General features: G+C 44.7%; 4 protein-coding genes across 4 annotated transcripts; 3 read left to right on the top strand and 1 right to left on the bottom strand.

The window, feature by feature from the left end:
* Positions 1-8,114: 8,114 nt before the first annotated feature.
* LOC120065802 (DENN domain-containing protein 2A-like) lies at positions 8,115-34,565 on the top strand. The gene is made up of 20 exons (XM_039016857.1): positions 8,115-8,341; positions 13,316-13,402; positions 15,824-16,858; positions 19,732-19,856; positions 21,420-21,538; positions 21,760-21,957; positions 22,446-22,539; positions 23,009-23,059; positions 23,199-23,386; positions 25,293-25,402; positions 26,324-26,393; positions 26,555-26,632; positions 27,360-27,500; positions 27,759-27,907; positions 32,175-32,352; positions 32,521-32,562; positions 32,716-32,812; positions 32,960-33,229; positions 33,404-33,490; positions 33,674-34,565. Exons 1-20 carry the CDS (start codon positions 8,115-8,117, stop codon positions 33,703-33,705), a joined length of 3,378 nt encoding a protein of 1,125 aa, XP_038872785.1. The 3' UTR covers positions 33,706-34,565.
* Positions 34,566-39,178: 4,613 nt separating this feature from the next.
* On the top strand, positions 39,179-69,246 carry LOC120065801 (transcriptional enhancer factor TEF-3-like). The gene is made up of 12 exons (XM_039016855.1): positions 39,179-39,218; positions 39,783-40,076; positions 48,765-48,829; positions 50,899-50,961; positions 52,585-52,719; positions 52,833-52,876; positions 53,148-53,209; positions 53,395-53,525; positions 53,877-54,050; positions 59,247-59,387; positions 65,773-65,925; positions 67,883-69,246. Exons 1-12 carry the CDS (start codon positions 39,179-39,181, stop codon positions 67,994-67,996), a joined length of 1,416 nt encoding a protein of 471 aa, XP_038872783.1. The 3' UTR covers positions 67,997-69,246.
* Positions 69,247-85,274: 16,028 nt separating this feature from the next.
* Positions 85,275-89,160, top strand: LOC120066641 (zinc finger and SCAN domain-containing protein 2-like). Its single transcript, XM_039018072.1, has 2 exons — positions 85,275-85,499; positions 87,837-89,160. The coding sequence occupies exons 1-2, from the start codon at positions 85,328-85,330 to the stop codon at positions 88,826-88,828; spliced, it is 1,164 nt and encodes a 387-aa protein (XP_038874000.1). The 5' UTR covers positions 85,275-85,327; the 3' UTR covers positions 88,829-89,160.
* A 13,308-nt stretch (positions 89,161-102,468) lies between these two features.
* On the bottom strand, positions 102,469-118,773 carry mrps35 (mitochondrial ribosomal protein S35). The gene is made up of 8 exons (XM_039017315.1): positions 118,602-118,773; positions 118,332-118,384; positions 110,316-110,483; positions 110,040-110,100; positions 109,813-109,952; positions 107,127-107,236; positions 106,847-106,916; positions 102,469-103,060 (listed from the first exon to the last, which is right to left on the bottom strand). Exons 1-8 carry the CDS (start codon positions 118,741-118,743, stop codon positions 102,797-102,799), a joined length of 1,008 nt encoding a protein of 335 aa, XP_038873243.1. The 5' UTR covers positions 118,744-118,773; the 3' UTR covers positions 102,469-102,796.
* Positions 118,774-123,884: the final 5,111 nt, after the last annotated feature.

Here is a 123,884-nt window from a genome sequence, read left to right as displayed (position 1 = left end):
GAGACAGAGGAAGCTCTGTGTGATGCCATGCCATACAGTTTACCAGGAACCTCTCCCGAGTTCTTACAGGACTATCAGTCATCCGCTTTAATTCAATGAGGTTCTGACCTCCTGATCCTGACGTTCTTCTGTTAGGTAGAAAGCTAATAGAACATTACACAACTTAAAAATACTAAACCGAGGAACGTTCAAAACTGACGTTCCGTCAGACACGACTCTTGCTGTTCCTTAGTGAAGATATCGAAGTCTTGATTGGCGCTTTAGTTCATTCGACTAGAAGTGCTATCACATGCAACATTCTTCCATTCTTTACCGTGGCGCTCTGTTGTGCTGTATTGAGTGTCTTGTAGTTCTGTGGTGAGAAGGACTGTGGATTAGTAGTGAGAGAAGGTCTGTTTTGGTTTGTGACGTGGTACTAAAGCCTATAATCCTGCAGTAAGTCCGCATGACTGGTGGAGAGCCAGAACCCCTTGTTTTCTGTTATCAGACGCCAATAACGGCCTGTTTGATTGGTGAGCTGTTTACATTCTCTGGAGTGGCGAGAGAGACTAACAGAATGATGACTGCTGTGTGACGCTCTGCTTTGTAGGTTTGCTTTCCCAGCCACACACTTACTCAGCCATTCCTACACACTTATACATAGATACTCATGCATACAGACACAACCAAAAGGCAAATGAAAGTGCTCAGTCTTAAAATCTTAGATGTTTGGAGTATGTTTTCCCAATATGCAGTGACATTGTTAGTCTCTTTTTCAGTGAACTCAGAAGCCAGGGACTTAGTTAATGACAGATCAAGCTGTCTATTCGCACGCTGAGATGCATTTGTAGTGTGAGTGCGTGACATCTGTCCCCTCTCACCAGAGGACCATTATCCTGAACATAGAACAGTGACAGCAGGTCTTTGAGGAGGACAGCCATTTCTTTCTCTGCCCTCTTACAGGAACCAGCTTTCTACAGGCACTCTACCAGGCACCCCCTGTGGCCAAGGACCCAACTGGGGCCTTCAGACTGCTGCTGTGGTTACCACGGGGACGCAGCCAGAATGTGTCCTGCATTGCTAGTAGGGGTTTCAAAGGGTCGGAACCTTTCCGAAAAACTTCCAGAAATTTTGGGAAGTTAAGCTCTGGATTTGGGGAATTTTGCTTAAATTCATAAAAAATTATAACAGTGAATTTTTTTTTTTTTGTGGGATACACAAGGCAATTCTAGGTCTTGTGGCATGTTTTGGTTAAACTATCCCTAATTCAATGGAATTGCAACCCTCTGTATGCACAGTGTATTCCTCCATCACATGTGCAGTGCACTCTTCCATCACACGTACAGCTGATTCTCAAGATCTTGCACACTAATGAGATGCTATTGAGCCCACACTACTACACTGTCTGAGCCAAGGACTACATGCTTTCTGGTAAATTTTGATTACAATACTGGGTGGGGTGAATATATTTTATGACATGCATGATTTTGTTATTAAATAGTAGCTTACAGCAGTGTGTTTAAATCATTTCTAACTTAACAATTTCTGCTAGTTTTTGCTACCATGTGGGTTTTAGCTTACTTGAGCCTGCTAACTGAGGAGTGTTAATTCACCTGTTTCTATACATGCTTCAATTTATAACACGTATCTTACAAAGGAGTTGTTTTAATCTAACTGCTTACCTATTTCTGTACATGGAATTGTATATATATATATATATATATTTTTTTTTTTACTCATTTTTTCTCATCTTTACAGGAAAATGCCACGGGCACTTTCTGATGTGTGGAGACATTGCACTGCAGCTAATGTAGAAGGAGAAGCTGTGTACATTTGCAAACACTATGCCAAATCATATGTGAAGAATGCAACAAAGATGCAGAATCATCTGGCCAAGTGCATAACGTTCCCTCAGTGTTCACAACAAGCAACCTCTGACAAAAGTCCCTCTACTTCTATTCGAGGTGAAAATGATGAATCGGACACCTTATCGATAGCAACAGCTCATGGTCCTCCTGGAATAAGAAGTTTTTTTGACTCAATGGAGGAACGTAGTCAGAGAAATGCTGATGAATGTCTTGCTCAAGCTGTGTGTGCAACTGGTTCACCTCGGATGCTCACAGGCAATGTGTATTGGAAGAGATTTCTGAATGATCTTCGCCAAGTGAAGGTCAAGCAAATCATAGAGAAAGCCGACTATATTGCAATCATCTCTGATGGGTGGTCAAATGTTCGTGGGCAAGGAATAATTAACTACATCTCCACCCCTCAACCAGTGTTCTACAAGCACAGACACAAGGGACAACAGTCACACCGGTCTCTACATTGCAGATGAGCTGAAGGCAGTCATCAATGACCTTAGACCACAGAAGGTATTTGCACTGGTGACAGACAATGCTGCGAACATGAAGGCTGCTTGGTCTAAAGTGGAGTCCTACCCTCACATCACACCTATTGGCTGTGCTGCTTATGCATTGAATCTGCTCCTCAAGGACATCATGGCACTGAAAACAATGGATACACTCTACAAGAGAGCCAAGGAAATGGTTAGGTATGTGAAGGGTCATCAAGTTACAGCAGCAATCTACCTCACCAAGCAAAGTGAGAAGAATAAGAGCACCACATTGAAACTGCCTAGCAACACCTGTTGGGTGTTGTCATCATGTTTGACAGTCTCCTGGAGGGGAAGGAGTCTCTCCAAGAAATGGCCATATCACAGTCTGCCGATATGGACAGCCCCATCAAGAGGATCCTCCTGGATGATGCATTTTGGGAGAGAGTGGTAAGCAGCCTGACACTCCTGATAGCAGTAGCCATTGCATAGATTGAGGGAGACAATGCCATCCTGTCTGATGTTCAGACTCTACTTGCAGACAAAAGAGAAGAAACCCGTACTGCCCTGCCCACTTCCCTATTGCTCCAAGCAGAGGAAACTGCAGTTCTGAAATGCATCAAAAAGCGTGAATACGTCTGCCTGAAGCCCATACACACTGCAGCGTACATGTTGAACCACAAGTATGCTGGCAAGAGCATCCTGTCTGGTGCAGAGCTCAACAAGGCCTATGGTGTCATCACTACCGTGTCTCGCCACCTTGGCCTGGATGAGGGGAAGGTTCTTGGCAGTCTGGCGAAGTACACTTCCAAGCAAGGGCTTTGGGATGGAGATGCAATATGGCAGTCGTGCCAACATATCTCATCAGCCACCTGGTGGAAGGGACTTTGTGGATCTGAGGCTCTTTCACCTCCTGCCTCCATCATCCTCCAAATCCCACCAACATCAGCCGCCTCAGAGCGCAACTTGTCCTTGTTTGGGAACACGCACACAACAGGCTGACCAATACATGAGTTGAAAAATTGGTGGCCATCCGGGCAAATTTGAGACTTTGAGCCTGACAACGAGCCATCCTCAACAAGGTTAGACAGTGAAGATGAGGCCTCAGTCTGATGTTCAAGAGGTGGACATTGAGGAGGTCCAGGGAGAAGACATGGAAGCCTGAGAGGATGACAACCAAAGCTTTAGTTTCTAGACTATCATTTTACAGATGTATGTTGAATACGTTTTTGGGAGATGTGATGGATCATTGAGGATCATTCAATAGTCCCTTTTGTTGTTCAGTGAAATCATCCCATGTGAAGAGTCAACTCATTAAAGTTAAATTCGTAACTAAATAGTTTTTATTTCTATTGAAAGGATCATTTGCAATTGTCTACTTATGGTAAGGTAAAATGTTTGTTTCTGTCTCCATATGATAATGTAAATATATCCAATACAAAAAACATCTGCATGTAAATTGTATTAATTTGCATACATTTCAGTTAATTACCATATATTCCCACGGAAAGTTTCCACCTCTGAATATTCCCCGAAATGTGCAAATCTAGTTGCTAGTGAAGGAATTGCTGATGTCTGGGATTTCTTGGGGCTCTGTTGTATTGTCTGAGAGGTAGGGAGAGGGCTAACACCTTAGTCATTATCAAAGCCTCCCACCCCCCACTGTTTCTGCTGTAGCCCGCACCCCACACACACATACACCATCCAAAATCTGTGCTTGCAAGCTGTTGCTCATATTAAACTGTCAGGCCAGTGTAGCCGGTTAAGTTCCTCAGTGCCTCATTTGCTCTATTAAAACATGCATCTAGTGGAACACTGACTGTGCTGTGGGGAAACTGTTGGTGCTGTGATCTCCATTAGATCCTTTAACAAGACAGGACAGCAATATCCCTTCCCTTCTGTTTTGTTTACATAGAGCAACTTCAGTATAGGGAGGTGTGGTGTACCAGGGGAAATGACGCCTGTACGGCGCCCTGTTAGCTCTTCTACCCCACGCCTAACCAGTCATGATGTGACCCATCCATGTTGTCGGCTCTCCCTGGGCAACTCCACAGCCTGCGTCTCCACTGGCAGTCTCTCACACTCACTCACAGGGCTTCAGTCCCTTCCACCATCATCGTAGAGGGAGAGTTAGAGTATTGGGCATGTTCTCGTTTGGAAGCGGCGCTGGCTACTTTATCCAGAGGGTCGCTCTCGTGTGGCTACACCGTCGACACTGCTCATTGACTTTGGCTGCTGTGGCTCTGCTCTGAGCTTACAGTGAAGGTGGAAAATATTCCAGCACATATTTGCCTTGTTGCATGTATAATATGGCCACGGGGTCTGACAACAGGAACCCACAAAGACTACCCAATGACCCCCAAAACGTGTAGCCTACCCTAGGCTCTCCTCAGATGTTGCAATTAGTGGAATATACCATCTTGTTTGGTGATTTTGGGGGGGGGCATTTTAATAGCACCATTCTCAAACATTCATGTCTTAGAGTTAAAAAGATTGAATCCTCCTAGTCCAATTAAAGTGAAGTTGCTATTTTGAAACTAAACCTTAGAAAAGAGAAACAGAGAAAAATAATGATTAGATTCACTTCTGAGAATTCAAGGAATGCCTGGAGATTCACCCAGGTGTAACAACTAAATGAGCATGACTCTAGAGAGGCCCTGGCATCTTTGATCATGCAGAAACACTTATCACTTGCAGCGTCTGTCTCCAACAAGATCACACTGACTGCTGCATAACTCTGTTAGGTTTTCTCTTGAGTTCTCGCTTGTCTTACAAAACCTAAAATGAAACTGTATCTTGAGTTCTCTCTTGGCTTAGGCTCAGTTGCTGGTCTTTGGGTGTGTGGGGGTCAAAAGTGTCTGTTCCGCTGTGCTGTGGAGTTTTGTCTCTGGGAGACCATTTTCCCAAGCTCTCGCCTCGCACCATTCCTTTGGGAGCAGCAAGGGAATTATACAAATCTGTTCTTGCACAGGCGTGCGGGGATGGGATCGGGAGCTCTCTGCAGGGAATTCTCAGGCGGAACCCCAGAAATGTGGGTGAAAACAGGAAGAGAAGGAGAATTTGGCAGCGAGCTCATTTGGGAGAGACTGGCTAGGAGGACAAATCTGATCCGGGACCAGAGAATAAGTGAACATGTGCATTGCAAAGGGTCCATATACACTGAGGCCTATTCAAGACTAGCCATGTCAGTTGCAGTGAGAGGAACCGACGAGAAGGGGTTTGTCAGTAGTGTTCAAGTCGTAAATTAACGCTAAACTTATTTCATGAGACAGTTCCTTGTGAATAAAACTAGTTTTTCCATCAGCTGTTTGATCTTGGGTTATTGAATAGCACATTTCCTTTGTGGAGCCGACAGGTTTTGGTGTTCCAATAACAGATACAAGCATTAACTGAAGTACAAGACATGTTCTCACCCCTTATCATTGTGGTTGAGGACAAGGTTAAACCTCATCTAGCTTCATCGGCTGTGGTGTGTGTGTGTGTTGCATATTCTCTGTTGCTACATAGCGTATTCCTTACCCTTTGAAACCCTTAGCCAACGCTTCAGCTACACACAGGAGACTCATATCAGGGGAACTTTCATCATTTCCAGAGCTGCTTTTATTTAGCAAGTCTAATAGTTAATGGCCTGACTTAATCTGTCACTGGTTGATTTATTGCAGCTGTAAGCACGTTGCATTTTTGCTTACTGTATGGCTCGATGGATGTTGTGCAAGACTTTCTGATTGTTGTGCTAGAGAAGACCACTCTGAAGAGGTCTGATGACGTGAACACGAGCAGGCTTGGATCAGCTATGAAGATTGGAGTTTATGGTATTCAGCAGGCTTGGATGAACTAATGCAGATTCAGACAAGTTGAAGCTTTATTCAGAAAGCTCTGCAGGTTTGGATCAGCTAATATATGCCAAAGTTGTAACTATTTACATTTGAGTCATTTCACATATGCAATTATCCAGAGCGATTAGGGTTAAGTGCCTTGCTCAAGGGCACATTTTTCACCTAGTCTGCTCAGGGATTTGAACCAGCAACCTTTCAGTTACTAGCTCCACACTCTTAATCGCTAGGCTACCTGCCGCCTTAAAGAAGACTTGGATCCTAGCTGTTCTCAGTAGAACAGGCTTGGATCACTTAATATAGTGGCAGCTAGCTAGCTGTTCTCAGTAGAGCAGGCTTGGCTCATTTAATATAGTGGTAGGTAGCTAGCTGTTCTCAGTGGAGCAGGCTTGGCTCATTTAATATAGTGGTAGGTAGCTAGCTAGCTGTTCTCAGTAGAGCAGACTTGGATCATTTAATATAGTGGTAGGTAGCTAGCTGTTCTCAGTGGAGCAGGCTTGGCTCATTTAATATAGTGGTAGGTAGCTAGCTGTTCTCAGTGGAGCAGGGTTGGCTCATTTAATATAGTGGTAGGTAGCTAGCTAGCTGTTCTCAGTAGAGCAGACTTGGCTCATTTAATATAGTGGTAGGTAGCTAGCTGTTCTCAGTAAAGCAGGCTTCGAGATTAGCTGGCATAGGCCATGGTCAGTGGAGCCAGCAGGGTAATTGGTAGCAGATTGGGTTGAGGGGCAGCACACGTAGGAGTCTCTTCCTGGGAGGAGGAGGGGAAGAGAGGTCTGTAGAGGGGATGAAGGGAGTATGGAGGAGTAGTGAACTGTTGAAATCTGATCCTTCTTTCCAGATGGGTTGAATGGTGATCGTTTACTCCTCTGCCTCCCTCACTGCTCATTGATTCATCTTCTCCTTCTCTTCACTTATATTATTTTGCTCTTCTCTGTTCTGCTGTCTTCTCCCTTGTTCTATTCTCACCTCTTCTCGTCTGCTCTCAAGGTTACACTTTCCATAGTTGAGTTGAGCCCAGTCCAACAACTGTCAACCTCTTTAAAAGTAACCACACCAGTTTCTTAGTGAGAATTTTTGTTCTGCTTTCCAGACTGCGGTGTCAGTAGCTTTACCCTAAACCCCTGGTTCTGGAGCCTGGTCGTATCACTGCTAGTCCTTAAGCACATCGTTAACATGCTAGCCACACCATTTGCAACATCAGTGGAATGGGTTTCACTGGGAAGAGAAGGAAAGCCCTTTACTATTAAAGGCTTGCTGAGGTTACCGATCGGCGTGCTGTGGGGTTTTCACCCCATTTACAACCTCCGCTCTGACAGGTGGATCGGAGTAAGGTTGTTTTCATAAAGACCGGTGTTTCTTGTTTCCGCCCTAGAGTAGAACAGTGGACTTACTGTGGTGAAAGGCAGAGCAGAGGAACTGTCAAAAGAGTTCTTTAGGTTTTTACAGTTTATCTGCCTACACCACAGTGAGGTGGGATGGAGGGCACAGGAAGTAGTACCCTTAACCCACATCCTGCCATTCACACTTTCTCTGTCTGTATGACTGTCATAAAAAAAACACAAGGGCAAACAAGACAAACGTTTGTCGTAGTGTTTGCCCAGAACAGTAAGCGGTTTCTGAGTAGCCGTGGTAACCCTGTGGTCATGCACCATAATTACTGTATATCCTGGGAGGTTTGCAATTGGGACCCATTGTGGTCATATTTAATTCATTCCTACAGTCCTTTGTGGGGTAGACGGTACAAACCCTTGTCTTGGAAGCAACTACTTACAGTTGTATACAAACCATACAATAACAAGAAATGCTATACTTGGGTGTGAAAAATGCATGACAATACATGTCAAGGTTATTTTTAGATTGGATTGATACAATTAATTGTTTGTGGTATCCCCTTGAGTTCCTGTCTCATTCTGTGGCTAACCCCGTTTTGTTTCTGTCTGCTGTCCATCCTTTCCCAACGGCTAACAATGGAGGAAGAGGGGCAGGGCGACGCGGCTGAGCAGAGGCACGCCATGCTAGGGGGAGTCCCGCTGGGCCTGGACGGGACGTGGGCAGCAGGGCGGCCCCTGTGTGTCTACTCGCTCTGGGTTCCCATGGGTCGCCTGATAGGGATGTTTACTACATCCAGTGAAGAAATGCAGAGACGTTTGGAGCTAGGGGATGATTGCAAGGGAGAGAGTGAGCAACAGAGAAAGTGAGCACGGGAGAGAGATGGTGAGCGAGAGGGAAACGGGTGATAAAATAAGAGAGAGGGGGAAGGACCGGGAGCGAAGTCCATAGGCCTGTTGCACACACAGTCGACCTGCTTGGCTGCTAGCCAGATCCCTGCTATGGAATCAGCATGGGAAAGAGGCTGGGACCCAGGACAGGCAGTGGAGGAGGGAAGAGACAGAGGAAAGAGAGGGAGAGAAAGAGAGAGACTTACTGCTGAGCTTAGATAATATTCCATTGTTCATTTGCCAAACCCTCCTTCCCTCCATACAGCCTTCACGTCTCCCCCACCCCACCCCCCTCTTCTTTCTCATGAATCTTTGTCAGACTGAAGCAGGTCAAGTCAGCATGTGAGCAGGTGAAATCCCTAGCACATAATTTGAACCGACACATTGTTTCATATCTGGCCTGGGTCCCTACAACATCCTGCAGCAGGGCTGACAACTAGCATTACCTCTGGCATACTCTGGAAGTTCCTTCAGAGTAAAAATAAATTCCTCCATCTCTCTCTCTCTCTCTCTCTCTCTCCCTCCAGCTCTCATCATATTGCTCTCCAACAGCGAGGGAAAAGGGAGGGAGAGAGTCTGCAAAGTCCGTTGTTCCGCAGAGAGCTTGCTAAATGTGAAGTGGTGCATTCAATTGAGTGCAGACGAGGTTTTAGCAATTGTTAAAGCAAACCACACCGTGTGGGGATAGACACGGCTCTATATTAGCCATACAGGGAGAGCGAGAAATTTAATCGGAGCGTCCTGAACTTAAGTTCTCTGCCGCAGTTTTGAGCAGCTCTCTCCATCTGCTGCTTTGCTACCTTTCTGAAGGACTGTAGTCCTTTCTCCTTGGGCATGAAGTAGTAATTTGAGTTTAACCACTTTGGTTAATTATCATCCTGGACAATCACTCTTTGGTGTAGCGTCCCTTCTTGCTAGCTGTGATATCTGGGGCCGCCGTGGGCGACTTGTCCTTTTTAGGTATGTGGAAATGACTGAGCGCTCCCCCATTCCGGAGGCTCCCTGAGAAGACGGGTGATGTCATGTCTTCCTGAGAAGCAGCTGTGAGGAGCGGCTTGTAGGCCTCCACAGCTCAGAGAGACCTGCAACACTATTCACAACAGCAAGACTCATCACTGACAGTACTACTGACAACACTACTGACATTCAAGACTTCACATTGACAACAGAACTGACACTGATAATACCAGGTCTAAAGCATAGGAGGCTGGTGGGAGGAGCTATAGGATGGGCTCATTGTAATGGCTGGAATGGAATTCATTGAACGGAGGCCAACATGGGGGTTCCATATGTTTGAGTTTGATACAGTTCCATGAATTACATTCCAGTCTTTACAATGAGCCTGTCCTCCTATAGCTCCTCCCACCAGCCTCCTCTGGTCTAAACTCTGACCACACCATGGACCTCAGCACTGACAACACCGACGACTACAGAGGACCTCAGCACTGACAACACCGACGACTACACCGACGACAACACAGGACCTCAGCACTGACAACACCAACGACCACGCAGGACCTCAGCACTGACAACACCAACGACCACACAGGACCTCAGCACTGACAACACCAACGACCACGCAGGACCTCAGCACTGACAACACCAACGACCACGCAGGACCTCAGCACTGACAACACCAACGACCACACAGGACCTCAGCACTGACAACACCAATGACCACACAGGACCTCAGCACTGACAACACCAACGACCACGCAGGACCTCAGCACAGGACCTCAGCACCATCACATCAAGTCATAAATGCTGATTCCGCACCAATAAACACACCACTTATACTGGTACTGACAAAATGAATTACAAATCCATGTCTAATTCGCCATGAGGTGCTGTGAGGCTAGGAATGCAGACTCTTATTTAGTCCCAGATGCCATGAAAAGCTGGAATCTGAAGTCGACAGTGGATTGTTTGTAGCTGCCCTATTGTTGTGGAATGTCATGGTGCCTCCTCTGGGCTTGCTAGTCTGTTTCCTTGACCCGGCTGTAGCTATGTCGTGAATCCTGCTTTGTTAGTGTCCTATGTAAAGCAAACCAGGGTCCTTGGGGCTCTGTCAAAGGCTTCCAGGGCCGTCAGTGTGGGGCTGCTATTGTCCACAGAGCCCAGCCCCAGCCCGGTATCAGGCTCAGTGGCGTGTTTGTGTGGGTTACAGCAGTTTGTCTACAGATCTTTGTGGAACAGGGATTTATAGCATCAACGCAGATGGTCATAGTCCCCCAGCTCCTCCATTAACACATCTTGTGCTCCTCTGCTGTTCCCTGTCTTTTTGACATGCATGCACCAGGGAATATATCACACACTCTTACAATGCTCAAACACATTTATTCCTTCCACGCACACTTGAATACATCTTGCACAAACATGCTAAAAACATGATAACTGGGACCCTACTTCCCTATATTTAAATTTGCATACCATCTTCCCTGTCTTACCATGACACTGTCCCCTTTGCAGTTTCCTACTTGGCTCACCCCTGTGTTTATGTAACTATCTGTGTCCAGACACCCAGTGACCAGCCATCTGCTGATAGGAATCTCCTGCTGTCCTGTTAGGTTTGTTATGCAACTGATGGGCCCTGATGCCCTGCTGCTGACCCTCTGGCTAAAGCTCTCGCTCTCTCACTCTCTCTCTCTCTCTCTCACACACACACACACACACACACACACACACACACACACACACACACACACACACTATGCTTTGGTCTTCTTGCTTCTTGATGACAAGGTCTGGGCATTATCAGTCAGTCCTATCTATCCTCTCTCACACATCAACAGTCCCAGACCCTTCTGAACAATGCTCATTCCCATAGTTCCTCTGCCGCAGCGTGCATCAGCTGTCACACCAATCAGATGTCAGAGAGCAAAGGTCAGTGGGGTCACATTTCCCTGTGATGTTTTTATTGGCCGGAGCAGATGGCGTCCCCTGGCCACATCATTGTGGAGGTTGTCATCTCTCCCTTCCTGGGTCAGGGTTAACGGCTGCCAGAGACAAAGAGGTGGCTAAGGCCCTATGTCTCTCTCTCGCGCTCTCTCCAATGGAGTTAGTTACCCCAGTAACGGGCTTGGTCCCAATAAAACTCCCTGGCAGCGCTGTCAGGTTTACAACTTTACTAGATACGAATTCATTGGCTGTCACATTGAGTGAAGGGGGGGATATCATATGGAGCTGCCTGCTACTGTAGTGCCAGGCTTTGTGACTCATTCGGAAACCTGGAGCATGTAATGGTCAGTCAGTTACACTCAACAATTAAGTGTTCCTCAGTTTGAGTTGTGGGACTGAGTCCACGGACACGTTCAACTGTGGAGAACGCAGTGTCGCAGTGAGGCAGTCAGCTTTCCATCACAGAACTCCTAGAACAGCACCTTGCTTTCACCCTGGGGCTCCCAAAAATGAATGACAGCTGAAAGCCTCAACCTCTTTCACTGTGTAACTTTATTCTTGTATTACAATTCATAATATCCACTTTCCTTCCCTCTTTTCTCTCTCACTCATTTGCTCTCTCCTTTCCTTCCACCCCCTCACTTTTAGTGCTCAGCTGAAAGTCATTTGGGCCTGCAGGCGAGGGCCTGACGCAAACCCCTCCTCTCCCTCTCTGGGGGGATAGCCCAGTACTTCTCCAACAGACGCCAGAAGGGGAGAGAGGGATGGAGGAGTAGAGCGAGACAGAAATAGAGACGGACAGATAAAATGCACTTGGTTACGGTAAGGGGTTTGTCAGCCAAAAGCATAATTTCTCTAGTGTCAAGTTATACTTAAACACTGAAGTGGAAAAAAATAAGCCCTGAGCTGTGCAGTTTCAAAACGCTGGGCCAACTACACAGTTGACTCCGCCAAGGAAGAGTTCAGCTAGTCAACAACTTTTATGTAATTCAGCCAAATTGGGACATTTTCTTCAATGACTTGTTCAGCTACTCTGGGGACAGCAATGTATGGCATATTGCCCGACTGGGCAGGCATTCCCTGCGTCCTGAGGGCTGGGGTGAGGGGTTGCAGCAGGGTTAGCTAATGTGTGGGGGTGGAGGGGGAGTTTGGGGACTGGGGGTGGAGGGGGAGTTTGTTGGAGTGGGCAGTGCTCAGGAAATGTTTAACGGCTCATGGATTCCCTGGAGCCCTCTAGCACATCTGGGTGAGGTCACACGCACATTCCCCCATCTGTTGGTTCTGGGAACTGCTTTGTCTAGCTATGTGTATGTGTGTGCGGGACGTGTGCGTCTGTCCAGCAGTCTGTCCGTCTGTCTGAGTAACTGCTAACAGGCGTTTGCCCAGATGCGTCCCCTGATGTTAACACCTGAGCCAAATCATGCCAGGACGCTTGACCAGCGTTTATGGGCCTGGTCGTTGAGTGCTTGTCTAGTGTGTGTCCCAATTGGCACCATATTCCCTATATAGTGCACTACTTTTGACTATGTTTTAAGCATAATAAAGTACAGAGGATAATGTCAGCTGGGGAATGGGAAGGGAGCCACGATTGATGGAGGGTAACACGGTAAACAAAATGCTTCAGCACTGCTCTTGAACACATTCCAGGTCTTCTTGGAGAGGTAGTTAGTCAGTGAAGAGGATCGATTGTGTGATCTGTTGTCAAGTGAAAAACGTTCCTCTCAAGTTGAACTGAATACTGCTTCTTTTGTGTTGGAATTTGGGGAGATTCCGCACAACCCGTGAGGTCTCTTCCTCTTTCTGCAGTTTTAATTTACATGCGTTTCAAGGCTCACAGAACTCAGATGGAGGCTTAAAACCACTAGTATATAGCATACCCGTTAGCCTGCCTGACTCTTAGTATTTACGTATATCTCTGTGTGACAGTCCAACCCTTTTGCTCCATGAGGAGAATAAGTCATCCACAAATGATCTCCTCTAACAGACCCATAGCAATCTAATTCTACTACCTGGATACTTTTGTGTCTGACTGTCTTTCTCTGTCATTCCAGGATGCCAGCTGCTAGCACAATGACTGGTGGGACGGCCCTGCTACTCTGTACCAACACTGACAACTGTGTCTACCAATCAGTCAACGGGTTTGTATTGCACTACTTCCTGTCTACATTTTACAGTCCACTCCATGGAACCCCTTAGAAATAGGCAGAGGGCAACGGTGGCAGCCAAACTGTCCCATGTGGTGCTCCCACAATGGAGGGCCAGCTGGGCAGAGGTTGCCATCTGCCAGCTGGATACTGTTACTGGTCACCCTGTTGTCACTAGTGGTGAGTAAAGCCCTATAGCCCTGTAAGCTCCCCACTGTATCTGTGGTAACATTTTAACCAACAGACCTTCCTGACATGGCAGTGTATTCAAATGCATGCCTGTGCCTTTGTAGACCCAACTACTGTTCATGATCTCTTGTTAGTGTCATGTCCTTTCTTTCCTTGTTTTGAATCCCCACCCCTCTTTGGCATGTAAAGCTATAGATTTCACAACTTGAAGAAATACCAACATACCTGGAAAAATCCCAGCAACAGATCTATTTCCCCCCCCTCATTAGACTCCTCTTCACCCACTTCAACTCGTTCCCCTTATCTCTTCCCATCTCCTCATGCTCTGTTAGCTCAGCTGGCCAGAGATGGTTGTTGTAACCCTCTTCCGGCCCCATACCGCCCCCTCCAGCCCCCACCGTTCTACTCCCTTCATCTGTGGGTGAGATAAAGCCTTCCCATAGTTCCCTGCTTTTAGCCAGGCTCTCCTTATGAAACAGGCCTTTCCCTGCTTTTAGCCAGGCTCTCTTTATGAAACAGGCCTTTCCCTGCTTTTAGCCAGGCTCTCTTTATGAAACAGGCCTTTCCCTGCTTTTAGCCAGGCTCTCCTTATGAAACAGGCCTTTCCCTGCTTTTAGCCAGGCTCTCTTTATGAAACAGGCCTTTCCCTGCTTTTAGCCAGGCTCTCCTTATGAAACAGGCCTTTCCCTGCTTTTAGCCAGGCTCTCTTTATGAAACAGGCCTTTCCCTGCTTTTAGCCAGGCTCTCCTTATGAAACAGGCCTTTCCCTGCTTTTAGCCAGGCTCTCCTTATGAAACAGGCCTTTCCCTGCTTTTAGCCAGGCTCTCTTTATGAAACAGGCCTTTCCCTGCTTTTAGCCAGGCTCTCCTTATGAAACAGGCCTTTCCCTGCTTTTAGCCAGGCTCTCTTTATGAAACAGGCCTTTCCCTGCTTTTAGCCAGGCTCTCTTTATGAAACAGGCCTTTCCCTGCTTTTAGCCAGGCTCTCCTTATGAAACAGGCCTTTCCCTGCTTTTAGCCAGGCTCTCCTTATGAAACAGGCCTTTCCCTGCTTTTAGCCAGGCTCTCTTTATGAAACAGGCCTTTCCCTGCTTTTAGCCAGGCTCTCTTTATGAAACAGGCCTTTCCCTGCTTTTAGCCAGGCTCTCCTTATGAAACAGGCCTTTCCCTGCTTTTAGCCAGGCTCTCTTTATGAAACAGGCCTTTCCCTGCTTTTAGCCAGGCTCTCTTTATGAAACAGGCCTTTCCCTGCCAAGAAGAAGAACCCTATTGATCCCCTTCTGCCTCCCCTCACTCCCTCTGTCTGTCTGTTCCTCCCACTCCCACTTTTTCTTGGCTTTGCAGTTTGACCTAGCTAGTTTTTCTCCTCCTGCTGCTTCATAAAAACTACAGCCTCAACTGAAGGGAGAGGCATACATTTTTTTAAACTTCTATTCAAAAGGCACTCACACATCTGAGGGATCTTTGTTGCAGGTGCATGGTAACAATTGATTGAGATGAGATAAAAGAAGAAACCCGCACACTGCTCTTGATAGTAATCCCTGCTCTTTATTAAGCTTTTTAAAGGTTTTTAAAACCAAGATAATTTGCATGTTTTTACCAAATACAAAATTGTTTAAGGGAGCGAAGGGAAGTTGTACTGGCCGTTTCTGTTAGGTTTCCCTCAAGATTGCTTATTTCTCCTTTTCCTATATACAATAAAGCAATGTTATCAAAAGTTGCAGCCAGAGGTTGTGTTTCCTCTGTTTTAAAACCTCAAAATTTGATGAACTGGCCTTGATCCAACATGGAGTCAGTTAGTGGGTCAGCTTTAGTTTAGAAAAGATGCACGTCTGCTCTCTGCTGCCTCTCCCCTGGCTGTGTACACTTTCATCCCCCCCAGAAATGGTTGTTGCTTGTGAACTTTGACCTCGCGTTCAAACAGTCACGACCCAGTCATCGTGCAGAAATGCATACTGAAGTTCGACAAGGGGTTGTTTTACGAGAACTCCTAATTATTTACTCCATAAAATCAAGTGCCAGTTATTTTATATCTGAAGAGCCTAGACACTTTTGGAATTTTTAAACATACTTACACAGAGATATTATGTGGATATCCAGAATTGAGCTCGATGATTAGTGCTTTGTCTACACCTGTTTTTGATTGGGTTTGGCACTGCTATCTCTAATCTGTGTGTGTGTGTGTGTGTGTGTGTGTGCGCGTGTTTGTTCCTATGCATGTGTGCAGGCTCCAGTGCTGCGGCTTGAAGGTTGGGGAGGCTCCGTCTGCAGTCCCCCAGCGGCCAGACGTGGTGTGTGGGGACAGGGACACCTCCAAGCGGCCCTTCTCCCCCCTGGTCTCCCCTGTGGACGGGCCAGACACCACTGACACCATCCTGGCTCACAGGAGAGCCACCTCGGACCCCCAGACCACCATGGAACACAGACTGGTCGGCTGCAGTAAACTCAACAAGACCCCGGCGGGTCTGAAGACCAGCGCCAGCATCCGGGACAAGATCTCCCAATGGGAGGGAAAGAAGGAGACCCTCCCTACCGCCCCAGTGGTTGGAAGTGGCCCATGCCTGCTGACCACAGTGCACAAGGAACCAGAGGCTGTGAGAAAGAAGGAGAACTCGGAGGTCCACAGGCCGGACAGTAAGAGGTTGGTCAGCTGGGAGAGGCAGGACTTTGGGAAGGAGCATGCAGGAAAGTTGGGGGATTTATGGCCAAAGTCACCTGAGGGCCCCACTACCAAGGGGGACCGAGAGGTGATACTGGATAGAGGACCTCTCAGAGGCAGTAGTAAACCCACAGAGACAGCCAAGGAAAATAAGTCAGTTTTGACTCACATTAAGAAACTGGAGCAGGCCATGAAAGAGGGTCCCACCAAACCCTCCTTGGTGTTGCCTGGGAACTATTTCTGCCCTCCATCCGAGGAGCCAGAGGAGGCAGAGAGGAGGGGGAACGAGCCCATATTTGGAACACTGGACGTTATGGGGTCAAGGCCTGTGGGGTCATCGCGGCAGCGGAGGTCAGGTGACCCTGAGAATGTGTACACTGAGCCTGGCGCTGCCAGTCCCTCCATCAACCCCTTACCTAAACCCCAGCGCACCTTCCAGCACCACACCCCTCCCAGCACCCCAGCCTCAGGACTGAGCATGGGCAAGGGGAGACGTGACCTGCCCCCTCTGCCCTCCATCCCCCCACCTCCCCTACCCACCTGCCCCCCGCCAGCAGTCTGCCGGAGACAATGGGTAGACCGAACCCGAGACAGCAGTAACAGGTAAGAGACAGAGATCAGACGGAAATGAAATGAGACAATATGGGAGGAAATACAGCACCCTCCGATTCAGATACAGATTCATTCATTGCCACACCTTAGATTGGCGGTGTTGTCTTTCGGTACAGCAGTCTTTCCCTGTACATGTTTTACCCTAACCGCATACTTAATCCAGTGCAGCGTCTCATTCTGCACATCTGCACTGAATCAGAGGGGGCGATGTCATTCTGCTCATCATAGCATTCTAGAGGGTGAGGTCATTGGTTGGAGCTGTGGAATGTATACATGGAACATGAACCTTGCCAAGAGACTCCTGGCAGGAAACAATAACATGTTGCACTGTGTTTTTGTGGTTGATTGGTCCTTGGAATATCAAGGGCTTATGGTGGAGTCATTTTATAGCCCTTACGTGGCATTGATTTACTTTTCATATTCACTGATGAAGTGTGAGGCTATAAAGAGACGACGTTCATCCAAGGCTTCTAAAAGCACAGTACGTGTTTTCAAGTATAGAACTAAAGAAACCCCCTGTCTGGACTCAAGCGTTTGCATGTTTCTATTGTTGACTTCTTTAGTAGACTGCATTCTCGTAAGACCTAGTCTGACTGTGTAACGTTCCATACCAAATATGGAGGTTTCACACAGCTGAGGTCTGTTTCCAAACTCTTTGTGAAGTCGGCCCAAGTTTCAGCCCAGCTAGCACTTAACCCTTTGACACATGCCAACAAACGGGTGCGATCATTCTACAGTGGTCCCTGCAGCGTACGCTCAAACCGGTGTGATTAGAACGTCCAGTTTCGATTGAAACAACCGTCAGCGTTTGAGCTGTCCACACACCTTTTTTTCCCCACAAACATTTGGCACAAACACAGTCCTAACAAAGTTATCCCCTGATTTTGACCAGTTTATTTTTTGGATGCAATGTCCAGACATGCTGTCGATACTTCTGTGAATAACACAATCATCCAAACCTGAAAATGTAGGCTACATTAGTCCTAGCGCTAAATGAGGAAAGATTGACATTGACAAGCGGTCATATTTATCCAACTCTCTGCTGACAGAAACCACAATATTAATTAGCTAATAGCAATCACTATTTACAATTCATTGCATCACAGGTGAGCTCACCATTGGTCATAATAATTGAGTAAAACACTTTCTAGAAATCAAAAGTAATCCGACGATGGATAGTTTGTGCGCGCCACCATGTTTCTTTTTTCGCGTCAACCAAAGAAGAGGAGTTTGGTCTGTTTGTAGACACACCCCATTTCAACATGCATACTGCATTCATTCACTTCCCTTCGTTCACTTCTGGAAGTTTATTCAAAAGATGAGTGAACCATTCCTTCACTTCATTTTGTAACGTCTTTGATCTGACAGACATTTATGTGAAGCACAGAATGTATTGTATAATGTCAACAAACATGGCACCACACATAGCTGGCAAATAGCTTAGCATTAGATCATTATAATCAGTACAACTTTGCAAACTTTCACGCCCCCCCCCCCCCCCCCCCCCAACCACATTGTGAAATTGCACTTTTGTCCCCCTCAGTTTTATAATTGGAATATGATACAAAACGAGGCAACGGTGTGCTTTAGGACCATGCGGACGCCTCCGAGTGGTCGGGTAGGCTGTTTGGAGTGTTTAACTTTAAAACAATAATAATAATATCCAGTCAGATATGTATATGACCCCACTTCTAAAACCAACGTTGAGCCCCTGGAAATGACAACACGATATACAGAAAATAATGCAGTTAGTTTGATTGGACACGTGTGCATTCCTAAGTATTTGTAAGGAAAGCAACAATGAAGCCAATATGAGCGCCAGCCAGAAAATGTGCCAGGGGGAAAAAGTTTGCTCCTCACTGACGCCGTGCCACAAAAAACAATGCAATTGCATGATTAATGCCTAAGCAAATTACTTTCCATGTGTCCTATCTGTGCTTGGAGTTCAAAAGTTAAACTAAGCTAGCAGTGTTATTTAGTCTTATTGAAACATTCAGTGAAAGTTTAAGGAAGTTATTCAAAAACTTAATGTATTTCCTTTAAATATCTTTCTAAACAATTACAGCATTTAGCGGCTAAGAACGTTTATTTTATTACCTTCAAATATCCTATAATTTCTGTTCTCAGAACCTTAACCTCCCAGGAAAACTTTCAGGGAACCATAGTAAAATCTTCTCCGAACCTCCCTGCAACCTAAAAATGTACATTTCCAGAACAAGTGTTCTCAGAACGTTTTTTTTTTTTAAACTTCCGATTTACTGGTCAGGAAACTTATGGCTTCGTTTCCAGAACCAATCGGGAACCAAATACATGTTTCCACAACTTCCAAAGAAACAAATGTGCAAGCTGGGAGAGTGTGCCCCACTGGGGCACTGGTGAAAAATAGTGCGCTATATATGGAATAGGGTGAGGCTGTCCAAAATGGCAGTCTTTTGTGGGTTTTACAGAACAATAGTCCTATTGGAAGAGATACTGTCTGTTTCCCACTGCGCCAGACTGTTTGGCAGCAGTGGTGCACACACAGAGATGGGCATTCAGAGCTGGCCAAGAGGAGTATCTGTCAATCTGCCTACACACACACACGCGTGCGCGCACGAACACACCACACACACACACACACACACACACACCTTTACCATCTGGAGGGCTATAGAGATAGGTAGTTCTAGACTGAAATGTCTTTCTCTGCTTCCTTTACCTAGGTCCCAGAGGTAGAGAGAGAGCATATGCAAACAGTTCATCTTGAATCTTCACCACCAGCCAATACTGTCAAGTCAGATTATTTGTGTTCCTTACCTTAAATCCACTACTTCCACTACCAATATGTTTCTCCCACCTGGCTGATCCGTGTGTCTGTCCTACAGGAAGTCCTATGAGTTTGAGGATCTGCTGCAGTCATCAGAGAGCAGCAGGGTGGACTGGTACGCTCAGTCCCGACTGGGCCTCACACGTACTTTATCAGAGGAAAATGTCTACGAGGATATCCTAGGTAACGCACCTTCTTCCTGGTCCTAAGTATATGTTCCAAACATGGGCTTGATGGCTCAGTTGGTTGGAGCTGTGTTGGTTGGTTTGCAACATCAGAATTTCTGCATGGACCACATATACAGAGTATGTTCTTATACTGTACGTTCCTAACACTGGATAGTGGAAGTGTTTAAGGGTTGACTCGTGTCATGGGCCCTTCTGCTCAGGGACAACTCAATGCCACAGAGTTCAGGGGCATGTTCAGTAGGGTACACTGTAGCATAACTCAGTGGAAAACAAAGCTGTTTTCTTATTGGACAAGTTCTGTTTCAATGAATTTAAAAAGCATTTGTTACTTACTGAACACAACCCATGTGTTACTAAGGTTTTCTTTTGTGCTTTTTAATTAAGAGTCATGCTGCTTCGGTATTGTTATTAGTAACAATGTGGTTCTCTTACCTACGTTTCTACGTTCTGTCTACTGTGTTGAACTAACCCCACCTCCAGCCTGTTTAATATCATGTTGGTGTAATGGAGTTTTGTGCGGTCTTAAAATGTGTGTGTGTGGGGGGGGGGGTGCATATTTGTGGCTTAGTCCCCTGGTGCATTTTTGGCAACATTCTCCATGGTTTCTATGGTTTTCATGAGTATTGGTCGTTACATCTAGGGTATATTCAGGTCCGTGCTTTAGAGCTTAACCATGACAATCAAATGGTGTATTTTATTGCATTTGGGTGCTGCCTATACTTAGTCTGTATTTTCTTAGTGTCTAAGTGGAGTACTTAGAGTGATTTCTAAGACATGGTCTACCGAACCCCCAGCCCCCCATGGGTCAAGTAACTCATGGCTCACACTGTAGGAGCAGCTTTAAGTGCCTATGGGAGGAAGAGCTGGAGTTGGAGCTACAGAGAGGGAGACAAAGGCGGGACAGCAGACTGTTATAACTGGGTATGAGTGTCTCCACCATTAACCCCCCCCCCCCAACGCTAAACACAACCAACTTGAGCTTGCTCTTTCAAATTGACAAAGCAGCAACCATCACTAGAAAAATCTCTATCACAGACCGTAGTAGGCCTATAATCATATAGAGATGTTTGCCAGTGAAATGTGAAAACCAGTACTCTAGCTGATCCCTTGTTTTTCTGAGGAGAGGAGGGGGAAGAACTGTCTGTCCCGGTCTGACGTCCCCCTCTAACAGGTCCATCTGGTAGATGGATCGACGAGGGAGAAGAGACCGGCCCCGGCTCTGGAAAATGGGCCTCACTGTCCCTGCCTCTCTCTCTCTTATCTGCGCTCACAGCAATGGTTGGAGTTACTGGTGCTGTAGTGTAAACTGCATCTGTGCTAGAGCGGACAGTTTATCTTGGTGAAATATGAGCTTGGTTGCAAGCAAGCACTGCTGCTGGCAGGTCTGTACACACACACATCTGGAGCAAAAATATTGGAAACGCAACCAAAACATACCGGCAATGAATTAGAGCACTCGTTTGGGTAGATTGCCGTCCAATTAGAAACGTAGGACATTAGAACCGTGGTTCGATAGCATGTTGCTGAGTTTTTATGTGGAGGTCTGTATCCTTTGCAGACCCTCCGTCAAAGGAGAACCCTTACGAAGATATAGAGTTGAAGAGAAGTTGCCCTGGAAACAAGCGCTCTTTACCCATCTCCTCTCCCTCATCCCTTGTCCCCGACACACCGGCCAAGGTACATAATGTAGAATGAATTGTCCCTGATAGTAATGTGCATTGTGCTTCTAGTGAATGTGACCATAGTGATCAACTGCTTGTAGTGATCAGATTGTGAACTAATCAAAAGCAATAGAGGCCCACTATACAATTTCAGGAAAACAAAAACAAAAAAAACATTGATACACGTCTCGGCCTCCCCCCCTCTTCCTCCCCTTCCTCTATTCTGTCTCCCTCCAGCTCTTCTCAAAGCCAGGTTTCTTCAGGCAGAACTCAGAACGCCGCAGCTTCAAGCTCCTGGACCTGCGTAAGACCAACCGGGACACCGGCATCTCCTCGCCCTCCCGCATCAGCCCCCCCTCCACCCCCAGCAGCCCTGACGACACTCCCAGTCTCTCAGGAGACCCCTACAACCGCAGGCGCAGAAAGATTCCCAAGGTAAATGGGGGGCCTACCAGACTCCTAACCTCCCCCTATCCTCAGTAAATTACAGGCACAGTCTACTGCTTTGGGGTGCCTGGTGCACTCATGCGCCCCAGTCTAGTGCCAAGGCATGGCCTGCCTCATGCAGTTGTCTGGGAATAACTTAGACAGGACAGAGACCGTTAAGAGGATGTACCTAGACAGAACAGTTAAAGATTTATTTTGACAATATATTTCCATGGAGAGAGAATGTCTCCCAACAAGTGTTGTGTCCAACAAGTCTCAGAATAGTACTGTGTGGTTGCTGCCGGTCTGGCTGCCAGTCTGTTAATGCCTCTGCCAATAATACTGTCGTAATTGCCTTTTTTGGCAAGGTAATGACCAAGGAGCTGGCTAATAAAGCAGAAATAGACAGGCACTCAGGTTAACCTATGTAGTGAGAGGGTGGTTCTGGGAAGTTACGATGGAGGATTCTTGTGTTGTGCTACTTCTCCTCCCTACAGATGGTGCTGAAGATCAACGGCATCTTCGAGTTGAGGAGAGGGAAGAAACGCATGAAGAGGGTGTCTCAGTCTACGGAGTCCGGCTCAGGGAGAGGTGAGGCTGGGGTAGACCTGCCAGGAACACACCGAGGGGGAGGGGCTCAAGCTGCTTAAAGGCTTACCCCTACACTACACCTCTACCCCCTTACAACTCTACCCCACTATTCCCCTAGCCCCCTACCCCCTTCTCAATTACCCCCTAGCCGTTTGTTTCACAGCTGCTTTTGCTACACAGTTTGGACAACACTGCCTCATATCTCCATAAAAGCAACAACACTCCTCCATATTTGTCCACTTAGCTTTATGGGTATGTTTACATTTTTGGGTCAGTTGCATTTGACCCATTTTTCAGACGAGTGTTTTGTTGTTGCTTAATCAAACACAAATGTGGAAAGAGTTTGTTATTGTGAATGAGTACTATGCCATATGTGGAAATGTTCTGCCTCAAATGTTATTTCACATTATTTACAATGTGGTGGTCACATTCACTCATTATTCTGTTACTTTGTTTCTCTTTGATGCAGTGACTGATGACAACAGTGAGTCTGAGAGTGACACAGAGGAAAAATTGAAAGGTGAGGACATCCTCAAGACTATCTGTGTGAGCGTGTGTGCGTGTACTGAAATGTATAGTGCTCTCTCCTTTCTAGAGGGGGAATGATTGGATGAAATCTGCCATTCCTTTGGATTAAGTGTATTTTAATGATGTGTCAGCTCACAGCCAGCGTCTGTCGTCGGTGCAGTCCATGTTGAGGCAGACGGGGCGGTTCCGGACCCTGGAAAGGGGCCTGATGGACCTACAGGAGAGGAAGCTGTTTGAGTACTTTATAGTGGTGGCACTACAGAATACCAAGGCTGGAGCTCCTTATCTACCAGAGGTCACTCAGCAGTTCCCCCTCAAGGTAGTCCGAGCTGACAGCTAGTCCCCAACCAACTGGAGAGTTCATGTGTTTATCTTATAAGTGACTTTAAAAAAAAAATGACTACACCTACAGTATGTGTGTGTGTGTGTGTGTGTGTGTGTGTGTGTGTGTGTGTTATCAGACATACAGTACCAGATGAGTTTGGAGACACCTACTCATTCAAGGTTTTTCTTTATTTTTACTATTTCTACATTGTAGAATAATAGTGAAGACATCAAAACTATGAAATACCACATATGGAATCATGTAGTAACCAAAGTGTTAAACAAATCAAAATATATTTTATATTCTTCAAAGTAGCCACCCTTTACCTTGATGACAGCTTTGCACACTCTTGGCATTCTCTCAACCAGCTTCACCTGGAATGCTTTTCCAACAGTCTTGAAGGAGTTTCCACATATGCCACTTTTCCTTCACTCTGTGGTCCAACTCATCCCAAACCATCTCAATTGGGCTGAGGTCAGGTGATTGTGGAGGCCAGGTCATCTGATGCAGCACTCATCACTCTCCTTCTTGGTCAAATAGCCCTTACACAGCCTGGAGGTGTGTTGGGTCATTGTCCTGTTGAAAAACAATTATAGTCCCACTAAGCGCAAACCAGATGGGATGGCGTATCACTGCAGAATGCTGTGATAGCCATGCTGGTTAAGTGTGCCTTGAATTCTAAATAAATCACTGACCGTATCACCAGCAAAGCCCCATCACACTTCCTCCTCCGTGCTTCACGGAGGAGAACCACACATGCAGAGATCATCCGTTCACCTACTCTGCGTCTCACAAAGACACGGCTGTTGGAACCATAAATCTCAATTTCCACCGGTCTAATGTCCATTGCTTCTTATTGGTGTTCTTTAGTGTTTTCTTTGCAGCAATTCGACCATGAAGGCCTGATTTCATGCAGTCTCCTCTGATGAGATGTGTCTGTTACTTGAACTCTGTAAAGTGTTTATTTGGGCTGCAATTTCTGAGGCTGGTAACTCTAATGAACTTATCCTCTGCAGCAGAGGTAACTCTGGGTCTTCCTTTCCTGTGGCAGTCCTCATGAGACAGTTTCCTCATAGAGCTTGGTTTTTGCGACTGCAATTAAACTTTCAAAGTCCTTTATTTTCCGCATTGACTGACCTTCATGTCTTAAAGTAATGATGGACTGTTGTTTCTCTTTGCTTATTTCAGCTGTTCTTGCCATAATATGGAGTTGGTCTTTTACCAAATAGGGCTCTCTTCTGTATACCACCTCTACCTTGTCAACACAAATGGTTGGCTCAAACGCATTAATAAGGAAAGACATTCTACAAATTAACAATTTAACGAAGCACACCTGTTAATTGTGACGCATTCCAAGTGACTACCTCATGAAGCTGGTTGAGAGAATGCCAAGAGGGTGCAAAGCTGTCAAGACAAAGAGTGGCTACTGAAGAATCTCAAATATAAAATATATTTTGATTTAACATTTAAGTCATTACATTTAAGTCATTTTAGCAGACGCTCTTATCCAGAGCGACTTACAAATTGGACAAGTCAGTTAAGAACAAATTCTTATTTACAATGACGGCCTAAGGAACAGTGGGTTAACTGCCTTGTTCAGGGGCAGAACGACAGATTTGTACCTTGTCAGCTCGGGGATTTGAACTTGCAACCTTTCAGTTACTAGACCAACGCTCTAACCACTAGGCTACGGCAGGGTACATTTAACACTTTCTTGGGGTTACTACGTGTTATTTTATAGTTATTAGTTAGTTATATAGTTATAGTTTTATAGTTATTTTATAGTTTTGATGTCTACAATGTAGAAAACAGTTAAAAAATAAAGAAACCCTTGAATGAGTAGGCGTCAACTTTTGACTGGTACCATAGCATTGAAGCTAACCTGTTTATTCTCTGTCAGCTGGAGAGGAGCTTCAAGTTCATGCGGGAAACAGAAGACCAACTGAAGGTCATTCCTCAGTTCTGTTTTCCTGATGCTAAGGACTGGGCCCCCGTTGACAACTTCCCCAGGTCAGGCTGCTCACACACACATGCACCCCCCCACCCCACCCCATATAGGAGGTGTTGACAAATGATGAATGGGAGGCTAGTGAGCTGTTAATAAAGTGCTTTAGGTATTATGAAACAACCTGTCACTTCTTCCTGACACACATTGCCCAATAGTACCTAGACCAGGTAAATCTCACAAGCACTACTTTGTTTCCAAAGGTGACAGTGTTTCTGGTGGGAGACAGGTAATAATTACCCTTTACTAAATGTTTTATGGGTACCGGCTATTGGAATGTTAGCTCAAGCAAACCGAGGTTGCATCCCAAATGGGATCCTTATCCCTATTTGGTGCACTACTTTTGACCAGGTTCGAAAGGGCTCTGGTTAAAAATAGTGCACTTTATAGCGAACAGGGTGCCATTTGGGATGCAATCAGAGCCCCATTACACACACCTGCAGGGCAGAGACGTTGAGCTGGCTGACACGGTTCCTGTCAGAGAGCCAGGGTTGGTCAATGCACACCTGTCAGACAGACTGGAGCTGTCTTTGTGTGGGTTATGCAGAGTAAGTCTGCCCTGAGGGGAGGACTGGAGAACAAAGTAGGGGGTTATTGGTTTTACTGATATCAAGAAATGACCAGGGTGGTTTGATTTTTCCTTAAAACAGCAGCGAACTATCCTAGACGTTCTTAAAGTTGATAAGATAACTTTAAAATGGGTGGTGCACAGACAGTGAACCATTTTTTTTCAACTTTCTTTCCAAATCACGTAAATAAGAGGTACGTTTTTCGAAGTTGGCTGGCTAATCTGAGGTTGTTTTGTGAAATACAGACAGGAGTTTGAGTGCTCTATTTTCAACACACAACTCACTCAATTTCTTAACAGTTTTATTGCTCCTACATATGAATAGTTTCCAACCTGTGTGAATTATCTTATTTTCCAGTGAAACGTTCTCCTTCGTCCTGACTGGTGAGGACGGGAGCAGACGGTTCGGATACTGTCGTCGTTTACTGGTAAGCTACTCAAATGGCTACTTTTGTTATTTTCACCTCATCCACTTCCATGTGTGTGTCACTGACCTGAGTGTTGATAGTGATTGGAAATCCCTGTGTTGATTTGAATTCAAAATGGAGGGCCCTATCATTCACTGCACTGTCCTGCTCTGGGTCCACAGCCCAGTGGTAAAAGCCGGAGGCTGCCAGAAGTCTACTGCATCGTCAGCAGGCTGGGCTGTTTCGACCTCTTCTCTAAGGTACAGTATACTATACACATAGTGCCTGGAGTTTTTCCTGGTCAGGTCACATGTTCAGGCCAAAATCCCGGGCCTTCAATTCAGTATGGCCACCCACAGTGAGAGGAACTGGAGCCCACATGTACCCACAGAGCCCCTCCCTCTCCCTGTTTGTAACTTTCCCACCGCAGCTTTTCAAGCTGCAGCCCTGGCTCCAGTACACAAAGACACATGTGAACCCCAGCTGATGTGGTTACCACAGTGGAATATTGGCATAGGCTCCCCTGTAATGAGCCACTGATTTATGTGTCAGCCTAGATGCATGTATGTTATGTGAGTGTGCAGTTGCCCGTGCTGCTTACGTATATTTCAGTGTATACAATATATTATAAACTGGGTGGTTCGAGCCCTGAATGCTGATTGGCTGAAAGTTGTGGTATATCAGACCGTATACCGTGGGTATGACACAACATGTATTTTTACTGCTCTAATTACGTTGGTAACCAGTTCATAATAGCAATAAGGCACCTCTGGGGTTTGTGGTATATGGTCAATATACCACGGCTAAGGTATGTGTCCTAGCATTACTTAAATGTGTTGTAGTGCATTTATATCTATAAGCTTCAGTTTAGTGTACTGTTAAGTGTACTTTCTATACCATATTTAATTGCGTAAGTTAATGTGCTTTAGGGTAAAGAATAGTGTACTTCCTACTCCATTGTGAATGTGTGTGCTGTCTTCCCCCTAGATCCTGGATGAGGTAGAAAAGAGGAGGGCCATCTCTCCAGCCCTGGTGCAGCCCTTCATGAGGGGCATCATGGAGGCTCCCTTCCCCGCCCTGGGGAGAACCATCACTGTGAAGAACTTCCTGCCTGGCTCAGGCACTGAGGTGAGGGGGAATAAACGTTACAGAGTAGGGGTGGCTAGAGTCGATTCCACCACTGGCCATAGGAGGCGGCCTTCGCTTTACTGAAAACGTCATTGACTTGAGGTGTTTATCTTGTACGTTATAAACGTTGGATGTGTGTACACTGTGCTGTATGCAAGTGTGTTTTGTGACGTTAGTAGCCTGTGTGTTGTGTGTCTATGTAAATACATCTCTTTCTCGCTCTCTCCCCCTCTCTCTCTCGTTCTCCATCTTTCTCAGGTGATAGAGCTGTGTCGTCCGTCTGACTCTCGTCTGGAGCATGTGGACTTTGAATGTCTGTTCTCCTCTCTGTCGCTGCGTCTGCTCCTCAGAGTCTTCGCCTCTCTGCTGCTGGAGCGCAGGATCATCTTCACTGCTGACAAACTCAGGTGGGACACTACTGTGTGCTCTATAGCCACTAGTGATGGGGGGATCTATACAGTTACTTTGACTCCAAGTATCGATTTGTCATAGTTTTCTTTTGTTGCTAGGTAGCGTTAGCTAGCGCTAGTCGGCTGTACCTGTGGCAAAACGCAGCTATTTTTCATCCTATAGCTTGTTCTCCAAGGTTTTTTCAGCATTTTCCCCCCCATGACTGATCAAAACGAATTTCCTCATGTTCTCTTTTGTCTCTCTACTGCAGACTTATACAGAGCAATATGTTTGGAACATCGAAATAAAATTGCAGTACTGAATCGCAATACATATAGAATCGTGAGAACCTCCATACATATTGTATCGGCACCTAAGTATCATGATAATATCGTATTGTGTGAGGTCCCTAGAAATTCCTAGCCCAAGTGGCCGCGTCCCAAAACAAGCCCTAGCCTCTATTCGGCCTAGTCTAGTAACTAGGAGCTAAGGTTAGAGGTTGTTTATGGACTGGCTAATGGGTACCTGTGTTGCTCAGTGTCAGATTCAGAAAACGTTAATGTCCTCAGAGGCAATTCATCTTGCAGCAGTCATAAAACATATCACATCTAAAAATGTAAAATAAATAGCAAAGATATTTACAAGCAAATAGGCAGGGTAAGTGCAGTTTCATAGTGCATGTGCTAAGTATAATTAGTCCAACATTTTAAGTTGCAGAATTGCATTTGGAATAAAAGAGTACTTGGCCCCATTTTTATTTTGTTAAAAAAAAAAAAAAATTAGCCTTAGGTAGTCTGTACCTGTGGCCAGAAGGAAGGAGCTGGAATTCAGGGTGGAGTGGATGGGAATTGTCCACCGCTATTATATTTGCCTTATGGAGGGCTCTGCCCAGGTAGAGAGATGACTGGTCTTGCTGTTGCTGCCCCATGATTTTTCCACAAGTCCTGACTATCTTGCCCAACCTATTTTTCTGTGGCACCTTGATATTCCCAAACCAGCAGGTCAAGCAGTAGGACAGAATGCTTTCAATGAATGATTTATAAAAGAGAACCATGAAGGTTAGATCAACATTAAAGTGCAGTTTCCATAGGATATAGTCTGTTGGCCTTCAAAATAGCGTCAGTACACTGATCCCAGGACAGCTTATTGTCAATGACCAACCAAAGGTATTTGTACTCCTCCGCTATTTCAATGGGCTCACCTTTTATCAGTGATGGTGTGTGCATGGTAGTGTTCCTTCGAAAGTCAATCACCATGTCCTTTTGTTTTTGATGTATTTAATATTACATGGATGACTCCGACCAGACAGTAAAATCATTCAGACGGTCTGTGCTCGGTTTCATCCCCTTCAAGAAGACTGACCAAAGCAGTATCGTCAGCATATTTGATCAGGTGGCACCCTGGGAACCGGCTCCGGCAGCTGTCTGTATACAGTATGTATAGTACTCCAAATTGGAGGGGGTCAAGAAGGTGTCTGGTGGTGGTTTATGTATGCCTTGACGATCTTTTCAAGAGATTTAATCAAGAGAGGTAAGAGCGACAGGTCTGTAATCATTTGATGCAGATGGATGGGAGGTTTATGGAACAGGTACAACAATAGATTTTTTCCATAGTGATGGAATTTCCAATGTATCCAGGAACTGCTGAAAGAGAGCAGAAGATACCACTCAGCTGAGTGGAACAGTGTTTCAAGACACGACCACTTACATTATCAGGCCCCGGGCTCTTTCGTGCTCCAGTGCTTTTGAATACTCATTGTATGACTTCCTCATCGATGACAATCACGCTCTCTGTTGCCATGACATCCTCCTCCAGACAGGCCAGGGGAGCGGGGACGCCCCCTGTTTCAAAGCGAGTGAAGAACTTCAGTTCATTGGCTGTAGAGGGCACACCCTCTCATCCAGGCAGGGATCGATACGTTGCCTCGCTTTGAAAGGGACGTTTGCCCAACCGGGCAGACGGAGAGTCTCCCTGTAACATTATCTGTTGCACCTTATCCTTGTACTGGCATCTTGCCTTTTTTATCTCTTCGTTCACCTCTCTCTACCTCTTCGAGTGGATTCCCGGAGGCAAACACTTGTTTCTTCTTGTTAAGCACCACTTTCAATTCTTTGGTCACCCGTGGTACGCTAAGAAATATCTTACATATTTTTTGGGGGGATCGCCAAATAAACACAATTCAATATAGTCAGATATTACGTTAGTCAACTCGTTCAGGTCAGCTGGTGATTCTTCAAATCCACTAAATGAGGTCCAGTCAAAGCATCCCTGCAATTGATCACTACTGTCATTGTCCCACACCTGTGTTTGTTTTTCCACCGCCTTCCCCCTTTTGACTAACTGTCTATAAGTTGCTCGTAGAAAAAAGTGTTATGATCTGATCCACCCAGTGGAGGTCTGGCAAAGGATGAATACACTTTCCGACCGAGCCGTAAAACAAATCAATGATCTTATTTTTCCTTGTTAGACAAGTCACATACTGGGTGAAAGTACTCAGTGTGTTGAGAGCGCAGCTATTGAAATCCCCCATGATGAATTTGGGCGCATCAGGGGAAATCGCATCAAGCTTTTGAGTGAGGTTTGAAATGTTGTCCGCTGCATTGACACGGTTTGCTCTTGGATAGATAGCTTCTCTGCCCATACAAGTGATGGTGAATCCGTCAGGGGTGACTTCAGTCGGGCACCGCCTCCGACAGCCAAGTTTCAGAGGCCATCACACAGGCCTCCCTGTATTCATATAGATACCGAGCAGGGTAGTTGGAAGCGGAATCTTTGTTTTGTTCCTCCTCAACCTCTGCCGCACACCTCCTTTTCCTCCTTCACCGGGTTGTTTTGTCTCACCATCTCTGCAGGTATGTCCCCTTTGATCCATTCTCCCGAACGTGCGTTATTACATTGTAAAAGAGCTATAGCGGATGTGTGGTGCCCGCCGACTTTCTCAGAAGTTCGCATGCTGTTTCAGGTACCAGCTAAATTAATCAAAGTAGGAGAATAATCCACTGTATGCACGTCATGTCGCTCTACCGTAGCCTAATCAGTAATCCGATGCAACATAAAACACTAATACACTACTATAGACAAAGCAACAAAAACGGACGAGTTTAAACGACGGACAAACGCTGCAGGGCACCACTGCGCAGCGTCCTCCTGCCCATCCTCAAATAAGCCTCACGCTTTCAGTCACCATAGTCTTTTGAGTACATACTGCAGCTACGGATCAGTACAATTTAGTACTTATCTAGCTACCTTTTTTGTTATACTGTATGAGTAAACCGACTTGAGACCAGTGAGATTAGGTGAAAGGCAGAGGAGAGGGAACAGGATGTGACAGACACACCAGACAGACAGACAGACAGACAGATGGCTCCTGGAATAGAGACAGAGAAAGAGTGTTAAGGAAGGAATGCTGTTGTGTTATACAGTTGTCTAGGGAACAATCATTTCTCTCTGGAAATATGTCATGGAAGCCAGATACAGGGTTGGTGTAGAAGTGAAAGCGTTAAGACTGCTGTGTGCAACCGATTTGACGCACTAGCATCCACTATTCACCTGCTATTGACGGGTGCCTTGAGATGGACTATAAAGCATTTCCAGGGTCTTTCTTGGATGTGCATTTCCCTGTCACTTAGGTGCTGTTGACATAGGCAGCTCAATTCTGACCTTTTGCCCAATTATTGGCAATAGTTGATCTGCTTGATCAAAAGCCTAATTAGTGGGAAAAGATCTGAATTGGGCTACCTGTGTAAACTCCGCATCATTAAATGCTTCTGAAAACCCAGCAGGAAAAGCTTGTGAATCCACAATAGATTGTTGTTCCACTGTGACATTTTTCTACTGTTGCATTGAAATGAGTGGAAACTTGGCCTCACAATCACTGATTTTTGTTTTTGACTTAATTAAATGAAAACAGACATGCACATTGGAGGCATTAAGTTAACAGCGCTGGGTTAGTTCATTCACTCCCGCAATATATATTGTAGTGTTAAATCACGCCCCCTAAAGATTCATGAACAAGTCCTCAAAAAGCCATGCTTTACAAAGTGCAATGTTCAGTTTTATGTTCTAAAGCAGGTCTTGATAATAGCTGAAGAATCTGCTACTACCACCTTGTGGTGAAAAATAGAACTGCATTGAATACAGTACAAAGCACACTGACTTATATTACGTGGCTATGTGTAGGCTGCCACTACAGTCATATTTTTGCCGGTAGGTTTTTAATTAATGTTAACAACTTGTTCAGTTCTGGCAGTTGACATCCTATTCTCTCCCTCCCTCTCGCTGCAGTACTCTGTCTCAGTGCTGCCATGCGATGGTGGCTCTACTCTACCCGTTCACCTGGCAGCACACCTACATCCCTGTGCTGCCCCCTTCCATGCTGGACATAGTATGTACCCCCACCCCCTTCATCGTGGGTCTGCTATCCAGCTCCCTGCCCAGCCTCAAAGAGCTGCCCATCGAGGAGGTGAGACCAGGACCCTGAGCCCAGCCCACTGTGTGTGTGTGTGTGTGTGTGTGTGTGAACCCCTAACCTCATCCCTTTCCTCAATAAACAATGATCTCTGTGAGTCTACTCTGAGAAAGAGCTGAGGCTGCCACACTGTGCGGAAATGACATCCGGCTCTCTCCTCAGGTCCTGGTGGTTGATCTCGGCAACAGCTGCTTCCTGAGACAGGTATACATCCCTAACAACGGTACCCATAGTAACAGACAAACAACATACTGTATGTCTCTTACATAATTGGCTACACCCATAGATGTAGCTGCAGCTCTCTGCTCATGGGACACAGTCGTCATTTCCTCTCACACCTCGGTCTTTCCTCTCCAGCTGGATGACGAGGACTCCATTCTGCCTCACAAGTTGCAGGCTGCTCTGGAACACGTTCTGGACAAGAGGAAGGAACTGGCCAGTGAGATGCCCACCGGTGAGTCAGTGCTACTATATTAACACCTCTCGCAGAAAAGTCATGTTGTGACTGATACTGGCTTGACGAAGGTCTATGCGACTGTTGACATATGTTAATTACCATATGCCTACTCATGACCGCCATGTTGAATCTGTCTCTCTCCAGACTCGAGCTCCCTCAGCACGGTGGTGTCGGAGACCTTTGTGCGTTTCTTCGTGGAGATGGTGGGCCACTACCCTCTCTTCATGGGCGGGGGGGATCGAGAGGACGAGTCTGGAGCCCCCTCCTCGCCCACCCCGTTCTGCTTCCAGCGCGAGGCCTTCCGCAAGGCCGTCACTTCCAAGAGTCTGAAGAGGTTCCTGGAGGTCTTCATGGAGACCCAGATGTTCGCTGGGTTTGTGGCAGAGAGGGAGCAGCGCAGGCAGGGTCTAAGAGGTGTGGAGAAGGGTAGTAGAGCGTTTGAATTTTGTTAGTGCCTGGTTGTGGGCACTCCCATAAGATACGTCTGCTTTTCGAGTCTGTATGCCTGTCTGAAATGCATAATTATGAGAATGTTGCATACTTGTCTAATAGTTTTGTGTGTTCTCGTCTTTCTGTCTGTCTGTCCAGGTTTGTTTGAGGTGAGGTCACAAGATTACCTGGACTCTCTACCAGGGAGCGAACATCGTGGGGTCAACAAGTTCCTCAAAGGTCTAGGTGAGGCCCAAATCCTCTCCCATACACCCTATCCACTCTAGTACCTACATACATCATATATCAAGTCACTCTGAATAATAGGCGTTACATTCGTGAAACTACACTCCTCCTCCATGTTTGAAAAGGTTGTCACTCACGCCAAAGTTATTTTGATCCGGTTCTGTTGTCTGTTTTTATTTTCAGGAAATAAGATGAAATTCCTGTCCAAGAAATGATGCCTCGGGAGGGGACTCCATGAGAGGGAGCATGTTCAAAAGAGGCAGAGAACAAAACACTTTGTCTAAGGACCCAAACTCCCTGTGGATAGCATGAAGAAGGGGACTGTGTGTCCACAAGCTTATGGAGACATTCTGGGCAAAGACCGAACACTCCTGGCAATATTTGGACTGAACATGAAGGACTTTGGAGGGTGTTGGGGTTTAGCAATCGGACCAGAAACATTCATATTGTCGCGGCCCCAAAGACACAGACCCATCAAGGAACGTCGTTCTCCTTTGAGGTCTTATCATTCCCGAGTGTGTCTCTGTTGCAGCTGAGAGCTTACTTTTGTAAAGCTGTCGGCCTTTATAGTGTACATTGATGTACTGTATAGCACAGTCCATTTCCATTCCTAGAGTTGGGATAGAATGACTCCACCCACAAACCTGAAAGACTCCACTGTTGCTGGGTGGGCCAAAAGACCATTCCATTTTGTACAGTACCGTTTAAACATTCCACATATTTCTATTGACTACAACTTCTATGTTAACAGGAGGCTTAAGTTAATTTATACTGTGTACTTTTTAGAATAACTTTTGCTTCTATTTTCCCTCCTTCAAATGAAAGCAAAAGAATATCCTGCAGTTTTGTGATGGGCTTTATGTAGTCTGTATGGAGGAGGGGTTGTAGACCACTGGGTTACTATTGAGGGAATATACCACTGTGACAGAGTGAACTATGGATTGGAATGGGTGTAAGCCAAAAAAGAGAAATGATCAGAAAATCATACCTTGGAGAAGGCAAAGTAGGCCTACAACAAATCAATATGTAATTGTAAAACACCACTAGTTTTGCCTTAAACCTGATTTGAAAATGTTATGAAACAATTAAAGTTATTTTTAATTAAGAAATACAAGGATGTGGGCCTCATTCATGCCTGATTGCTATTGCTGAGGAACTAACAGCTATTACAACGTTATAAACTGATTAGTAAATCACACATATTATCACTCATAAAGGGTTATTGACTTGATGTCACGAAACAAAAGGACAGTATTGTACAATTGAGCCCTTAATTTAAGTCATTTTCTACATTATCCACTGGAGGGCTCTCGCTATTACACATTTCATTCAGTACATACGCTCCAGTTGTTCAGAGTCCACTCTACCAGTGCTCAATTTATTATGGTTTCCTTAAAGATGAATAGCACAATCGATTTTCTTCGTTTGCTATAAATAAATGACCATTGATACCGAACGAAAAATCATCATTATGAACGAAATATATCAACATATGTTGCCAAAGGACATTACAAGTTTTTTTAAATTGTATAGTTAGCCTAATATAGTAATTTATATTATCAAATGTATTACTTAAAGTGCCCTATAAACAATATTTGTTTAATCTTCATTGTAGGGTTATTTCACAACAAATGATTAGAATAGGGCTGATAAGGTTTCGCAATAGCTTTGTCCCTTTGTGTGTTTGTCCCTCTGTAAAGAGGCAATGACTATCCCCGACCTCTGTTTTTCTTTGTGATTTCCTTTTTCCCCTTACCAAGGCTGGCTTTTCCTTTTCGGTGCGCCGTCCCCTCGAATCCCCCTCCCTCATTACGTGTTGACCGGTCGGTCCTGCCTCCCTATTTCCCCTCGTCTTTTTCGCTCCCTTCCAGGCTTCATGTCATACCACAGCTAATTCCTGACATTCCAGCCCTCTTCGCGCTTCAGACTCAGGAAAGGGGCGACAAATTTAAATATATTTCTTCACAGAAATCTGACCCCAAAAATTCCACTTGCCGGTTTGACCCAGCGGTGTTGTCTGTTGCTTGACTTTCAACAGGTACGTTTACAAAATGTTAATCTGTCTCTTTGCTTTGTTAGTTGAACATCTGTTTTCTTTCATAAACCAATGCCTCTCAAGTTGTTATCAAACTTTCTGTTTCAGAGTTAGACTGGTCAGCTGTAGCCGTAGTACAGGTGTCTGCCGGTTACATTGTTTATAAAACGCTGTATGAGGTACAAATTCTTTACATTTCTGACATTTTTTTTGTCGAATTTCTAAATGTGTATCCCTGCACTGTACTTCCTGCGTTTCGGACGGAACTTTTTAAAGGAAACTAATAACGTCATAGGCGCGCAGTTAAACGTTAGCGCTCCTCTGGGTGATGGGCTACTGAAATTATAAAATGAATAGATATGTTTACAAAATAGATATTTCAGTTGCCTCATTTGAGAATGTCAGTTGTCAGAAAATCTGAGAATGTTTCCGAAATAGACATGAGTGAATTGTTTTTTTGTGCCAAATAATAAAATAAAAATACCAGTCTACTATTAATAATAACTATTACTCTGAATTACTTCCACTAACAATAACTACAGCTATTAATACTAATTTAGCACTTGAGCTATATCTTCACATATCTAGATCTAGAGAAATGAAAACAATCACATGTGTATTATGTGACTATGATTATTAATATTTGTTATATGCCCATGAAAGTAGTTCCCATGATCTTACATGTTAATATAATGTGTGAGAAGTCCACATACCATACATTTACAGAATGCCTGTTAAGTCAACAAAATGTGGTTTACTGTGTTGTCTGTGCCCAAGCAAAATTCAATTATCAGGCATACATTTTATATAGTTTTAACGTCCACATTTCAAACAATTTTATTTTCGCCTTGTTTATGACGTAATGTACTTGGTATGCTGTTTTTGAGTCCCCAAATCCAACCACTGCTACCTTGGCATATTGTGTGCGCTGTGCATAGCCAGCGACGACCAATCAGCACACACACAGGGTTTGGTTTTGTAGTGGAGTGGATAAATTGTGTAGAGTCTAGTCATGGTGGTGCTGACAGGCTGTGTGAGGGAGTATTTTTGGTCTGGGTCCCAGAGCAGGGTTAGTGTGTGTGTGAGAGAGTCCATCCGTCCCTCCCACGGGGCAACAGGTGGAATGGGCCAGGGCCCTGGAGAGGTAGGGGGCAAGCACACCCCTGTTAGGGCACTCTCTTAAAACTACTGTATGACAGCCAAGGGTTATTCATGTAATCAATACTTTCTCACTTTTACTTTTTCTGTCTTGTGGTCTCTGAGTTCACTACCCTAGTCTGTTTTTTAATTAACATACTGCAGCCTAATAATGATGAATTGCTAACTTGTCGTTCTGTCTCTGTCAGTGTGTTCGTATCATCAGGTCTCTGCAATTTATCAAAACTCATAAGCTGTCTGTGTTGGTGTTTGCACTTCTTTTGCCTTTGTATGCCTGTGTGTGTGAGCGAGCATTTGTCTGTGTTTGTGTATATTGAGCTGCCCTGAGACTGTCCTTGTGCTGGGGAGACTATATTCAGTGTGCTCATCCCACATAGCGAGCATTCCTCCTCCACTCTCACGAGAAAGCAGAATAAGGCCTTGGATATGAGCACTACAGAACAAAGAAACCCCCTGGCATCCAAGCCCCAACAACCCACGTCTACCAACAATCCTCCTCTCTTGTCTCTACGTACATATGTCCAACAAGTCATTGGGCTGTATTGATGCACATGTTTGATGGATCTCTCTGTAGGGATAACCTTGGATTGAACTCCGTCTTGACCCTGTAATCTGTGATTATTGTGAGTTATGACTTGAATATACTGTGGGATTTTCATGATAGTTTTGATGTGGGGTTAGTTGAGGTGTATGGAAGCGTTAGTGGCATTGGCACAGGGTGTTACAGTAATTAGGCAGTGTGTTTGTGTGCGCTCAGAGAGCTGAGTTGATCTGCTCCTTACAGGGCGACACAGTGGGACACCCCACAAAACATGCCTTGTTACAAAACATGCCAATCAAATGTGTTCCTTTCTCTCCCGATGGTTTTCCACTCCCCACCCAGGCTAATGCCAATCCTTGAAGACCATAGCTGTGTCCCAAATGGCAATCAATTCCCTATCTAGTGGTAGTAGTGCACTAGATAGGGAATATATTGCCATTTAGGACACAGACATGGTCTTCTAGGATCAGGCATTTTATGAGAGTATGTTTCCGAGCATTACATTCCGGTCCCGATTAGAGGAGACTGTCCAGTGGAGCACCCCCGTCTCTCCTGTCCCCCTTCACCCCTAACCCTCTCTGGCGTTGACGCCCCTTGCAGTCCTACCCACCCCACAGCACACTGAGTAGGCAGTGAGCACTGTGCCAGGTGCAAGTCGAAACTGATGCAGCTGTTCCCTCTTATGACTGGGGGTCAAATGGTGGCGAGGAAGTGGGCAACGCTGCATAGTTTGTATAGGTGTGTGTGTGGTGTAGTCCTATGTGCATTTCTGGTGTCTGAAGTGAAAGTGTCAGGGTGTGTTTGCGAGTGTGCGTCTTTACGAGTGTATATCGGATTTGTTCCATACTTTTGTGTGTGCATTTCTGTGAAGTACACACCTGCTTCCTGTGTGTGTGTGTGTGTGTGTGTGTGTGTGTGTGTGTGTGTGTGTGTGTGTGTGTGTGTGTGTGTGTGTGTGTGTGTGTGTATGGGGGGGAGAGGAGATCTGTTCCCCCTGAGCGCAGCATCAGCTGGGAGATTATCCCATTGAGTGGGCCCAGGGGAGAGGGGCCGAGATGGAGGACTGGAAGGGGACACCTGATTTTTAAGGGGCTTACGTCAATTAACCCTGTTGGACACTTTGGCTGAGGAACCTAACCAGCGTTAATGGTTTATGCCCCACAGCTCTCTACACTAAACGTTCTCTTTCTTCATCAGTGTTGCACTATAACATTTTAATTACAGTTGCCCTGCACTCCAGGTTACTCTGTGAGCAAAGTAAATAAATGTACTCTCTTTGAGCACAGCAATGACCATTTCACCATAGATCCCTCATTTAAAAAGTTACTAAGATTCACCACCAGAGCAAAGAAAGGGACTCTACAGTGTACGTTTGCCCTCCTGCGTTGTTTCACAGTGTTGTTAGGTGCATGTGTGTGAGCAGGGTTAACTGGCCAGCTCATTTACAGGAAGCCCATTGGAACGTCGGGAGGCTCAGAGGAAGAGATTGTTTGTGACACCCTGTGACTCATCAGGACCACCCCTTCCCTCCTGTCCCACTCGTTACCCCCCCCCCCCCACACACACACACACACACAGTTCAGCACACTGCCAGGCAGCCCAGATACAACCAGGCAAATCACACATTATAATGACTAACCATGTCAATAGCCTTAAATGTCAATTGGCAGCCCAGATTTGCCTATAGAGGAAAACAAACAACGATCGAGACAGGCCTCACCCAGTGACCCGAGCAGGAAAAACTCCAGGCCCTAATTATGCATTACTGAGAAACCTAATGATATATTCAGGTCACATGGTCAGCAAAAACTCCCGGCCCACCCTAGTCATGTGATCGGTACTGTACATCCAGCTTGAGTGTTAAAGTGTAATTGACTAGATGGAGAGAGATGATAGACGTAAAACAACCCTGACATGATCTCCTTGATGTGTCTGTCCAAGTCTTTCTCTACCAATGGCGGTGTGGTGGGGATCTCAGTTGAATGTGTTTCCCGGTCTGTTGGCTTAGTGACTCCTCCACCCTCTGTCTCTAGGTGCCATGCTGTTTGTTTTCATGGCTCCATAATTACATTTCCATAACTTCATTTCTTTTTCCAAGTAGGATTAGCGACTCCCCAGTGATGTGGTCCAAGATCTTATAGCCTACGCACGCACACCGCTCTTCATTATGACTGCACTCTGACGTAACTATCACTTTTCTGGATGGAGCGCCTCCTTGGGCGGACGTCAAAGGACCTGACTATTGTTTGGAGTTTTAGTTTCATCTTCATTTCTTGATGTTTGAACTTCTTGAGGGAGATCTGGCAAGATGTTGAATAGCTGACCATATGTAGTCACAGACCAGTACTATGGACCCCAAGACATTTCAAAGTACCGAATGCTTAGCAGCATAATCAATATTTGAAACCAATCCTTGTTATCCTGACAAGCGCATAATATGGTACATCATTTTTTTTACAATGGGTATTGCTTTCCTATGTTCGTGTTCTAACATTCTCCAAGCCAGCACTCCTTGACTCAACCTCCCCTTACCTAAATATTGTCTTTTGCTTCCTCAGGATCACCCTGTCCTATCTTGTCCTTGGCCCCTGGAACGCACCATCTACACCCTGCTCCTCCCAGCCCGGTCCTGTGGTCCTCCCGGCCCCCCACCACGTCTGCGGAGTGGGTGCCGGCCCCCTCCCCTGGGGGCACCAGTGAGGAGCTGAACGAGCCTCTGGACAAGCCTCTGGAGAACGATGCGGAGGGCGTGTGGAGCCCCGACATCGAGCAGAGCTTCCAGGAGGCCCTGGCCATCTACCCGCCCTGCGGACGCAGGAAGATCATCCTCTCCGATGAAGGAAAGATGTACGGTACGCCCCACCCTTTTCCGTCTATTCCCCGGTGTTATGTGATGGCTCTGCAGTCCCCTCGCTCTTATATGGACACACGCTCTCAGGCGCTGTCCCTTGATGTGCAAGATATTGCCTTTTTTTCTGGTGATATTTGTACGTAGCACTGTCCCTCACATATTTGTGAAACCTTTATGTACAAATACACACACCATCTTCATGTTTCAGAGCGCTCTTCACATCACACAGCTGTCCCTGTTTTTAATGTAGTTCTGTCCTCGCTGTTCTTGTCTATTAATGTCCTGTATTATTTCATATTTTGTGTGGACCCCAGGAAGAGTAGCTGCTGATTTCAATGGCAGCTTTCCCTCCGTCCACGTGGCTGAGTAGCGTGTGATGGCACGATTTGATGTGTGCCACTCTCCTCTCCATGTTGCTGCTCACATTCTGATTGATCGATACTTCACAGGATCTGCTTAACTTCCTGCCCTCTGACATTCCTGTACTTTTCTAGTATTTAATTCCGTAACTATGTAGGGAGGAATTGGTTTGGCCATATCTCATTATCAGTCATAGGTACAGTATACTGTATAGCGTTACTTCATTGGCCTTCCTACCTATGTTATGTCATTGGCTGTTAAGTGTTGTAGTCCAATGAAAAGTGAAGAACAAAGATTGAGAAGTTGTACACGGAGTGTGGAACACCTGCTCTTTCCATGACCGACTGACCAGGCGAATCCAGGTGAAAGCCATGATCCCTTATTGATGTCCCTGAGGGACGCTTTTGACAAATTGAGGCTGTTCTGAGGGCAAAAGGGGGTGCAACTCAATATTAGGAAGGTGTTGCTAATGTTTTGTGCACTCAGTGTATGTCGTGATGAGGTCAAATATTTAGGTAAGTGTTTTGTACACAAAGGATTGTATTGTCTACCATAGAATGCTAATAGTATAGAGTGCTCATAGACCTTCAGAATGGCATACAGTGACTATAGGTCACACTGTCTTGCTGATAGACGTCTGATAACATATGGCTAGCTGACAGCTCATCTGCTTGACTGTTTGATAGCTAATCCGGACCCCCGGTGGTGGAAAATCCAGGGGCCCAAACAGAATGGGTGGTTCTGTGCTTATCATATGCGGTCTGCCATGGCCCCTGTCACTGCGCCAGCTCCTCTAGCAATTAGCCATTAGCCACACGCTAGGCTAGCTAGGCCCAGTGAGATCACAGCCGTCCCCTGATCAACTCTAAACCCTTATAAAGCCTGCAATAATGGGGGCGGAGGAGAGGGGGCAGGTGTCACATTCTGTGTATGGGGGGGGAAAAGAGGGGAAGGGTGTTGAGGGCTGGGAGGGGGGGTGCTGAGGTACCCCTTCCTCCCCATGGGGGTCAGGGGCGGGTGATGTGCACCAGGGAGTACGATGGCCCGTTAAGAATGGTATGCGTTTGGAGCCGGAGTTCAAGGCAGCCCCGCTGTAACCCTATACCAGAATAGACGTTTACCCTTTGAGCGCCTGGAGGGGGGAACAAATAAACACCAAGGTAGTGGCGGTGTCTTGTGGGGTGCTCTGCACCTGTCCCTGGTGTCTTTATGCCTCCCTCTGTTCCCTGCTATTTCTGTGATTTACCAGTCACTCATGCACTCTATCCCCCTTCCACATCGTGCACACACAAACACACACACACACACACACACCGTAGGCCCTGCCAGAGTCCCCCCCCCCTCCGGGTCTGTCCGTCAGCCTGTCAGTGAGTCTGGCTGCCTTTCAGCTAACCTCCAGCTGCTCCCCAAGTTCACCCCAGCCTCGCGGCCAGCCCAGATTTACAACATGAGAAAAGAGACGAAACTAAGCTCGTACCCCCCCCCCCCCCCCCCTCCAGCGCATCAGCCCCTAAACAGCTAAAGCTTCCCCCCCTCTAGGTCTGTCAGGGTCACCGACAGCCCTTTTGACTCTTTGCTACAACTCCACTAATTTCAACCTAATGCTATGTGACTCTCATTCTCATGTTGAGGTTTTGACATAAGCAAAGTGTTAGGTTTTCCTCTCACTTAATGTAGCCTATGAAAATGTCTATTTTAAGATGTTACATTTACAAGGTTCCTATAGGGAGAAAACAGGCATTTAGAGTGTGTGTTGGATTTCCTCTCTACAACACAGACAGGTTCATTTCAGAGGCAACAATGCCATACTAAGATGGCGAACCGTTAATTATATGGTATGTGTGTGAATCCTCTTCAATCCTTTGTAAATTCTTATATCGGAGAAGAATGTTTTTGTCCCATATTTCCTCATGCATTCATGGCATTGTTCTAGTAATAGCCTGCATAGCGCTGGCCGTCGTGCCGATTACACATTCAAGTTAGTACCTCTTTTGTGTTTTTTTTTGTGCGGCGGTCAGTCATTCGACATGCATTGCCAATGAAAACATGTCCTATCTTCCATGGGTCCCTGTTGTGCTAGACCCCATTGGACTTACGGCCGGTGTGTAAAGTAACGGGGGATCCACCGGGTAGAATGGTTTTTCAGAGCCAGGATGACAAATGATGTGTGTTAAGGGAGGAGGGAGGGATGGTTGGATAAGTGCTTTGTCCCGAGGTATAGGATACCCATATAGGCCGTATATGGAGAGAAAAATGACATTGGAAATGTGATTATGTTGGCTGTTTATTCACAGTGATTGGATTATCAGCCATAACTCTAATTGTAATCCCTTTTTATTATTTACATAATCAAAAAAATGTGTCTAGTCTTATGCCTAACTGACATTATCATATTTTGTTCAGTCTTTCACACCTGCTCTCCCTCTGACACCTATAGTGAAAATCTGTTTTCCCTGTCCTTCATTACAAGGGTTTTATTGCCGATAAACATGTTGACATGTTTGTCTGTCTTGTGTACAAAGCCAAAGTGCCCTGCAAGCAGAGGGCAGCAGTTTTTCCTGTCAGCTCAACCCTCATTAATAAAGTACATGATGTAGAGGAAAGGCCCAATGGAAAGAAATGGCTCTCCTCCTCACCTAGGTCCCAACTTTCCCAGCCAAGTGAGAGATTCACTGACCGAAGGCTGTGTGTGGCCAGTGGCCTTTTGAGAAAGTGCTTGTGTGTTCTGTTTTTTAGTCTTTGCAGCTGAGAGGACCGAGTTCTCTGTACGGTCATCATATCATTGCTGAGTCTCCACAGTGTGTACTAAGACAGTGGGGCCACTGTCTCCAGAGAGAGTATGGCCAGGTCAGAGGTTTGCTGGGTAGTGGGAGGGGACAGCTGGAGGGGACAGCCCTCACATGGGAGGGTCCGGAGTCTGAACTGGACCCTGGCTGTAACCTTAGCCCCTGTCTTGACCTTCACTCTCACCTGTGTTAGGATCCCCTCAGCGACATTGAGGAACCATCACTGCCTTTCTGCGAAGGTGCCTCTGGAATTCAGACATGGCTGTCTGCTTGGCTCCGACATGCGAACACTCGCACCCATAAACGTAATCCAAGATCTAGCATGACTGTATAGAAAGATAAAAGCTACGTAATGAAATCCCTTGCCCTTGCTTGCAACTATCCAATGGTGGTAAATCAGTGATTACTTTTAGGACCTATTCACACGAGAGGAGATGGGGAGAATATTATGTAGCCAGTGTAGAGATACATACTGTATGGCCAGGATTCACTTCATTCAAATGAAACTGATGATAAAAAGTCAACTACTGCTGTTACCGTGGTAACGCCTCTGAATGAATCGCAATGCTATGTGGACGTACCTTTTTTAAATCTCTTAAGTCTTTATAGGGACGGCACAGTATCAGACAGTGTCCCTGAGAGAGGGGTGAAATAGCCGAGTGGCTTTAGAGACGGCCTGTTTGCCAGGAGTCTCCACGCTGCTCGGCTCACTATCCTACCGGAGGGGAAATTGTACCCTGCCAACACATTCCTGCGGCCTAAATGTGATTATTAATATTTTTTATTATCGCCTACAGAGGCACATGTGCTGGCGGAAGCCGTACAGCTGGAAGATGTGTGTTCAGAGAGGGGCTCGCTGTGTGTGTGCGCTCTCCCTGGCTGGCATATTTGGCCTCCTCCTATCGTGCCCATCGATTGCCACTTCAGAATAGAGAGTAGATGTAAGAAGCTGAGTCCTCTGTTGTTGTCTGGGGGGGGGGGCTAGCCAGTCTGGGGTGGGGGCTATGTGCTAAGGTGTGAGTCGCTGTCCTTCTAGGCAGGGTCATGAGGGTGTGAATGTTTTTGCTAAAGGGTGTGTGTGTGTGTGCGCACAACCCAGTAAGCCTCCTTGAGGCAGGCAGCAGCAAAGAGAACAGATGCAGGGCCGGTGCTGCAGCAGGCAGTGTGTTGGTATGTGAGGAATGCTCGGGAGGATAGAGGTCAGAGGGTAGGGTAGGCCGTTTAGGGCCAGAGAGGAACCCATCCTTCTGAGAGGAGGTATGACAGGGAGGGGAGGGCTACACCTTCGCGTGGCACAGTCTGCAACCACCGCTAACCCCCTCTGACTTTTCCCTGACCCCAACAAACAGAACTGGAGGGGGGCGGTAGGGCGAGGGGGAGACCAACTCTCCCAGATGGTCCCAGAGTCGGACGAGTAGAGTATTGTTGTTGTGGTCGGTCACTGACTGCTCTTGAGAACTAACACAGGGTACTTTGACCTGATCCCAGTCCCTGACTCTTTATCCTTAAACGATGAGAGCGAGCTACACATTTCAAACTGGCCTTGGACCAGTGGTTAAGGACATGCTGTGCCTGCACTGCACTGAGTTGACCGGGGTCAGGTTCTGTCTCTGTCCGTCACCCTCTCTGGACCGCTCCCAGTGGACACAGTCATGCGATGACATCATTGTGTGACTGACCGACTCCGACTCTGATCTGTGATCTCGCACTTGTCTGAATATTTTTTTTAATCATACCACCCGTCCATTTCTAGGAGTGGCAGGGACATCAGATATAAACACCTAAAGACCAGCCTCTTAACAGCTCATTAATGACTTGGTGTAATGGTCACAAATACAGTATGCTAATTTTGAATGGACTGGGAGGATGCCGTGTGTGTGCAGACTGTGTGTGACAGTATGTAAGCATAATGCTGAGTCATGGCTAAAATTATTTTATAAGCATGATGCGGAAAATCAAGATTCCACTGTCAATGAATGGAAGAGATCAGTATCAATAGTTAAGATTACAAATAAACTTTAAAAAAATACATTTTCAGGAAGTTTTTTGTAACACAGCACTTACAAAGTTAGATGAAGATGGAACATAATGTAGTGGTTTCCTCAAGTACATGTGAAGTATACTGTACTCACCTTTTTTTTTTACTACTTTTTAAGTAGCCTACTGTCACGGTTGTCGTAAGAATGGGACCAAGGCGCAGCGGATGTTGAGTTCCACATATTTATTGCTAAGTGAAACTTAAAGAAAAAACAATAAATCAATAAACGAACAACTAAACGTGACTAAGTGGTGCACATGCACAAACACAAAACAATATCCCACAAATGCAGGTGGGGAAAAAGCCTACCTAAATATGATCCCCAATTAGAGGCAACGATTACCAGCTGCCTCTAATTGGGAACCACACAAACCACCAACCTAGAAATCTATAAACTAGATAACCCCCCAGTCACGCTCTGACCTAAACACGGTCAGGGCGTGACAGTACCCCCCCCCCCCCGCCCCAAAAGGTGCGGACTCCGGGCGCAAAACCTGAAACCAAATGGGGAGGGTAGGGGGGTGACTAGTGTCGGTGGTGGCACCGGTGCGGGACTTTGCCCCCGCCCAGACCATGCGTCCATGGAGCCGGGTAAAACGCCGTGCCCGGACTGGGCATCAGCGCAGAGGAGGACCCCGACCATGGAGCTGGGTTGGACGCCGCACCCGGACTGAGCACCGGCGCCGAGGAAGGCTCCGGCCTTGGAGCGGGACTGGACGCTGTGCCTGGAGGGCACCGGCACAGAGGAAAGCTCCTGCCATGGAGCGGGACTGGACGCCGTTCCTGGAAGCTCCGGACCGTTGACCGTCGCCGGGGGTTCCGGACCGTCGCCGGAGGTTTCCGGACCGTCGCCGGAAGCTCCGGACCGTGAATGCGCACTGGAGGCCTAGTGCGTGGAGCCGGTACAGGTGGCACCGGACTGGTTACACGCACTTCAGGGAAAGTGCGAGGAGCAGGCACAGGACGTACCGGACTGGGGAGGGGCACTAGAGGCCTGATGCGTGGAGCCAGCGTAGGTGGCACCGGACTGGTGACACGCACTTCATGGCAAGTGCGAGGAGCAGGCACTGGACGTACCGGACTGGGGAGGCGCACTAGAGGCCTGATGCGTGGAGCTGGCACAGGTGGCACCGGACTGGTGACACGCACTTCAGGGCGAGTGCGAGGAGCAGGCACAGGACGTACCGGACTGGGAAGGCGCACTGGAGGCCAGATGCGTGAAACAGGTGCAGATGGCACCGACTGGTGTCACGCTCTTCAGCACGCCTGTACGGCAGCATTCTCATCGCTACCACCTCTCTCCGGAATCTTTCATCAAATTCCTCCTCCGACTCCCAAACAGGCTCTGGCACTCTCCGCTGCTCGACCGCCAGCTCCATGTGCCCCCCCCCAATATAAATGTTAGCGTTTCTGTGGCCGTGGTCCCCGGTGTCGTCTCTGTCCTTCCATGCTCCTTGACGACTCCCGCCAAGGAAGGGTCTCGTGTCCTCCCAAGTCCAAAACTTCCTTACCTAATTTTCACACTGCTTGGTCCTTTGTTGAATCCAGAAGTTACGTCAGTGACCTCACAAAGTATTCGCCTTCAGTCAGCGTCTGCAAAGGGCACAAGAAATGTGGAACACGTTTTTCATCCAAAGGGATTAAAGAAATATGTATTCAGGTGCTTAAACGATTGGAGCGCGAGTGCACCTTCCGATATAAACACTGAACGCTTGAGCAATTCCAGCCTAGAAATTAAAATAAGATTGAGGGTGAATGAGTGCCGTGATTGGGCCTTGTGTGGAGGCAGACAGAGACTGAGTGAAGGGTTTAAATCCACAAAAACCTGACACAAAGGGAGCCCTACTGCTGTGTCTGTGTTTGCATGTAAGCGCTCGTGTGTGTGTGTGTGTGTGTGTGTAAAGAGGTTAGCATCGCCCTCCTTAATATTCCTCCTTTGTGAACATGTCACCACTTCACAGAAAACCATCACCTCCAAAATTGACCGCAATACCCTCTGATTCTTTTTATTTCACCTTTATTTAACCAGGTAGGCTAGTTGAGAACAAGTTCTCATTTGCATCTATATACAGCATGTGCAAATGAGGTAGAATAAGAGAGGTAAGGCAATAAATAGGCCATGGTGGCAAAGTAATTACAATATAGCAATTAAACACTGGAATGGTAGGATGTGCATACATACAGCTGCTACTTTCAGAAGGCGGTGGACTAGTCCCCTGTTAAACTTGAATCTTTTTAGAGATTGATTAGTGGAAAGTTATGTCCTTACAAACGCCGTCTGCTAGAATCTTATCCCCACCAGTGTGGCTCAGAGGAGGGCTGGAGAAACCGTGTTTTGCATTCCACTCGGAGGCTGCGTCCCTAATGGCATCCTATTCCCTACATAGTGCACTACTGTTGACAAGGGCTTGTCAAAAGTGGTGCACTATATAGGGAATAAAGGGTTCCATTTTGGGACGCAAGCTGAATCTGATCACTTTTATTGCCTGCCAGCGTTTCTGGGCTCCTTAGGGTTCGGGTTGCCTTTTCTCAACCCGACCGGGCGTTCTGATTGGTCAGCAGCATAGGGCAGGGTTTTCTGACCCAAGTATCACTATGTGAGGAAAGTCTTATGCTGGTTGTTCCAGGTTGTGATGCGTGACTGATCTGTGTTAATTCACATGGAGATGTGAGAACGAAAAATGACAGTGTTTAAGAGGTGGTGCAAACTCGACCCTTCTACGGCTGGGTGGCTGGCTGAGTGTGTTAAAGTGTGTACGTTGTGGGTGTCTGTGCATGCCATAAATGTGCATGTATGTGCAGGGCCATGAAGAGGTCACATGAGTCCACAAGTCCCTCGCCCTTGATGGTGAAACAAGCCCAAGATTTACTGCAGGCGTAAAGGCATATTCCATAAACATTGACACACACACCAGCTGCCGAGCAGCCTCTCCAGGCCTCCTTCATCGCGCTCCAGTTTGGCCGTGGCATGTCTGTTCTGAGCATGGCTGCTATACCTCTTCACCTGCTCAGCCGCTGTGACCTGTCTGTCAGCAACACAGCCCCACAGGGCACATGGACCAGGGCAAGCACACACACACTCTTGGCCTTAAACAAAATTACACTTTTACTGAACACATTAATTTACATACACACACACACACACACATATAGGACACATGAGCACACAATCTCACACACCCCTCTCACCTCTGCAGCTGATTTGCCCAGCCAGGCACGTCCAGCTTACTGAGGATGAGTTAGCTTCAGTAAACATTGTAATTCGTGCCGGTTTAAAACATCCTCATTGTCTACAGTACCTTATCATCCCATATCAGCTGGCACCCAGCTTGTTGTATTTAACTGCATTCATGTGATATGTGATATGACACTATGAAACCAAAATCAAGCTTTGTATCTAAACAAATATACAAATATAACTTTTTTATATTGGATTATTTGCATTTTCTTCATGCCATTTAAAAAAAGAAATTCAACAAAAATGTATATTGTCTGGCTTTTACAGGACGGAACGAGCTGATAGCACGGTACATCAAGCTACGCACAGGGAAGACACGGACAAGAAAGCAGGTGAGTTTCACGTAGCACCAACCCACTCCTGCTCTATATGTTCCGAGCCCTGTGCACCCCATACACAACACACCCCCACCCCATGTCTGTCCTAGCGGTCTACTCCAATCAGAGGCAAAAACAAAGACACAGAGAAAGCCATAGAACAGCTATGACAGGGAAGGGATGCTGCCTTTGCTCCTGCACAGTCCCCGAGCCCTAGCCCCCTTCTCACGCTGAAATGGGCCACTGCTGAGTGATTTAGTGGGTCGGGGCCCAATGCACAGATGCTATAGGATCAGACGACTGTGTGTTTCTTCACTACCTCACGTAGCGCATAGCCCAACCTTGTTAGGAGAGCAAAAAGTACAGGATCTTTGCAGCAGAGAGGACGCTGTAGAGGGCTGGATGAGGCAGGGATTTGGAACCCTATCTGGGACATGGAATTTGTTATGGAGTGACTGACTGACAGGTTGGCACTGGCTGATGTTGCGTTACATGGAGAGAGAGTGAGGGGCGGGGGTCATCTTTGACCCCTTATGGGATGGGGGTAAAGAGGGAGAGGGGTTGGGGTTAACAATGAATTGAGGAAGTGTCTAGCAATGTATGTGGACACCTGCTTGTCGAACATCTTATTCCAAAATCATGGGCATTAATATGTAGTTTGTCCCCCCTTTGCTGCTACAACAGCCTCAGCTCTTCTGGGAAGGCTTTCCACTAGATTTTGGAACATTGCTGCGGGGACTTACTTCCATTTAGCCACAACAGCATTAGTGAGGTCGGGCACTGATGTTGGGCGATTAGGCCTGGCTCACAGTCGGCGTTCCAATTCATCCCAAAGGTGTTCAATGGGGTTTAGGTCAGGGCTCTGTGCAGGCCAGTCAAGATCTTCCACACCGATCTCGACAAACCATTTCTTTATGTGCATGTGGGCATTGTCATGCTGAACCAGGAAAGGGCCTTCCCCAAACTGTTGCCACAAAGTTGGAACCACAGAATTGTCTAGAATGTCATTGTATGCTGTAGCGTTAAGATTTCCCTTCACTGTAACTAAGGGGCCTAGCCTGAACCATTCCTCATCCACCAGTTGGCACTATGCATTGGGGCAGGTAGCGTTCTCCTGGCATCCGCCAAACACAGATTTGTCTGTCGGACTGGCAGATGGTGAAGCGTGATTCATCACTCCAGAGAACACAGTTTCCACTGCTACTGAGTCCAAAGGCGATGAGCTTTACACCACTCCAGCCAATGCTTGGCATTGTGCATGGTAATCTTAGGCTTATGTGCGGCTGCTCGGCCATGGAAACCCATTTCATGAAGCTCGCCATGAGCAGTTCTTGTGCTGACATTGCTTCCAGAGGCAGTTTGGAACTCGGTAGTGAGTGTCGCAACCGAGGACAGACGCTGCGCACTTCAGCACTCGGTGGTCCTTTCCTGTGAGCTTGTGTGGCCTACCACTTCGCGGCTGAGCCGTTGTTGCTCCTAGACATTTCCACTTCACAATAAAGGGCACTTACAGTTGACCGGGGCATCTCTAGCAGGGCAGAAAGTTGACAAACTAACTTGTTGTTGAGGTGGCATCCTATGACGGTGCTACGTCGAAAGTCACTGAGCTCATCAGTACGGGCCAATGTTTGTCTATGGCGATTGCATGGCTGTGTGCTCGATTTTATACACCTGTCAGCAACGAGTGTGGCTTAAATAGCTGAATCCACTAATTTGAAAGGGTGTCCACATACCTTTGTAGTGTAAATCAGTTTGTAAATATGCCATTCTTCATTTGTAAAAAAGCTGAAGAACATTGTCACATCCAGGTGCTGGAGTTGTAGGTTAATTCATGGATGCTTGATGAAGACCTAAGGGTTGAAACGTTATGACATCACCTTGGAGCATGAGCAGCAGTGTGCAGCATTTTCCTTTTTATTTTCCATTCTTAATGAGTGCCATGTTGGTACCAAAAGTTTCAAAACAATGACATTGCACTGTCGTAAGAATGAGAATATCAATCTTATTGTTTTGTCGCACATTTTGGCGTCAACACGGAGATAGACACATCTACCAAAGACCTGATCTCCCTCCCTCTCCTCCAGGTGTCCAGTCACATCCAGGTGCTAGCGCGACGGAAGGCCCGGGAGATCCAGGTGAAGCTGAAGGTACGCTACGTGAGTCTCCCTCGTTTTTGGATATTCAACTGTTGCGCTGCATCATGGGTTTGCTCAATATAGCAATGGAATGGGTAGAAAAACCAAATTATGCAGGATCTGCCAAAATGGAGGCGCAATTCAACCTTTCACGATTGCGTTTAGAACACAAAACATTCCAATCCTCCTCACCAATGTATCTCAGTCCACATACCATTTGTAGGGACCTTGCTTTCAATGGGAATGTCTACCATTCTACCCATTCCAATTTTGTCTGCTACAGCACTAGCTATGCAGGTCATTTGGAGTAGCATGCTGATGTTTTTAACGTGTGAAGTTAATATGGAGGGTTGTTGGGGAGGCTGTGGGGGTGCTTGGCTGTAACCATGATGTTGTTCCTTTAAAGCCACAGAGCTGAGATCAGCAGGAACGCTTCCTATGGTCTTCATTGTACCTTAACCCATGTTATTCTCTTATCATTTTGAGGTTTGATTCCATGAAAAAATAACTAAATATACCATGGCGTTGATATCCGATAGGGAATTTCTAATGGATTCCCATTCCTACATTTCAGTGAAAACAATATGGAGAGGCAAAACAATTAGAAACAGAGAGAGTGGGTTGTATTAAATAGCACCCCCTTCATTTGTATGAGCGTTTTATGCAATGCTCAGTACAGATGATGCATCTCTACAAGTCCCCACAGTCAATTTAAATATGCTCCAGCATCCCTGGCTTGAGGCTTGCTGTGCACAATATGAACAAATGCATTTGTCAGGATATAAATTAATGTTTATATTGTTCCTTCCAGGCATTTCATAAGTATTTCAATAAAAGTGTTCCTGTTTGGTGGGTGAAAACTTTCCTTACACATTCCGTCCCCTGTGCTTGCGTGTTTACGTTCCTCACCACAGACACGCACATGCAAGCACGCGCCCGTACACACACACACCAGGTGACACAGCTCTCCGTCTCCCTGGACGGCGGCCACTGGGCCTCAGCATTGGTCACAAGCCTTTGACAGGCCTTTTTAAATAGGTCTTTCTTGTAACTGAGAACATTAGCAGATGTACTCCCCGTATTATTTTTGTGTCGGCTGGTTCTGGGAAAACGAATGTGCTGGTTGGCCTTGCATTAAAGGGTTGAGCTGAGAATGTTTGTAGTCCCAGATGAGTTGGAAACTGCTGAAGTCAACATGATGGACAAACACACGCGCACAAAACAATAACGCTTTACCATAGACATCAGACAGGAACGACTCTGCCGTTTCTGGTAGCCACCATGTCTCCTGCTTAGCGTTAGCATTTATCCGCGAACCAGCTTGATTGGCATTAGCATGGCGCTAGCCCTCTGACATGCCCGGGCCAGCTCCCACTCTGACCTCTAGCAAAGACGTAGACTGCTTGTCAACACCTCCCGGCCTCTGCCAAGGCTATAAACCTTACTTTCGACTCCAGGGCCCTTGACTGCAATATCACCCAGCCTCCCAGACCAGCACCGGATGATGCAACCTTCCGCCCCTCTTTTCCCACCCAACTAACATAGTGGGGCAAGTGTTCCCAGGAAAATAGGTCGCTGACTAAAGAGGAAAGCGTGTTTGTCTGACCCCTGGGGCCTTGCTGTGTGTGTCTGCAGGACCAGCATGCCAAAGACAAGGCCCTCCAGAGTATGGCCACCATGTCCTCTGCCCAGATCATCTCCGCCACCGCCTTTCAGAACAAGATGGCTCTCCAGGGGCTGTCCAGGCCGCCGTATGCCACTGCCGGCGGGGTGAGTATGTGCATGGACACACACACCCTGTCCTTGGGCAACACTGAGGGACACATATAGAAGGAGAGGTAGTGTGTGTAATTAAAGATGTTTCCATGTTTTCTTTTCTTTAGTTTTGGCATGGCGGCCTTCCAGGACAGCCTAGGGGTCCTGAAGAGTAAGTTAAAACCCTGTGTGCGTGCCTGACTCTCTGTATGTTTGTCCTGTCTGTCAAAAGGCATTGGTTTACTGCAATGGAATAAATGGAAATCGCAATCCGTCCAAACTGAATATGAGAAACATCTTATTTAAAAAGCACTTTAGTTGATGAAGCTGAGCCCCAGTGGGTTTAAGGGTCAGTTAATTAGGTGTGTGTGTGTGCGTGTGTGCGCGCGCAGAGTCAGGCGGGTGAGGGTGTAATGTGTCTACTGCCTGTCTCGTCTCTCCAGCATTAAGCCCTTTTCCCAGCAGAGTTACGCCATGCAAGCGTCCGGCCCGCCCCCCATAACAGGTGGGTTTTCCCAGCTTCCCTCACATCCCCATGTGTCGACAGATGCTGTCATGGTCTGCAAGTGATGAAATACACAAGATACCGATGAAGAGCTCCAACAAAGCTCAGAGAAAGACAGAATGTAACATTTTATAAACCTTTGGTATATTTTGTTACCCCTGGCACCCACCCTTCCTCTTCACCAGGCTATGAGAGCACGGCAGGCCTGTCCATGTCGCCGGGCACCCCCCCGTGGCAGGGACGCAGTATCGCCAGCTCCAAGCTTCGCATGCTAGAGTTCTCTGCTTTCCTGGAGCAGCCTCAGGACCCAGAGACCGTGAGTAGTCACTTAGTAGCCCCTCGCCCTGCCTGATTAGCCTCCATAATCATCTCACGTAGGCTGCGTTCACACCGACAACTAGTGAAAAAAGAATCCGAATTGAGCTGCCTTTTTTAAATGCAGCCTTAGTTAATAGGGGCCCTGCAAATTAGTAAGCAACATTTCAGATCTCATCAATGTACAAGTGTGCGACATACAGCTTTAAATAAATATCTATGCTCACTTTCATCCAACAAGCCTTTTTCTAAAGGTGTTACTTCCTTCCTCAGGCCATGACAGCATCTTGACCATGAACTGAAGCAGCGCTTTGATAGTAATCAACATCTCTCTCTCCCCTTTGTTTTGCAGTTTAACAAGCACCTGTTTGTGCACATCGGTCAGTCCAACCCCACCTTCAGTGATCCGTACCTGGAGGCAGTGGACATCCGGCAGATCTACGACAAGTTCCCTGAGAAGAAGGGAGGGATGAAGGAGTTGTTTGAGAAGGGGCCGCCCAACGCTTTCTTCCTCGTCAAGTTCTGGGTGAGTCAAAGCAAGGTGTGTGTTAGAGGCCACATTGTAGTGTTTGTGTGTGCATGCAGGTGTGACTCTGTGTTCGTGTGTGTTTTTCTTTAACTATCCTTTTGGGTACCAGATGTCCTTACAAGGACAATTTGGACAAGTGGGGCCATTTTGCCAGTCCCCGCAAGGAAAAATGCTATTTAATGTTTAGGGTTACAATCAGGGTTAGAATTAAGGTTAGGGGATACGGTTTGGGTTTAGGGTTCAATTTAGGGTTAGGGAAAATACAATTTTGGATGGGAATCAGTTATTTGGTCCACACAAGGATAGCAGTACAAAACTGTGTTAGTGTGTCTTTTTGCTTTCTGACTAGAATCATAGAGAAGCAAAGCAGAGAATTACTCAAATTTCTGAGTAACAAATAAGTACTTTGTACTTACTACCGCAGGGCCGGATTAAGAAATCATAGGCTCAGCCTCCCGAGTGGCGCAGCGGTCCAAGGCACTGCATCGCAGTGCTTGAGGCGTCACTACAGGCCGAGGTTCGATCCCAGGCTGTCACACAACCGGCCGTAACCCGGGAGACCCATTGGGCGGCGCACAATTGGCCCAAAGTCTGGGTTAGGGGCGGGTTTGGCCGGGGGTGTCTTTACTTGGCTCATCGCGGTCCAGTGACTCCTTGTGGCGGGCCGGGCGCCTGACTTCGGTCGTCAGTTGAACGGTGTTTCCTCTGACACATTGGTGCGGCTGGCTTCCGGGTTAAGCGGCGGCTGTAGGCCTCCTATGGGCTTGGGCCCAGCCCCTGACTCACACAATTGACCTATAAGTCATCTTGATTTATTATGCAGTTACATTTTTTGTTTTTATTAATCAGTTACCCAATCAAGGCAGGGCCCCCCAGTTGCCCACGTGGGCCCCTTACCTCCCCTCATCTAATAATTAGCAGAGCGGCAGCAGGCTGTCTACACTCATTGAGAGTGGGCTCCTGAATCCTCCTGAGGTTGGCAGTTGCAGTAAAAAAAAAAAAGTAGAGAGTATTTACTGTGTATTATATACAGTTTGTATATTTTTGTATACTTTTTTCAACAACAAAAAAATTGCTGCCTTTTGGGCCCCCCACGGTCCTGGGTCCAGGGGATTCAGCCCCGGTAAGCACCTGTATTAATCCGGCCCTGCTTACTGTAATAGAGTTCCATAGAAATTGACAAAAATAGCTTTTTAGCAAAATACTATTTCTTAAGTAAGCATTTTGCTAGGACTGTCGGAGTGGGGAGGGGAAAACTGAAAACTAGCTGTTATTGGCAGATCGGTTTAGAATTCTCTTTGTTATTGTTCTATTAACCAATTTACCACATGGTGATGTCACCATAGAAAGCCGTCCCCCCACCATCTAAATCTGCTGATTAGAAGGTCCTGTGTAGATTGTACTTTCAACCAGCAACTAGCAGGAAATAACCCTGATAAAAAATATACACTTTTAGAGTTAGTTTCGTCAGCTGTTGTACAATATGATATAAAACACAGGAAAACAGAATTTTGACTGCACTGGGCCTTTAACTGTGTTAGGATAGCTTTAGGACTGGAGCTAAAGGAATTTATTAGCGATTTCTGTTTGAAACAAATTAAAAGTAATCTGTTAAGACCTGGCTGTTTTCTGCCCATGGGTACAGCGGGTATAGAGGACACATTGTGGTGTGTGTGACGGCAGCCCTGGGCAGGAGAGTGGCAGGGTTGCTCTTTCACTGGTGAAACCTGAGCCTGGGCACCTGTCAACTCGCTATTAGGCGGAACCCACCAAACACGCATCCACTTATTTATAGATTCCACCCAACCAAGAGAGAGGGAATGCACAGTGAGAGAGTGACCATCTTCTCTGACCATTTCTTTGCGCAGAATGTGCATAATTTGCTTCAGAAACATTACTTATACACACTATATTCTACAGAATGAAGATTTTCAGAGTCGCACCTTTACATCCCAACTCTACATTCCCAAATATAGAATGTGCCCCCCCTAACGATCTCCCCCTCCAGTTGGCTTGTACATGAGGTGTTAGTCACCCTCACATGCTCCTCTGAAGCCTTATTTATTGTTGAGAGATAAGACATTGGTAAGTGACACCCATATGAAGCCGCCATCTCCCCCCTTGGAAGAAGCAGCTGCTGAGAGCCATGGCATTTGATGCAGGGGAAATGGGAAGGGAGGGAGCGAGGGACCCAGCCATATATCATGGAAGTGGGAGAGAAAGGGAGGGGAATGTGTCCAAGCCATTCATTACGGTAGCCTCTTAATTTCAGTGCTCCATTGTGCTCGTGCACCCATGATATATATACAGCTAGCTCAGACTGACTGGAGAAAACAACCACATATGACTGCTGCTAGCGTCAGATACCTCACCACATCATATTATAGTGGGTCCGATTGTCCTAACCCTCATGGCACCCATGACAAAACACACACAATCAACCATCCAGCCAGCCGGGTCATGACTTGGGGGCGTCCTGAGGCTCTGGCCGGTTGTCATGGCGACGGTGACAGGCTACTTGCACATCTCCAAAGCTATGGCATTCTAGATTGAATTTCCAGCTCCACAGCCGGCCCAGCCTGCTCCCCGTAGTGCCCATGGCCCTGTCCTAACGTATTGTCTAGCGCCTTTGAAGTGCCCGGAGAATCCGATTTGAGACGGCCCTTGTAAATTGTTACACAGGAGCCCGGCCTGGCTGATCTAATCAGCCAATTGTGGGCTGTTGATTGTAATTGGATGAATTCCCTCGCAGGCCGTTAAAGAAGAGGGGGAGCGTGGGTTCTGGGAGGGTCACGGGGCCCCGGGATGAAGACAAATGATAGAATTACAGGAGCGAGGGATGAAGACGAGGAGCAGGGCGATGAAGAGAGGCTGAGCGCTGTATTAATGGCCAATTAGGAGACAAGAGCCTGAGAGGGGAAAAGGTAAAGCCCTCTCAATGTTTGTCTGTCTTTCTCTACCATGACAGAGATGACACCTCGTCTAAATGTAAAATCAGATCTAGGATCAGATTACCCTGACCCAGATCCTTCCCTTAACCGTTAGGGGGAAGATACTACTTTCTCAGACAGACAGGAGGTTGGATGCACCTGACGGAGAGGCCCAGACGGGTCTAACGCCACAGCTAGACACAGCATCTTGGGAATGCAGTGGCTGGGTTGGCAGCCTAAGCTAAGTCAACACAGGCAACAGCAATAGAGGCTGCTGGGCTTTGCAGAGAATCAGTCGCAGGCTTTGTTGAGCCGTCACACTGGGGAAATACGTTTTGGAAAACCAACTAAGACACACACACACGCATGTTCCCTGTTCCTTAAAATGAAGTATATTAACTGAGGAGAAGAACCTGGCATTACTGAAAGAAAGCTTGATGTGTTACGACTGAAGTAACATACAGGTTTCTCTTCAGATTTTTGATTGAACTGTCCGGAACTACAAAGGTCTCCTCTTAAAGACTGGCAGGTTGTTTGAACAATGCCTTATCGTATTGGTAAGACTGACAGGTTGTGTGTGGCCTGTGTGGACCTCCTCCTGTTTCAAAAAAGGGGGAGGGACTGGCAGGTTGTTGTTGACTGGGTGTGTGGTTCCTCTCTCTGCAGGCTGATCTGTTGTTGTTGACTGGGTGTGTGGTTCCTCTCTCTGCAGGCTGATCTGTTGTTGTGGCCTGGGTGTGTGGTTCCTCTCTCTCTCTCTGCAGGCTGATCTGTTGTTGTTGACTGGGTGTGTGGTTCCTCTCTCTGCAGGCTGATCTGTTGTTACCTGGGTGTGTGGTTCCTCTCTCTGCAGGCTGATCTGTTGTTGTTGACTGGGTGTGTGGTTCCTCTCTCTCTCGCTGCAGGCTGATCTGTTGTTGTTGACTGGGTGTGTGGTTCCTCTCTCTGCAGGCTGATCTGTTGTTGTTGACTGGGTGTGTGGTTCCTCTCTCTCTCTCTGCAGGCTGATCTGTTGTTGTTGACTGGGTGTGTGGTTCCTCTCTCTGCAGGCTGATCTGTTGTTGTGGCCTGGGTGTGTGGTTCCTCTCTCTGCAGGCTGATCTGTTGTTGTTACCTGGGTGTGTGGTTCCTCTCTCTGCAGGCTGATCTGTTGTTGTTGACTGGGTGTGTGGTTCCTCTCTCTGCAGGCTGATCTGTTGTTGTTGACTGGGTGTGTGGTTCCATTCTCTCTCTCTGCAGGCTGATCTGTTGTTGTTGACTGGGTGTGTGGTTCCATTCTCTCTGTGCAGGCTGATCTGTTGTTGTTGCCTGGGTGTGTGGTTCCATTCTCTCTCTGCAGGCTGATCTGTTGTTGTTGACTGGGTGTGTGGTTCCTCTCTCTGCAGGCTGATCTGTTGTTGTTGCCTGGGTGTGTGGTTCCATTCTCTCTCTCTGCAGGCTGATCTGTTGTTGTTGACTGGGTGTGTGGTTCCATTCTCTCCGTGCAGGCTGATCTGTTGTTGTTGCCTGGGTGTGTGGTTCCTCTCTCTGCAGGCTGATCTGTTGTTGTTGCCTGGGTGTGTGGTTCCTCTCTCTGCAGGCTGATCTGTTGTTGTTGACTGGGTGTGTGGTTCCTCTCTCTGCAGGCTGATCTGTTGTTGTTGACTGGGTGTGTGGTTCCTCTCTCTGTGCAGGCTGATCTGTTGTTGTTGACTGGGTGTGTGGTTCCATTCTCTCTCTGCAGGCTGATCTGTTGTTGTTGACTGGGTGTGTAGTTCCTCTCTCTGTGCAGGCTGATCTGTTGTTGTTGACTGGGTGTGTGGTTCCATTCTCTCTCTCTGCAGGCTGATCTGTTGTTGTTGACTGGGTGTGTGGTTCCTCTCTCTGCAGGCTGATCTGTTGTTGTTGCCTGGGTGTGTGGTTCCATTCTCTCTCTCTGCAGGCTGATCTGTTGTTGTTGCCTGGGTGTGTGGTTCCATTCTCTCTCTCTGCAGGCTGATCTGTTGTTGTTGACTGGGTGTGTGGTTCCTCTCTCTGCAGGCTGATCTGTTGTTGTTGACTGGGTGTGTGGTTCCATTCTCTCTCTGCAGGCTGATCTGTTGTTGTTGACTGGGTGTGTGGTTCCTCTCTCTGCAGGCTGATCTGTTGTTGTTGACTGGGTGTGTGGTTCCTCTCTCTGTGCAGGCTGATCTGTTGTTGTTGACTGGGTGTGTGGTTCCATTCTCTCTCTGCAGGCTGATCTGTTGTTGTTGACTGGGTGTGTGGTTCCATTCTCTCTGTGCAGGCTGATCTGAGTGCCAACCTGCAGGACGACAGCAGTTTCTTCTACGGCGTGTCCAGTCAGTACGAGAGCTCTGAGAACATGATCATCACCTCCTCCACCAAGGTCTGCTCCTTCGGAAAGCAGGTGGTGGAGAAAGTAGAGGTGAGCGAGAAACAACGGATTGTTCCAGGTCCATGAATAGAGATCTAGTAAATATACATACAGTATACACTGAGTGTACAAAACATTAGGAACACCTTCCAAATAATTGAGTTGCACCCCCCTTTTGCGTTCAGAACAGCCTCATTTCGTCAGGGTATGGACTCTACAAGGTGTCGAAAGCGTTCCACAGGGATGCTGGCCCATATTGACTCCAATGCTTCCCACAGTTGTGTTTAGCTGGCTGGATGTCCTTTGGGTGGTGAACCATTCTTGATACACATGGGACACTGTTGAGCGTCAAAAACCCAGCAGCGTTGCAGTTCTTGACAAACTCAAATAGGTGCGCCTGGCACCTACTACCATACCCCGTTCAAAGGCACTTCAATATTCTGTCTTGCTCATTCACCCTCTGAATGGCACACATACACAATCCATGTCTCAATTGTCTCAAGGCTTAAAAATCCTTCTTTAAGCTGTCTCCTCCCCTTCATCTACACTTATTTGAAGTGGATTTAACAAGTGACATAAATAAGGGATCATAGCATTCACCTGGATTCACCTAGTCAGTCTGTCATGGAAAGAGCATGGGTGTTCCTAATGTTTAGTACACACTACATACTGTTTACGTTAGGGTTTGGTGGTATCCAGATATTCTTATCGTCACACCGTTTCTATACCATACCGGGGAATAAGGTATTACCGGAAGTGCACACAAGTGCCGCTTTTAAACTTATTTTTATATTCTTTTTTATGTTACGTACAAAACTATTAAGGAAACAGGGATCTTGATCCAGGAGGGGATTGAATGTCTCTGCTGTAACCAAGAAGCTTGATCTTGACATCTAACCACTTAGTAAGTTAGCAAACCAAATGCATAGCTGGAGGCCTGAGCTGCATATCATTTATTTGACACATCTTAGATTTCTTATAGTTATACTTAACCTAAGCAGTGGCTGTCTACAGACAGAGGCTTACAGACCTTCCTGCCCTCCATACTGTACACAGTACCTCCCTACACACATGCACACACACATATAGTTATACTTAACTTATAGTTAGTTATAAGCAGTGGCGTAGCACCCACCCCTGAAATACCGATGGTATGATTTTGAATACCGTTTATTTTTTGCGGTATTGAAAATCATATCGGTATTTCGAAATACCCAGGTAGAAATGGTATATCACCCAAGCCTAGTATACATACAATATGCATATACAGTACAAAATACATACCATAGATGTGTAGATAAAGACAGACATACATGTAGGTTTACAGTACATAAATAAACAGAAATTGATATGGATTATTTTCAGATGGTCAACCAACCAAGTTTTTATGTAGACTCCAGGATTGGCATGAAAATAAATGTTTTAGACCTGCGATCTCAACATTTGAGATCATGACTGTTTGTGAACGTAATGATTATCACTCTGAGAATAAATTAATAACCCAACCAGTGGTTGGGATGGATTCAACTCACTACTCAACAATCTGTGGTCTAGAACAGACGGCCACACAATTCACAAGACACCACTTACTCTCCTTCTCACCCTGACTCACAGGTCACATCCCAAGGAACCTACCAGGTACAACCCTAAATCCATAACCATGGCCACCCTCTATTATATCATCATGATCCAACTTGCCCTCTAAATACACCTCTGCTGTCTTCAACTAGGATCTCAGCGATCATTGCCTCATTGCCTGCGTTCGTAATGGGTCCATGGTCAAACGACCACCCCTCATCACTGTCAAACGCTCCCTAAAACACTTCAGCGAGCAGACCTTTCTAATCGACCTGGCCCGGGTATCCTGGAAGGATATTGACCCCATCCCGTCAGTAGAGGATGCCTGGTTATTCTTTAAAAGTGCTTTCCTCACCATCTTAAATAAGCATGCCCCATTCAAAAAATGTAGAACTAAGAACAGATATAGCCCTTGGTTCACCCCAGACTTGACTGCCCTTGACCAGCACAAAAACATCCTGTGGCATTCTGCATTAGCATCGAATAGCCCTCACGATATGCAACTTTTCAGGGAAGTCAGGAACCAATATACTCAGTCAGTTAGCTAAGGCTAGCTTTTACAAACAGAAATTTGCATCCTATAGCACTATTTCCAAAAAGTTTTGGGACTCTAAAGTCCATGGAGAATAAGAGCACCTCCTCCCAGCTGCCCACTGCACTGAGGATAGGAAACATTGTCACCACTGATAAATCCACGATAATGGATCATTTCAATAAGCATTTTTCTACGGCTGGCCATGCTTTCCACCTGGCTACCCCTACCCCGGCCAACATCTCAGCACCCCCTGCAGCAACTTGCCCAAGCCCCCCCCCCCCCCGCTTCTCCTTCACCCAAATCCAGACAGCTGATGTTCTGAAAGAGCTGCGAAATCTGGATCCCTACAAATCAGCTGGTCTAGACAATCTGGACCCTCTCTTTCTAAAATTATCTGCCGAAATTGTTGCAACCCCTATAACGAGCCTATTAAACCTCTCTTTTGTATCGTCTGAGATCCCCAAAGATTGGAAAGCTGCCGCGGTCATCCCCCTCTTCAAAGGGGGAGACACTCTAGACCCAAACTATTATAGACCTATATCCGTCCTGCCCTGCCTTTCTAAAATCTTTGAAAGCCAAGTTAACAAACAGATCACCGACCATTTCGAATCCCACCGTACCTTCTCCACTATGCAATCTGGTTTTCGAGCTGGTCATGGGTGCACCTCAGCCACGCTCAAGGTCCTAAACGATATCCTAACTGCCATAGATAAAAGACAGTACTGTGCAGCCGTCTTCATCGACCTGGCTAAGGCTTTCGACTCTGTTAATCACCGCATTCTTATTGGCAGACTCAATAGCCTTGGCTTCTCAAATGACTGCCTCGCCTAGTTCACCAACTACTTCTCAGATAGAGTTCAGTGTGTCAAATCGGAGGGCCTGTTGTCTGGACCTCTGGCAGTCTCTGTGGGGGTGCCACAGGGTTCAATTCTCGGGCCGACTCTTTTCTCTGAATACATCAATGATGTCGCTCTTGCTGCTGGTGATTCTCTGATCCATCTCTACTCAGACGACACCATTTTGTATACATCTGGCCCTTCTTTGGACACTGTGCTAACAAACCTCCAAATGAGCTTCAATGCCATACAACACTCCTTCCGAGGCCTCCAACTGCTTTTAAATGCAAGTAAAACTAAGTGCATGCTCTTCAACCGATTGCTGCCCGCACCCTCCCGCCGGACTAGCATCACTACTCTGGACGGTTCTGACTTAGAATATGTGGACAACTACAAATACCTAGGTGTCTGGTTAGACTGTAAACTCTCCTTCCAGACTCGCATTAAACATCTCCAATCCAAAATTAAATCTAGAATCGGCTTCCTATTTCACAACACAGCCTCCTTCACTCATGCTGCCAAACATACCCTTGTAAAACTGACCATCCTGCCGATCCTTGACTTCGGCAATGTAATTTACAAAATCGCCTCCAACACTCTACTCAGCAAATTGGATGTAGTCTATCACAGTGCTATCCGTTTTGTCACCAAAGCCCCATATACTACCCACCACTGCGACCTGTATGCTCTCGTTGGCTGGCCCTCGCTTCATATTCGTCGCTAAACCCTCTGGCTCCAGGTCATCTATAAGTCTATGCTAGGTAAAGTCCCGCCTTATCTCAGTTCACTGGTCACCAAAGCAACACACACCCGTAGCACGCGCTCCAGCTGGTATATCTCACTGGTCACCCCCATAGCCAACACTTCCTTTGGCCGCCTTTCCTTCCAGTTCTCTGCTGCCAATGACTGGAACTAATTGCAAAAATCACTGAAGCTGGAATCTTATATCTCCCTCTCTAACTTTAAGCATCAGCTGTCAGAGCAGCTTACCGATCACTGTACCTGTATACAGCCAATCTGTAAATAGCATACCCAGCTACCTCATCCCCATATTGTTACTTATCTTCTTGCACCCCAGTATCTCTACTTGCACATCATCATCTGCACATCTATAACTCCAGTGTTAATGCTAAATTGTAATTATTTCGCTTCCATGGCTTATTTATTGCCTTACCTCCCTACTCTTCTACATTTGCACACACTGTACATCAATCAATTCATCAAATGTATTTGTAAAGCCCTTCTTACATCAGCTGATGTCACAAAGTGCTGTACAGAAACCCAGCCTAAAACCCCAAACAGCAAGCAATGCAGGTGTAGAAGCACAGTGGCAAGGAAAAACTCCCTTGAAAGGCCAGAACCTAGGAAGAAACCTAGAGAAGAGCCAGGCTATGAGGGGTGGCCAGTCTTCTGGTTGTGCCGGGTGGAAATTATAACAGAACATGGCCAAGATGTTCAAATGTTCATAGATGACCAGCAGGGTCAAATAATAATAATCACAGTAGTTGTCGAGGGTGCAACAGGAGTAAATGTCAGTTGGCTTTTCATAGCCGATCATTCAGAGTATCTCTACCGCTCCTGCTGTCTCTAGAGAGTTGAAAACAGCAGGTCTGGGACAGGTAGCACATGAACAGGTCAGGGTTCCATAGCCACAGGCAGAACAGTTGAAACTGGAGCAGCAGTACGGCCAGGTGGACTGGGGACAGCAAGGAGTCATCAGGCCAGGTAGTCCTGAGGCATGGTCCTAGGGCTCAAGTTCTCAGAGAGAGAAAGAAAGAGAATTAGAAAGGGCACACTTAAATTCACACAGGACACCGGATAAGACAGGAGAAATACTCCAGATATAACAGACTGACCCTAGCCCCCCAACACATAAACTACTGCAGCATAAATACTGGAGGCTGAGACAGGAGGGGTCGGGAGACACTGGCCCTGTCCGACGATACCCCCGGACAGGCCAAACATTCAGGATATAACCCCACCCACTTTGCCAAAGCACAGCCCCCACACCACTAGAGGGATATCTTCAACCACCAACTTACCGTCTTGAGACAAGGCCGAGTAAGATCTCCGCCACGGCACAACCCAAGGGGGGCGCCAATATTTCTATTGTGTTATTGACTGTACGTTTGTTTATGTGTAACTATGTTGTTTTTGTCGCACTGCTTTGCTTTATCTTGGCCAGGTCGCAGTTGTAAATGAGTACTTGTTCTCAACTGGCCTACCTGGTTAAATAAAGGTGAAATAAAACATTAAAAAAAAAAAAAAAAATGGCACCCTATGTATGTAGTGCACTACTTTTGACCAGAGCCCTATGGGCCATTAGCTATAATGTAATGATATTCAACGGGGACATGAATTTGATTATGGTAACCATTGCCTACAGTATATGTTTAATGCTATAGCTATCTTGCCATATATCAGCTAAATTATACATTTATTACCTTGAATTTCATCTATGAAATAATCTAATGTATTTTCAGTGTGACCAACTCATGATATATTAAACATACAGTAGCAGTCAAAAGTTTGGACACACATACTCATTCAATTATTTTGTTGTTGTTACCATTATCAACATTGTGGAATAATAATGAAGACATATACACTTTAAAATAGCACATATGTAGTAACCAAAAAAGTGTTAAACAAATCTAAATATATTTTAGATTTGAGATTCTTTAACGTAGGCACCCTTTACCTTGATAACAGCTTTGCACATGCTTGGCATTCTCTCAACCAGCTTCACCTGGAATGTTTTTCCAACAGTCTTGAAGGAGTTCCCACATATGCTGAGCACTTGCTGGATGCTTTTCCTTCACTCTGCGGTCCAACTCAATTGTGTTGAGGTCGGGTGATTGTGGAGGCCAGGTCATCTGATGCAGCACTCGATCACTCTCCTTGGTCAAATAGCCCTTACACAGCCTGGAGGTGTGTTGGGTCATTGTCCTGTTGAAAAACAAATGATAGTCCCACTAAGTGCAAACCAGATGGGATGGCGTATCGCTGCAGAATGCTGTGATAGCCATGCTGGTTAAGCATGCCTTGAATTCTAAATAAATCAGTGTCACAAGCAAAGCACCATCACACCACCACCTCCATGCTTCACGGTGGGAACCACACATGGGGAGACCCTTGTCACAAAACACAACTGATTGGCTAAAACACATTAAGAAGGAAAGAAATTCTACAAAATTAACTTTTAACAAGGTACACCTGTTAATGGAAATGCATTCCAGGTGACTACCTCATGAAACTGTTTGAGAGAATGAAAAGGGTGGCTACTTTGAAGAATCTCAAATATAAAATATATTTTGATTTAATACTTGATTCCATATGTGTTATTTCATAGTTTTGATGTCTTCACTATCATTCTACAATGTAGAAAATAGTTCAAAAATAAAATAAAAAAACTTGAATGAGTAGGTGTGTCCAAACTTTTGACTGGTACTGTAAATCATATTTAGGATATATTTTGTCTCCCCAGACGGAGTATGCACGGTTTGAGAATGGGCGGTATGTGTTCAGAATCCACCGGTCCCCACTGTGTGAATACATGATCAACTTCATCCACAAGCTCAAACACCTGCCAGAGAAGTACATGATGAACAGTGTACTGGAGAACTTCACCATCCTACAGGTACACAAGCACACACAAATGCACATTTTAAATATTTTATACATAATTCATACAATAAGGATTCAAATATTTCTTGACAGGGATAGCTGGACATCTAGGGAAACAGATACCCAGTGGTGGAAAAAGTACCCAAATGTCATGATTGAGTAAAAGTAAAGATACCTTCATAGAAAATGACTCAAGTAAAAGCGAAAGTCACCCAGTAAAGTATTATTTGAGTTAAAGTCGAAAAGTATTTGGTTTTAAATATATACTGAACAAAATTATTAATGCTCAATGCAACAATTTCGAAGATTTTACTGAGTTCATATAAGGAAATTAGTCAACTCAAATAAATAAATAAATTGGGCCCTAATCTATGGATTTTACATGACTGGGAATACAGATATGCATCTGTTGGTCACAGATACCTTAAGGTAAAGGCGTGGGTCAGAAAACCAGTCAATATCTGGTGTGACCACAATTTGCCAAATGCAGTGAGACACATCTCCTTCGCATAGAGTTGAACAGGCTGTTGATTGTGGCCTGTGGAATGTTGTACCACTCCTCTTCAATGGCTGTGCGAAGTTGCTGGATATTGTCAGGAACTGGAATACGCTGTCATACAAATCTATCCAGAGCATCCCAAACATGCGCAACGGGTGAGTATGCAGGCCATGGAAGAACTGGGACATTTTCAGTTTCCAGGAATTGTGTACATGAGGTGATGGTCGGAGGATGAATGGCATGACAGTGGGCCTCAGGATCTCTTCACGGTATGGCTGTGCATTCAAATTGCCATCAATAAAATGCAATTAAGTTCGTTGTCCGTAGCTTATGCCTGCCCACACTATAACCCCACCTCCACCATGGTGCACTCTCAGCAAACCACTCGCCCACACAACACCATACACGTGGTGTATGAATAAATTCTAATTCCATATATTAAGCAAACCAGACAGCACAATTTTCTTTTTTCTATGTACTGATTGATAGCCAGGGGCACACTTCAACCTTCAGACATCATTTACAAACAAAGTATTTGTGTTTAGTGAGTCTGACAGATCAGAGGCAGTAGGGATGACCAGGGATGTTCTCTTGATAAGTGTGTGAATTGGACCATTTCCCTGTCCTGCTAAGCATTCAAAACGTAATGTACTTTTGGGTGTCAGGGAAAATGAAGTAAAAAAGTACATTATTTTCTTTAGGAATGTGGTGGAGTAAAAGTTGTCAAAAATATAAATAGTAAAGTACATATACCCCAAAAAACGACTTAAGTACTTTACGCCACTGCAGATATCCATCCCAGGCTTGCTGTATGGAAAAATGCTATGTGCTAAGGAGTGAGTTTGTGTCCTCTAGGCAGGGTCATGAGGGTGTGAGTATTTGTACATGGGTCAAAGAGTGTAGTTGCATACACACACACAATATTACTATCTATTAAGACTCAACCATTTAAAATGTTGTACCAGACAGCTTTTCACTTGTCATCCACCTATTGTTGCTTAAAGAGCTTTCAATGCAGAAGTGATTGGAATGGGAATTGGGGGAAAATGAGAGTATCACCATAGTAACAGTGGTCATAAACATAATGTTTCAAAGACACTGTCCACTGTCCATTGGCAACTGCATTCTTCCTAGAGTCTAGACACAATGATCATATTGAACCAACACAGCAGACCACATGGCAACATAGGTTAACTTTGAGCTACACACACACACATTCTATCAATGCTATGGATCATGATGCAACAGGTTTTTCATTCAGGGCTAGGGGAATAAAATTATGACAGTATTCTCAAAAGGAGCTCATGCATTTTTGACAATTCAAATGTGTGTAGTTCACTTGTCTGTCATGTTCTTAGTGAGAATTGAGACCCACCTGTATGCAGAATAATGAACATTTGATTTGTTATTTCTTCACAAAGAAAGTATGTTGTAGTGGTGGTATAACAGGACAATGTGTGTGTCTCTTTAGGTGGTGACCAACAGGGACACACTGGAGACCCTGCTGTGTATAGCCTATGTCTTTGAGGTGTCTACTAGTGAGCATGGAGCCCAGCACCATATTTACAGGCTTGTCAAAGACTGAGAGAGCCCTGTGGACAGAGCACCACTATAGCACAACAACAACAAACCCAACATTGGACAATCTCCTCTATAAGCTGCAAGCACCATACGATTGTCTGTCAGGACCCAAAGAAGCACTAGGAGAGTTGCTTGCCCAGTGAAACTACTGTGGAAGAGGTGGATTGAGAGCAAGAGTGAACTTTACAACTGTGTGATGTGAAAGTGAGGAGCACAGGGTGGGAACCTTCATTGTGGTATATCTATATGTACCAGAGGAGACAAACGTCAAGACGATGCATGAGAAAGTTGATTTTCATCTCATTTTACTAGTGCTTGCTTGTTTGATTTAGTTTATTTTACGCAGCTGCATGAGCGGGATTGTGTTTGGTTGTCCATGGGCGACACCTAATGACTTAATGTATATTGCACACAGAAGAAAGAAAAGAGGGCAAGAGGACAAAAAAAGAACTATAAACCCCAAGACTGCACATCCATGTCGTTGTTTTTGGTGCCAATATTTGTGTTATGAGTAAATGTCATGTACAGTACCCATCTTCACTGAAAAAGAATCCCAATGGAAAATAACAGGCAAATGAAAAATAAATATTGTATTCACCTGGATTAAATTATGCAATTAAATGCCGAACTAACCTTGTCTCACACCCCTCCAGCAGGTGGCAAAATGTGTTTACTTGTGTCTGACCGAGAGTTCAAATGTTTTACTCCTCCGTGCAACCGGATACTGCCTTAATTTTGTCGGTCCCGGGAAGAGGAGCTGTGTAGTTGCCTTGGCAGCAGCTAATGGGGATCCATAAATACAAATGCTTTTGTCGCTGATGCAGCACGTGATGAAAACAACACAGCTAGCTAGCTAATAAACTTGCATTATCTAAAAATGTCTAAAATACAGTTGAGGGGTTTTCTCAACGAGAGATCAACAGCTGCTACTGAGGAGATGTAATGGTTAGTCAAAAAAAACGATAGTATCAGGAGGAAGTTGTTTTCAGAGGCTGCTCGACATTGTTCTTCAACCAAAGATAAAGCTAACGTTACACAGAGCAGGTTTGTTACTCACTACGCTTGTCTAACTTACCCAACCTAAAATGTATCGACATTCGGGTAATGTTAGTTTAAGTTGTTTTTGAGACGAGGTGTTGGGGTTAGTGTACCTATTAAGCCCACGGACCCATTAATATTTTTGCTTTAAAACGTAACCTTTATTTAACTAGGCAAGTCAGTTAAGAACAAATTCTTATTTACAATGACGGCCAAACCCAGACGACGCTGCGCAAATTGTGCGCCGCCCTATGGGACTCCCAATCACGGCCGGATGTGATACAGCCTTGAATTGAACCAGGGATTGTAGTGACGCCTCTTGCACTGAGACGTCACTCGGGAGCCGCTTCCATATTTGGATTCAAATAAAAAATATGACTTTTTCTGCTATTTTAATGTTTCAACCAGTTCGTGTGGTTGTTGTATCCATACCCATTTTTATTCTAAGCCAATCAGATGTTTTAAGTTATTGACAGTTGTGTAAATTCCTACTAGTGTGGAGGTGACTCGCAGATAAACACATTTTCACAATATTTTTAGTACCATCTCAGATAAGTGATCATACTTAATGTATTGTAATTTAAGCTTACATAAGACATGTCATTTTGTAAGTTTTTTTACGTTTGGAAATTCATTCATGTATTATTTAAGAGGTGGGCTTATTCAGAACACCCATAAGCTTAAAGGGTACTTTCAGTACCCATGTGTTTGATACCATTCCTTCCCCCCCAATTAAAGTTCCACCAACCTTCTGTGTTGCGCTTTTACCCTAATTTCACAGTATATTTTACTAGAAGGGTCGTTCCATTTCAGCAAGCCATGACACACACGTCTCAGATTTTTTCTTTAATGGTTTCTGCAGTTAGAAACCCATAGCTAAGCATTCTTGCAACATTATTTTGTTGAAAGACAATTTGACCTCTGAGAAATTAAAGTAATTCATTGCATTTCAATTTGTGATTCATGTAATATTCAATAAATATAGTACTCAAAGTCCGATTTGGACCAAACCCCTTCCTAACAATGACTAAGTTGTGAGGAATCCAAATAAATGGTCAAAAGACACCCCCAGACCAAGCCCACCCCAAAGGCCAGTATACAGTATCAGTTCTCTATGTTTGACAAGTAATATGAAGCTGCGTTTTGGAGAATTGTTTATTCAACCTAGGTCATTTGGTGATGTTTTCCCCCCACTGTTCAGATAAACCTAACAACTTCAATTAGTAATTGATGTCCCATCATACACCCTGATATCACCAGGTTCTGACCACTAGGCTAGATGGGGCTGTTCCTGGTGTTCCAATGTCAATTCAAAACTTAATCAAATTATGATTTATACACTACATGACCAAAGGTATGTGGCCCCATGCTTGTCGAACATCTCATTCCAAAATCATGGGCATTAATATGGAGTTGGTCCCCCCTTTGCTGCTATAACAGCCACCATTCTTCTGGGAAGGCATTCCACAAGATGTTGGAACATTGCTGCCTGGACTTGCTTTCTTTCAGCCACAAGCATTAGTGAGGTCGGGCACTGATGTTGGGCAATTAGGCCTGGCTCGCAGTCGGCGTTCCAATTAATCCCAAAGGTGTTCGATGGGGTTTAGGTCAGGGCTCTGTGCAGGCCACTTAAGGTTTTCCACACCGATCTCGACAAATCATTTCTGTATGGATCTCACTTTGTGCACGGGGGCATTGTCATGCTGAAACAGGAAAGGGCCCTTCCCAATCTTTTGCCACAAAGTTGGAAGCACAGTATCATCTATAATGTCATTGTGTGCTGTAGAGTTAAGATTTCCCTTCACTGGAACAAAGGGGCCTAGCCTGAACCATGAAAAACAGCCCCAGAACATTATTCCTCCTCCACCAAACTTTACAGTTGGCACTATGCATTGGGGTAGGTAGCTTTCTCCCGGCATCCGCCAAGCCCAGATTTGTCCATCGGACTGCCAGTTGGTGACGCGTGATTCCACTGTTCCGGAGTCCAATGACTGTACCACGTTGAAAGTCACTGAGCGCTTCAGTAAGGCCATTCTACTGCTCGATTTTGTAATACCTGTCAGCAACGGGTGTGGCTGAACTAGCCAAATCCACTCATTTGAAGGGCTGTCTACATACTTTCGTGTGTGATAGATAGATAAACTCAGCAAAAAAAAGAAACGTCCCTTTTTCAGGACCCTGTCTTTCAAAGATACTTAATAAAAATCCAAATAACTTCACAGATATTCATTGTAAAGGGTTTAAACACTGTTTCCCATGCTTGTTCAATGAACCATAAACAATTAATGAACATGCACCTGTGGAACGGTCGTTAAGACACTAACAGCTTACAGACGGTAGGCAATTAAGGTCACAGTTATGAAAACGTAGGACACTAAAGAGGCCTTTCTACTGACTCTGAAAAACACCAAAAGAAAGATGCCCAGGGTCCATGCTCATCTGTGTGAACGTGCCTTAGGCATGCTGCAAGGAGGCTTAAGGACTGCAGATGTGGCCAGGGCAATAACTTGCAATGTCCGTACTGTGAGACGCCTAAGACAGCGCTACAGGGAGACAGGACGGACAGCTGATCGTCCTCGCAGTGGCAGACCACGTGTAACAACACCTGTACAGGATCGGTACATCCGAACATCACACCTGCGGGACAGGTACAGGATGGCAACAACAACAACTGCCCGAGTTACACCAGGAACGTGCAATCCCTCCATCAGTGCTCAGACTGTTCGCAATAGGCTGAGAGAGGCTGGACTGAGGGCTTGTAGGCAACAACGTCGCCTATGGGCACAAATCCACTGTCGCTGGACCAGACAGGACTGGCAAAAAGTGGTCTTCACTGACGAGTCGTGGTTTTATCTCACCAGATTTGTGTGGGGGGGTTATCAATGTAAATAGTCCGGTGGCCATTTGAATAATTGTTCAGCAGTCTTATGGCTTGGGGGTAGAAGCTGTTAAGGAGCCTTTTGGTCCTAGACTTGGCGCTCCTGTACCGCTTGCCGTGTGGGAGCAGAGAAAACGGTCTATGACCTGGGTGACTGGAGACTCTGACAATTTTATAGGCTTTCCTCTGCCTGGATGGTCCTGGATGGCAGGAAGCTTGGCCCTAGTGATGTACTGTGCCGTACGCACTACCCTCTGTAGCGCCTTTGTGTAAGATGCTGAGCAGTTTCCATACCAGGCGGTGATGCAACCGGTCAGGATGCTCTCGATGGTGCAGCTGTATAACTTTTTGAGGATCTGGGGACCCATGCCAAATCTTTTCAGTCTCCTGAGGTGGAAAAGGTTTTGTCGTGCCCTCTTCACGAGTCTCTTGGTGTGTTTGGGCCAACTCCTTATGGGCTCCCGAGTGGCGCAGTGGTCTTAGGCACTGCATCTCAATGCAAGAGGCATCACTACAGTCCCTGGTTTGAATCCAGGCTGTATCACATCCAGCCGTGATTGGTAATCCCATAGGGCAGTGCACTGTTGGCCGGGGTAGGCCGTCATTATAAATAAAAGAGCAACCTGGTTTTATGTTTTTGCTGACGTGTGACCCAATGACACTGCCCCCGGTTAGAAGGGAGTAAAGGCATCAGCATGCTTCAGTTCGGCTGGAGCCTAGTCGGTTAGGTGAACCGCAAGAGTGTTCTGGAATACCTCCAACTTCTTAGGGATCGGCGTCCCGTCAACGGGACAATTGTAAATCATGCAGCGCTTTGTGTCAAGATCGCAGATCTTTGAGAAACAACAAATGTCGGTACATATAAGTGTCTTATATCAGCTGAAAGCTTAAATTCTTGTTAATTTAACTGCACTGTCAAATTTACAGCAGCTATTACTGCGTAGAAATGCCATGCTATTGTTTGAGGAGAGCTCCTAACAACAAAACACTTTTTTCACCGCGATAGGTTTTATAAATTGTCCTCTGAAGGTGAAATGTGTACTTACATTCTGAAATATTGCTCTGATTTATCATCCAAAGGGTCCCAGAGATAACATCCTAAAAAGGTCCATATAACATGCATATAGCATGCACGATCGATTTTGTATTTCCACTCGTTCAATTTGCAAAGAAAGGAATCTGTGAAAATCTCACCCTAAACGTTGTTTCAACCAGTCAAATCACGTTCGTATGTATTCCTCAGAGATCCTAGAACATAACGAGACTTGACTATATCATTAGGGGTGTAGTATATCCTATAGGACACCATATTTGGTCAGAGAGCAACGCCTTCATGGCATGCCAATAAAGCGAGCGGTCATCACTTGAACGACTCTAACTGTCAAATAAGCACCAATCGGGGTCAAACAAAGCTAGCTAGATAGCCAATGAGCTGGGCTTTATGGGAGTATCTGCAAACCCTGTGTCTGTCGCAAAATGTAGGTGCTACCTTTTGCGACAACATGCCTTTTCCTTTTGGACAAAAATTATAAGAATATTCAGAGTTATGAAAACTGGTTGTTTTGCAAATGTTGAACTTATAATATGGCTACTATTACTAGAAAAGCTAAATCAAAGTCTAAGTATACAGATTTGACGATATTCTTGCAGAAAAATGTAGTATGAATGCAACTGTCTTCTTCACGATTTGCCCAAATGTACCTGGGTGACTTCACACTAAATGTCATGGAGAACGCTCATACTTCAAGTTTGCACATATACTGCTGCCATCTTGTGGACACCATCAGAATTACAACCAGCGTGATGGCTAGAACTGTGACCTTTCTCTTGCATTTCAAAAGGCAATAATTATACCTTTGCAGGAGTGCACAACGGATCTGTCTGACAAGTGCAGGGCTAGCTGTGAGTATTTGACCAATCAGAGAATGCGTGATCAGTGCATGGGCAGCGTGGGGTGCATGGGGGAAGAGTCTGATTAGCTGAAGCCACAAGCTGGGGTGATCGATAACTCTCACCTGGGGGGGAGAGCTAGACTACATGGTGCCAGACAAATGTAGACAACATACGTGCTGGAAATTAGACCCACAGCGGCCTCGGCACGGGGATTCTGTAACACCTTGGATGCCCTACTTCTTGAAGTTTGCATTTAAAAAAAATATATATATTTTGTTGGGCTCATTGATTAAACATGTTGAAACTCATACTAAGGATAAAGAACAGCTTTGTGGAGTGTGTGGAAAACATTTTCAGTCCACAGAAAGTATGAAAGATTACCTCAACTCACATTGCACCTAGGTTTTGTTGTTGTGTTTGTAGTGAATGGTTCACCTTCAACAATAAGCTGATAGTGCACATGAGAAGCCACACAGGGGAGAAATCTTTTCCCTGCCCCGATTGTGGTGCATCCTTCAATCAGAATGGTCTGAAAATACACATGAAGAGTCACACAAAAGAGAAACCACATCACTGCCCTTATTGCGGCAAAGGATTCAGCAGCAACAGCAGTGATCTGAAAAAAAACACACATTAGGATTCACACAGGGGAGAAGCCATTTTTGCTGCCCTGATTGTGACAAAGGATTCAGAGTTGCCAGTAATCTGTGAGTGCACATGAAGATTCACACAGGAGAGACAGAAGAATCCTGAAAGTACACATAAGGCACGTGTCAAACTCCTTCCACAGAGGGCCGAGTGTCTGCAGGTTCTCTCCTCCCTTGTACTTGATTGATGAATTAAGGTCACTGATTATTAAAGAACTCCCCTCAACTGGTTGTCTAGGTCTTAATTGAAAGGGGGGGAAAACTGCAGACACTAGGCCCTCCACGGAATGAGTTTGACACACCTGACATGAAAACTCACAGGGGAGAGATCATACTGATGTCCTCATAGTACAAAATGCCTTTCCTAATCAGTTACATTGAATAACAATCAAAGGCACACGGAGAAAGCACAGTGTGTCATACAGTGCTTTCTCTGTGTCTGATTGTTATTCAATGTAACCATTGAACATATAAGTGCAACGATTGCAGTTTTCTTTAAATGCTAGAACTCCTACAAAGGTACATCACTGGGGCTGAAATTCCTGCCATCCAGGACCTCTATACCAGGTGAAGACAGAGGAAGGCCCTAAAAATTGTCAGACTCTAGCCACTCAAGTCATAGACTGTTTTCTCTGTTACTGCACGGCAAGCGGTACCGGAGTGCTAAATTTGGAACCAAAAGACTCCTGAACAGCTTCTACCCCCAAGCCATAAGACTGCTAAATAGCTAACCAAATAGCTACCCGGACTATCTTCATTGACCTTTTTTGCACTAACTCTTTTTGATTCTATGCACACACACTGGACTCTACCCACATACTCACACTAACACTCCACCCCACATAACACGTACAGACAGGCATACACTTCCACACTCATCATATACACTGCTGCTACTGTCTTATCTATCCTGTTGCCTAGTCACTTTACCCCTACCTATATGTACATATCTACTTCAATTACCTCGTACCCCTGCACATAGACTCAGTACTGGTATCCCTTGTACAGTACCAGTCCAACATTTGGAAACACCTACTCATTCAATGTTTTTTCTTTATTTAGCCTATTTTATACACTGTAGAATAATGATGAAGACATAAAAAATATGAAATAACACATATGGAATCATGTAGTAACCAGAAAAGTGTATATTTTATATTTGAGATTCGTCAAAGTAGCCACCCTTTGCCTTGATGACAGCTTTGCTTTACATTTAACTGAGGCTCTTAGTTGTTTGGGGTATGATTGGACTATTTTGATCATATTCTTGCGGACCCTGAATATATTATTAATAATATAGTATAATTGTTTACTATAATATTATTGCCTATTTATCAAGGAAACGAGGATACATTTTGCCCGTAGGCTATTTCAACAGGCTCTTTGAACTGACCCAGTCGCACTCCATTCCAGCAGGTGGCGATAAGGTACAACGTATTTACCCGCGCACGACTTGTTGATGCAACGTATTATTGTATCGCTGATGCCGCATGTGATGAACAAAACGTATCTCCTAAGCCTGTGTTTACCACAGACACTATTCGGCGTTTATCCAAAAACGCCATTAATTTCCTCATAGGCCTTGTCCAAGGAACCCTGGCGGAGTTGGTGCCTACAAAAAGACACCGTTACTATTTTTCTCTCTATTAGTGTCATGAAAGCAACATTAGTGTGCCGGCACAAATATTAAAACTTCCGGTTCTGATTTTGCCTTCAAAATAAAAGTATGCGGTGAAAAGCTGATTTCGTATATACAGCTAATCATTTTTGCAGCTTTGCATAGTGCGTACTGTTAAAATAATGTTACAAAATTATAACTACATCGGGGAAAATCTAAACTAAAGGGAATTACTACTTTAAATAAGATAAATACTATAAAGTGGAGCACAATGAGAAATGGTTGGAGCCTGTACATGGTGTTATTTCTTGAAGAAGTGTGGTCTAAATACCCAGCAGCCCTTTCTACTCCACCCATTCCGCTGCTCGCAATGATAGGAGGACATTAGGCCTATAAATTACATATTGGCTTATATTGAAAAATATTATATGTGCTGATGTAATAGTGGGGTTGGTAATACTCAGTAGGGTCTGTAGCATTATATATATATATATATATATATATATATATATATATATATATATATATATATACAGTACCAGTCAAAAGTTTGGACACACCTACTCATTCAATTTTTGTATTATTTTTTAAAACTATTTTCTACATTGTAGAATACTAGTGAAGACATCAAAACTATGAAATAACACATGGAATCATGTAGTAACCAAAAAAGTGTTAAACAAATCATATGTTATATTTGAGATTCTTCAAAGTAGCTACCCTTTGCCTTGATAACAGCTTTGCATTCTCTCTACCAGCTTCATGAGGTAGTCACCTGGAATGCTTTGCCAACAGTCTTGAAGGAGTTCCCACATATGCTGAGCACTTGTTGGATGCTTGTCCTTCACTCTGCGGTCCAGTTCATCCCAAACCATCTCAATTGGGTTGAGGTCGGGTGATTGTGGAGGCCAGGTCATCTGATGCAGCAGACCTTGGTCAAATAGCCCTTACACAGCCTGGAGGTGTGTTTTGGGTCATTGTCCTGTTGAAAAGCAATTGATAGTCCCACTAAGCACAAACCAGATGGGATGCTGTATCACTACAGAATGCTGTGGTAGCCATGCTGGTTAAGTGTGCCTTGAATTCTAAATAAATCAGCAAAACAGTGTCACCAGCAAAGCACCCCACACCATCACACCTCCTCCTCCATACTTCATGGTGGGAACCACCATTTTATGGTGTCTGACACACAATTTTGTGACAAAAAATGTAAGTTGAACATCGCCAAATGCATCAGTTAAATGTGTAATTAAATGTGCAATAAAATATAGTGCCTAGGCCTATTTAATGAAACCCTGGCTGTTGACGTAGGCAACAAATCGCAAAACAAGGAATCTCCGATTCCCAACTGAGCTTCTTTTTGGAAATGACAAGTTCCATAAATGCATATCAAGTGCAAGTGCGCTGCCCAGCAGCTCACATCAGCAGGATGGGGGGCCTTTTCATTAGGAGGGACGTCTAACGTGGATCGCTAAAATAATGATTTGGCTATGATCACATTTCCTCAATTTAAATATTAGGCATATGGCTGGGGAAACGTATACATTTGACAGCCAAGCACAAGTGATCAGTGTAGCCTTTTATCGTCTAGACTTTTAGTGTGTGAGTTCACTAATTATCTCTGTCAATTCAGAAAGTTTCCTAAAGTAGCCTGTCTGGACTACATCAATTAATAAGAGAAGAGGGACAAATATAACTTAACCACATGTTCCATAACGTTGCCATGGAAAATATTAATGTTGTTTCCAACTATCTATTAGCAACTGCGCCATAAATCATTGAGGTAGCTGAAAGGCCAGTCTTTTTGGCAAATGACAAGGAGTGGAATGTTAGCTAAAAAGACTGGTACCCAGGCTAAAGGATCATAGCTTGCAATACAAAAAAAGAGGATGGGCATGAAGGGTAATTATAGCTAATTACAACTTAAGGCCTTATATTTCTTTGGAGTCAGGGGAGGTTTTGGAGCTGTTTTTAATGTGGGGAAGGCTTTTCACTCCAGGTTCCTGGTGCTGAGGTTTGCTGAACCCTAGATTGACGTGGTGAATTCTTTCACAAACATGGAATCTCTGATTTGCAGATTTGTTTTTCAACTGGTCCATTTGGATGAAAACTCCCTCTCCAATCTCTCCGATCTGTAAAACATAATCATATAGGTTTAAACATCATTTCATCATCATCAGGAGTATGTTGGATCAAGAAGAAATTACTTTCTACCCTATTATTTAACAGGCAAACCAACATTAAGTGAACTATGTGCACCAGGTCAGTCTTTTTGGACCCCCGCACTGGGCACAGACGTCAGTTCAACGTGTAGTTTTGATTTACATTTGGTTGAGTTGTCAATTACTGTGAAATCAACAAAAAATATTCACCCTGTCATTGGATTTAGGATAAAAGTTGGTTGAAAAAAATACAAAATGCCCTTATGTTGATGACTTTTTGCAAATCCAAATAGTTTTCCACATTGATTCAATGTCATCACAGATTTTGGGGGTTGAAATGACGTGGAGGGCTTCCCGGGTGGCGCAGTGGTCTAGGGCACTGCATCGCAGCGCTAGCTGTGCCACCAGAGTCTCTGGGTTCGCGCCCAGGCTCTGTCGCAGCCGGCCGCGACCGGGGGGTCCGTGGGGCGACGCACAATTGGCCTAGCGTCGTCCGGGTTAGGGAGGGTTTGGCCGGTAGGGATATCCTTGTCTCATCGCGCTCCAGCGACTCCTGTGGCGGGCCGGGCGCAGTGCGAGCTAACCAAGGGGGGCGGGTGCACGGTGTTTCCTCCGACACATTGGTGCAGCTGGCTTCCGGGTTGGAGGCGCGCTGTGTTAAGAAGCAGTGCGGCTTGGTTGGGTTGTGCTTCGGAGGACGCATGACTTTCGACCTTCGTCTCTCCCGAGCCCGTACGGGAGTTGTAGCGATGAGACAAGATAGTAATTACTAGCGATTGGATACCACGAAAACAAAAAAACAAAAAAATGCCGTGGAAACACTGGGAAGAAACTGGTTGAATCAGTGGGCCTGTCTCTAATTTGGATAACGCTGACATCGTCTCCTGTACTGTATGTTAAGTAACCCTGTCCTCCAAGACTCACCTGTACTGTATGCCAAGTCACAGTAACCCTGTCCTCCTCCCCTGCGCTCCTCTCATAGACTCACCTGTACTGTATGCCAAGTCACAGTAACCCTGTCCTCCTCCCCTGCGCTCCTCTCATAGACTCACCTGTACTGTATGCCAAGTCACAGTAACCCTGTCCACCTCCCCTGCACTCCTCTCATAGACTCACCTGTACTGTATGCCAAGTCACAGTAACCCTGTCCTCCTCCCCTGCGCTCCTCTCATAGACTCACCTGTACTGTATGCCAAGTCACAGTAACCCTGTCCACCTCCCCTGCGCTCCTCTCATCGACTCACCTGTACTGTATGCCAAGTCACAGTAACCCTGTCCACCTCCCCTGCACTCCTCTCATAGACTCACTTGTACTGTAGGCCAAGTAACAGTAAGCCAAGACTCACCTGTACTGTATGCCCTGTCCTTCTCTCCAAGACTGTTTGCCAAGTGTGTACAATGCAATCAACATTCACTCAAATATCAAGTGGCTAACTTGACATCTAAGATTAATAGCCACAACAATCAAACTTTGGAAATATTTTTGAATACAACATAATAACTAGAATAGAATAATAGAATGCCTTATCATTCAGGTGGTCTCTTCCGGGTGTGACAAGTGGCTCCAGCAGGGCCAAGGTCCTGGTTTAGTATATTTGACATTCATCTTGGTGAAAACATTCATTAACATATTCATGTTAAAGTGCAGTGTTAAAAAAAAATACATACAATATATACGGATTACAGTGCACTTACACATCCGTTTAAATTGGGCGATCAGGCGTTCCTGTAGCTCCACGTTCAGTTTTATGTAGTTTGTCACCTCTGCCTCCATTGTCTTACATCTGTCTGTGGCCTCATTCAATTCCTTGGTCAGCATCTTTATAAAATGGTTTACTGTCACTGAGTTGTATTTTTTGCACCACCTTGTCATCACTTGCGTCAGTGGTGGTCTCTGTCGGCCCCGTAATCATTGGCTTCTGCAGCACAGGACTCCTGAGCGGCCTATAATCAAGAATTGCATGTCACACAGCATTCACTGGTTGTTCTTTAACCAAAGTATACATTGAGTATACAAAACATTAGGAGAATCTTCCTAATATTGAGTTGCACCAGATTTTATCCTCAGAATAGCCACAATTTGTCGGGGCATGGACTATACAAGGTGTCAAAACCTTTCCACAAGGATGCTGGCCCATGTTGACTTCAATGCTTCCCACAGTTGTGTCAAGTTGTCTGGATGTCCTTTGGGTGGTGGACCATTCTTGATACACACAGGAAGTTGTTGAACGTGAAAAACCAAGCAGTGTTGCAGTTCTTGTCAATCTCAAACAGGTGCGCCTGGCACCTACTACCACACCCCGTTCAAAGGCACTTAAATATTTTGTCTTGCCCGTTCACCCTCAATGGCACACATACACAATCTATGTCTTAATTGTCTCAAGGCTTAAAAATCCTTCTTTAACCTGTCTCCTCCCCTTCATCTACACTGATTGAAGTGGATTTAACAAGTGACATCAATATGGGATCAAATCAAATTTATTTATATAGTCCTTCTAACATCAGCTGGGATCATATCTTTCAGCTGGATTCACCTGGTCAGTCTGTGTCATGGAAAGAGCAGGTGTTCCTAATGTTTGTACACTCAGTGTAAATTCAGTATCAAGTAACGGAACCTGTGTGCATTCACCTACAAGATGAGGAACACCTACAGTGCATACGAAAAGTATTCAGACCCCTTCCCTTTTTCCAAATTCTGTTACGTTACAGCCTTATTCTGAAATAGATTAAATACATGTATTTCCTCATCAATCAACACACAATACCCTATAATGAGAAAGCGAAAACAGGGTTTTAGAAATTGTTGCAAATGTATAATTTTTTTTAAACTGAAATGCGTTATTTACATAAGTATTCAAACCCTTTGCTATGAGACTCGAAATGTAGCTCATTTGCTTGCTGTTTCCATTGATCATCCTTGAGGGTGGCAGGTAGCCTAGTGGTTAGAGTGTTGGGCCAGTAACCAAAAGGTTGCTAAATCAAATCCCCGAGCTGACAAGGTAAAAATCTGTTGTTCTGCCCTTGAACAAGGCCCACTGTTCCTAGGCCGTCATTGTAAATAAGAATTTGTTCTTAACTGACTTGCCTAGTTAAATAATATATATATATATATATTTTGCTACAACTTGATTGGAGCCCACCTGTGGTAAATTCAATTGATTGGACATGATTTGGAAAGGCACACACCTGTCTATATAAGGTCCCACAGTTGGCAGTGCATGTCGGAGCAAAAACCAAGCCATGAGGTTGAAGGAATTATCCGTAGCGCTCTGAGACAGGATTGTATCGAGGCACAGATCTGGGGAAGGGTACCAAAACATTTCTTTGATCATCCTTGAGATGCTTCTTCAACTAGCAAAACATTTCTGCAGCATTGAAGGTCCCCAAGAACACAGTAGCCTCCATCATTCTTAAAAATAAAAAATATGGAACCACCAAGACTCTTCCTAGAGCTGGCTGCCCGGCCAAACTGAGCAATCGGGGATGAAGGGCCTTGGTCAGGGAGGTGACTAAGAACCCAATGGTCACTCTGACAGAGCTCCAGAGTTCCTCTGTGGAGATGGGAGAACCTTCCAGAAGGACAACCATCTATACAGCACTCCACCAATCAGGCCTTTATGGTAGAGTGGCAAGACAGAAGCCACTCATCAGTAAAAGGCACATGACAACCCGCTTGGAGTTTGCCAAAAGACACTTAAAGGAGTGGCAGACCCTGAGAAATAAGATTCTCTGGTCTGATGAAACCAAGATTGAACTCTTTGGCCTGAATGCAAAGCTTCACGTCTGGAGGAAACCTGGCACCATCCCTACGGTGAAGCATGGTGATAGCACCATCATGCTGTGGGGATGTTTTCAGTGGCAGGGACTGGGAGACTATTCAGGGTTGATGGAAAGTTTTACGGAGCAAAGTACAGAGAGATCCTTGATGAAAACCTGCTCCAGAGCGTTCAGGACCTCAGACTGGGGTGAAGGTTCACCTTCCAACAGGACAACAACCCTAAGCACACAGCCAAGACAAGCAGGACTGACTTCGGTACAAATCTCAATGTCCTTGAGAGGCGCAGCCAGAGCCTGGACTTGAACCCGATCGAACATCTCTGGAGAGACCTGAAAATAGCTGTGCAGCGTCGCTCCCCATCCAACCCGACAGAGCTCGAGAGGATCTGCAGAGAAGAATGGGAGAAACTCCCCAAATACAGGTGTGCCAAGCTTGTATAGTCATACCCAAGAAGACTCAAGGCTGTAATCACTGCCAAAGGGGCTTCAACAAAGTGCTGTGTAAAGGGTCTGAATACTTATGTATATGTTATACACTGCTCAAAAAAATAAAGGGAACACTTAAACAACACAATGTAACTCCAAGTCAATCACACTTCTGTGAAATCAAACTGTACACTTAGGAAGCAACACTGATTGACAATAAATTTCACATGCTGTTGTGCAAATGGAATAGACAAAAGGTGGAAATTATAGGCAATTAGCAAGACACCCCCAAAAAAGGAGTGATTCTGCAGGTGGTGACCACAGACCACTTCTCAGTTCCTATGCTTCCTGGCTGATGTTTTGGTCACTTTTGAATGCTGGCGGTGCTCTCACTCTAGTGGTAGCATGAGACGGAGTCTACAACCCACACAAGTGGCTCAGGTAGTGCAGTTCATCCAGGATGGCACATCAATGCGAGCTGTGGCAAAAAGGTTTGCTGTGTCTGTCAGCGTAGTGTCCAGAGCATGGAGGCGCTACCAGGAGACAGGCCAGTACATCAGGAGACGTGGAGGAGGCCGTAGGAGGGCAACAACCCAGCAGCAGGACCGCTACCTCCGCCTTTGTGCAAGGAGGTGCACTGCCAGCGCCCTGCAAAATGACCTCCAGCAGGCCACAAATGTGCATGTGTCTGCTCAAACGGTCAGAAACAGACTCCATGAGGGTGGTATGAGAGCCCGACGTCCACAGGTGGGGGTTGTGCTTACAGCCCAACACCGTGCAGGACGTTTGGCATTTGCCAGAGAACACCAAGATTGGCAAATTCGCCACTGGCGCCCTGTGCTCTTCACAGATGAAAGCAGGTTCACACTGAGCACATGAGCACATGTGACAGACGTGACAGAGTCTGGAGACGCCGTGGAGAACGTTCTGCTGCCTGCAACATCCTCCAGCATGACCGGTTTGGCGATGGGTCAGTCATGGTGTGGGGTGGCATTTCTTTGTGGGGCCGCACAGCCCTCCATGTGCTCGCCAGAGGTAGCCTGACTGCCATTAGGTACCGAGATGAGATCCTCAGACCCCTTGTGAGACCATATGCTGACACATGCACATTTGTGGCCTGCTGGAGGTCATTTTGCAGGGCTCTGGCAGTGCACCTCCTTGCACAAAGGCGGAGGTAGCGGTCCTGCTGCTGGGTTGTTGCCCTCCTACGGCCTCCTCCACGTCTCCTGATGTACTGGCCTGTCTCCTGGTAGCGCCTCCATGCTCTGGACACTACGCTGACAGACACAGCAAACCTTTTTGCCACAGCTCGCATTGATGTGCCATCCTGGATGAACTGCACTACCTGAGCCACTTGTGTGGGTTGTAGACTCCGTCTCATGCTACCACTAGAGTGAGAGCACCGCCAGCATTCAAAAGTGACCAAAACATCAGCCAGGAAGCATAGGAACTGAGAAGTGGTCTGTGGTCACCACCTGCAGAATCACTCCTTTTTTGGGGGTGTCTTGCTAATTGCCTATAAATTCCACCTTTTGTCTATTCCATTTGCACAACAGCATGTGAAATTTATTGTCAATCAGTGTTGCTTCCTAAGTGTACAGTTTGATTTCACAGAAGTGTGATTGACTTGGAGTTACATTGTGTTGTTTAAGTGTTCCCTTTATTTTTTTGAGCAGTGTATATATATATTTTTTTTATACATTTGCAAACATTTCTAAAAACCTGTTTTTGCTTTGTCATTATGGGGTATTGAGTTTAGATTAATGAGGGGGGGGGGGGGGGGGGGGGGACTATTTAATCCATTTTAGAATAAGGCTGTAAAGTAACAAAATGTCGAAAAAGTCAAGGAGTCTGTATACTTTCCGAATGCACTGTATATGCCAAGTTTTTTGTGTTTTTTTGTGGGTGTATGTCAATTAACTTTTTGACAATCAAGGCTTGAGATATTGGCCCCACACAAGGAAAACAGTAACATCTCTAGAAAAAAACAATTCATTAGTTATAACGAGGCTAAGCGCCTTAATTACTTCCCGTCAGCTCCTTCCTCTCTAAAAACAAAGGAAGTTCCTCAGGAGTGGAGTTCAGCACTTTGGGCACAGAGATCCTTTTGTCTTTTCAAAGGCGAGTTTCAATTTCCTGTCTGTTTTTTAGATATAGGGGAAACATGCAGTGTATAAATGTGTTACTGTGTGTAACTTAACAATCATTCACCATACAGTCTGACCAGATGGCCTTGAGAAATGTAAAACATTTTGTAGAATAGAATAACTAGAAAAGATAAAGTAAACACAAACAGCAACATTCACACGACAGATACAAATGCTTACAAGGTATACAAGATAAATGTAAGTCACACAAATATTTTAATATTTTTAAACCCGTACTGATGCCGGTACAAAACTGTTAGCGGCTCTTGGGTTTAATAGGTAAAGACCTGTCTACTGAGTTCAGTGGATGTGTTAACGTTAGATCGAAAATGTAATTACTCCTCTTAAGTGTGCTGTTCATTTATACAGTTAGCTAGCTAAAGTTAACAGTAGCTGATAAGTAATCTTGACAAGTGACTTGGACAATTAAATAGCAGGTTGTCAAAGAGTCTTATACATTTTTTGGGTTAAAATATTTGATTTAGCATATTTCTATGGTGGCCTTGAATCCGTCCTCATACTAATCGACATAAGCATACATGGCTAACGTTAGCTAGCTAGCGAAATAATCAAATAGCTAGCTAATTTAAATACAGGTTATTGATACGATTATACTATTACTTGGCGACTTTTACTTTGAATTTTTGTCGAAACTCCGTGATCCGGAAGTACTTTTTTAGTATTGCGGAATTTCAGACGATTAAAACAACACAGCTAGCAGCTAGCTACCCATCTTGCATTATCTAAACATGTCTAAAATACAGTTGTTGAGAGTTTTTCTCTACGATAGATTAACAGCTGCTGCTGAGGAGATATTCGAGGTCGTTGAAAAAACCATAGCAGAGAATCAGGAGGAAGTTGTCCGTCTACAGAGGCTACTCGACATTGTTCTTCAACCTGAGATAAAGCAAGACAGAGCAGGTTTGTTACTCATTACGTATGTCAAACTTACTCAAACTTCATTTTATGAAACACAAGGAGCAATGCCAATGATAGTTATTTTTGAGAGGAAGTGTACCTGTAGTAGGTAGGTCTAAATGTCATAATGCAGTGTTTCCCCTATATTCATTTAGCAGTGGTGGCCCACCTCTGCTAAATTGTTGCCCCTGCTGCAAAAAAAAAGATTTGATATATACACATACAGTTTATTTTGTACAACCATCTAGTAACAGGTAAACCAGCTTTTTTTTGTTTTTAGCTGATAGGAGTGGAACCCGTTGTGGTCGTCTGCTGCACACCACTGTGGTACTGCATCATTATTTGCCTGTTTGTGGCCCGCCTGTTAGCTTGCATGATTCTTGCTATTCTCCTTCGACCTCTCCCATTAATTAACCGTTTTCACCAATAGGACTGCCGTTGACTGGATGTTTTTTTGTTTGTCGCTCCATTCTCGGTTGTCGTGGGCGAAAAGCCCAGGAGGGTGGCCTTTCTGAGACCATAGATCCCATTTTGCCCATTCTAACCTTCAATCGAACAGTAACTGAACGCCTCGATGTCTGTCTGCCTGCTTTATATAGCAAGCCACGGCCATGTGACTCACTGTCTGTAGAAGCGATCAATTTTGGTGAACGGGGTGGAAGTCTACAGGAACAGCTAGCTTGTCATTGCACTAACGCTAGCAGCAATGCACCCCTCCACCCTACCCATCATATCCAATTTTTATTTGTCATATGCGCCGATTACAACAGGTGTAGGAGGTGTAAACTTTACTGTGAAATGCTTACTTACGAGCCCTTTCCCAACAAAAGTAAGAATAATTAGCATAAAAGGAAAAAGTAACACAATAAAATAACAATAATGAGATGATGTACAGGGGAACGAGGTAGTTGAGTTAATATGTACATGTAGGTGGGGTAAAAGTGAGTCGGCAATCAGGATAGATAATTAACAGAGTAGCAGCAGCGTATGTGAAAGTGTATCTACACCACCGTTCAAAAGTTTGGGGTCACTTAGAAATGTCCTTGTTTTTTAAAGAAAATGTTAAAAAATTGTCCATTTAAAATAACATCAAATTGATCAGAAATACAGTGTAGACATTGTTAATGTTGTAAATGACTATTGTAGCTGGAAACGGCTGATATAAAAATAAAAAAAAAGGAATATCTACATAGGCGTACAGAGGCCTGTTATCAGCAACCATCACTCCTGTGTTCCAATGCCAGCGCAAACAGGCTCTAGCCAAAATAGAAAGAGGAGTGGGAGGCCCCTGTGCACAACTGAGCAAGAGGACAAGTACATGAGGTGTCTAGTTTGAGGAACAGATGCCTCACAAGTCTTCAACTGGCAGCTTCATTAAATAGTACGCACAAAACACCAGTCTCAACGTCAACAGTGAAGAGGCGACTCCGGGATGCTGGCCTTCTAGGCAGAGTTTCTCTGTCCAGTGTCTGTTCTTTTGCCCATCTTAATCTTTTATTTTTGTTGGCCAGTCTGAGATATGGATTTTTCTTTGCAACTCTCCCTAGAAGGCCAGCATCCCGGAATAGCCTCCACTGTTGACGTTGAGACTGGTGTTTTGCACACCAGGGCCTCCCACTCCTCTTTCTATTCTGGTTAGAGCCAGTTTGTGCTGTTCTGTGAATGGAGTAGTACACTGCGTTGTACCAGAACTTCAGTTACTTGGAAATTTCTCGCATGGAATAGCCGACATTTCTCAGAACAAGAATAGACTGACGAGTTTCAGAAGAAAGTTCTTTGTTTCTGGCGATTTTGAGCCTGATGCTCCAGATACTCAACGAGTGTAAAGAAGGCCAGTTTTATTGCTTCTTTTATCAGGATAACAGTTTTCAGCTGTGCTAACATAATTGCAAAAAGGTTTTCTAATGATCAATTAGCCTTTTAAAATGCAAAACTTGGATTAGCTAACACAACGTGCCATTGGAACACAGGAGTGATGGTTGCTGACAATGGGCTTCTGTATGCCTATGTAGATATTCCATAAAAAATCAGCCGTTATTAGCTACAATAGGCATTTACAATATTAACAATGTCTACACTGTATTTCTGATCAATTTGATGTTATTTTAATGGACAAAAAATGTGCTTTTCTATCAGAAACAAGGACATTTCTAAGTGACCCCAAACTTTTGAACGGTAGTGTATGTGTGAGTGTGTGTGCCGTCAATATCCATGTGTGTGTGGGCAGAGTCCAGTGAGTGTGCATAGAGCCAGTGCAAGAGAGTCACTGCTGAAAAAAATCCTGGGATAAACCTTGGAATAATGTCAGCACTGATTTTCATTCTTTCTCCTTCCCCCCAGACCTCCAGCAGCTCTGTCTCTCTGTCTCTGAAGTGGAGATTCCCCCAGAGCAGCAGCATTGTGAGCAGGAGTGGAGCCCCAGTCTGCGGCATGAGGACCCAGAGTCCACACAGATCAAAGAGGAACATGGGGCCAGTCAGGAGGAAGAGCAGCTTCAAGGGCTTGAGGCTCATACTAAAGACTCCATATTCACTTCTGCTTATGATGAGGACCCAACTCAACCCTCGCATCCCTATCAAGCCCAAAAGGAAGGGAACGGAGAGAGAGACACTCTACCCAGCACTACAACTGAACAGATCAAAACAGAACCGGATGGAGAGGACTACGGAGAATCAGAACCAACCAGTGTCTTTCAGCCCCTCTCTGCAGTAAATCCAGACTGTTCTGCAGCTCCGAGTGAAAACAGTGAAAGTGACAGTGGGATGGAAACTGGCGGACCTCCGTCAGGTTTCAAGTCAGTCAAATCAAAGGGAACAAAGATGGTAAAAGAACAAAGCTCCCTTATCAACACTAAGGATAACAAATCCACACCGTTGTTCCATCTGAAATCACCTAGGCAAGGTCACGCTACTCCTGGTTGTTGTAAGGTGTGTGGCAAGTATTTTCATTACATGGGCTTATTATTTAAACATGTTCAAACTCATACAAACGATAAAGAAACACTTTGTGGAGTGTGTGGAAAGCATATGGCGTCAACAGAAAGTATGAAAGATCATCTCCAGACTCACATTGCAGCTAGGTATTGTTGTCGTGTTTGTAGTAAATGGTTCACCTTAAACAGCAATCTGATAGTGCACATGAGAAGCCACACAGGGGAAAAAACGTGTCACTGCCCTGTTTGTGGCAAAGGATTCAGCACCAGCGGCGATCTGAAGAAACACATCCGGATTCACACAGGGGAGAAGCCGTTTCGCTGCCCTGATTGTGGCAAAGCGTTCAATCAGAGTGGAAATCTGAAATATCATAGAAAGTCCCACACAGGGGAGAAATAATATCATTGCAGTTGTTGACAGGTGTTTCAGGATTGACACAAATCTTAAAAGTACACAAGGACTCACGGGAGAGACAAGTAAGATGCAATGATTGATGATATGCTCAAGTGGGCCGATTCATACTTCTGGAAATGATATTTTCTTCATTCCGGGATTGTATGTTTTAATCAGTTTCCCACTCTACATTTACAAGTGCATTTATTCAGTACATTGGCCATGTTGCACTTGGCCATGTTGCACCCATGGCTGCGCCCCTGCCCAGTCATGTGAAATCTGTAGATTGGGGCGTAATGAATTTATTTCAATTGACTGATTTCCTCATATGAACTGTAACTCAGCAAAATCTTTGAAATTGTTGCATGTTGCATTTATATATATATATACATTGCTCAAAAAAATAAAGGGAACACTTAAACAACACAATGTAACTCCAAGTCAATCACACTTCTGTGAAATCAAACTGTCCACTTAGGAAGCAACACTGATTGACAATAAATTTCACATGCTGTTGTGCACATGGAATAGACAACAGGTGGAAATTATAGGCAATTAGCAAGACACCCCAATAAAGGAGTGGTTCTGCAGGTAGTGACCACAGACCACTTCTCAGTTCCTATGCTTCCTGGCTGATGTTTTGCGGATGCTTTAGTCCAGGTCTGGGAGGAGATCCCTCAGGAGACCATCTGCCACCTCATCAGGAGCATGCCCAGGTGTTGTAGGGAGGTCATACAGGCACGTGGAGGCCACACACACTACTGAGCCTCATTTTGACTTGTTTTAAGGACATTACATCAAAGTTGGATCAGCCTGTAGTGTGGTTTTCCACTTTAATTTTGAGTGTGACTCCAAATCCAGACCTCCATGGGTTGATAAATTTGATTTCCATTGATAATTTTTTGTGTGATTTTGTTGTCAGCACATTCAACTATGTAAAGAAAAAAGTATTTAATAAGAATATTTCATTCATTCAGATCTAGGATGTGTTATTTTAGTGTTCCCTTTATTTTTTTGAGCAGTGTATTATATATATATATTTTTTTTTCAGTATATCTGCATACATGTATAATTCTTAAATGCTCATGTGTGACATGTAGTATTAAAATGTTTATTACAAATGTGTCCCTTACATGTTAACAGTATGTGTTAACATATATGTTACGGGATCACTATTTCAGTGATCCTTGTAGTCATGGTAATAAAACCTTAGAACAAACTACACTAAACACTCAACTTAATCCTATTCATTTCATTTTTTTTTTTTTTTTCATCATTTCTCAATTTAGCCATTTTACTGTTTTAAACTTTCCCACGTGTCCCTTTTGTTGCATCCAGGAAGTGTTTCATGACGGCATCTGTAGAGGGAAAGCAACAAATATAAAATAAAGAGCACATAGAACAGTTAGGGGTTGTGTTTGGGGTCATTAAATGATCCAATTCAGTTTAATAAAAAAATCCTTCAACATTAATGCCCTATTTGCAATGATTGATTTGTAAATTAAAGGATAGTTAACTTTTTTACGCCTTAGTCAGTCGGATGGTTCCTTACCCTGAAAGTAATCCATGGGCCAGGAGAAACTGTAATCCATTACTTAGAGTTGTTTAAATAACCACTGGTAACTTGAGGGGATTTGGCCACAAACTTTGAACTTTGACTAATTGTCCCCATTACCCCCATATTTTTTGTTTGTTAGCAATCTGACTATAAGGTGTAAAACAGCAAACTATCCCTTTTACATCCTTCAATTTATATAATTGAAATTGACTACAACCATGTTGTGGTGTATTCATTTTTAATGGGATACTGCAAGTTTTTGAGATTTAGGTAGTTTTTGTACTTACCCAGAGTCAGATGAACTCATAAAAAAATGTATGCCTCTGCGTGCAGTTTGGAGATTATTAAAGTTAGCATATCATTAGCTTAGCAAAATTGCTGGTAGTCTCCTGGTTAGTAGCTAGCAGATTACAACGTTGTGTCTTAATGGCGCTGCCCATTCGCTCACAGATGCCGATACACTATATATACAAAATTTATATGGACACCTGTTTAAATGAGTGGATTTGGCTATTTCAGCCACACTTGTTGCTGACAGGTGTATAAAATTGAGCATACAGCCATGCAATCTCCATAGACAAACATTGGCAGTAGAATGGCCTTACTGAAGAGCTCAGTGACTTTCAACGTGGCCCTGTCATAGGATGCCACCTTTTCCAACAAATCAGTTTGTCAAATTTCTGCCCTGCTAGAGCTGCTCTGGTCAACTGTAAGTGCTGTTATTGTGAATTGGAAACGTCTATGAGCAACAGCGGCTCAGCCGTGAAGTGGTAGGCCACACAAGTTCACAGAACGAGACCGCCGGGTGCTGAAGCGCGTAAAAGTGTCCTCGGTTGTAACACTCACTACCGAGTTCAAAACTGCCTCTGGAAGCAACTTCAGCAAAATAACTGTTTGTCGGGAGCTTCATGAAATGGGTTTCCATGGCCGAGCAGCCGCACACAAGCCTAAGATCATCATGCACAATGCCAAGCGTCGGCTGGACATTGGACTCTGGAGCAGTGGAAACGCGTTCTCTGAAGTGATGAATCATGCTTCACCATCTGGCAGTCCGACAGACTGTCCGACAGACATTCTGATGATTCTGTGATTTCAACTTTGTGGCAACAGTTTGGGGAAGGCCCTTTCCTGTTTCAGCATGATAATGCCCCCGTGCACAAAGCGAGGTCCATACAGAAATGGTTTGTCGAGATCGGTGTGGAAGAACTTGACTGGCCTGCACAGAGCCTTACCTCAACTCCATCGAACACCTTTGGGATGAATTGGAACGCCGACTGCGGCCAGGCCTAATCGCCCAACATCAGTGCCCGATCTCACTAATGCTCTTGTGGCTGAATGGAAGCAAGTCCCCACAAAAATGTTCCAACATCTAGCGGAAAGCCTTCCCAGAAGAGTTGAGGCTGTTATAGCAGCAAAGGGGGGACCAATTCCATATTAATGCATTTGATTTTGGAATGAGATGTTTGACGTGCAGGTGTCCACATACTTTTGGTCATGTACTTTATCTCAGACACCACCTGTTATCCTTGTACGAGCATTCTGATTTGGAGACATCCAAATCTATTCTATTGAGCCTGAGAAAGCTACTTCCTCACCCCCAAGGCCTCTCCTAGCCATGATCTCAACAAAACAGAGCTGCTCATCCTCCTGGGATGGCCACTCCAAGACCTCTCCATCACGGTTGACAACTCCGCCATCCAGACATTCTTTGGGACAGTAACGTTTGAGCCTGGGTGAATTTCAATCTACAAAACATAATTAATTTACTCAGATGCTGTAAAAGTCTAGACAGTACTGTAAGTACAGTAACAACACATCCTCTGTATTTAAAATGGTTATATTTGGTTATAAATGGTTATAAAATGGTTGTATTTAAAATGGTTATACGCTAATAGCGTTTCAATCGGTGATGTCACTCACTCTGAGACCTTGAAGTAGTTGTTCCCCTTGCTCTGCGAGGGCCGCGGCTTTTGTGGAACGATGGGTAACGATGCTTCAAGGGTGGCTGTTGTCGATGTGTGCAGAAGGTCCCTGGTTTGAGGCGAGGAGAGGGATGGAAGCTATACTGTTACACACATAGGGCCTCCCGAGTAGCGCAGCGGAATAAGGCACTGCTAGAGGCGTCACTACAGACCCAGGTTCGAGCCTGGGCTGTATCACACCGGTCATGATCAGGAGTCCCATTTATTTTTTATTGAACCTTTATTTAACTGGGCAAGTCAGTTAAGAACAAATTCCTATATACAATGACGGCCTAGGAACAGTGGGTTAACTGCCTTGTTCAGTTGTAGAATGACAGATTTTTACCTTGTCAGCTCGGGGATTCAATCTAGCAACCTTTCGGTTCTTGGCCCAACTCACTAACCTCAATTGGCCCAGTGTCCCCCTGGGTTAAGGGAGGGTTTGGCCGGGGGAGCTTTACTTGGCTCATCGCGCTCTAGCGACTCCTTCTGGCGGGCCATGCACCTGCGGGCTGACTTCGGTCATCAGTTGAATGGTGTTTCCTCCAACACATTGGTGCAGCTGGCCTCCGGGTTAAGAGAGGGTTTGGCCGGGGGAAGCAGGCGGGTGTTAAGTAGCGCGGTTAGGCTGTTTTAACTTATAAATAGGTAAATGAGCCATAAACTAGCTAACAGTAAGCCAGCTAACGGTAGCCGCTAAGCTAATAGCTACCCTATAGGCTTGACAGGCTAGCTTTAGCGCATTTAGCTTAACATATTAACTAGAAATACAACTCTGTAATACATAACACTTGGGTGGGGAGATGTCAGTCCCTAGACCATGTAAACGGAGTAGAACATAAACCACAATATTACCTCAGAGGAGCTATAAATCAATAATTTCAAACCAGAATATTATCTGCCGCAATTTTTTCTTATGTTATTCTGTGGGCTAGCCTTGTATAGCCGCAAACCCAGTCATCTCTATGTCAAGATCGCTAACAGTTTTCACTCAATCAATTTACACATTTCAACTTTACAATTTCAACATAAAAGGTAAGTATCACTCAGATAACCATTTCGACTCTAATATTTTATATAGATTATGTGCTTGTCTACACCACATACCTGTTTATGAGAACAAAGAAAAAATAGACAGGCGAAGAAACGGTTTTAGTTGTTGTCACTGGCGTCTTCTTCGAGTGTTGTTGAAGGGTGTGGAGATGCCTGTGCCCCCTGCTGTGGGCAACAGGCATAAGGAATTCCCAATGGAAAACCTTGGAGAACTCAAGGATTTCAACCATATACAGTCATTGATTACAACAACCAGTGGCGACCCGTCATTCATACATACATCACCTGTTTTGAGGCCAACATTTTTAAGGGGGGTTTGCCTGTTTTCATGTTATTTTGGCATTAATACGTGTCACATATCATTTTGCAAACAATGTAAAAAATAATATATATCATTGAGTTAATAAAGCTGCATACAAACATGGTCTCTTTTTCTGTTTTCTTGAGTAAGGCAGCTTCAAAATGCAGGTGTTTCAGCCTAGCTCAAATGCGCTGTGATTGGCTCAGTGTTCTGTCACTCACGGGGACACTACGTCACCGCAAAGTCTAAGAGGAGACCTCGATAATTCTAGCCCTTTGGGTGCTGCCATAGAGTTACATTAGAAGTGCTCATCCAAGAAGGCTTAAGGTCATTGTCCACAGATAAAATTACATCAAATCACGTTATATGTACAGTAGCTTTGATTGGATGAATCATGTCAACATCATACTTTCAAAATCTTAGCTAGCAGTCATCATCATGAATCAAGTTGACAATCTACTGGCAAATCCTTTTTAATCCTTGTCATATGAAAATAAATAATGAAGACAAATTATAGATAAAACGCGTAGGTGCTCATCATCCATTGGAAATAATTACACAACAAGTTGGAAATCGCAAATTCAATGAGTGGTTTGGAAGGAATCAGTGACAGTGGCTGTGTGGTCCCAAATCTGGGATTAAGGGGCTCTTTTCCAAGTTTAAAATGATAAACATTCAACATTGGCAATGCTGTCAATGAAGCATGATTTGTGCCGCACTCAAAACAACTGTTAACTCGGAATTGCAAAAACGTGACTTCGGTGAGTTCAAGACAACTGGGAAGTCGGGAATAAACGAGCTCCGACTGGGAAATACGTTTTGAACTTTCATCCAACTCAGAATTTAAAATCCGGCCTCCAGTTGTTTTGAAAGCACCATAAATCCAGAGAATGCCAGACTTTGATGACAACATTTGCCCACGAAGGACCGCTGCGCCACCTTCCTGTTCAAGTGAGCACAGCACAACAAGTTGAGTCCAAAAATGTATTGCTGCATAAATTATGTAATATACCAGGGAGATATGTATACTGTAGCTAAGAAAGTAATACTAAGTGTATGTTGTGTAGCAAGATGTTAGTAGCCCATGTGCCTCACCCTAATAATTTGGTCTATTTACCACTCTTAATTTCACCAACTGTTCTGACTTGGTGGTGCACATGTAGCCTATAAGCTGTTTTAGAGAAATATTATCATATACTTTAAGAGTTTTCATTGTCTGCTTATATGCCCCCTTTATTTATCTTACAGTTCTGACTTGGTGTACAGGGAGAACACTGTAAGAAAGGTCCATGTTCGGAATTCTGTCGCTGTACATTTCAAAAGTGCTAACCAAATAGTTATATTGACTAACATTACGTCCGTCCTAGCTCGCTCATTAATGTCTATCAAAATTATGGATCGTCTCTTATCCGCTTGTCATCCCCTTATGCCATACTTTGTACATCTCAATTGTCATTAGAAACCACATTTGTTTAAGCAAGTCAGCCATATCAGCTATGTTTTTTTAAAGGCAGTAAATGAGGTTGAATTAATTGTTTCGCTGCCAGACAAGGCTCCGCTGATAGCCAGGTGTAGCGGTGGTAAGATGTTGGGACAGCTTTATGTAGGCCCTAACAGTTTGTGGGCACCGTTTGTCACCGTTATAGTGCAATTAATGTATTGTTTAGTGTTGTGTTGTGTAGTGGCTTTGCTGGCTTTTTTTGTTGTTGCCCCACATCAAATCAAATCAAATGTATTTATATAGCCCTTCGTACATCAGCTGATATCTCAAAGTGCTGTACAGAAACCCAGCCTAAAACCCCAAACAGCAAGCAATGCAGGTGTAGAAGCACGGTGGCTAGGAAAAACTCCCTAGAAAGGCCAAAACCTAGGAAGAAACCTAGAGAGGAACCAGGCTATGGGGGGTGGCCAGTCCTCTTCTGGCTGTGCCGGGTGGAGATTATAACAGAACATGGCCAAGATGTTCAAATGTTCATAAATGACCAGCATGGTCAAATAATAGTAGTTGTCGAGGGTGCAGCAAGTCAGCACCTCAGGAGTAAATGTCAGTTGGCTTTTCATAGCCGATCATTAAGAGTATCTCTACCGCTCCTGCGGTCTCTAGAGAGTTGAAAACAGCAGGTCTGGGACAGGTAGCACATCCGGTGAACAGGTCAGGGTTCCATGGCCGCAGGCAGAACAGTTGAAACTGGAGCAGCAGCATGGCCAGGTGGACTGGGGACAAGATTTGCAGTCTAAAATCGCCACTGACAACAACAATATCTAAGCCATGTTTTATAAAAACAAGGTGATTCCACAACCTTATGGGCAACCACAACCATAGTCTACGAAAACAAACATTCATACTTAGATAGGTTTCTGTTGGTTTTCAAAGATGTGTACATCACAAATGATAAACCTACAATAGTCTACACATTCTCAATCTAATCTCAGAATGAGATGGCAAGTATCATCTACAGTAGAAACAGGAAACAGCAAAGTAGTCATAAGGTTGCCTAACACTAAATGCCGTTAGAAAATAATTCACCACTAATTCACCACTAACATATGCCATGTAAAGAAAATGCATTGAACTAAAACAAACTAATATTCTCAGTACATCCATACTATTATAGTTTGTATGGGGTTGTGAGATTTATATATAGTAGATTATTGAAATATATAATTCTATATTTTTAAATGTATGTCACGTTTAAATATTGGTTTTAAATAAATTAACATATATTTTAAAATATATGTCATGTTCTTTGATATATAAGTCCATATATGGCCATGTATTACTTTTCTGTGTGGGTTTTCTCAATGAGAGATGACCAGCTGCTGCTGAGGAGATATTATCTGCAGTAAATCCAGACTGTTCTGCTGCTGAAAACAATGAAACAATGAACAATGAAAACAATGAAAGTGAGAATAGTATGGAGAATGGAGGACCCGTGTCAGGTTTTAAGCCAGTCAAATCAAAGAGAATAAATATGGTATAAGGGCAAAGATCTCGTATCAATACTAAGGGATAACATCCACACAGTTGTCCCTCCTGAAATCACCCAGTCAAGTCATGCAAATCCCTGTTGTTGTAAGGTGTGTGGCACGTCTTTTCATCACACGGGCTCATTGATGAAACATGTGCAAACCCGGATAATTAACAGATTTGTGGTCTGTGTGGAAAAACATACAAAGTCCACGGAAATGATGAAAGATCACCTCCAAACTCACAATGCAGATAGCTTTTGTTGTCATGTTTATGGTAAATGGTTCAGCAAGAATATCAAACTGATGCACATGAGAAGCCACATAGGGGAAACATATTTTACCTGCCCTTAAATCAGAATGGAGATCTGAAAATAGACATGAGGACCCACACAGGGTAGAAGCCATGTCGTTTGTGGCAAAACGTTCATTCGGAGTTAACATCTACAAATGCATATGAGGACTCACACAGGGGAGAAATCATTTAACGGTCTTCATTGTGCCAAGGATTCAACCAAAATGGAATTCTAAAAACACACATGAGGATTCACACAGGGGAGAAATCATATCTCTGTCATTTTTGTGGCAAAACATTTGATCAGAGTGGAACTCTGAGCTATCACAGAATGATCCACATAGGGAGAGATAATATAATTACAGTCGTTGTGGAAAAAGTTGCAGCTCCAGCAACGATCTAAAAATGTGCATACAAATTCACACAGAGGATAATCTAGGCTGTTACTGTCCTGATTGTGGCACAGGCTTCAATCCGATTGAACATCGAAAGATACACATGAGGAAACAATATCATTGAGGCAGCTCTATTGGGCTGGCCTGGGTTGAACCGTGGGTTGAACCGTCACGACATTGGGTGAAATCGGGGAGGGAGGAGCGCCCATCTCAAATGAAACATTAATCTGCGCTGCTCGGTCATTTATGTCAACAAGTCAGCATGGTGCATCTTCCAGAAACATACATCTATTTTCCATAAAACATATGTTTACATTTTCAAACTAGTTTTCATAGGCAGATAACGCGTTTTTATCTAAAGCAATCACTTATTCCGGATGAAAACACAGACTCCTACTCATCACTCCACCTGCTTAATTAAGTCTCTTTTGTTTTGAGCCGACTTCGCCGTCGGCCAGAGCAGGGCATCAAGTTTACGCCCGGGAGGCAGCCCAGTTCCAAAACTAAGATGTATCACCAGATTCAAATTTATCCCACCGGGGTAACCCGGGACAGATAAACTAACCCCTCATTGCAGCCCTAATGACGGATGTTTCAGGAATGACAAAAATCTAAAAACGTACGATTCATATAAATGAACATTCTGTTCTATGCACAACAGAATGCATGTTGATAAACGTATGAATTGAAGTGTCTTTACCTGTTCTCTCTCTTGCGACACTGTTTCTTTATCAGTCTTTTATCTTCTGGTGCTAGAAAGCTTATATACAAAACGATCCTCTGATGAGCTAGATAAAAGTGCAATAGTAAATATTCAAAATGTTTGACCGTTTAATCAGCAATAAATATAATTGGTTCCATATTGCAGATGTCCATAAGTGTATTGAATGAAGTATGTTAGTATAGTCAGATTTTTATATGGTGAATAGCATTGTATACAACACCCAAGACGTCTTAAAATATCGTAGTCTTCTGTGGCTCATTTGGTTGACCATGGTGCTTGTAACACCAAAGGTCGTGGGTTCGATTCCCGCTGGGGCCACACATGGTAAATATATGCACGTTTGGTTGTAAATTGCCTTTGCTAAAAGCGTATGATATGGCATCTATTTTTTCTGTGAGTAACCAACTACAAGCATATTACCTGAGATAATTTACATTGCAAGGCATCTCCCCGAAATATCTGATATATGTTCAGAGATGTAACCTACAGCAATGTTCAATTTTGTGGTCTGGGCGCCTGTCATACAAACTTCATCATTGCCAATCCACAGATTATACCCCAGTAGCAGTAGCTCATTATGACTGTTATAGCATGCCCCGCTGGTGTGTAGTCTCTGTCTAGGGCGGAAGCCAGCTTCAGGCTGTGCTGCGCTTGCAGGTCTTGGCCCAGGTAGGGTACTATGGGCAGCCTTCCCGGCTCCATGGGTCATTGTTACGTCTGAAACTCTTTCCCTCACTATCAGAGCTGGACTCCAAACCCTGCATAAACACTTCAGTTTGTAAGTATTCTATCTAAACCTGTGAGACAGTACCCTACCTGGGCCAAGATGTGGATAATGACATTTGGGCACCGTGGTTGACAGACATGCTGAAAATAGGTGGGAAACAAGTGCAACAAAAGAGAGTGAGGGAGAAACATATCTTAGTCTCGTAATCTAGTTCTTAAGAATCTAGGCTGCTAGTTACAATTATGGTAATCCTCTCTCATATGTCTGCCCCTGAAAACAGATATTGTGGAGAGTGGGAGTGGGCTGTGGCATTCCCTGTCTGTTTGGATTTACCGATGACGTATTGAGGTAGGGTCAGTGTGCACTGACCTACCGGTCTAATGGTACAAATAAATAACGTTTACTGAATTGAGTTGAGTCTAAGAGTCAATAATACAGGCTACACCGCTACGGGCTATAATGTGAATAGCAGCAACCAGATGGGGCCGTTTGGCAAGCGTAATGAAACCTATTTGGCAAGTACTGCTACTCTACGTTTTCTTCGCAGCTGCTAATAAAGACAGGGCTACATTACTGCTGGTGATAGGGTACATAAATTAACAGTTTGCAGAGATCAGACATACCGGCCTCGCAAATAGATCCGCGAAAACAATGTGGGCTTGACTCACAGAGATTCCGCGCAAACTCGTCCTCTGGTAGCCTACGTAGTCGTGACACACCTGGCTAGGACACACATAGCTGGCGCAAGCAGTCCGACATCATTTCTGTCAATCCACCAAGTTCAAGAAACCTCGCAGATGTGTCCGAAAATATTCACGATCCTCTATTCAACTTGAATTTTAACATGATTTGATTACATATTACACGCGCAATGACTGTTCCATGGAGTTTGCTAACGATTCTGAGTTTGGTGTATCACACGGAATCGAGGTGTTCGCCGACTACTTATTATAAAAACTGTTGGATTCGTCAATACCCTGGTATATTCATCGACATTGAGGAATCTCAGAGAAGAGGCGCTCAACTTCTGAAGTATTACCAAGAAGAGACAGCTCTGAAATGCAGCCGAACCTGTTGCCTTACGAGAAATTGTAAGTTTACTGTAATTGTTCATTTTTGTATCGGATTTTTACTATTGATTAGATGCGCAGCGATATCAGTTTAACCCTACTAGAACCCAAATGTAAATGTCGACATTAAAAAAGTATTCTCAAATGTTTAATTCATGACCTATTGGAGGCAATTTTATACAATACTTTTATTTGCAGGTGCCCTGCCAGGTGGACAGGCGTAGCATGTCATGTGTGACTGCGCTATGCAAAAGTCTATTCATCTGTTGCAGGGTGCGTCGATGGATAATTAACATTTTATGTAACTCCTTAGTTTCTTGTAACCTGGCGATATTCCACTATGACACCATCCAAGAGAACGTGAACTGTTTTCATATGCACTGTCCAACATTGGAGAGCTGTATCCTAAGCTACAGAGGCAACGTCATCATGTACAACATCACCAAAGGTGAGCCTCCATAGGATACAAATGTTTAGATCCAGGAACTAAGTTGTGCTTTAGTGCTGTTTGTTTCTATGAATTCTAAAAGAAGCCAAACACAGATGTTTATTACTGGTTATTAATACACACACACAAAAAGCTTTACCTAGAACATTGCAGGCACTTTATACACTGTTATAGCTTATATTGAGTGATTTGAGATGGTATAGGCTTCAGTGAAATGATTTATCTCCTGCTACTCTGACAGCATTTGACTGTGGGGTTGGATGTCTTGGGTCTCACACAGGTGTGGATCCAGACCTGTTGGTATTTGGAAAGTACTTCACCTCCAACGTGCGGGTGTTACCCCACCTCTACACCAGAGTCAACGCCTCAGAGCCTCTAGCCTCAGACAAGCGCCAGTTCAACCGGCCACCCGTCCCCCCTGTCCAGCCTCTAACCATAGCCCCTACTACCAGGATCCCCACCACCACCACCACTGCACCCCAGAGCCCTACTCTGGGCACTACTCATTCCCCCGTCACACCCACCCCCTCCTCTACCATAATGCCCACCCTGGGAACCCAGGCCCCCACCACCACTCCCCCGACCCCCACCATGACTGCCCCTGCCCCCTACACCACCCAGACCATCCCTGCCTATCCATCAACCCACAGAGAATCAACTACCACCCCACATCCTACCACACCTACCCAGCAGCCCACATCCACAGCCAGGATGGCCACCACCACCAGTCCCACCAGCCCACCGACCTCCCTGGCTCCTGCAGCCAACGTGGATGGCAGTAACAAGCAGGACCTCAACGACACCAAGGGCTACGTGGGCAGGAACCAAACAGCGGCCGCAGGGGGAGAAGGCGACCAGGGTAGCCAGGGCGGGGTGGAGTCCCCCTCACCCGGTGGTTTGGGCCCAGGGTGGCACGTAGCGGCACACACGCTGCTGGTTGCCGCGGTGACGGTCGTCACGGTGCTGCTGAGCTGCTGCTGTTCCGTGCTGCTAGTGGTGAGCTGGAGGGGTCGGAGGAAGAGGAAGGGGCGGTACAGGACCACCTGGAGGGGGAAAGGGGGGTCCATGCGCCTCATTAAGTATGCCATTGTCAGGGAGAGCTCGTGAGGTAACCATGGGGTTCAAAACAGGGACTAACAAAGCTTTTACAGGGAACTGCGCATTTAAAAGTAAAAGTAGTGCTAGTCCACTAGAGAAGTAATGTTTACATCAGAAACAATCATGAATTTAGCAAAGGGACCTGCCACCGACCTGTGAATGTTTTCCTCCCTCCAAACGAAATCTGTATGTGTGTGTGTAGTCTGGAAAAACCACTGAAACTGAAAAGCAAAGATCGGGACCATCACTGGTGTAAATAGTAAAAGAATGCAACTGTTATTTTTTCCACATTCTGACATGTTCAGTATCATATTACTTATGTATAGCTATACTTTAGTGGTTTTGAAAAGATGAGCTGCATGGAGCTTATTTTAGATTCCGTAGACCTAGTAGAGAATGAATTGAAGTACATGCCAAAACTGTGAGACCAAAGTTGCTGTGAGGACTGTGGTTAATACTGATGTAATGGCTTGAGACTTAGAGTAACTGCTGATGCATCTGTAGGTCATTTGCCTAAAGAAAGATAGCGTACGTCCTTTTGGCAGACCTACATGCGGTCGAACGAAATCAAACAGATGTTGATGCCAAACTCCATGGACAGTGCCCAGTGTCTGCTCTGCTTTAAGTGCATTGATGGGGGCTTCCAAGCAAGAAAAGCTGCTGCAACAAGCCAAGTTTTTTTCTGAGGCAGTAAGCTGCTAAATGGACTGTGGTGTATGCGAGTGGAGGTGTATCTTAGGCTCAGACCCATCTTGCCACCACTCCTCTCCTTCAGAACATCTTTCCTGCGCATCCGGTTTCACATGACCCAGAATCACATGGACCAGAGCAAGAACTCTTTTGAAGGGTTTTGTGATTTATTTTTTTATAGGCCCATTGCTGAATGTGTCCTCAGGTGCTTCTCTTTGTCCCCCTGGGCCAGAGGAGAGAAGGTGATGGGTTTGAAGCCAGGAAGAGAGAGTAATATAGTAACCATTTGTGTCCACTGTCTAGTGATGTAAAAAGCACGTGTTGAAATAACAGTAAGAACTTAGCCCAAATTTCAGAACCTGAGAAAAATAACACTTTATTTAAAAAGCAAGGAATACATTTTTGCTTCAGGCTATCAGTTTAGCATAACTCGTATAGGACAATTGTATTACAGACATACCTTTTATTTATTGTCAACAAATATTTCACAAACAACAGTTACAGGCATCAAATGCTGTGTGTGGTGAAATCAGATGATAGGTTTGTCTCTAGACTTTGAACTGGTCACCCCAAGTGTGTAGCAGTTGAGTTCTGGTCTTTGCTTTGTATTGGTGACTTCACTGTCCCATGACTGCTCTTGCTCACTCTGTGTGTTTGTGTGTATCTGCATGTATAGAAGAGGGCATATTAAAGGTTGAGCAGTTTCTTCACAGCGTCTCTGTACTGGTGCATGCTGCTCTCGCTCTCTCCCTCGTTCTTCAGTCTGGTCACAGAGTCCCTGTACTCCTGCACCTCCGGCCTCCCCAGCAGCTCCTCCCTCACCGCCTCTCCCTCCCCTGCAACCTGCATGCGGACCAACGTGGACATGATGTTCTTCTGAGAGGGGCTGTCCTCCCAGCTGTACTCTTCCATGTCTGCCACAGTCTTCTCCGACTCCCATGCCTCCATTTTCTAGAAAGAGTAAGTGGAACAGCACAGCATTGTTAGCTACAATGCATTCAGAAAGTACTCAGACCTTGACTTTTCCCCAAAAAATGTTACGTTACAGCCTTATTCTAAAATTGATTCAAACATTTCCCCCCCCTCAATCTACACACGATACCCCATAATGACAAAGCAAAAACAGGTTTACAATTTTTTTGCAATAAAAATATTAAATCACATTTACATAAGTATTCAGACCCTTCACTCAGTACTTTGTTGAAGCACCTTTGGCAGTGATTACAGCCTCGAGTCTTCTTGGGTATGACGCTACAAGCTTGGCACACCTGTATTTGGGGAGTTTCTCCCATTGTTCTCTGCAGATCTTCTCAAGCTCTGTCAGGTTGGATGGGGAGTGTTGCTGCACAGTTATTTTCAGGTCTCTCCAGAGATGTTCGATCGGGTTCAAGTCTGGGCTCTGGCTGGGCCTCAAGGACATTGAGACTTGTCCCGAAGCCACTCCTGCGTTGTCTTGGCTGTGTGCTTAGGGTCGTTGTCCTATGGAAGGTGAACCTTCACCCCAGTCTGAGGTCCTGATGGCTCTGGAGCAGGTTTTCATCAAGGATCTCTCTGTACTTTGCTCCGTTCATATTTCCCCTAGATCCTGACTAGTCTCCCAGTCCCTGCCGCTGAAAAACATCCCCACAACATGATGCTGCCACCACCATGCTTCACCGTAGGGAATGTTGCCAGGTTTCCTCCAGATGTGACGCTTGGCATTCAGGCATTCTTGGTTTCATCAGACCAGAGAATCTTGAATCCAAACTTCTTCCATTTAAGAATGATGGAGGCCACTGTGTTCTTGGGTACCTTCAATGCTGCAGACATTTTTTGGTACCCTTCCCCAGATCTGTGCCTCAACACAATCCTGTCTCAGAGCTCTACGGTGAACTCCAATCAAGTTGTAGAAACATCAAGGATGTTCAATGGAAACAGGATGCACCTGAGCTCAATTTCAAGTCTCATAGCAAAGGGTCTGAATACTTATGTTAATAAGATATGTTTTTTTCACTTTGTCATTATGTGGTATTGTGTGTAGATTGATTTAAAAAATAATTTAATCAATTTTAAAATAAGGCTGTAACGTAACAAAATGTAGAAGGGGTCTGAATACTTTCCGAATGCACCATAAATAACCTCAGACAAAGAAATCGTAACCGTGATTCTTCTGTTTATGCCTCAATATATGACAATAACGAGAGGTATGTGACACGTTAACATAAGATGTCCCACAGGGGTCCGTGATGGCCCGTCTTGGGAATGTGGGTTTGGGGACAGAGCCGTGTGTGGAACCCCTTGAGTGCCCTGGTCGCCCCTCAACCCTCTGTGGCGCTGTCCTCTCACAGAGATAGTGTTTCTCCAGACGTGGTGCTGAGTCCCTTTACCACAGCCGGTCTCCCTCCCATCACATTCCCCAGAGGACAATAGGCCCGTTGTGTGGGAGCTTAAAGCAGGGGCTGCCACAGGCTCTCCTGCAGCCCAGGTGTTTGGGGTTAATGGACCTAATTTCGTCTATATGGTCCCCAATATCAAGACTGGCTGGAGGCCAACCCCTCCAGCGGACAGGTGGTGTGGTGGGGATGGCTGGAGAAGAGAATGGTCCTCTCTCCCTTAGCCTGACTGTCAGGATTATTACACCACTACAGAATCGTCACTGGGCAAAATAGGGTCAGCTAAGGTAATGCAGTTCCTTCAAATCACACTGATTCTGTACTGTAGTTTTATTCAGACTCTAGCCATCTGATTGTAAATTAAAATGAAATTACACTGGGTATACAACATTATTTAGATTGACAGACTGACCAGGTGAATCAAGGTGAAAGCTATGATCCCTTATTGATGTCACTTCAAATCAGCGTAGATGAAGGGAAGGAGACAGGTTAAAGAAAATGTTTTACACAATCCATGTCTCAAAGTGTATGTGTGCCATTCAGAGGGTGAATGGGCAAGACAAAATATTTAAGTGCCTTTGAACGGGGTATGATAGTAGGTACCAGGCGCACCTGTTTGTGTCAAGAACTGCAACGCTGCTGGGTTTTTCACATTCAACAGTTTCCTGTGTGTATCAAGAATGGTCCACCACCCAAAGGACATTCAGCAATCTTGACAACTGGGAAGCATTGGAGTCAACATGGGCCAGCATCCCTGTGGAGCGCTTTTAACGCCTTGTAGAGTCCATGCCCCGACGAATTGAGGCTGTTCTGAGGGGGGGGAGGGGCAACTCAATATTAGGAAGGTGTTCCTAATGTTTGGTATACTCAGTGTATATAGCTATAATGGTTTACTATTGGTCTGACAGACTCCATATCTCCCACCACAGAGTGTATCCCAGTGAATGAAAAGAGGGAGATGATTGACAGACGGCTATGTGGACAGACCAACAGCCATCTGTTCTTCAAAGTTGCAGAGGAAGAAGACATTTGTGGGTTTTATTACTGGAATGGGGCACAGAGTACTGGAGCGCTCAGATAAGGGATGGACATATTAGATAGTCACTTGGGGATTGGAGAGACTCTAGTGCCCAGCGGGCCAGATGGTAAAGTACGGTACAGTACTGTAGACTTCCTGCTGTGGTGTGGTGGAGGACTGTGGTCCGTCCCATTAGAGCACTGGCCCGGATCAACAGCCCACAGCAGAATTAGCAACAGGCCCAGAGAGTCAAGAGTCCTTCTCACTGAGTGAAGAGATAGAATCACCTCAGCAGCAACTAACAATTGGCCTCTTTGTGGGCTAGCGTTACTCCCGGTGTATGGGTTCCCCCTCCCAGCGTCCACCAACCTGCGGGCTGCACTGTGCCTTCCATTGTGCGTGTAAAGGGCAGCGGACAGTGTTCCGCTTCCCGGCTCCGACGCCATTTCTTAGAGAGACAAAAAAGCCAAGGCTTTTTACCAGCTAAACCCCGCTGCCTTGGCGAGAGAACTGCCAGAGGCACAACAGGGAGAGTCATTAATTCCCTTGTGGCTCTACTCTCATGTGAAAGCAGCCTGTGCTGGTGACCCTGGCGGTGGATTTCAGGTGTGTGGTGTTGGTTGGAGTTGGCGCACTGTGAATAAGTGGCGGGGTCAGGATCTTATTCTGGTGTTGGTTTTCTCCTGTTTAGAGGGGAAATGCCAGTGGGACAATGCTGCTGTATGCCATCCTTTTGCCTATTCACCACTCATAGCTCCCTAACAGGCTTTCTCTTTCACACCAAGGGTAGAGAAAGGTGTCAAGTCCATTGGTGCTAGCTAGATTGGCATGGTCTTAGTAGTTGTAAATGAAAACAGACAAACGGAGGGAGGAGGAGCATTGGCCATGGAAAAGCCACACGAGTTTCTCAGCAGGACACGGGGGTTTGGTGGGGAGGGGCAGTACTTGTGAATAGTGAACTCTTGAAATATTCATGACTTGGTTGAAAGGCAACAAAAAAAGCCTGTCGTGCTCTTTCTACTTAAAAAGCACTAATGTATACGCAGGCCCTTTACCTCTAGGGACGGCTTAAGGTATCAGGCATCCCTTTTCTAGTACATCATGGATTCTCTGGATAGTGATGGACTTGGCTGCCTGACCATCTGTCTACTCATCGTCCACGTATTGGCTGGGTGGTGAGGTTAGGTGGAAGATTATGTCTACTCAAGCTCTTTGGCACTGACCAGGGTCACGTTCAGGAAGATGCAACGTACTGAACATAGCAGATAGACATGTCATGAATAGAACCGAGGATCAATTGTACATCGGGACTTTCTGAACGCGGCCCAGGACTAGCAAGACACTTACCCAAGACTCGTGATAGAGGACAGTCAGGAGGTACATGGCATAGTCATAATTCTGCTGTCTCACAGGGCAGCTGGCAGGGCAAAGGTGAGAAAAAATTTAATAAAACATTGATCAGAAAGTACAGGGCAGGTTGAAGTAAAACCTCCCCATCAAAAGACATCACTGTAAAGCAATGACAGTGAAGGACCAATAACTTACTTACTTACTTAGCCTCTTTTAAACGAAGAGGAACTAGTAGATATTTGTAATAGTACATTGAAAAACAGGGAGCGCTGCTTACCTGTCAGTGGTGATGGCGAGTGTGTCCGTGTCCTTGCAGTACCGCTCTCCTACCAGTTTAACCATCTTCTTCCTGGCATGGTCATCCAAGTTCAGACAGGAGAGCTTCAGCTGAGTGGACAGAAACACAATCTGACATCATAATACTGAAGCTTATTTGGTTTGCCTAAGCTGCTTCAAAATGAAACCCTCAATGCTCTTTTAGCACGCAAAAAAACAATAGACGCAACCGTCCATCCCTACTTATGACATCTGAAATAATAAGCACCGTGCTTCACTAAATGTTGAAACTCTGCAGTGGTAAAACACTTCATCACAAAAGATGCTTAAAAAGATTCCAAATAACTGCAGCTGTCACAGCTGTAAGAGGGAATCATTTTTTCTGCAGTATGAATCATACCTGCTTGTCCTTCAGTAAACTGAGTTTAAACACCGGCTTAAAACCTAACACTTTGTACACTTAACATAGGCCAGGCCTGTTGTTACCTCATATCCCAGCAATAATGTCTTGCATTACGCCTGGGAAGAAAACACTTCAATTTGCTCAACTTACCCCAAGGCAAACATTTTGAATATACTAGCCCACACAGCTTTTAAGGATGCACTTTCATGCTAGGTTTAGGACCTCGTATTGAAGCTTTGAAACTTTGGCTAAGATACCTGCCAACAAATGCTTCTTGTAGCCATCAATGAGCTTGCTGCACCTTTCTACTGGGAATTGGTTTCACTCTTCAGCAGCAAACTGTTCTACTTCTTCAATGTTTTAGGTGTGCCCTCCACCATCTGCTGTTTTCAGCTCACGCCGTAGGTTATAGATGTGATTCAGATCTGGACTCCTCACTGGCCACTCCATAACAGTGTTTCTTCTTGAACCATTCCTGGGTGTGTGTGGTTGTTGTCCTACTGGAAAACACACAACCTTCAACAGATTCAATTTTTGGACACTGGGTTGAACATTGCACTCCAAAACACCTTGATAATCGGCTGATTTCACGACGTCTTGCACACAGTACCAGAGGTAGCAAAGCAGTCCCACAGCATTATCGAACCTCCCCCATAATCGATTAGTTATTTTCTTTGAACGCTTCATTTGGTTGTTGGTAAACATAGGAAGACCCCACTGTTGAAGGAGACAAGCACACCTGATTGAACTTCTCAAAAACCCATCTAAAACAAGCCCAAATCCAGGAGAAAATGTTCTGTGGACCAACGAAACAAAATTAGAGCAATTTGTCAATACATATCAACGCGGTGTCTTTACTGACGACCAAATGAAGGATTTAATAAAAAAAGAACACCCTTCCTACAATCAAACATGGGGGAGGTTTGATAAGGCTGTGGGGTTGCTTTGTTGCCTCTGGTACTGGGGGCCTTGGAGGTGTGCAAGGCATCATGTTAAACCCAGTGTCCAAAAAACTGGGTCTCCAGTGAAGGTTGTGGGTTTTCCAGCAGGACCAATGACCCCAAACACACACCAAAAAAAGCATCCAGGAATGGTTAAGAAGAGATGCTGGACTGTTCTGGATTGGCCAGCGAAGAGTCCAGATCTGAATCACATCCAAACAACGGCGAGATCTGAAAACAGCAGTTGGTAGAGGACACCCCTCAAATATTGAATTAGAGCAGTTTGCTGCTGAAAAGATGACCAATTTGTCAGAAGGTTGCAGCAAGCTCATTGATGGCTACAAGAAGCATTTGTCTGCAGTCATCTTGGCCTTAGGCTGTGCAACCAAGTACTAGCTCCGGGGTGCCAATAATTTTGTCCATACCATGTCTTTATTTTCTACATTACAATTGTAAACATTCGTTTACTAAAATAAAATTGGTTCTGCAATGTTGAAAATCCAATAAGTTGCTGTGACCAAAAGTTGTTCTACATTTCTACTTATTTTAGAAGAAATGGGGAATGATTTAATAAAGGTGCAAGGGTGCTAATATACTGCATTTGCCCACAACTGTACAAGCATCATGAAAGCTCGAACACAAATTCCTATATATTTTTTAACCTTTATTTAACTAGGCAAGCCACTTAAGAACAAATTCTGATTTACAATGACAGCCTACCAGGGAACTGCGTTGTTCAGGGGCAGAACAAGAGATTTTTACCTTGTCAGCTCGGGGAGTTGATCTAGCAACCTTTCGGTTACTGGCCCAACGCTCTAACCCCTAGGCTACCTTGACTTGTTGAAAATCTTTTTTTTTTTTTTGACCTAACTTCCTTAAAACTTTGTATATGTGGTTTCTTCCTTCAGACTTCATAGAATTACCTCTTCCTTAATATTTGGTAAAATTATTAACTTAGTGTATGGTTTCCTAGAAATAAGGGTGGCACAACCCTTTGGCTCAACTTAACCCACTCTCCCCTAAGCATTTGTTTTTAGGTTCTACTTTAGTGCGGTTCTCTATTTGTGGCAAGTATGTTATAGCAGCATTTCATAGGCGCAAAAGCATAGATACGAACAATGGAGGTCTTTCTTGAAAGGTCAGCCAGACATGAGCTGAGAGCTGTTTAGGGAATCTCTAGATCCTTTCTATACAAAAGAGGAAAACCCTGCACTTTCTATGCATTTCGTAGAGGGTCAAATACAGGTCAAAGAGTCAAATTGAAATATTAGTATTTTAATCTGTAAACTAAACCCCGAGTCCCAGACCATATAGGCCTACAACACAGGCAGACAGAAACTTACTCTGAGGTGGACTATGCGAGCAGATGGGTTTCTGAGGGAGGTGCCGGCAGACACGTAGTCCTTGCTCTCTACTTTGACAGGGAAGTGCTCATCACATTTAGCACCTGTGTCCAGGGCAGAGGGCCACTCTGTGCAGAACGCTTCAGGGAAAAGAGAAACAGAAATACAATTAAATACTGTTGCTACAGTAACATTAGTGTGACTCAATAAGCAATTTTGTGACTTACGTTTCAGAGCTTCACAGTGTTTCTTTATGGCTAATGGAGTTAAATGCAAAAAGTTTGGAATCTGAAAAGAGAAGAGTTTTGATAAAAACCTGAATTAGCTACAATGCACAGAACAGAAATACTGATGTACAAGTAACGTATGTGGAACCAGTATGACCTGACAGCACAATACAATATATAGCTTTAAAATGGTACAAATTATTTCCCTCCCATTGCCAGATAATACTGACATCAAAAGATCTGACATCATGCCAAGTTGGAGATAAGACCTCTGACCTTGATGAGCTCCAGGTTGCCCTTCTTCTCTGGGGGCACCCCTTTCTTCACTGGGAAGCCCATGCGGACAGGCAGGGGCACAGAGCCCTGTCTGAAGGGGGTAGCGGTTGGGTACACTGTAGGCCAGTCCTGGTCTACAGGCATCCTGTCTGTCCTGGGGTCACCGGCCTGACACACACCATGGAGACATGGAACAGATGGAAAGGAGACAGTATGTGGGTCAACTTCAAAATATATACACATCTTTCTTTCTGTCAATAAACAGGTTGGAATAAACTTGATCAAAAATTCCTCATTACTTATTTTTTAATAGTAAAGAATCTGGGCTGAATTCATGGCCCCTCTCCCCCCAGGGACCATAATGTGCTGTAGGAGCCATGTTGTCCTACTTAGAGGGCCTTCAGAAAGTATTCACACCCCTTGACTTTTTGTAGCGCTTCATCCTGGAATTAAAATGGATTCAATTGAGATTTGTGTGTCACTGGCCTTCACACAATACCCCATAACGTCAAAGGGGAATTATGTTTTTCAAAATTGTTACAAATTAATGAAAAACTGTAAAGCTCAAATGTAATTCAACCCCTTATGGAAAGCCTAAATAAAGTTCAGGAGTAAAAATTTGCTTAACAAGTGACATGCTTGTAATCATTAAGTCTGCTTTCCACCAGACACTGGGAATTCACCTTTCAGCAGGACAATAACCTAAAACACAAGGCCAAATCTACACTGGAGTTGCGTACCAAGAAGACAGTGAATGTTCCTGAGTGGCCAAGTTACAGTTTTGACTTAAATCTAAATCTTTGTCTGTCTTTGTATATTCCACTTAATTTGTAGACTAGAGGGCACTATTTTTACAGGTAGTCTCATTGAGGTAAAATAGATTTTTCAAGAGAGACCTGGTCCAACTAAGACAGCAGCAGGGGGGAACAAAGTTTCAGACATAACTTACAGACATAGAAACACAATGAACAACTGATAGCCGTAGACACCCATAAATTACAATCACATAGAGACATACAAACACCATAGATAAAATGTATCACGTGTACCACTGCATGAAATCCTAATGACAATCACGTTCCTCAGTAACAGGAGGGTCAAACTTTAAAACTCCAAAGAAACAAGACCCTGGAGTTTCAAACTGGTCTGGAGACAGTTCCAAGACCACGAAGCTGAGTAACAAAAACCGTTTTGCCATGATCCGTTCGGATTGTTGGAAAGTGGGAGTGACACCGTAGCTGACCTAGTCAAAGAAGAACAGAGAAAAAGCAGCAGTTTTCCCAAAACAGTCTTGTAGATCAGAGTATACCAATGTTTAAGCCTACATAGACTTAATGAAGACCAGTCAACAGCAGTGCCAGATGCTTTTGGTTAGCAATACACCTAAAAAGGGCCTCAGGGTAGTGCTTGAGGTCTGCTTATAAATAACATCAACGTAGTCCAAGACAGACAAGAACGTACACCATACCGTCTCTTTTGTGGCCTCAAAGAAGAAAAAAAACCTAGCCTTATGCCGGTAATAAAAACCTATTCTGAACTTGAGTTTCTTTACCAGGTTCTCAACATTATTATTGAAGATCGGCTTCTCACCCAGCCAAACTCACAGATATCTGTGCGTTTTGACTTGCTCTGTGGAATGTCCTTTCAAGGTAGCAATGACATGGTTTTCAGAGTGTTGTTCAGAAAACACCATGCATTTTGTGAGGAATTTCAAACACGCTTCAAAATTGCATAGAGTCAAACTTCTGCCACTCGACTAGAGAATAGTGTCATTTTGAGGCTCCCGAGTGACGCAGCGCTCTAAGACACTGCATCTCAGTGCTAGAGGCGTCACTACAGACACCCTGGTTCGATTCCAGGCTGTATCACAACCGGCAATGAATGGGAGTCCCATAGGGCGGCGCACAATTGGCCCAGCGTCCTCCGGGTTTGGCCGGGGTAGGCCGTCATTGTAAATAAGAATTTGTTCTTAACTGACTTGCTTAGTTAAATAAAGTTAAAAATAAATAAATATATATATATTCTGCATAAAAATGTACATCAGCTGTCTCCCAATGTTGTTGATATAAATAATAAACAGGGGACCTAAACTGGATCCTTGAGGCACACCTGAGCTATGTTGGGTCATGGGTCACTTATGTGGGAAGGTGGTAATTATCAGTTGTGAAGTCGTAAATACCAGTTGGATACATTCACATGCTTTGGCTAGATTGGCTAATGGCCAACAAGCGGAGTCAACCATAAACTAAAAGTACAGCTATCATGCACGGGGAAAAAAATAAGAGTTCAAAAACCATATTAATAAATTACTTTAATAAATAATGTTTTTTTGTTGCATTTAACTGCCGAAAATGCTGTTATTGAGGTAATTTCCTTAGTAGGTGACGTCAGAGGTTAGCATGTGGGAGTAGTCGGAGCTCAGGGGTGATAGACGAGTTTCCCACTAGTAATTTCCAGCTGGAGGGGCGTTCAAGTGGATTTTTCCCAGTCGTATGTGGTAAATACCACCTTCCCATTTGGTTATGAACGCAGCATAAGCACAAAGGCAGTCGAGATTTGGAATTATGGCCTCTCAAGACTAGCACACAAGTGACCAATTCTTACCGTGCTCATCGTTTACATCAGTGTTTCCCCAACTCCGGTCCTCAGTACCCCCAACAGCAGACATTTTCGTTGTAGCCCCGGACAAACACAACTCATTCAACTCATCAAGGGTTTGATGATTAGTTGACAAGTACTCGAGGACTATGTAGGGTTCCCACCCCCAGACATAACACTCTCTATATGTAGGATTTTCAGCTGTTACAGTCGCCCAAGTGAATTACAATTCCGACGCCGTCTAATAACGTTTAGAAATGTCAATCAACATCACTTTCGAAATGTTTTTCTAAATATATGCTGATATGCCCCTTATCCTTCATGTCAGTGAGAAAGTCTCTTTATTTGAACGATTCTGTGTGCCTCCAGTTGGTGAACTACACTTCCTCCCCAGTTACGCTTACAGAGGTGTTTGGAGCATGCTAGATAGATAATTAGCACAGGCGGCCGCCTATGTCTTCCATCTGTTCTCCGTAAACAAGCGTTGTAACATGGCGATAGAACCATGTGGGAACACTAACCCTATAAAAGGTGTGTAGTGGTTTAATGTTTTTATTTTCTAAATTTGCTGATATAAAAGATACGTTCCTATGTTTCCCAAAACAGTACTGCAAGTGATGCCTGTTAACTTTCAGACCGAGCATCAGGGCTCTTATCAAAAGTCTCCTGGTAAAGAAGATCCTATCGTCAATAGGCGCTAAAGTAGTTAGCATTTATGAATTGGGTACTCAAGGACTGGAGTTGAGAAACATTGGTTACACACTAGCGATGCTGGGAATTCACTTGCAAAACAAATATTATAATCCGCCTGAAGCCAGGAGTTCAATCAAATTACATTTAAATGTACTCTGTCGATTGAATGAAGGCTTGGTCCTTATACAGTGTGTAATAATAATATCTTTTTTTAATCTAATAGAACGTATAATTAAACAGAATTTCCAAACGTGGGTCTGTTGTAGACCCATGCAGCTCCTTGAGCTTACCTCATGTCAAAAGTAAAAGTTCCCCACAAGTTCTTGTTTTTATTGTGCAGGTATGGTACATATGCAGGACTTTGACATGCGGTAAGTGGAGAGGAATTAGGTCTACAACAGACCCACATTTGTAGTCTTTAAATTGTTGTCATTTCTCAATTTCCCCCCTGCATAAGGACCAACCCTACGGACAATCAGCAGAGTAAGAAATAAAATAAAACGTCTAAACTTCCGGCGGACTTTTCCGGGTGTTTTTTGCAAGCCAATTCCTACCAATGCTAGTGTGTAAATACTAGCGTTGCTAAAAGCACCTACTTCGAACTATGATATGTGCCTACGGTAATTAGCTAGCTAGCTAACTACATCTGCCAGTATGGAATGTTTTTATCTTTACAGCTAATAAAATGGGCAAAAGACCTAACCAAAAATCTACTTTTGGAAAGCGGTTTGTTAAGCACGTGTTTATGAACATTCGCAATCCCACCCGACTGTGCTAGGGTGGGTATCAAACTTTTGATTCGGTTAACCACTACAAACTTGAGGTCTTCATGGTGTAAAAAGTTGGACTCGTTCCAAACTAGATCCGTGGCTTTCCCACCTGACCCGATATGCTTAAATTTGACTGGATAAATAAACAGAGACCCGTTTGGAATGAACCCGAGGAAAGTCAGACCCGTTCCGAAAAGTACGATGGAAAACAGACCCGTGCTGGTTCGGATCAGAGAGACCTGTTCAGATCCGAGAGTAGAAGCGAGAGAAAGAAACCTCCAACTGGGCACTACCAGCGCCATCAATAAACAAGCGATATTGGCCAAATGATCCACAGTTACGTGTCCTTAAACTTCAAAACATGAATGAAACCTTCAAAAGTTTTGAACAGGCTTATTTTGCAGCTATTACCAACAAAGGCGATTGCCTACCATAAGCCTACCCAACAAATGAGAGCAATAGGCAAATATTTCCTTCACAACAGGCCTACTTTTAAACTTAAACTAAATACGGAGCACAAAATCAGAACTTAATATAGCCAACGAAAATGTCTTAAAATGAAACGAAACCCTTTCTGCATAGGCAACGTAACTCTTTAGAACCCAGAGGCCATCAACGGCCTTTCTTTAAATTACAGTGTGGCTGTTTTCATCAACCTGAAACAGAGTATTCTGTCATTTAACTTTTCCACGGTTTTTTTCACTTCATTACTCCAAATAGCAGCACCGAAGCAGACAACTTTTCAGTGTGTAAGAGGCTGTGTATGTTGGTTGGTGATATGGATTCGGACACCTCCTTGCACTTTGAAAAGTGATGTCGAGGTGAGTGAAATAAGTAAAGAGAAGGTATATGTTTGGTGTTGTTGATGCTGTGAAACTTGAGGAATAGCTCTCAGATTAGCAAATCCTGTCCACTTGGTGCAGAATGGTTTCCATGTGTTTGATGCCATTCGCGCTGTTCCAGCCATTATGAGCCGCCCTCCCCTCTGCAGCCTCCACTGGTGGTGTCATATTAAAAGAACAGATTAACTTGTAATTTGTTCTGTTTGAAATGTGAGAAAATTAGCTTTATCTTAAATTCTTAGTAATCTACAGCATCATTCTAGAATTATATTGGAGTCTAAAGGGTTAAAGAACTGGTTCAGATTATTAAATATACCTACAATAATAATAAACTATTGGTATTTTTTTTAAATTTTTATTCAATGTAGAAAATTGCATCAAACCTGAATAGTGAGTTGAACACTGTCCATTTGGCCGAGCCAATGTTCTTTTCATCTTTGTCCACTACAATATTAAAACTTGTCCCAGAGGACATTCTCCTTGTCGGCTTCTTTTCACTACTCTTTCTCCTCTAACTTTCCTTTTACTTCAATGAAAAATAACTACATCTTCTCAATCAACAGTAGCCTAGGCCAAGGCTCCTTCTACTTGCTCTCCTCAACAGCAGGCGCACGTGAGGTGAGCAGCCAGAACCAGTTTCAGCTGGACATAAGCTATACATTTTATTGAGTTGCAATTGATCCAGGAGGATTTTTTGTATGCCTGCTGCTCAGAGGGAGAGGGTGCTGCGTGTTTCGAGACTCAGGACGAAAGCGGTAGTCTGCCTTGCTCTCCGGAGTAGAGCGCCGCTGAAAGGAGTGATAACTGGGGTGGGATTGAGTGTTAAGGTGGATCAACTGAAGTTGGGAATCCCGGGTGTCTATGATGCACACTGTTAGATGTGACTGAACGAGAGACTGGTGCTGAACGAAAGACTGAAGAGACCCTGTCTGTTCTTGAGTTTTGATGCATAGTATTTGCCGGATAAAGTCATGCTAGGTTATAAAAGTGATCCTGCGAGAGCTTTTGTTCCGAACCCACTACAGTGTTTCAGGTGCCAAATTTATGGTCATGTTGCAGCAGTATGTAGGAGGGAGATTCCAGATGTGAGAAGTGTGTAGGAGGGCATGGGACAAAAGAGTGTGTAGTTTTGAGGGAAAAGTGTTTAAAATTGTGGTGTGGCCATGTTGCTAGGGATCATAAATGTCCTATGCGAGTGGGTGAGAGCAGTGCAGAAAGTGTCATACTGAGGCAATGAGGAAAGTAGAGGATGGTGGGCAAAGGGTGAGGGAGACAGAGGATCCCTGTGAGTAGTAGGCTAGTACAGAGTGACCTGAACAGTTTGTGCTTTAGTAAGGTTGGCTTCTTGGTGTTTATTGCTACGGTTATTCAATAGTACTGCACAAATGGCCAGGAAATCCCAGAAGTGGTAGTAGCAGCAGCAGAGAAGTTTTTGGGTATCAGAGATTTTCTGAAACCTGAATGTTTTACTTCATATGAGGAGGCATGCCTTACCTTGCTTGAAAATCCAACCATAGAAACATGGAGGCAATTATTTTATAAAGACTTCATAGGAGGCGCTTGAGTTAAGTTTGGGGAAGCATACAATTTATCCTACCAGTTATACGATCTGCGTGCCAGTTCAGATTTTCATATGCACGTTTCCGTGGAGCAGTTTAATTCCAATAGTAATGTTTTAATTTATCAAAATCACTGGCACGTGTTTAGTCATAAAAATCTGAATTAAAATTATAAAAATATTGAAGTAAAAAATTTAACTAATACGATAGCGCCACCCTCTGCCATATGGACACATTGATCAGTGGCTGCTAAATTGCCTGAATGAGCGCATGGAACTCAGACAGCCAATAACTTCCACCGTCAACCAAGTAAAAATACATAAAGCAAACAAATAAAAACAAAGGAAAATATACTTATGACAATTCTGGTTATTTTAAACACATTCATGTCTTGACATGAGCTATGGCTAGTAAAGTGCAACAATGTATCAAATCAATCAACTGGATCTAGCCCAAAGTTGTCTCTAGCGAACTTACAACATTATATCAACTAGTCTATTCCGGGCCCTCAGTTTACTGCTCCAGTGAGCTTGGGACAGACAGCTGTTTTAGCCCAAGGGAAAGTTATTTTAAGACGATTCCACTGGAAATATGGGATCATCAGATTATTATATTTTGCTCTTTCACAGAAGCTTGGTGATTATCGAGGGGCAGAATGTTGGAAATATTTTTCAAATAGGCCTACTGTAAGGAACTATTAGGCTATCATTCACAATGGAGGTAAAAATAAATGTTTAAAAAGCCTTAGATTACTTACTGTGTGAGGTGAAGAAACAATGACTGAGAAGCTGAGCTTATTAGTGGTGAGTTAAGAAAATCAGAAGTCAAACATCGCCAAATGGAAACGTTCTCTCCTGTTCTATTGGTTTTCATATCAACTTTCTGTCATTGTCCAGAAGCCAAAAGGCGCAATCCTAGTCATATTAGCAACCCATCCCAGTTGTTGCATCTTTAGATTCACCCTCTTTCTAAGTTTCTGAGATTTTCATCTGTCATATACCGCTTGCATCAGGTGAGGTGTTTGGAATTGCATTTTGGCAAATGTTTGAAAATGACATTTTATTGGAGTCTTCATTACAGGTGTTGCATACTATGTTAAGATGAATTGCCATAATCGAAATGTGATTTCTGACATTCTGAACACGATGGATGGACGCCCTAATGGGTTACACACCTAATGCATATTGGTCATGTTTATTCCTCAAATGTCCGGTAAATTAAAATATTGCTGATCACATTGTCTGGCGCCACATTTTCCTAATGAAACCTTGATATATAGGGTTAGACGGCATGCAATTCTCACACCATTTCCCTTTTTTGTGTGACCAAAATGTGCAATTCTCATCACACAAACACTACATTAACAGAGGACATGTCCAATCGGGTCTTGAGAGTAAGTCAATTTTAATTGCACATACTCCAGACCCCTGGAAATTGTATCAGAACCGACCCAGATCCAAGACAAAAGTCCGAATTTTGGACCCGGAACCGGTCGGATCTTGGGTCTGTTGGACGCGTCCAGACATCTACTACAAACATTCCTTGTTCACTCACCTCTCTCCTTGATCTTCGGTTGAAAGGTCCTCTGTTCCCTCTGTCAGGAAAGCCTGAAAAATATATCGATTGTGTCAGAAAACCACGATACAACCCAATTAATTATGCTAGCAGCTAGCTATGCGTTCTCCGACTTTCTATATGAAAGTTCCTATATGAAACTTTGACATCATTGCGACCATGATTCATATAGTCATTTGGACCAGGCTAGCAAGCTACCTAGCAAATTAGCTCCTCGTTGTGACGGCATGGTATTGCATGGAAACTCACCTTTATTTTGACTAGAATTATTGGTAGACAAGGCCGTTGCATATGTTGCCCTGTTTAACGGGTTACGCACATTAACTCCATAAATATGACAATCTATTCGTCCTAAGGACAAAATTGATTTCTTCAATGTATGTACAGCCATGTTTGAGGAGGCAATGTCAACCTATGGCGAGTCGAGAGGGACAGTCGTTCAGCGCTTGCGAAATAGAACATGAATACAACATTGGGTATCAGTGCCCCCCTTTGGTATAGATAATGAACTGCAATATGGGAAAGGTGAATGCATTAGCGGTAGCCAATTACAAATGTTTTATTACGTATTTTCGTAAAATGTAGGTCTATTTTAGACTTTCTAAACTTCTTCTTCTGTTAGACTACATTATAGGAGCTCAACAATATTTTAATGGTCTTTATGCTTGGGATGACCTAATTACTCGCATGATCAATATCTAAAAAAGTACGGTTTCTGATTGGTTCATTTTTGATAGACCAAAACATTTATTTGAGCGGCTGATGGATAACGCTGTGCGCAAGATGATAGGCTCTGTCCACACGTGTCCTTCAGCACCCCTGCCATCCTGAGCGCACCGCCAGCTGTTGCTTTAACACATAGTAACACAACACTACCCTGTTCCTGACAGACACACATCAGAGACAAGCTGTTAGGGAAACAGAAACAACGACCTGAGTCTCTGTATTCTAATATTTTATTTTCCATGGTGTCCACTGTCATTTACGCACAAAAAAAGTTTTGCCGTTGGGTACCACTTTGAAGAGAAAGGTAGGTTCATTTTTTATTTAACATGAAAGGAATTTTGGCTACTAAGCTGTCTGAAATTATTTATTTTTGATAATTAAAATGTATATTGGATTTTTAGGCCTATTAGGACTTTTGTAATAACTCTAGCTGAAATGGAAACATCTTAATATAATATTCTATAGCAAATATTTCTGTATTTTGTGTTACGTCTGGCAGAGACCTTTTTCTAAAGCTCACCTGAAGCATCTGATCTGTGCACATCTGTTGGTTTGATGGCTCAAAATACAACTACTGTAGCCTGAACACAAGCACACATGACAGCTGTGACAAGTGTCACAGTTATAGGCCTGTTGTCTTTCTTTTAAACGTTTTGTTTGTGTTAAATACTGTATGCATAAAACCATGTGCTCTAATCATCATTTAAACATCCTCTCAGTCTTCACACAAACATGGTTTGCCCAAACTATGTTTAGACCTAAACATTTGAATATGAAAACTAAAAAGATGTAGTGTAAGGTTAAGAGGATGATGTTCCTATGTGGAATGAGTGATGGATTTGCCTGTCCATTTTTCCACGTATCCCTTTGTAACAGAAGGAAACATAGGAGTCCTATGCCTGGCAGAGTTATTGTGTGTTTGATGGTTGTCCAGCGTAGCTTAAACAACAGAGAAACTCAATCTATGAACTGGGGACAGCAGCAGTGTTTCTGAAACCAGACTGTCTTCACATTCTCTGCTGAAGAGGACACACATAGAGGGTTGCTAGCTCCTGTTACGTTCCAGCCTCCCACCACAAAGGCTTGTTTCCAAGGGCTTAAGTGACCATGATCCGATCGTCTCTTTTCAGACCCAGTTCAGTTTCCAGAAAATACTGTATATTGATCCCTACTAATTAGTGCACTTGTCTTTTCTGGTGGATGATGCTAGAGAAGGAGAAGGAGAGGGAGAGAGAGGGGGTAGAACTTGGATAGGATAGACTATGCCTAAAGTCAATGCTAGCTGGGTGGTATCTCACCTGAGATGGCAAAATAGCAACACTGACTATATGCATTGAATCTTTTTATTTATTTTTGCACTGAATCCATGCCCACTCACAGGACAATACACACACACACACACACACACACACACACACACACACACACACACACACACACACACACACACACACACACACACACACACACACACACACACACACACACACACACACACACACATGCATACTGACTCTACACACGCACACACTCACATACAGTACATTCATCATATACGCTGCTGCTCCTCCGTTTATCATATATCCTGATGCCTAGTCGCCTTACCCCTATACATACAGTATCTACCTCTACCATTCCAGTAACATTGCACATTGTAAATATGGTTTTGGCCCTGTAACTGACCCTGTGTATAGCTTACTTACTTTCTCGTGCTCTTCTTATTCCTATTTCTTGTGTGTTTTTGTTCAACTTTACTTTATTTTATAGTACTACGGATATTCATTACTGCATTGTCGGGAAAGAGCTTGCAAGAAAGGCATTTTACTGTACTTGTGCACGTGACAATAAAACTTTAAACTTGAGTCATGTGCCCAGTCTGAGTCCTGAGAGATCTCACAGAGGATTCTGGTCCATTAATGTTGCATGAGGAATTGGATGAGGATAGACACGGGATTACTATTGTAACTATGGACTTGGAGAAGTGTGGCATCTCTATGCATCATCATTACAGCTATCTCCTTTCACATGTGATCTGTGTTTACAACAGCATAACAAGCAGACAATATTCTCACAATGTCCAGACAGGTATTGATGATGCATGTCAAGCAGTCCAAGGTTGAGAGCCATGACACCATCTGAGTTTGGTGACAGATGGCGTGTGAGTGGCACCCTAAGCTCTGTGGATCCACTGACACCACTGAGTAGAAACAATGCATGATACAGTACACAGCCAATGGTACAGACCAGAGGGCACCACACACAAGGTATACAACACACAGAGATGATCACACAAGAGCTTTACCTCTTAGGGCTTGGGGATAGAAGCTGTTCAGGAGCCTGTTGGTGTCAGACTTGTTGCTCCGGTACCGCTTGCCATGTGGAAGCAGAGAGAACAGTCTATGGCTTGGGTGGCTGGGGTCCTTAACAGTTTTCCAGGCCTACCTTTCACACTGCCTGATATAGAGGTCCTGGATGGCAGGAAGCTAGGCCACAGTGATGTACTGGGCTTTCCGCACCAGCCTCTATAGTGCCATGCGATCGAGGGTGGTGCAGTTGCCATACCAAGTGGTGATGCAGCCAGTCAAGATGCAGCCAGTCAAGATGGTGCAGCTGTAGAACATTTTGAGGATTTGAGGGCCCGTGCCTAAATCTTTACAACCTCCTGATGGGAAAGAGCCTTCTTCTTTTTCCCCTTCTTTCCCCTTCTTCGCGCCTTCTTCACGACTGTGTGTGTGGACCATTTAAGTCCTTAGTGATTCGGACACAGAAGCACTCGACCCGTTCCACTACAGCCCCGTTGATGTGGAACGGGTCGTGCTCGCCCCCCCCGTGTTTCCTGTAGTCCACGATCAGCTCCTTGGTCTTACTGACGTTGAGGGAGGGGTTGTTGTCCTGGCACTAGGACAACAACTGGTGAACAGGCCTACCACTGTTGTGTCGTCAGCAAACTTGATGATGGTGTTGTAGTCGTGTGGCAATGCAGTCGAGGTTCAACAGGGAGGACAGGAGGGGACTAAGCACACACCCCTGTGGAGCCCCCGTGTTGAGGGTCAGCGTGTCGGAGGTAATGTTGCCTACGCCACCACCTGGGGTCGGCCCGTCGGGAAGTCCAGGATCCAGTTTCGGAGGGAGGTGTTCAGTCCCACGCTACCAAGCTTGGTGACGAGCTTGGGGGGGACTATGGTGTTGAACACTAAGCTGTAGTCAATCAACAGCATTCTCACATAGTTATCAAATCAAATCAAATCAAATTTTATTTGTCACATACACATGGTTAGCAGATGTTAATGCGAGTGTAGCGAAATGCTTGTGCTTCTAGTTCCGACAATGCAGTAATAGCCAACAAGTAATCTAACCTAACAATTCCACAACTACTACCTTATACACACAAGTGTAAAGGGATAAAGAATATGTACATAAAGATATATGAATGAGTGATGGTACAGAACGGCATAGGCAAGATGCAGTAGATGGTATAGAGTACAGTATATACATATGAGATGAGTAATGTAGGGTATGTAAACATAAAGTGGCATAGTTTAAAGTGGCTAGTGATACATGTATTACATAAAGATGGCAAGATGCAGTAGATGATATAGAGTACAGTATATACATATACATATGAGATGAGTAATGTAGGGTATGTAAATATTATATTAAGTGGGATTGTTTAAAGTGGCTAGTGGTACATTTTTACATAATTTCCATCAATTCCCATTATTAAAGTGGCTGGAGTTGAGTCAGTATGTTGGCAGCGGCCGCTAAATGTTAGTGGTGGCTGTTTAACAGTCTGATGGCCTTGAGATAGAAGCTGTTTTTCAGTCTCTCGGTCCCTGCTTTGATGCACCTGTACTGACCTCGCCTTCTGGATGATAGCGGGGTGAACAGGCAGTGGCTTGGGTGGTTGTTGTCCTTGATGATCTTTATGGCCTTCCTGTGACATCGGGTGGTGTAGGTGTCCTGGAGGGCAGGTAGTTTGCCCCCGGTGATGCGTTGTGCAGACCTCACTACCCTCTGGAGAGCCTTACGGTTGTGGGCGGAGCAGTTGCCGTACCAGGCGGTGATACAGCCCGACAGGATGCTCTCGATTGTGCATCTGTAGAAGTTTCTGAGTGCTTTTGGTGACAAGCCGAATTTCTTCAGCCTCCTGAGGTTGAAGAGGCGCTGCTGCGCCTTCTTCACAACGCTGTCTGTGTGGGTGGACCAATTCAGTTTGTCCGTGATGTGTACACCGAGGAACTTAAAACTTTCCACCTTCTCCACTACTGTCCCGTCGATGTGGATAGGGGGGTGCTCCCTCTGCTGTTTCCTGAAGTCCACAATCATCTCCTTTGTTTTGTTGACGTTGAGTGTGAGGTTATTTTCCTGACACCACACTCCGAGGGCCCTCACCTCCTCCCTGTAGGCCGTCTCGTCGTTGTTGGTAATCAAGCCTACCACTGTAGTGTCATCTGCAAACTTAATGATTGAGTTGGAGGCGTGCATGGCCACGCAGTCGTGGGTGAACAGGGAGTACAGGAGAGGGCTCAGAACGCACCCTTGTGGGGCCCCAGTGTTGAGGATCAGCGGGGTGGAGATGTTGTTACCTACCCTCACCACCTGGGGGCGGCCCGTCAGGAAGTCCAGGACCCAGTTGCACAGGGCGGGGTCGAGACCCAGGGTCTCGAGCTTGATGACGAGTTTGGAGGGTACTATGGTGTTAAATGCTGAGCTGTAGTCGATGAACAGCATTCTCACATAGGTATTCCTCTTGTCCAGATGGGTTAGGGCAGTGTGCAGTGTGGTTGCGATTGCGTTGTCTGTGGA

Source organism: Salvelinus namaycush, chromosome 21, assembly GCF_016432855.1.
Source record: "Salvelinus namaycush isolate Seneca chromosome 21, SaNama_1.0, whole genome shotgun sequence".
NCBI classification, from domain to species: domain Eukaryota; kingdom Metazoa; phylum Chordata; class Actinopteri; order Salmoniformes; family Salmonidae; genus Salvelinus; species Salvelinus namaycush.
Note: the sequence above shows the minus strand (reverse complement) of the source record. Positions and strands in the feature narration are given on the sequence as shown.

Coding starts and splice junctions, on each gene's coding strand:
- LOC120065801 (XM_039016855.1), top strand. CDS start 39,179: ATGGCGGTGTGGTGGGGATCTCAGTTGAATGTGTTTCCCG. Junction 48,830..50,898: donor AGACACGGACAAGAAAGCAG/GTGAGTTTCACG, acceptor CCTCTCCTCCAG/GTGTCCAGTCACATCCAGGT. Junction 59,388..65,772: donor AGGTGGTGGAGAAAGTAGAG/GTGAGCGAGAAA, acceptor TTGTCTCCCCAG/ACGGAGTATGCACGGTTTGA.
- LOC120065802 (XM_039016857.1), top strand. CDS start 8,115: ATGGAGGAAGAGGGGCAGGGCGACGCGGCTGAGCAGAGGCACGCCATG. Junction 26,633..27,359: donor GTTTCGACCTCTTCTCTAAG/GTACAGTATACT, acceptor TCTTCCCCCTAG/ATCCTGGATGAGGTAGAAAA. Junction 33,491..33,673: donor CAAGTTCCTCAAAGGTCTAG/GTGAGGCCCAAA, acceptor TTTTATTTTCAG/GAAATAAGATGAAATTCCTG.
- LOC120066641 (XM_039018072.1), top strand. CDS start 85,328: ATGTCTAAAATACAGTTGTTGAGAGTTTTTCTCTACGATAGATTAACA. Junction 85,500..87,836: donor GATAAAGCAAGACAGAGCAG/GTTTGTTACTCA, acceptor CCTTCCCCCCAG/ACCTCCAGCAGCTCTGTCTC.
- mrps35 (XM_039017315.1), bottom strand. CDS start 118,743: ATGGCTGTACATACATTGAAGAAATCAATTTTGTCCTTAGGACGAATA. Junction 110,484..118,331: donor ACCGAAGATCAAGGAGAGAG/GTGAGTGAACAA, acceptor GGTGTGTGTCAG/GCCGGTGACCCCAGGACAGA. Junction 110,101..110,315: donor GCAACCTGGAGCTCATCAAG/GTCAGAGGTCTT, acceptor TTCTCTTTTCAG/ATTCCAAACTTTTTGCATTT.